Source organism: Rhineura floridana, chromosome 5 (assembly GCF_030035675.1).
Source record: "Rhineura floridana isolate rRhiFlo1 chromosome 5, rRhiFlo1.hap2, whole genome shotgun sequence".
Classification (NCBI taxonomy): Eukaryota; Metazoa; Chordata; class Lepidosauria; order Squamata; family Rhineuridae; genus Rhineura; species Rhineura floridana.
Window position 1 is genome coordinate 131,709,736 of NC_084484.1, and position 142,606 is coordinate 131,852,341.

The 142,606-nt window shown below is 42.8% G+C and overlaps 3 protein-coding genes across 8 annotated transcripts; all 3 read right to left on the reverse strand.

Moving 5' to 3' along the window:
- Positions 1-24,446: 24,446 nt before the first annotated feature.
- LOC133385932 (OX-2 membrane glycoprotein-like) lies at positions 24,447-35,873 on the reverse strand. Of its 4 annotated transcripts, XM_061629523.1 has the most exons (6): positions 33,982-34,032; positions 33,296-33,371; positions 29,678-30,013; positions 26,779-27,087; positions 25,157-25,302; positions 24,870-24,943 (listed from the first exon to the last, which is right to left on the reverse strand). In XM_061629523.1, exons 2-5 carry the CDS (start codon positions 33,312-33,314, stop codon positions 25,178-25,180), a joined length of 789 nt encoding a protein of 262 aa, XP_061485507.1. In that variant the 5' UTR covers positions 33,315-33,371; positions 33,982-34,032; the 3' UTR covers positions 24,870-24,943; positions 25,157-25,177. The 4 variants fall into 4 exon arrangements, with proteins under 4 accessions (XP_061485508.1, XP_061485504.1, XP_061485507.1 ...); XM_061629520.1 differs by lacking the exons at positions 24,870-24,943; positions 33,296-33,371; positions 33,982-34,032 and adding exons at positions 24,547-24,575; positions 32,572-32,632; XM_061629522.1 differs by lacking the exons at positions 33,296-33,371; positions 33,982-34,032 and adding an exon at positions 35,728-35,873.
- A 23,035-nt stretch (positions 35,874-58,908) lies between these two features.
- C5H3orf52 (chromosome 5 C3orf52 homolog) lies at positions 58,909-84,587 on the reverse strand. 3 transcript variants are annotated; one of them, XM_061629526.1, is made up of 7 exons: positions 84,445-84,587; positions 78,524-78,882; positions 75,335-75,458; positions 70,338-70,495; positions 68,699-68,769; positions 60,921-61,120; positions 58,909-60,012 (listed from the first exon to the last, which is right to left on the reverse strand). In XM_061629526.1, the coding sequence occupies exons 2-7, from the start codon at positions 78,650-78,652 to the stop codon at positions 59,984-59,986; spliced, it is 711 nt and encodes a 236-aa protein (XP_061485510.1). In that variant the 5' UTR covers positions 78,653-78,882; positions 84,445-84,587; the 3' UTR covers positions 58,909-59,983. The 3 variants fall into 3 exon arrangements, with proteins under 3 accessions (XP_061485510.1, XP_061485511.1, XP_061485509.1); XM_061629527.1 differs by lacking the exon at positions 84,445-84,587 and having other exon boundaries at positions 75,335-75,455; positions 78,524-78,987; XM_061629525.1 differs by lacking the exon at positions 84,445-84,587 and having other exon boundaries at positions 78,524-78,984.
- Positions 84,588-101,223: 16,636 nt separating this feature from the next.
- LOC133385935 (suppressor of tumorigenicity 14 protein homolog) lies at positions 101,224-133,298 on the reverse strand. Its single transcript, XM_061629528.1, has 14 exons — positions 133,273-133,298; positions 130,618-130,814; positions 130,490-130,528; positions 127,566-127,782; positions 125,283-125,425; positions 124,243-124,340; positions 123,091-123,203; positions 121,084-121,217; positions 117,407-117,511; positions 114,458-114,571; positions 108,207-108,326; positions 107,194-107,377; positions 101,933-102,116; positions 101,224-101,345 (listed from the first exon to the last, which is right to left on the reverse strand). The coding sequence occupies exons 2-14, from the start codon at positions 130,754-130,756 to the stop codon at positions 101,310-101,312; spliced, it is 1,626 nt and encodes a 541-aa protein (XP_061485512.1). The 5' UTR covers positions 130,757-130,814; positions 133,273-133,298; the 3' UTR covers positions 101,224-101,309.
- Between the last annotated feature and the right edge of the window lie 9,308 nt (positions 133,299-142,606).

Here is a 142,606-nt window from a genome sequence, read left to right on the forward strand (position 1 = left end):
ATTTAGCCATGCTGATAGGGGCTGGGAGGTGGAGTCCAACAACATCTGGAGGGCACCACGTTAGCTACCCCTGCTCTGAAGTGAGACTTAACCTATATGTTCTATGGAGCTGGGCTGTATAATATTTTATTTTATTTATTTTATTTTATTTACATCCTGCCCTTCCTCCCAGTAGGAGCCCAGGGCGGCAATATTTCTTAATAGTATAAGACAAGAAGCACATAGAGGCACAGCCAGAAAACCTAGAAGGAGTAGGGGAACCTAAATGTAATGAATAGAAAAGTTGTCAAATGCAGCCCTCCAATCCTGTCTGTCTGTCCCTCTGAATATTCCCCAGGCCATGCCTCTCATTGGTCCTGATTCGTGTCCCAGATATTTTTGCCTGGCTGGAATATGTCCTTGAACTTTGATCATGCCTCTTGCTTGTTTGGATGGAGGATGGAGAGGGGCATGTGAGTGTGTGTATAGAAATTAGCCTACTATACAAAAAAGAAATGTGCATTTGTCGCTCCGCCCACTTTTGCGCCACGCACCACTGGTATGTGAACTCGGAAGTTGTTAGGGATTCCCCTGGTTCCTCAGCCTCACTCTTGTAAAACAGGCTTTTTTTTTGGTAAAACTCTTTTGCTGCCACCAATTTCCACAGAATACCTCTCTAAACCCTCAAAGTAGCGGGTATGGAAGAATTTAGGTGTGAGATGACACCACCACTGAGAGTCCGTATAAATCTCAAACGATGTTGTAGGTTTATTAAAGGGATATTATTGACAAAAGGGAATATTGATACTTATACTGGGACTTTGTAGGTGCTTGCTGACGGGTTCTAAAGACTCCGGAGACACCGTTGCTGTCCCTAGACTTTAAGTGGATCTCCCCTCAGGCCAATTTCCCTAAACCTCAACCCCAGCCAATTACTTCCACAACCCAGTCCAGCTACTGTGGCCAATCTGCCTCTGATTCCCAAAGCTCCTCTGGTTCTGCTTCTGGCTGTTGGGCAGTTTAGCCAGTGTTATAACTCCACTTGTGGCACTTCCCTCTGGCAAGACCTTTGTTCAGGGCAGCCCCTCAGACTAACTCAGTTGCTGCCCCCCTTCTGATCTTTACCAGATCACTAATAATGACACCCTGGGTAATGATGCACAGGCCTTCTCTCGGCTATTCTCACCAACCAACTCCTCACTGAAACTCTCACAAACTCCAGCTTTCGCCAACACAAATTGGGGTGCTTTCACACTGCACTTTATTCCGTTATTTTGACAGTTTCTTACCTGTTAATTTCCACATTATATTTTACCTTTCACACGACATACCAGGTAGCTCTTGAATTCTGGTGGAATGTAGAGGAAGTTTAGGGTTAATTTCCATGACAATTGATACCAGAAACAATCCGTTAACAAGGCTGGGAACACGGAACATTGGCTGCTTTCACACATGGGGCTAATAGCACGATTAAAAAGGTAGCGCTTCTGTCCCGATTTCTAAAATCCCTTTCACACTGCGGTACCTCTTGTGATAAGGAAGAGTACTTTTTCAGCCGATATAGCGGCATTTTGCGCAACTTTCACACAGCTTGTTTTCGTCCCTCACCCATGCACACTGTTCCCCACTGTATAGGAGGTCTAAGATCTTGTCCAGTTGCCATGCAAGCCCTCTCCCTTTAGGATCTGACTTTTTAAATTGTTTTAGTTGTATCAAGACGGGGATGTGTGGGAAATGCTGCTGCTATCTGCACTGATGCCAGAATACCGGTACAACGTTCGTCAGGCAAAAAACCCCAAACCTGCTGAACTAAAGGAAAGGAACGCACTGTATGCTGGGATGCCTGTCACGTGAGCAGCAGCAACTAGCGAACAACTCCTGCGATCTTCCGGGTTCCCAGCCTTGCTAACGGATTATTTCTGGTATCATTTATTGCTGAAATTAGCGCTATACTTGCACTACATTCCACCAGAATTCCGGAGCTACCCGGTATGTCATGTGAAAGCTCAAATATAATGCGCAAACTGCCAGGTAAGAAATCGTCAGAAGAACAGAATAAAGTGCAGTGTGAAAGCACCCATTGCAGGAGTTTTTCACTAGTTACAGTTGCTCATGTGACAGGCATCCCAGCATGCTGTGTGGAATAGAGGGGGGAAATGAGCAGGAGCTGCCTTAAAACAGAAGGGGAAAATGAGCAGGAGCTGACCCTGAGCTGCAGCCGCTAGCTGTAGATGAACTCTCGTGCCGAGGATATATCTCCAGGGGGTGGAGGGATCCTTGCAGAGGGTGATTCGATCATTAGGAACATAGACAGTGGGGTGTGTGATGGGCGTGTAGACTGCAAGGTGTTTTGCCTGCCTGGTGCGAAGGTTGCGGATATCGCCCGTCGTTTAGATAGTTTGGTAGACAGTGCTGGGAAGGAGTCAGTGGTCGTGGTGCACGTTGGCACCAACGACATGGGGAAATGCAGCCGTGAGGTCCTGGAAGCAAAATTTAGGTTGCTAGGTAGGATGCTGAAAGCCAGGACCTCCAAGGTGGCTTTCTCTGAAATGCTACCAGTTCCACGCGCAGGACCAGCCGGACAGGCCCAGCTTCGCAGTCTCAATGCGTGGATGAGACGATGGTGTCGGGTGGAAGGGTTCGGATTTGTTAGGCACTGGGGAACATTTTGGGACAAGCTGGGCCTGTACAAAAGGGATGGGCTCCACTTGAACCAGAATGGAACCAGACTGCTGGCACTTAAAATTAAAAAGGTAGCAGAGCAGCTTTTAAACTGACTGAGGGGGGAAACCCGACAGGAGCTGAGAAAGGTCTGGTTCGGAATAAACCTACCCCCTGGGATAAAAACCAAAGAAATGATGAAATTTTAAAGGGGGTAGGCCTAGAAGTAGGCATTGTGAGAGCAGGGGCACAGGATATAAATTCAGAAGAGCAAAATTACCACAGGCCTAACCACAAGTGCCAAAGACACTTGAAGAGAGACACTGCTTACAAGTGCCTGTACGCTAATGCTAGGAGCCTCCGAACCAAGATGGGAGAACTGGAGTGCTTGGTCTTAGAGAAGAGCATTGATATAGTGAGCATAACTGAGACCTGGTGGAATGGAGAAAACCAGTGGGAGGTTATCCCTGGATATAAACTATATTGGAAGGACAGGGAAGGACGTATTGGTGGCGGAGTCGCTCTATACGTGAAAGAAGGCATTGAATCCAGCAAGCTCGAAACCCCAAAAGAGGCAGACTCCTCCACAGAATCGTTGTGGGTGGTGATACCGTGCCCCAGAAGGGACTTAATACTGGGAACGATCTATCGTCCCCCTGATCAAAATGCTCAGGGAGACCTGGAGATGAGATATGAAATTGAGGAAGCATCCAAACTAGGAAATGTGGTAGTAATGGTAGTTCAACTACCCGGACATAGACTGGCTGCATATGTGTTCCAGTCATGACAAAGAAGCAAAGTTTCTAGATATTCTAAATGACTATTCCCTAGATCAGTTGGTCATGGAACCGACCAGAGGGACGGCAACCCTGGACTTAATCCTCAGTGGGGACCAGGACCTGGTGCGAGATGTAAGTGTTGTTGAACCGATTGGGAGCAGTGACCACAGTGCTATTAAATTAAACATACATGTAACTGGCCAATTGCCACGAAAATCCAACACGGTCACATTTGACTTCAAAAGAGGAAACTTCACAAAAATGAGGGGATTGGTAAAAAGAAAGCTGAAAAACAAAGTCCAGAGGGTCACATCACTCGAAAATGCTTGGAAGTTGTTTAAAAACACTATATTAGAAGTTCAGCTGGAGTGCATACCGCAGATCAGAAAAGGTACCGCCAGGGCCAAGAAGATGCCAGCATGGTTAACGAGCAAAGTCAAGGAAGCTCTTAGAGGCAAAAAGTCTTCCTTCAGAAAATGGAAGTCTTGTCCGAATGAAGAAAATAAAAAAGAACACAAACTCTGGCAAAAGAAATGCAAGAAGACAATAAGGGATGCTAAAAAAGAATTTGAGGAGCGCATTGCTAAGAACATAAAAACCAACAACAAAAAATTCTATAAATACATTCAAAGCGGGAGACCATCTAGGGAGACAATTGGACCCTTGGATGATAAGGGAGTCAAAGGTGTACTAAAGAACGATAAGGAGATTGCAGAGAAGCTAAATGAATTCTTTGCATCTGTCTTCACAGTGGAAGATATAGGGCAGATCCCTGAACCTGAACTAACATTTGCAGGAAGGGATTCTGAGGAACTAAGACAAATAGTGGTAACGAGAGAGGAAGTTCTAAGCTTAATGGACAATATAAAAACTGACAAATCACCGGGCCCGGATGGCATCCACCCGAGAGTTCTCAAAGAACTCAAAGGTGAAATTGCTGATCTGCTAACTAAAACATGTAACTTGTCCCTCGGGTCCTCCTCCGTGCCTGAGGACTGGAAAGTGGCAAATGTAACGCCAATCTTCAAAAAGGGTTCCAGAGGGGATCCCGGAAATTACAGGCCAGTTAGCTTAACTTTTGTCCCTGGAAAACTGGTAGAAAGTATGATTAAAGCTAGATTAACTAAGCACATAGAAGAACAAGCCTTGCTGAAGCAAAGCCAGCATGGCTTCTGCAAGGGAAAGTCCTGTCTCAGTAACCTATTAGAATTCTTTGAGAGTGTCAACAAGCATATAGATAGAGGTGATCCAGTGGACATAGTGTACTTAGACTTTCAAAAAGTGTTTGACAAGGTACCTCACCAAAGGCTTCTGAGGAAGCTTAGCAGTCATGGAATAAGAGGAGAGGTCCTCTTGTGGATAAGGAATTGGTTAAGAAGCAGAAAGCAGAGAGTAGGAATAAATGGACAGTTCTCCCAATGGAGGGCTGTAGAAAGTGGAGTCCCTCAAGGATCGGTATTGGGACCTGTACTTTTCAACTTGTTCATTAATGACCTAGAATTAGGAGTGAGCAGTGAAGTGGCCAAGTTTGCTGACGACACTAAATTGTTCAGGGTTGTTAAAACAAAAAGGGATTGCGAAGAGCTCCAAAAAGGTCTCTCCAAACTGAGTGAATGGGCGGAAAAATGGCAAATGCAATTCAATATAAACAAGTGTAAAATTATGCATATTGGAGCAAAAAATCTGAATTTCACATATACGCTCATGGGGTCTGAACTGGCGGTGACCGACCAGGAGAGAGACCTCGGGGTTGTGGTGGACAGCACGATGAAAATGTCGACCCAGTGTGGGGCAGCTGTGAAAAAGGCAAATTCCATGCTAGCGATAATTAGGAAAGGTATTGAAAATAAAACAGCCGATATCATAATACCGTTGTAATACCGGCCGCATTTGGAATACTGTGTACAGTTCTGGTCGCCTCATCTCAGAAAGGATATTATAGAGTTGGAAAAGGTTCAGAAGAGGGGAACCAGAATGATCAAGGGGATGGAGCGACTCCCTTACGAGGAAAGGTTGCAGCATTTGGGGCTTTTTACTTTAGAGAAAAGGCGGGTCAGAGGAGACATGATAGAAGTGTATAAAATTATGCATGGCATTGAGAAAGTGGATAGGGAAAAGTTCTTCTCCCTCTCTCATAATACTAGAACTCGTGGACATTCAAAGAAGCTGAATGTTGGAAGATTCAGGACAGACAAAAGGAAGTACTTCTTTACTCAGCGCATAGTTAAACTATGGAATTTGCTCCCACAAGATGCAGTAATGGCCACCAGCTTGGATGGCTTTAAAAGAAGATTAGACAAATTCATGGAGGACAGGGCTATCAATGGCTACTAGCCATGATGGCTGTGCTCTGCCACCCTAGTCAGAGGCAGCATGCTTCTGAAAACCAGTTGCCGGAAGCCTCAGGAGGGGAGAGTGTTCTTGCACTCGGGTCCTGCTTGCGGGCTTCCCCCAGGCACCTGGTAGGCCACTGTGAGAACAGGATGCTGGACTAGATGGGCCACTGGCCTGATCCAGCAGGCCCTTCTTATGTTCTTAACTGCATTAACAGGCACTGCTGCCACTAAATGACTGGGACCAAAGAAAGGTGAAGGGAGGTGCGTTATTAGGTGCTTTCCCACCCCGCTATCAACCAGAGCCGGGGCTGCGCCGCAACCTCCAGTATGGATAACAGCAAGGGTAAGGGGGCAGCCTCCGTGAACTCCCAACAGCTGCTAAAGCTGGTGCTGCTGCCCCCAGCGACGCAGCCGTGAATCCCGAAATAAACAGTGATGGTAAGGGGAGCTGCCTCCATGAGCTCCCGGCGGCCATGATAGCAAGTGCCGCTGCTGCGAGCCCTGAAACCAAGATGGGGGGAAATATACCAAACTCCCTAAAACAAAGGAGGGGGAGAAAAACTCTGAAGCATGTGGTGCTACTGGAGGAATTAGTGCATACGTATATAAAGGGAGAGGGATGAAGACAAGGCTATGTTCATTGGAGCTGTGTGAAAGGCCATTGCGCGAAATGACGGTATATCGGCTGCAAAAACTGCTGTTCCTTGATGCAATAGGTACTGCAGTGTGAAAGGGGTTTTAGAAATCGGGACAGAAGCACTTCCTTTTTAATCCGTTAAACTAACGCAATCAGCCCCATGTGTGAAAGCAGCCTTGTTCGCTCTAACTACTCTGTAACTGCTGCCCCTGACTGACTGTTAACTCCCTACTGCCTGGACCCTCTAGCCAATCAGAAAGAATTTACCTGATCAGGCCCCATATGCTAGAATCTTAAAGTAATCCTGTTTTTCTCATCTCAGAATCTGTCACCAAGCAACTACTGCCAAGTAGCCTTGCAACAATATACCAAAACAAGGCCTCATGGCAGTCACAGAGGTCATACAACATTTCTTTAAACACAAATATACACATACATAGCATTTGTCCACAGAAAGAAAGCTCTGACAAAGATGCCCCTGCCCAGTGTAGATAATATTGTCTGGCTGCGACAATGGACTGGATGAGGGCTAATAAACTGAGGCTCAATCCAGACAAGACTGAGATGCTGCTAGTGGGTGGTTCTTGTGACTGGATGGTGGATGTCCAACGTTTCCTGGATGGGGTTGCGCTCCCCCTGAAGGAGCAGGTTCGTAGCTTGGGGGTTCTCCTAGAACTATCTCTGTCACTTGAGGCTCAGGTAGCCTCGGTGGCACAGAGTGCCTTCTACCAACTTTGGTTAGTGGCCCAGCTATGCCCCTATCTGGACAGGGATAACCTGGCTTCAGTTGTCCATGCTCTGGTAACTTCCAGGTTAGATTACTGCAATGTGCTCTACATGGAGCTGCCTTTGAAGATGGTTAGGAAACTGCAGCTTGTGCAAAATGCATTGGCCAGATTGGTAACAGGGACCAGATGGTTTGAACACATAAAACCGATTCTGACCCTCTTGCATTGGCTGCCTGTATGTTTCCGAGCTCGATTCAAGGTGCTGGTTTTAACCTATAAAGCCTTATATGGCTTAGGACCACAATACCCGATGGAACGTCTCTCCCAACATGAACTCACCCATAAACTACGCTCAACATCCAAGGCCCTCCTGTGGGTGCCTACTTGGAGGGAATCTGGGAGTGTGGCAACAAGGGGGAGGGCCTTCTCAGTGGTGGCCCCCAAATTATGGAATGATCTCCCTGACGAGGTGTGCCAGGTCTAGACTTCCTCTTCTCCCAGGCATTTTAGCATGTGTTTTTAAATTTTTTAAATTGTGTTTTTAAATTGTTTTTGTGTTTTAAAATTTGTATATTTGTGTTCAATGTTTTTAATTGCTGTAAACCACCCAGAGAGCTTTGGCTATAGGGCGGTATATAAATGTAGTAAATAAATAAATATTGAGCTAGAAGGACCATTGGTCTGACTCAGTATAAGGCAGTTTCCTACATTTCTCATTGTTTTGCCAAAGGGATTTTCCCTTCCCAGAGGCAAGAAAGTTTGAGATCTGAATGACCATGAAACACATTGGCGAGGAAAGAAACTTTAGTCCTTTATTGACTTTCAAAAGCTTTTGTCTTGGCAGGCACTTACACTTAAAGCAGTTAAATGATGAGCACAGATCTTATATCATGTTGTCTGTTTTCCCCGTTGGAAGCCCCCAGATAGGAACAGGTGCAGAGATCCCTTTATGACCCCTCTTGGATTTACACTATGCCACTCTTCCCTTCAGGCCAGTGTTGAGGTTTATCTGCCCAGATCGAGGGCCCTTTATTTATATGCAAAAAGACCCTCTGGGAGGGGTACAGGTGGCACCTATACCTGTGAGATTTATATCTTTCCCATGGGTCTTTCCCATGGGTCTTATATCTTTCCCATGGGTCTTTAGTCTCATGCTTCTGACTTTTGTTTATCCTACAGTGGCCTTGAGGTTGTTACATGATGATATGAGAATACAGTGTGAAGCCTGCCCCTGTCAGTGTATGTGAAAGATTTCTCCTTGCTGTTTGTTTTGACTAATTAAATTGCCTTGTCCCTGCTTCTGCTGGCAGCATAGGCAGTGAAAAAGCCTCTTCCTAAACAGAGCGAGGAAGCCTGCAAATTCTTGAACAGAGCTCTGTTAGACTCCAGTGCTATGCCAGAAGTTTGCAAAGCAATAAAGAACATCAGGGGTATGAGACAAGAATTATGGGACACAGGGAATGCAGCATGTCATATGAAGCCTCCTCGGTATTACATCTAGATGTCTTGCATTTTTTTTCCCCAACACACATCCCATCCCCAACTTGACTGGATGACTCTCTGAGTCCAACTCACTTTCTTTGGGAAAGGGCCTTAGGTCAGTGGAAGAGGTTCTGTTTTGCATGTAGAAGGTCCCAGTTTTCAATCCCAAGAAAGAACCCCGGCCTGAAATCCTGGAGAGCCACTGCCAGTAGGTGTGGACAATACTGAATTAGACAGACCAATGGTCTGACTCAGAATGAGGCAGCTTTCTGTGTCCCCATGTTCTTATCTCAACAGATGACCTTTAGGATGAGGCTGAATTTGGTTACTAGTTCCCAGTTCCTTATTCCAACAGAGCTGTATGAGCAGCTGCAATAAGGAGCTGAATTTTATATTGTGTTGAACTTTCATGGGAAGAAGGAGCTGGGATCTTGCAACAAATCTCAGCCTCATGCCATGTGGACAAATGCAGCCAGTGAGTGAGCAAGGGAGTCTGTAAAAAAATGTCTGAGTTGTATTCCAGCATAACGGATCTTTGAGTCATCCAGTTGCCATTTCCCAAGAAGCAAAAATTTGACTGCTACACAAAGCTTACATGGAGGCTAAATTATATCCTGATTTGCTTGCACAGTGCTTACATAGAAGCTAGATTATATTGCATCGTTATTGAGCATTCATTCTGATTGGATTACATGGAGGTTATATTCCAATGAGCATTCATCTTGATTTGTTTGAAAGGTGTTTTTCTGTCTTCCCATTAATCGTTCATTCATTCATAGAGTTGCCAGGTCAGAAGCATCCCGAACCGTGAGGTTTCATGGGCAGGCTCTAGTGATGCCATGATGGTGGGCTCTCATGATGTCATTAAGCATTACATTAAGCATCAACCACAGTTGCTTGGAGCATACCATACAAACAAAAATAATTCTCTGATTGGAAATTAAGATAAAAATCTTAGCTAAATGAGGGTGTTCCCAGGTCCAGCTGAAATGACAGGATCATTCCTTCTCACCTGCTTAGGTAGCCTGGGTAAGGAACATTTAATCTATCCTACTTGTTTCTGGCAAGAAGCGTTTAAGCGTCCACAGGCCAGGCCAGTCACCAGAAGGCCATTGTAGAGAAAAGGGAGCCTAGTGTTCTGGAGATGTTAGATGGGAGCACTCAGGAGTAAAGATGGATGCCCCTGAAGGCTGCAATTCTAAACACATTTACTAAGGAACTAAGCTCCATAGAAAATAGGACTTCCTTCTGAGTAGATATGGTTAGATTTGTGCTGATGGTATGACTTGACTAGAGATCCTCTGCAAAGATATCCATATCCAAGTAGGGTTGGCAACCCCCTGCCTGGAATGCCCTGCCCCTGCCTTTTAATGTGGCTGCTCCAAACTTCGTTAAAGACTTGGCCCTTCACTGCAGAGAGATGTTTGAGAAATGAGTTAAGAAGATTCTCTGCCCTTTCCTGCTTTCCCTGTGGGCTGCTATAAACTCACTTTGACAGCTAAGCTAATTCCATTGAGTATGCAATAACTGACAGAGAGAAAACACACATGGTTTGGTCTACCTTCACAGGCAGTAGCTTAGGAACAACAGCAGTTGAAGCCACACTTCCCAGTATGTGAATACTCTTTTACCACTTTGGGGCAAAACCCCCCCCATCATGTATCCAAAAAGGTGCATCATCAGTGGGTTTGAGGAGGCTGAGCTGGGCACACAGAACTACTGTTGTTGCTTCTATGGATGTAAGGGAATATGGTCAGAGGTAAATGAAATGCTAATAGAAAAAGAAAGACAATGCAATACCAAACCAACCACAACAAGATTCCTATGAGCAAAGCAGAAACTCAGCATCCCACAACCAATCAGGATTCCTAACCAAAACTAAAAAAAACCCTGGCACTCAGTCAGCCAAGGTCACAGAAATCCCCATACAGGACAACCTGACCTAGGGACTGCAGTTAGTGCAGAATGCTGTGGCATGATTGCTGACATGAATGAGACCCTATCAGCACATAGTACCTCTGCTCTGAAATCTGTACTGGTTGCCGATTTGCTACCAGGCCAAGTTCAAGGTGTGCTTTCTATGTTACGGGTGCCACATAGTACTTGTTATGCTCTTATAAGAAATCAGCCCTTTAGTGTGGCTAGATCTGGTCACCTCTTCCTGCCACCCATCTTATTTGCTGCAGGAGCCTGCCAGTGCTGCCTGGTGCAACTTGAGCAAGTGAGTGATAAAGGCAAAAGGGATGGGCACATGCTCTGTCATGCCAGAAAGCAGCTGCAGCAGCGGCACCTCTTTCTTCTCCTGCAGGAGTTGCCAGATGGCGAGGTGGGAAAGGATGGGTGGGAAGCAGGAAGGCTTTTGCTTGAACACCTGAGGAGAAGGAAGGGGTGCATCAGTTGCTCCCACTGCTGCCTCACATGATACAAGTGAGCGCCCACCCCTTCACCTTGCATCACTCACTCACTCGAGTTGTGCCAGGCAGCAGTGGTACCTCCTCCTTCAGTGTGCAACAAAAGCCTCCCTTCTTCTCATTTCTCTTTTCCTGCTTCAGAGACCTCAACTGCTGGGAGGAAGGGCAGGATATAAATGAAATAATAAATAAATAAATAAACTTTGCCTGTATGTAAATCATTTTAATAATTTTTTAAAAAGGGAAACCAGCTACTCACTATCTCTTACCTTAATCTACCCCTCAGAGTGAAAACAACAGAGGGGGACAATGACCACCCCAAGGATGAAGGGCACACTTAAAATGTAGAGGAAATAACAATGTACAACCATAGTGTGAAATCAGATACTTGTCGGGCATAGTATGATATTTATATAAGCATGACCGTCAACAATGTTTATTATTTACACAACCTGTACTCAGAAGCAAGTCCCAATGTATTCCATGGGGATTACTCAAACAGGGAAACATGCACAGGACTGCAACCTCGGGTGATAAGCAACTTCACTCACCCAACCCGTGGGAGAGAGTCTTTTCAATTGTGGCTCCCAGACTTTGGAATTCCCTCAAGAAGCCCATTTTGCTCCCTCCCTGATGGTTTTCCGGAAACTTGTAAAAACTATTTTGTTCTGGAGAGCCTTTGGTTGGGACTGACGGGTCAGCCTCACACTTTTTAAAGTTTTTTATCTTTTATTTTTAAGTGCTTTTATTCTCACTCTCTCATATGTGTATGCACATATATACATGTATGTATGTTTGTATGAATGTGTATGTGTATGCATAATGCATTTTATGCATTTTAATTGTATTTTATGCATTTTAATTGTATTTTATGCATTTTAATTGTATTTTATGCATTTTAATTGTATTTTATGCATTTTAATTTACTGTAATGTCTCTGTTTTTATTGTGTATTTTCTTATATATGTGTGCAATTTTATTGTAGCCACCCTGACTGCCCTATTGTAGGGTAGAAGGGCGGAATAGAAATATTTTTAATAGTAACAATAACAATAACAGCAACAACCCAAAATTCAGAATCATGCCACTTTAAGCTGTTTTGCAACTGTTTTATGTTTGTTTTATGCTTGTTTTATGGTTATTGGATTTTAAATGGATTTATTTCTTGTTGTGTGCTGCCTTGGTTTCCAATCAGCAACCCTACCTCACAGTGTTGTTGGAAATATCCCATATACATATACACTGGAGATGTAAAAATACATACACCCCATATAATAGTTTAATGTTAAAACTGCTTGGTCATTACAGAACTTAAAAAATAAAATAAAAATAAAATCAGTATTCATTTCCTATAATTGCTTTAAAAATAGGATTGGAGAGGATGAGAAAGATTTACAACACACACACAATCCTACAACACAAACACAATCCCTTGCTATGTTCACTCAAAAGTCCCATTGATTTACAGCATAAGCCTATCCATGTGTAAGTAAATCCTTTGAATACAATGGTGTTTAATCCCAGTATGTGGGATTAGCATTTCAGTTTTACTCCCAGAAGAGAGAGTATAGGATTAAAGCTGCATATTGGGAAGGTTTTCAAAACAGGCCATGAATTAGACAAATAAACTGCCCTCTTCAACAGGCTAGAAAAATTTATTTATTTAAAATATTTCTATCCTGCCATTCTACCCTATAATAGGGCACTCAGGGCGGCTTACAAATATAAAATCAGACATATACATAATAAAATTGTAAGCAGTAAAATCACAAAAATATTAAAAAATTAAAATACATAAAATATAATTAAATTCATAAAATACTATACACACACACAAACATATATACATATATATAGGGATTGGTACTAAAGGGACTGCAAAGGTAAAATTTAATATAGAAGACATAAAATCACACACAAATTCCTCCTGAAAGCCCAATGGTGCCTCTAGACTGTCAGTATGTTGTGGGCACAATCCTAGTACATACCATGAAATTTAAGTTTTTGCAATTAAAGTGGACTGAAGAACTTTGTTGTCCTAGCATAACAAATTTTTAAATTGTTTTTAATTTTTTTAATTGTTTTTTTAAAAAGTGTTTTTAAATTTGTATATTTGTATATTTGTTTTTAATGTTTTTAATTGTTGTAAACCACCAAAGTGTAAAAAGAGAGAGAAAAGAACCCGAGCCCTTTTGGGCTTTTTTCTGTCAGAATTCTCATAATTTGTTAAAGTTAATTAAAACTCAGCCATGTACACAAAGTACATGTAATCCTATTACTGACCTTGCCCAATACTCTGACCTTCATCCTCTGCAGTTTAAAAGTTTAAAAAAATGCCTGGCTGATTTTTAATTAATTTAAGACATGTAGCATTGAACTCAATTGAACTCAATGATAAAGCTGGGCATGCTCAGTAAGAACCAACTGTCAATCTTTTTAAAAGCCCAACTCGCAGCTGCTAGGCTTGCCTAATCAGGGGGCCGCACCTACACCAGACCTTTATTTCAGTTTAGACAGTCATGGCTTCTCCCAAAGAATCCTAGGAAGTGTAGTTTGTGAAGGATTAAAAAGCAGAGAAATTCACTAATAGGCAAAACACCTTGCAGTTTAAGAACGTACCTATAGCCAACATATATTTCTATCAAACTTTTAAAAGCAGGGAAATTGGGCAGCTATAGTGAATGCACCAGGGGAGCAGGAGACCTGACCTCCTCTCTGAGATATTGTACTGCCCTACAAATTGGTCAAAATGCAAACACCATTTGGGTTGGTCTTTCACAGTCCAATCCACTTCCTGTGTAGCTTGAAAGATTTTGGTAACATGTGCCTCTGAGCATATGGTGAGTCGTGGCAACACCTGCAATCAGCCCAAATAACAGAAACAAGACATGTCCTGTGCTGATCTTGTTTTAGCAGGGAGGAAGCAACAATATTAAGACAGTCGATATAGTTCAGATAGTCACTTTAAATATGTTTGATTTACTTTGTAATTTTAGTGAAGTTCCTGTAGTAAACCATTTTCTTTTGTTTCTGTTTCTGTGAAAATGTGAAGTACAGCAACAGTTTGCAACACTAAATAAAGCTCCAGAAAGAGTTGTGGAATAATGGCACTGACTGTTCTGCAGAATCGTTTCCAATCGACATGAGGAGTGTCTCAGTTTGCAGAAGAGAAAACAGTGGGAGGTGAAATATATTCTAGCAAAATTCTAGGTGTGCTCTATGTTTTTAATTGACCGTGCCCACCTTGCCTTAAATGAAGTGGTTTAAACATAGCAGGCTGAAAATATGCATCCTCTTTTTCCCCACAGCTAGAGTCTTGCTGAAGTAGCAACGTATTGTAATCAGTCTGTTTTTACATCAAACTGCAGTTTGATAGAAATAGAGCATAACCTCCAGTTTGAAACGCAAAAGTATTCACCATCATGTGACATTGACCAATAAAAAGGCTTTGAAATTAATAAAAATAAATTTGACACAGATTTCTAGGATGAATAATGAAATATATAATTGTCTAGGTTAGATTCTTTAGAAACAGTAGTAACACAGAAAAGAAGCAAAGTAAGAAGAACACCAACAAACGTACAGAACTGTAATTCTCCATCTTTGGAGATGGCAGCTGTTGCCACCACTCACCATTTGCTCAGAGGCACATGTTACCAAATTCTTCCAAGCTACACAGGAAGTGGATTGGGCTGTGAAAGACCAACTCAAATGGTGTTTGCATTTGTACAGATTTGTAGGGCAGTACAATATCTCAGAGAGGAGGGTCAGGTCTCCTGCTCCCCTTGTGCATTCACTATAGCTGCCCAATTTCCCTGATTTTTAAAGTTTGGTAGAAATATCTGTTGGCTATAGGTACGTTCTTAAACCACATGGTTTTTTGCCTATTAGTGAATATATATCATTATATACACATGAGCAGTGCCTGCATCCTTTTGAGCAGCCAATGTGGAGTCCTCCAGATGTTGCTGGACTACAGCTGCCATCATCCTTGACCATTGACTATGCATCCCTATGTTTTGCATGGTTTCATGGATCATTTCAGGAAACCAAGGGAGGCAAGCAAAAAAAGACCTCAGAGCCTGATCCAGCTTCTCTCCCTTCTCCTGCCACAAGACCATCTACTACCCAGTACCAAAGGAGGCAAAGAGGATATCAAATCCTAATCACCTGGACTAACTTCTCTTCCCTTCCAACAGCTATGCAGTGGGAAGAGTCCTGATTATTTTTTATATGTTAGTGTTTGTTTATTGGAGTTTTAAAAAATGTATATTAGTGTTACTTGTAATCTGCCTTAGAATAATTTTTATTAATACTCTTTAACAGTTCCAGCTTTTCAAAATAATAATAAAGTCTCTTTAACATTTCTAGAGGAATGTATGCAATTTTCTTTGGAAATAAATAATTACTTGAAGAATTTGCAGTATGCCAAAATTTCCTCAAATACTGGAATGAATTTGTATTTTTTTGTTCCAGTATTAAGGAAAAAGCCAGGACAGCATTCAAACTGATCAGCATTTTAAGCATTCCTGCTAAATTTGTACAACAGTCATCTTTATTGTCACAGATTCATGAAACTGATATATAGACAAGCAGGTTTTGAAAAGGATACTCATGTATAGATAATTGTTTTCTGCCTGCTTGATTAATAATGAAAAAGTCAAGAGATAACAGACTGCTTTAAGTGGTATTCAGTTCATAGATTTTAAAGGGGCACCCAGTTGAAGAGATCAGATAAGGCTAGGGAAGATATTGGCAGAATCAACTGCAGATGAAACAGAATTGCAGCTGAATTAGTTCTCATTAAAGAGATAGCGCTGCTCCAGTGCATTTGAAAGAGTAGTAACATTGTCTGGAGGCTTTAATAGGCAATATAATATACAAGCATGGTTAGCCTTTGGCTCCAACTTTGTTTAATCTCTTTTGAAACATTTTAGGCTCCTGCTTGGATGATTAACAACGCCATGTCCCTAATAACAACACAATATCCTGGTCCTGAATATGTTTTAGTAGAGGGGTTCCCAAACTGTGGTCCTTGGACCACCAATGAGCCATAAACGTCATTCAGATGGTCCACGGCATGTCCACATTAAATATTCATGTTGATTTTTAATTCTATTTTTATTGCTTTTTATTTCTTATATTGTATTTTATTGTATTACAATTTGCAAATAAAATGCAATATAAGAAATAAAACAAGCATTTTATTTTATTACAGTTTGAGTTCTATGCAATGCAAATTGTAAGACAATAAAATAAGATAGAAATAAAAGAAGCAATACAATGCAATTAAAAATCATACTGCATCTAGCACAGCACATTGCAATTGTTACAATAGGCAGAAAAATAATTAAGTGGCCTGGCAGCACCTTGAGTAGCTTTCAAGGGGTACATGGGGGATGGAAAAGGTTTGGAAACCACTGTTTTAGTATGTAAGATGTCTCGAGCCCTCTTTAGGCATTATCCTTCAAGCAGTTGTAATCACTGATGGTAGAGAGCAGGGCTACATCCAATGCTACTTCCCAGCCATCGTGACCCCATCAGCTCAACCCATCGGCTCAACCCCAGCTCAATTCCTGCCCCCCATCCTGTGTCCACATATGGGGGGGCATGTCTGTAGAGAAAAGCCTGCTTTACATGCACACACACACAAAAAGACTGGTAGCATCCTAAAGACAGACTGTTTTATTGTTGCATGGACAAGATCCCACTTCTTCAGGTGCACAAGGTGTTTTCAGTTCACACACAACAAAGGCACTCTAATACACAGCTATTTCTAACGAGCATGCGCACGCACATGCACACACACAGAAAGAGATTCATAGGTATAGAGAAAAATTATAAATAGTGAAGGGCAGAGGAAGACATGAAATGCAAGATTTAAAGTTTCTGATGTTTCTCTGAAAAACTCAGACTGACTTCAGCTTCTCTTACAGTTGATCACCGAAACAACACCAGGTGGCAGCAGATGATCTCACATTCATTGAGGAGTTACTCAGCTCAAAACCAAACCAAAACTCAAGCCAATGAAAATGCAAATGTTGCTGTAATCACTTTCTTAGTATTGTTGGTGTGGAATATAACATAATAGAATAGACAATGACTTCTGTTAAATGGCAGCCACATTTTTTATGCATTAGGTCTGACAAAAAGGACATGGCAAGACTTGGGGGATCTGAGGGGCCCCCCAGTCTATCCTTCAAATAAGTATTTTGAATGATGAAACCATTTTTTCTAACCTCCGTTTTTCTTCTGTGCCATGAATAATCTACTCCCAGGAGGTAAGTGCAATAGTGTATTTTGTTCTGTGTCAGTGCTAGGTGAAGCTTGGGTCAGAAGTGATTTCATCCTTTTCCCTTTTATGATTAACCAATCCTATGCAGTCTTTGCATGTGCTGTACCTTTCCCCTGTCTCACTCCTCTGGCTTACTGGGACATCATGAATGGCTGTTACAATTAAACAACAGGAGGCATCCCTCAGAGGATGGCTTTCAAATGGGTTTGTTAGTATATCAAAATTCAGTAGGCCAATCTAATACCTCAAACTCCTGAATATCAGATAGAGACCCACTGAACTACACAAGTATAAAGAAAGCTACAAATGTTATCAACATTTTTATTAATGACTTGGACAAGGAGGTACAGGGAATACTGACCAAATTTTATTTATTTGTTTGTTTGTTTTGTTATTTAATTTATACCCCGCCCTTCCTCCCAGCAGCAGCCCAGGGCGGCAAACAAAAGCACTAAAAACACTATAAAACATCATAAAAACAGACTTTAAAATACAATTAAAACAAAACAACTTTAAAAACATTTTTCTAAAAAAGCTTTCAAGTCATCTTTTTTTAAAAAAAAAGCTTTAAAAACATATTAAAAAAGTAATTCCAACACAGACGCAGATGATGCAAATTTGCAAAATTGGGAGGGGCCGGGTAGCTAATACCTTGGAAGACAGAAGCAACATTCAAAGGGATCTTGATAGACTGGAGCATTGGGTGAAAACAACAGAATGAAATTTAACAGGGATAAGTGCAAAATGCTACACCTAGAAACCAAATGCACAGTTACAAAATGAGAGATACTTGGTTCAGAAATACTACATGTGAGAAGGATCTTGGGATTTTTGTTGATCACAAGCTGAATATGAGCGAACAGCGTGATGTGGCTGTGTGGTTGCAAAAAAGGAAAATGCTATTTTAGGCTGCATTAATAGAAGTATAGTTTCCAAATCGCATGAAGTATTGGTTTCCCTCTATTATTATTATTATTATTATTATTTATTAAATTTATATACCGCCCGACTAGCAATAGCTCTCTGGGCGGTGAACATAAAATAGCATAAAAATACAATGAATAACAAAATAATACTAAAATACAATCATCAATCCAATACAATAAACATTTTAAAAAGTAAATCAGTGTAACTTAAAATGCTTCAGAGAATAGGAAGGTTTTGACCTGGCGCCAGAAGGAGAGCAGAGTCGGCGCCAGGCGTACTTCCTCGGGGAGACTGTTCCATAGTTCGGGGGCCACCACTGAGAAGGCCCTAGATCTTGTCATCACCCTCCAGGCCTCCCTGTGAGTTGGAACCCGGAGGAGGGCCTTCGTAGCAGAACGTAGTGCACGGGCCGGTTCATATCGGAAGAGGCGTTCCGCAAGGTATCGTGGTCCCGCACCATATAAGGCTTTATAGGTTAATACCAACACTTTGAATCTAGCCCGGAAACAAATTGGCAACCAGTGCAAGCTGGCCAGAACAGGTGTTATATGCTCGGACCGCTTGGTCCTTGTCAGCAATCTGGCCGCCGCATTTTGCACTAGTTGTAGCTTCCGAACTGTCTTCAAAGGTAGCCCTACGTAAAGCGCATTACAGTAATCCAAACGTGAGGTTACCAGAGCATGTACCACTGATGTAAGGTCCTCTTTACTCAAATAGGGACGTAGCTGGGCTACCAACCGAAGTTGGTAAAACGCATTCCTAACCACCGAGGCTACTTGAGCCTCAAGTGAGAGGGAAGAGTCTAAAAAGACTCCCAGACTACGAACCCGGTCCTTTAGGGGGAGTGTAACCCCGTCCAGGACAGGGTATATATCCACCATCCGATCAGAGAACCCGTCCACCAACAGCATCTCAGTCTTGTCTGGATTGAGCTTCAGTTTGTTAACTCTCATCCAGTCCATTGTCGCGGCCAGGCAACGGTTCAGCAAATCGACAGCCTCACCTGAAGAAGATGAAAAGGAGAAGTAGAGCTGCGTGTCATCAGCATACTGATGACAACGCACTCCAAAACTCCTGATGACCTCTCCCAACGGCTTCATGTAGATATTAAAAAGCAGGGGGGACAAAACTGACCCCTGCGGGACCCCATATTGGAGAGCCCGTGGTGTCGAGTAATGTTCCCCAAGCACTACCTTCTGGAGACGACCCGCCAAGTAGGAGCGGAACCACTGCCAAGCAGTACCTCCAACTCCCAACTCCGCGAGCCTCTCCAGAAGGATACCATGGTCGATGGTATCAAAAGCCGGTGAGAGATCAAGGAGAATCAACAGAGTTACACTCCCTCTGTCTCTTTCCCGACATAGGTCATCGTACAGGGCGACCAAGGCTGTCTCAGTGCCAAAACCGGGCCTAAAACCCGATTGAAATGGATCTAGATAATCAGTTTCATCCAATAGCGCCTGGAGCTGGCCAGCAACCACCCGTTCCAAGACCTTGCCCAGGAATGGAACATTCGCCACTGGCCTGTAGCTGTTAAAATTGTCTGGGTCCAAGGAAGGCTTTTTCAGGAGTGGTCTCACCACTGCCTCTTTCAGACAGCCTGGGACCACTCCCTCTCGTAAAGAGGCATTTATCACTTCCTTGGCCCAGCTACCTGTTCCATTCCTGCTAGTTTTTAACAGCCAGGAGGGGCAAGGATCCAGTACCGAAGTGGTTCACGTACCTGTCCAAGCACCTTGTCCACGTCCTCGAGTTGAACCAACTGAAGCTCATCCAACAAAACAGGACAAGACTGTGCTCCGGACATCTCACTAGGATCTACTGCTATAACTTGAGAGTCTAGGTCCTGGCGGATACATGAGATCTTATTCTGGAAGTGATCGGCAAACTAATTACAGCGGGCCTCCGATTTGGTACTGGTTAGGCCAGTTCTGGACACCACACTTTAAGAAGGATGCAGACCAACTGGAACAGGTTCAGAGGAGGGCAGTGGCGATGATCAGGGAACTGGAAATAAAGCCCTATGAGGAGAGACTGAAAGAACTGGTCATGTTTAGCCTTGAGAAGAAAAGACTGAGGGGAGATATGATAGCACTCTTCAAGTAGTTGAAAGGTTGTCACACAGAGGAGGGCCAGGATCAGTTCTTGATCATCCCAGAGTGCAGGACATGGAATAATGGGCTCAAGTTAGAGGAAGCCAGATTTCAACTGAACATCAGGATAAACTTCCTAACTCTTACAGTGGTATAACAATGGAACCAATTACCTAGAGAGGTAGCGGGCTCTCTGACACTGAAGGCATTCAAGAGGAAGCTGGAGAGTCACCTGTAAGGTATGCTTCAAGTTGGATTCCTGCATAAAGCAGGGGGTTGGACTCGATGGCCTTATAGACCCCTTCCAACTCTATGATTCTATGATTTTATATTTTCTGTGTCCAAAATATAATAGTGGACATTTACTATTTATTTTAGCTTAGCTTTCTTCTTTCTTGTTAGGGCTGCAACACTCTGCACATTTTGGGTCACACCTTTGGTCCCTGGGAGGTCATCCCAGGGGTCGTAGGTTAGACTGGATTTACATCGGAGAGGGGATCTGTGTCAGAACTTATGGCTGTGATTATGCTGGGTCCTGAGAAGCCATGGCCCATGTTGGTAGGGTCATGAAGGGGGTGTTTGGGGGTGCTCCATACACAGGCCAGGAAGCGGGTTGGATTCAAAGTATCCAAAGCCATCTCAGTCTCCTGGCATGCTACCAAACTTTGGGGAGTTGTAGATATGCTTCTGAGTATGTCTTTACATTTCCCTCCCCTTTCCCAATGGAGAAAAAAGTTTTTAAAAAAGGTCTGGAAGTGGATGGAACATGCAGAGCTTTCCTCCATCCTGACTTGCACCCTGCTGGTTTGATCCCTCTCTTTCACCCCCACCTTAGGATTGCAGGCTTGGAGGATATTTCACTGAACCTAAGGGGACTCATCTCAAATTTTTATTCATTTATTTGAGATACTTCATCTAGGCCACCTAATTACATTGTTCAATGAGCAGCTCACAGACATACAAGAGCAGAGAACAATATTAAAATACTATTATGGGATTGGGGGGTGAGATAGATCCATGGTTCCCAACATGGGGACTGCAAAATAATGGGGGGGGCGCGAACAGTGAAGAAATGGAGTATTTATTTATTTATTTATTAAAAAGTCTTTCCTCCCTGGATGATGTCTGCTCCCCACTGCCGCTGCAGACAACACCTCCCCCTTGCTCCAAACGAGAGGGGAGGACTTTTGCTGAAGCGCCAGAGCATCTTTCAGGCATTCTGAGGACAGGCATCTGCCTATAAAACATGTGGCAGTTGCTGAAGGAGCTTGAGGGTGGAGCTACCAGGAAGAAGAGGGGATTACTATTGCCAATTCCCGTCTCCTCGCACTGCCACTGCTGAGGACGCCCTTACTCAGAACGACAGAAGAGGACTTTTTGTGAAGCAAAAAGAAGCAAGACTGCAAGGAAAGGCTGTTTTTCCTCTTCCTTCCTGGCAGCCAGCCAGCCAGCATGCCTGCCTGACTTTCTTTGCTCCTGCTTCACTGCCACCTCCTTTTAAAAATTATTCTTATTTGCGAGGCCGCCCAGATCTCGCCTTCGGCCCAGATGGAGCCAAGAAGAATTGAGGAAGAGCAGGACTTGCTCACCCTCCACTTATGAGGCTAAGTGTGTGTGCCAGTGTCCCTCCTTACTTCCATCTATACTCCCCCCCCAATCTCTCTCTCCAAGATGCTGCAGCAGTTGAGGGCTTCCCCCCTCTCAGATGCCCGAATGCCTGCATGCCTGCAGATGCTTGCAGGAGGGCAGGTATGTTTGCATGTATGTGTGTGTGCTGATCTGTCTCCTGCTCCGCTTTCATTCTCCAAGTGCACGCTAACCAAGTCATCAGTTTTGATTATCATCCCAAGGCCTCCTCAATCTGTGCATTTTGTTGTCTGCAGTGCACAATCTAGCATGCTCATCACCAACATATTGCTGCTTCTTTATTATTATTAAAAAGGGGGGAAAGCTCAGCAGGTTGGCTGAGGCTGGGATCCTGGTATTGCAGCAGAAATGTTTTCTTTATTTAATTATTATTGCATTTCCTCCAAGTTGCTCAAGGTGGTGCACATGATTCCCCCCTTTCCATTTTATCCTTACACCAACCCTGCGAGATAAGTCAGGCTGAGAGACTGTGTCTGGTCCAAGCTCACCCAGCGGGTTTCATGGCTAGGTGGGGATTTGAACCTGGACCTTAGTACAATACTGTAACCCACTGTTGTTGGGAGATGGGACTGTGCATCTTCAGAATGGGAGAAGGAAGAGGATACCAATTTGATGAACTTACATTAAGAAAAGAAACCAACACCTCCCTATGTGCAGGGAGCTTTTTATGGAAAGGGGTATTTGGAGATATGATTTTGCCATGTGCCATTTTTTCAATTAACAGAGACTAAAATTATAATTAGCGGGGGGGTCACAAAAATTTTGAGCTTACAAAGGGGTCCCATACTTATAAAGGTTGGGAACCACTGAGATAGATGATTTCTATGAGTTCCCTTCCTGCCTCTGAGTTTGAACCCTGCACCTGGAGGTGGGCTCTGCAGCTGAGAAACCTGCTCTGCTGGTCAGATGAGCATCCTTTAACAAGGAGTGCTAATCTAATAGAGTGGCCAGGTAGGCTAATGGTCTGTAAAGTACCCATTAACTGGCGAATGGACCAGGGAAATTCCATTGTTATTGAAACTCTTTAGGAGAGCTCCCCCCTTCCTGGGGCCTAAGAGAGGCTTGTGTTTTTAGCTAGTCTAAGGAAAGGCTGGGAACTGGAGACAAGCAGAGAGGCCTTCTCCCTGCATGATGGCTTCAGGATGCCTCCTATAAGCCTGATAAAAAAGCAACATCTATTGGACTGCTGATGCTTTGAACCCCTTCATCTTATGATCAGGTTGTGAATGTGTGTAAAGAAACCATATTTCATGAAGACACCATAGTCTCCACTGACCATTCCAAGGAAACCAAACCCTGCAAGCGCAGGGACCCCTGGAAGTCTCACACTGCTTGGAGATTGGGGTGGCACGTAACAGTACAATATCATAAAAGAATAAACTGCAGCATAAAAATGTACAGCACAAAGGAGACAAATAAAACCAGTTTCACAGCATGACTCAGAGGATATATGTAGACAATGAGTTACAATTCAAAACTTTAAAATCACAGCTTCTAGAAGGCCTGGGAGACTTTTTTTTAAGTCCTCACCTGGCCCTGAAATGGTCACATATAAGGCAGCAAACCAGGCTTCCTGAGGAAGATATTTCACAACCAGGTGCCACCACCAAGAAGACCTTCTTCATGGTAGTCACTGGTTAACTTCACTTAACGGAGACACCTGAAGAGGCTCTCAAGGTACAGATAGGTATATATGGGACAAGAGTGATATTTGGGGTACCCTTGTCTCAAACTGTTTAGGGCTTTTAAGGTCAATCCCAGCTTAGAATCATCCTTTGTTGCTCTAATAGACACTTAATTTTTAAAAGTATCTCTAGCATCTTTCCAAAAGGCAAAACAAAAATATTCTACCAGGGATAGGTAGTAGAAAATAGGGAGTATCCATGGGCACCAGCAATGGTTGAAGCGTATGCAAGTCATCTATTTGTTCTGACTATGATTCACCAATATAACTTACACACCCAAGCTTACTCCATTCTTAGTGAGTTTCCCCTTACTGTTTTATTCTGATTGTCCCACACGTGTGCTCATGATATACTAAGGTTCAGTGAGTTTCCTTTTTTCCTTTAATTTGTAGTCTTCTTGTATTGTTATGCATGTCTTCCAGAAAAGTGTCCTCTCCTAACCCAACAAAATCAAAACTGTATCTTCAACCTAGTTAACGCTGTCCCACTTTTAGCAGATGGACTGATTCATTTTTTATTTGAATGATTGCTTTGTCGGAAAACGTAACAACAGAACAGCCTTCAGAGTTTATGGTTTCAGAATTCCACTGGCCACCATGCACAGAATATGTAGCAAATAAATATGGTCTGGTTTTATTATTCTAGTCTATAGAGACAGACTTTCAAATAAATAATCTTTACTGAATGTTTATGTACAATACAGTGTAATTACTGTAACCATTATACAGCTGGCAGTTCTCAGTGTTTGAATACACTGAGTGCGCATTAAAAAAATCCAGGAAGAGGAATTTTGTGTGTCCATGAGGCATTTCAGCTGTCCAGAAGCTTGCTTTCAGGAAATGCTTTCACTACAACTTGTTTCCGAGTGTAGGAATATCTTGCACACATTACACTTTCAGGACATACAGGAAGAACCTGTCAGAAGAGGGGCATATTACTTTTAAGACGGTGAACTGGAAGAGCAGTTCCAAAATGTTTACTTTTGCATGTAAATCTGTTTTCCATAGAAGCTACATCTGAGAAAAGCCTTCTTCTACTGACCATGTATTGGCTTCAGACCCTTACCATAAAAAGATGGCTTCTACAGACCAAAGGAGTTTAGTTTGTACAGCAGAGCCAACCGTACCATTAGACAGAGTGAGCCAACTACCTCAGACAGCAGATGCTGGAGGATTCTGGTGCTGCTTCCTGCCCACCATGTTCCATCTGAGCCGCTGGGCATTCCCCTTTATGGGAAGACAGAGCTTTGTGGCTACATAGCCTGTCCTGCTCCCTTTGAGCTTCTGAAATGAGATTCAACTGTCAGCCTAGTTAGCTTACATATAATTGAGGGGGGCACATTCAACTTTTGAATTTTAAACATTTTCCAATTTTATTTTTGAAATTCAGCCTCTGGTTGTCTAGAAGCCGAACATCTTAAGTCTTGCTGGTAATTTTTAAAATACTATTTAGTGCCAATTTGCCAGATTCAAAAATATTAGTTTTGAAAGACTTACTGAGCATAGAGGGTCTTGCTTTTAATCTACTGGATGTAGTCTCCTCCAGCAGTAGGAAATGGAAATAATCAATAGTCCAAGGAGAAATATGACAACCAATATGCAGATAACAATCATAGCAACAGTTCCTGGATCTTTGCTTTGGACTGCAGAAATAAATTAATAAATAAGAATGGCTGCTGAAACTGCATGAGAAGTAGTGGGAAATAATACTGCTTTTAAAAAATGGCCTGATTAGCATCTTAGGGGTGTCTCCACTAGTGCAAATCCATGCATTGCATACTCATCAGATGTGTGTCAATGTGTCACGTGGATGGGGAGAGAAATTCTATTCAGTTAGCATTTAAAGGCAAATCTACCAAGTTTGTACTTTCTGAAACAATGTGAGAACCACAACACAGCAATCATTTGAAATTCACACTTCCCTGATTTTTGCAGTACAGTTCTTCAGCTAAGTAAGGTGTACAAAATGAATATGTTGGGGTAAAGGATACATAAACATGCATGTATTTGTGAAAACTGCTTTACAAATATGTGTATATTAGACAAAATTGGATACAAATGTGTGAATATTAGGACGAGTGTGCACTAAATGCTGATTAATTTTCACAAGGACTTTTAAAAAATGATGTGTAAATGTGGAGAACTGAACTTAAGACTGGGAAAATGAGAAAATGAGAGTAACTGAAAATTACATATTATCCTATTCCTATGTGCAACTTGTGCCTAAGATCTGCACAATGTAATAAGGGAGTTATGCATTTCTTAGCACAATCAACCTATATAATCTGTACTGCAGACAGCTGTATGCACAGTGGTATTGGCATATGCAGAGTGTCAGAAGTGATGCTGGGTTGTCAATACCACCTCATTTTATTATGGATCGATTCATCTCATTACAGCCAGGAGCACAGTCAACAGCCATTGAGATAATTATGTTCTCACTTCACATCTTCTGTCCTGGAGTTTATCATACATAAGCTAATGATTTGTGAAGCTGCCTTTCTTCTAAGCGACCTGGAAGGCCTGCCTCATTTTCAACCAATCCAAAATGCAGAATGGTCTTCAAGATCTACCCTCAAAATCCATGTTGTTGTTTTTCTTTCCTAGCTTAAACTGTGGATTGGTGGTGCATTTTGGACATGCAGATTCTATAGAATGCTAAAAATCTTGGCAGTGCTGAGTAAAAGAAATGTTGTAGAACTATAGATTTGGTCACAGGAAGGACTCTCCTCTCATGAGAAAGCCTCTCCCAGCAATAAAGACCACAGTGTGCCACAAGAAGGTTGCAAGCACCCTGAAGAAAGGTGGCTACAGATCAAAGGGATAGAGATGATGGACATCTAGAACCAGGTGTGGGGCATATTTGGCTCCCCAGGTGTTGTTGAACCACAGGTACTATCAGCATCAGCAAGCATGACCAATGGGCACAGATGATGGGAGTTGTAGTTCAACAACATCTGCAGGGTCAAAGGTTCCCCACATCTCCTCTAGGGAAACCACACACTGCAGTAAAGTTTTTTTTTAAAGGTTCTATGTAATCAACTATATAAAAAAGAAGCCAATTCTTTTTAAAAAAATACTGTCCTGTAAAAACCTGAACCATCCAAGTTCAAACTCACCTTGTTTAATCCCCATCTCAGGTAAAGTCAACTCTTGTGCAGTGTTTAAAGAGGGATGCTGAATAACACAGATGATTGGGTTCTCCCAGACATCCTTGGAGGAGACATAAGAGAAATTGCTGACAACAGTCACTGTCTGGTTTGGGTGCTGGATGACATAATGGTTTGGCTTGATTAGAAGAGGTTTGGTGACCTTCCAGGTGATCTCCGGAGCTGGCTTCCCTGTTACAGAGCAGCTTATTTCTAGCACTTCTTCTGCATTGCCTGGATCCGTAACATGCCTCACAGTCACTTTAGGTTGTGTTAGAGCTTTTAAACAAAAACAGCTCATGAGTAATATATACAATTAAGCCAGTGAGAGAAGCTTTTGGCTGCTGAACAGCATCTACCAGCCTTCCCCAACCTGGTACTGTCCCCAAAATTTGGGGAAGTGATTTATTTATTAAATGCGTACCTGTCCTTCCTCCCAGAGAAGCCCAGGCTAGCAACTACATCTATGATAAAACAATATCATTAAAAATAAAATCATATTTAAAACATTTAAGAACAATTAAAAGCATCTAAACCAACTGAACATAATAAAACATTAAAAACAAATTTCAAAACTGATGTAACCAAATCACGTGTCTCAATAGGCCTGGTGAAACAGAAAAGCTTTCAGCAGGCGTTGCTCTCCTGGCATATATTTTTCAGCAGGGCTTCACATTTATGGAGGGAGGGAGGAATCCACAATTTCTGCACAACTCTATGAACATTCTCTCTCTCTCTCTTTGTATTTAGATGTTTGCATTTTCTTATCTTCTACCTTTCTCCTCTTTTTCTCCTGTTATCTCCATTCACTAGGCTGAGTGTCCCCTCCCCCCGCTGCCCAGTTAAAGGGGATTGGCAGTGATAAATAAAAGTGCTATCTGGCATCACTTCTCTCTCTCTCTCTCTCTCTCTCTCGTGTGTGTTGTTCTGATAAAAGCACTTAATGGGGATGTCAGGTGGAATTTCTCACAGATTCCTGACCTGATATCTTGGAAGGCGAGTTGGGAGAGTGGCTTGAATTGAACAAAAAAACCCACAAACAAACAACATACATGAGTCCTTTGTCTCCCCTTTGTTCTCTTTACCAAGTGGAATAGCTCTTAAATAAACATAACTTTTGAGCTGTCGCAAGCAGGCTATAGATAGCTATCACAGACATTTCTGAGAATAGAGGAGCACAACTTTATCTATTATATAGGCAGCATTTCTCCACTGAGCTATATAAGAACATAACATAAGAACATAAGAAGAGCCTGCTGGATCAGGCCAGTGGCCCATCTAGTCCAGCATCCTGTTCTCACAGTGGCCAACCAGGTGCCTGGGGGAAGCCCGCAAGCAGGACCCGAGTGCAAGAACACTCTCCCCTCCTGAGGCTTCCGGCAACTGGTTTTCAGAAGCATGCTGCCTCTGACTAGGATGGCACAGCACAGCCATCATGGCTAGTAGCCATTGATAGCCCTGTCCTCCATGAATTTGTCCAATCTTCTTTTAAAGCCATCCAAGCTGGTGGCCATTACTGCATCTTGTGGGAGCAAATTCCATAGTTTAACTATGTGCTGAGTAAATAAGTACTTCCTTTTGTCTGTCCTGAATCTTCCAACATTCAGCTTCTTTGAATGTCCACGAGTTCTAGTATTATGAGAGAGGGAGAAGAACTTTTCTCCATCCACTTTCTCAATGCCATGCATAATTTTATACACTTCTATCATGTCTCCTCTGACCCGCCTTTTCTCTAAACTAAAAAGCCCCAAATGCTGCAACCTTTCCTCATAAGGGAGTCGCTCCATCCCCATGATCATTCTGGTTGCAGTGCACTTAGCAGTAAGCACTGAGGAAGCTCAACAACAGCCTCTGTATTTCAGAGGAAGGCTGGGAGCAGGTGGGGGCAGGATGATGGCTTAGAATCTTGAGAGAGAGAAAAGGAAACTGGCTTCAAAAGTTCATACTGAGCTCAGTAATGTCATCACAATCACTGTCACGCTTAGCATTTTTTACGTAGGCCTTTTGAATGTTGAAAATATATCTGTTAAGTTAATTATGGAATGCTTTCCCCAGAAATGCTTGCCTGGTACCCATTTTGGGTTGTATTCAACTAAGAGTAAGCCCATTGAATTTAATGAATTTAAGTTAGTCATGTCCTTGAACTTCAGCTAGTAGGGCTAGCATTGAATACCACCCTTCGTTATTGTTTCAGAGCCAGGCAAAGACATTTTTATGTTCCAAGCCTTATGACCTATTTTTTGGCAGGGATTGCCAGCACAGCAGCTGTAGGGCACATGTGCCCACACAGACCTTCCCTGTGCCCACAGGGTCCCCTCCCCTTGCCCCCCCAGCTGAAATCAGTCTTTTAAGAAGCATTCTGTTGTAGCCAATAGAATAGGTAGCAGTATGTGCTTGGTTGTAGTGTGTTTGCAAATGTGCCCACGGACCCCAAAAAGTCAGTAGCCCCTGTCTTACGGGCTTTTTTGAAAAAGCAAAATGCCACTGTTTTATGCTGTTTGGTTTCTCTCTGTTAGTTAGTGTTTTATAGTTATTTATAAATGTTTCAGTTAAAATGTGTTTATAGTCGCTCATTAAAAACCTAAAAAAGACTTGAGAAGATACGTCTTCACTTCGTGCTAAAATGACAACAGTGTTGGTGCCTCATGTACCTGTAAACGGAGGATATTCCACAATTAGGGCATCAGCAGAAGAAGGCTGTATCCCATATCACCATCAAATGTGAAAAAGAGCTCCCTCTGCTGACCTCAAATCATGGACAGGCTGATGTACCCTTCAGGTACTCATGTTCTTGTTGGCAAGAAATAACTTAGAATTGTTGGCCTTTCAGGAAGATTTCAGACTTCCCTTAAGGCAATATAACTCTTACCATAGACTTTGAGACATGTCCTGCCTGTGATGGATCCTACAGGAAATGCATTGAAGATGCACTTGTAACAGCCTTCATCCTTTAGTGTCACAGCGTGAAAGGTGATGGCAGAAACTCTCAGTTGACTTTGAGACATGTGAACATTCCTGTGGAATTTGCCCAGCACTCTAGTGCCGTGAGTCTTGCTGTAGGTGGCTATGTTGGTCTCTGGTTCTTCTTGCTCCTTCTGCCAGGTGATTTGAACAACTTCGTGTTGTTTGGCCAGTCGACACTGCAAAGTCACGTTTTCTCCAGCAGTGATGGTTTGAACTGTCTTGTGAACCACCTGTGTTGTACCTGCAAAAGAAGCCACGTCTGCTAAATTCTTGGGAAGCTTTTACTCAACGAACTCTTAGAAGAGAAGAAAAGCCCTGGTGGATCAGGCCAAAGGCCCATATGGTCCAGCATCCTGTTCTCACAATGGACAACCAGACCCCCTATGACATCTTCATCAATAGGGATGAGTGGATCTCTCAACTTTGATTTCTTTCAATTTCTCATTTTTCTCAGTTTTCCATATTTAAACATATTTGCATTTTTTTAAAAAAATACCCTCATGAAAATTCAGCAGTAGTTTAGTGTGAATTTCTAATATTCATGTTTGTATGCAGTTTTGCCTAATATACTCATTTTTGCAAAATAGTTTCCCCCAGTATAATGCATTTTATGTTCTTTTCACTAATATATGCATTTTTATGCACACTTTACCATAATATATCCATTTTTTTACTCATTACTTGGTTGTAGAATTACATTGTGAAAGTCAGACAAGGCCAATTTTTGAAGGATAGCTGTATTTTAGTTTGTGTATTGTCTCAGTAAGTACAATTTAGTAGGCATACCATTTAAAGTAAAATGAATCAAATTTCTCCTCCATCTGTTTTCATAAACAACACCCCTATCATCAGCCTTAGCTGCACCCTGCAAATTGGAACATAGGAAACTGCTATATACTGAGTCAGACCCATTGGTCCATCTAGCTCAGTGTTGTCTACACTGACTGGCAGCAACTCTCCATAGTTTCAGACCAAGGTCTCTCCCAGCCCTACCTGGAGATGCCATGGATTGAACCTGGGACCTTCTGAATGCAAGACAGATGCTCTGCCACTGAGCTATGTCCCTTCCCACCTTCTTGATAGCTAGAAAAAGGCACACAGGAGTTCAAGACCAGTAGCAGCCAGTGTGGCAGTGCAGGTGGGGTTCCATCGCTCTCCTGGCTTCCCAACATTATGGGTTTCTGCTGCTGCCCAAGAAGGGGAGGGGGAGGCACAGAGAGCTCAGTCCGGTGTGGTGTGTGGCAGCAGAGCCAAGCCAATCCTCCAGCCGTCATGTGCCATGCCAAGGTCCCCACACCTTGCACCTTCCCCTCTCGACCAGCAGCAGTGACCAGCAGCGTTGGGAAGCTGGGCAAGCAACAGAGCCCCACCCGCTCTACCGCAGTGGCTGCTACAGCTCAAGACTGTCTTGAAGTCACATTCTCTGACCTGGAAACATTTCTTCATAATCACTGATGTAAAGGGACTGTCTATTCAGAGGTGAAAGAACTGTGCACACTCCGCCTGCTCAGGGACTCTTGCTTCATCAAAACGTAGAATCAAAGAATTGGAAGGGGTTTATCTAAAGTATGTTAAGCTTCTTTTTAGAGCTATGCGCTCATCAAGCAACATACAGAGGAGTGAAAGACCAAGTACAATAACAGCAGATGTACAGATTAATATGAGGAAAGGAAGATCTTCAAGGCCCATCTAAATGCTGAAGGGCAAGGTACAAATCCTTGGAGGTGACCTCTAATCTAGGCATATAACTCAGTTGCATATACTTGCTTTTAAAATGTCGCTCATTTTATCTGTGCGTTATTGATCATTATATTATGTACAACGTTTAGAGATATATTCATTTATTTTGATTAAGCAGTTCGTACGTTTTCCTAAACAAACAAACAATGGTCCCTGCTGGTTGCAGGATCCGAAGTGTAGCATGCATGTTCCAGATGTAGTATTTTTGTTCCAGATTTGAATTTTGCATTAAAAATAGATGGCAGGGCTGAGCCCTAATGAGCCATGGTACAAATCCAGCCCTGCTTCTTCATTCACCACAGAGTCTCAGTCCACTACATTTATCAGCAGTGGTACATTATTTGATCAGCTGGTAAACCCAGACAGCCATGATATTATGTCAGAATGAATGCCATCCAAGGAACACTGGTGCCGCTATCTCTCTCCCCCCCCCCCGTCTGCCTATATCCTTTGGTCTGCTGCTGCTGACATACCCCACACCATGCAATGAAAGCTGACAGATGCATTCTGGTGAGATGAGATTGTGCTGGAGAATCACCCCACAAAACTGTGCGAAATGTTCAACTACATGTTCACTTTGTAAATAAATCTGCCATACAGTAAAGCCAGGGCCAGGTTTGAGGGGGCCCTCTGTCTCTCACCCCCTATTGCACCACTTTGATGACCCTCTAGGCAAATGAAGATAGCAATGGCTTGCTGCAGCCACTGCAGGTGATGTTGCTCTGCTGAGCACCGGGCTGAGTGTAACCACCCATCCTGCAACTGCCCACCACTTGCCCCCCATAATATAACCTGTCCAGCCTCCAGTGAGCTGCAGTGGAGATGGGTGGGATCATTTAGAAAAGCCATCCACTGTCTTTTTTTTTTTTTGCCCTAAAGTACCTCTGGGACCAATGGACAGCTGCTGTAGTTGCTTCGCTTGGTGTTTCTTGTTGCTGTGCAAAAAATGTAAATGGGAGATGATGGTATCAGCCCCAGCAGACCCCAGCATTTGCCCTACCATCCCAGCTGCTGGCACTGGGCCTGAATAAAATTAACTAGCAATGGCGCAGTACTCACATGTCACATCTGTCCAGAGTATGAAGATGAAAAAACACGCAGAGATCATCTCGCCTCTGTAGTACCCTATGCACTGATCAGGTTTGCACTAGGTGTTTTGAAATATAATTACTTCTTCTTTGGAAACCACATAATTCCCCAAAGGGAACTTTAGTTTCATGACAGCTATATCAGGAAAAACCGTCAACATAAAAATCCCCAAAGACTTAACTGCCTTTTGTCACTTTTGGCTGGTAAGACAGCTTTGGCTGTTTCTTGACAGGGATAGCCTGACCACTGTTGTCCATGGATGGATAAACTTCAGGCTGGATTACTGTAATGCACTCTATGTGGAGCTGCCTTTGAGGTTGGTCTGGAAGCTGCAGATGGTACAAATTGCAGCAGCATGACTGATCACTGGGGCAGAACATTGCCTACATGTTACCCCACTGCTGAAAGGATTACACTGGCTGCCCATTATTATTAATTATTATTATTATTATTATTATTATTATTATTATTATTATTATATCCCACCCTTCCTCCCAGCAGGAGCCCAGGGTGGCAAATAAAAGCATTAAAACATCATAACAACAAACTTTACAACACATTAAAACAAAACATCTTCAAAAACGTTATTTAAATGTTACATTAGTTGCCAGGCTAAGTTCAAGGTGCTGGTCGTGGTGGATAAAGCCCTATACATGTACTGCTTGGGACCAGGATATCTGAAAGAATGCCTTACCCCTTATATACCAGTCCATCACTTTGCTGTGTTGGTGAGGGCCTCCTGCAGATCCCACCACATCAGGAGGTCTGTTCTGCACAATATAGAAAGCAGACCTTTAATGTTGTGGCACCCTACCCTTTGGAATTCACTCCCCTTAAATAGTAGAACAGGAGCCATCTCTCTTGTCTTTTCGGTGCCTGCTGAAGACCTTCCTCTTTCAACAAGCCTTTTAAGTCGAGACCTTATCCCAGCTTGCATTTGTGTTGGAATTGTTTTAAAGATATTTTGAAAGATGTTTTTAAAGATTTTTTAAAAGTTTTTTTTAAAGCTGTTTTGTTTTTATGATTTTTAAGATGTTTTGTTTTTAGTATGTTTTATAGATTTTTTAGTGTTTTGTCATTTGTTTGCTGCCCTAGGGTCCTTCTAGGAGGAAGGGCGAGATATAAATTTAACAGTAAATAAATAAACAAATTAAATTATAATTACAAGCCAAAGATTAGTTAAATTTTCATACATTTTTGGTTGAGCTACATATGATCAATAGATATAAAGACCATTATGCTTGGGGTTTGTTATATAGGGTCATGAGCATGCAAACATTCCATAAATGGGTCTCATATTGCAAAATAATCAACAGGACTGACTTTTTCATGGATAGTTTAGCAGCTCTATGTGTTACCTTTTCCATTTCAAAAGAGTACCTGATATTTTCATATTGCTGGACTTTAGATGGCAAAAAGACAAAGATTTCCATATTAAAGCTTAGCAAAGTTTTGCATTCTGGAATACTGCCATCCCTGATTTGAATGTGGAAAATGTGAGTGGCTGTACGGTTTTGGCAGGATGTCAGTACAGATGAGATCTTTATTCTTCCTTCATTCTCTTCTCTCTCTTTAAAAAAATTAAACATTTAATAAATATCTATATTCAGTTAAATCACATTGAGACAAATATGTTTGTAGTAAGCGACAAATGAATAAATCATCATCAAAACTTTTTTCCTTTTTTGCAGATTCATATACTGAGCATGAAATGTCGTATGACATTCTTCTCAGGGGATTGCACACCTGTTTATTTCAAAAATCCATATATATTTTGTACTATAGGATATTGGACCAGATGGGCCATTAGATAGTCTACCACATATGCTTATATGAACCTATCTCTTCAGCCTCTTCTCCAGTAGCAGTCAGCGGAGTGGGGTGGATTGGCATTGCTCATCCGGTTTCCCAATGCAGAGGTTGCTGTCAGTAACCAAGAAGAAGGGCAACAGCAAGATGGCAGAGAGGCTGGAATGGTGCAGGAGCAGCAGCAGCAGCAGCAGCATTAGGAACATTGTATTGGCTATGCCCACCCCTCTCTACCCTGTTGACCACTTCTACTCTTCTCAAAACTCCAATCCAGTCTTGATTTTTCTGCATGGCAAACCTCTCCTCCTCTTCAAGCCAAAATGTACATGGTGCTCAGTTTTGTATAGTTTATCTGGGAGGAAAGTACTGCCATTATTTGCCTGTCAAAAAGTGGCCTGCCAGGTGCTTTATTTTTTTTTTTGCCACACAGGAACAAAGAAACAGGCACTCATGTATTTTCCTTGGTGGGGCAAAAAAGTAGCGTGGATTGGGGTGTGTGACAATTTTTAATGGAAAGCAGCACAAGAAAAAAGAGCCAAGGATCACTTCCTGGTTGTTCAGAGTATCTATCGAATTTTTACCCTGCCATCCTCCAAAGAAGCCCAGGGTGGCAAACAACAAAGAAGTAAAAACAGGACAGCTAAAACATATTTCAAACAGTTAAAAACAATAACAAACTCCTAAAATTATTTCTAAAAGGAATGATCACCTGACAATATTTTAAAATTATCCTCAAGCAAAGCACTGGTTCATTACTTTAGCCCAGCAGTAACCAATGTGGTGCCCTCCAGATGTTGTTGGACTTCAACTCCCGTCACCCCAGCAGCATAACCAGTGGTCAGGGATTATGGGAGTAGGAGTCCAACAACATCTGGAGGACACCAGGTTGGCTATCCCTGCTTTAGCTCCTTTCACAATGAAAACTCATGCATTTCATTGTGAGGAGAGATGCTGTGACAATTAGCCCAGCTCTCAGCCTTTCTATGTTCAAGTCAAAGAATGAGGTCCGATAGCAATGAAAGCCCCCTGTAGGCCATGAAGTGAAAGTCCAATAAGACTTAATCTCCACTGAACATATTATGTTTTAGCCTGAATTGCTATGGATTTCAATGCTCATCAAGTTTTCCAGACCCAGGATCTGTCATACACAGCAGACAGGGTTGATGATGTTACATATGTGACACAGGCAGTCTAAAAAATGAGTGTTTGACTTATCCCTTTAGCCACAAAACTTATCTTACTTTAAAACCAAATGTCAGTTTACGATATGTGCGATAAAAAAACACGCTCAGAAACCACTAGATAGCAAAAAAGTACCTGCAATTGTACAGTTGTTCGTCATCATGAAGCCAACTTCCCATTATTTATTTTTAGGCTTCCTCGAAACATAGTCCTTTGAAGAGGGTTGGGCTAATTTTCTTCTAGGTTTTTGTTTTCTTTTACTCTGTATCTGCTGGTATACTTTGTGATGCTGGATGAATAACAAGGAAGCCGTGGAGTTCACACTGATTCCCAAATGAAACAGAAACAACATCATGTGGTATGTTTTTTTTTCCCAACAGCTTTTGAGCAAACATCTCTTATACTATTTCTCACATGGGCAAAATGTTTAGCCAGCAACATGTTTCACTTTAACAAACAGAATATAGGGCTGAAGATTCTGTCTTATGATGACCCTCCAAAAAGAATCTAAACCACATCAACTTGGGTTTTTTCTTCTTCTCTTTACTAGAAAGCCATTATTAGCCTGTTCAGTTGTACCCTTTTAAAGAAATGATGTCATTTATCTCTTTCGCAGCTACGCCTCTGCCTGTGATGCAAAAGGGGAATTTTTTTACTATGTCATTTTACTGTATTGTCTTTTGTTCTGGAAACTGTATGAAAGAATGGTTGTGCCTTCTGATGGGATTTCACTTTTCTAATGTTCCTGGCAGACAGAGCAATTACTATAATACATACAAAGAAGGAAGGAAGGTGAAGTTTAAAAACTAGCGTGACTGGCACAGAAGAGATGGGGAACAAAGTACCAAAAGAAAGGTATGTTCAGCATCATTTCAAGGAGGGGAAATTCAGGTTTCCCTACCCCCTAAATCTAACCTTGGACCTTCCCTATTCAAGTACATAGATTGTCCAAACTTCTCACATGTCATTCTTGTGAAATGATGTCAGGAGATGAGACTTCTTGTAAACAAGGCATCCTATGTTTGAGAATATCACATTTACAGTATGTGTTTTGAAGAGGAATCCTATAACTTGAGGACTGTGATGTTCTACCATCTTGAGGTTGGATTTCATTGGGATGGGAGGGGTGTTACATGCCCTTCAACCACTAGACAGTGCTATCCAATTTGGCTTCTATTAACTCTATTAACTTCCTCATTAATTCATTAATTTTTACAAGTATACCATTTAAACTTAACCTCCAGTTTTGGTGATACAAAAATGCCTTTCTTCTCTTTACTGTCCACAAGGAGCCTGTGTGTTTTGCTTGGGACTCCAATTAGATCCACGTAATTGCTGGGTATTATGAGTTGTACCCAACACTGCCGTTCTGCTCATGCAACAGATTTCCACTTGCCTCTTCCCCGCAGCCCCCCCCCCACTGGGCACTCTCAAAATCTGTTCCAGAGGATTGAAGGACCCTCTGGAGCAGAATTTTTGGTTGTGCAGGGAGAAGAGACGAAGGGAAAGTCCTGCTGTGTGAAATTAAGCCCCAGTAAACACAGTTCATTACTTCTGAGCAAGCACCCATAGGACTGCATAGTATGTCTGTAGTCGCCTTCTAGACTCTGTCTTCAGGCTGTAACTAAATGCAATCTTTGTTGCTTCAACATCAAGCCAGCTTTCTCTCCCCACACCACACTACACTACACCACACCATGCCATGCCACCCACTTTTCTTACCATCCAGACTGATAAAGAGTTCTGGAGAACTCTTGCACACTATTTTATGTATTTATTTATTTATTACATTTACAGTCCACCTTACCTCCAAAGAACTCAAAGTAGCATTGGTGTACATGGGTCTTCCCCTGACCATTTTCTCCTCACAACAGCCCTGTGAGGTAGATTAGACTGGGAGCCTGTGACTGTCCAAGGTCACCCAGTGAGCTTCATGGTCTCCCAGGTCCTAATCTGAAGCTCTAACCACTATGCTATACGGGCTGTTTTGTAACATTTTGGTTGGCCCTAATAAAGGTGCTGCCCAACTGTAGGTTTCATAATTCTCCCTAAACACATAATTTCTGTGTAAAAGGTTACACCCCATAATCATGCCATTAAAAAAAAGGATGAGAGAAAAGGTGAAGATCAAGAAGGTGAGAATTAGGCTGTAAACACAAGTTACCAGATCAAAGCATTTCCTTTAGCCACACCTGGAGGGGGAATGAGCTGATCTGCCAATCAGTTGCAACACCTGGAGGGGGAATGGGTTGGTCTGCCGATCAGTTGCGAACTCTCTTTGAAGCTTTTTTTTTAAAGCACTCAAGCGGCTCCCACCAGATTTTACAGTAAAAAAGGGAGGGGTTTGACTAACGTTGTGTGCCCCCATTTTCAGAAGAGAAGTGGAGACGCACTGGAACCAGCAGAACAGTAAGGGTGTTTCTACCCTTATATCACCAGCTTTGGTTTTAGTCTGGTTTTATTTGGCTTTTCTTATCCACTGCTACAGTTCTGTTGCTCTGATGTTTTAATGTTTCATTGTTTGTTGTTAATAATTATGACCATATAAATTTAAATGTTAAAAATTCAGGTTGGCTCTTCTAATAATTATGCATACATATAGCTTATATTGCATGCACGCGTTCACATACAGAGAGAGAGAGAGAGAGATTCTTTTGTATGATAGGTAATATTGATACAGATTTAATCAAGATAAATATTCTACCTGAGTACTGGTCACATCCACACCATACAGTTAAAGCACATCGCTTCCCGCAAAGAATCATGGAAACCATAGTTTATTCTTCATTAGAGATGGAAAGTTCTGTCAGTTTCAGTTCTCCCAGTTTCTCATTTTCCCAGTGTTAAATTCAGTTCTCTACATTTCCGCAGTGATCAGTGATTTTTTTTAAAAAAAATCCTCATGAAAATTCTTCATCATTTTAGTGCAAATTTCTCCAAATAAACACATTTTTATAGGCAGTTATGACAAAGGTACACATCTTTGCAAGCCATTTCTCATCATTTCATGCCTTTTTGCATGTTATTTTCACTCATGTATTCATTTTTATGCACACTTCCCCTTAAAATATGCATTTTTGTAAATGTTTAGTCGGCAAACTGCATCCCAACATTCTAATACATGCAAATTTCAAAGGATGGCTGTGTTTCAATTCTCATATTGTTTCGGAAATTGTGAATTTGATACATTTTGCTTGAAATGCGAACTGAATTGAATTCTCACCCATCCCTACTCTTCATAGAGCTACAATTTGTAGCACCTTTAAAATACAGTTCCCAGGATTATTTGGGGGAAGCCATGTGCTCTAAATGTATGTGTGCTTTTTTGTAGTGTAATGCAATTGCTGCGGAAGGATAAGGACCATAGCTCAGTGTAGGGTACATTCTTTACATGCAGAAGGTCTCAGGTTCCATCCCTGCCCAGGCGCGTCACTACCGGGGTGCAGAGGGTGCGGCCCGCACCCAGGTGTCACCATGAGGGGGTGACACCCAGAGCTGCCCCGCCCCGTGCCATTGCCCGGCAAGGCTGTTCCAACTCCTCCTTGGAGGCAGGCGGGCAGGCGAGTCTGGGAGCAGCATTGGCGGGGCGAGGGAGGCACGCCGGCATTCCCAGGCCTTCTCTGGCTGGGTGCCCCTCCAGCGCGCGCCCTCCCAGGGGCATGGATGGGGTGGCTGGCCTCGAGTGCGCACGCATGCGTGCACACGCAAACTCAGCCACCTCATCCATGCCCCTGGGAGGGCGCGCACTGGAGGTCCGCACCCCCCCACACTCCCGCTAGTGACGCCGCTGTCCCTGCCGTCTTCACTTACAAGAGGATCAGGTAGTGCTTGATGTGAAAGATCTCCACTGGAGACAATAGAGAACTGATGCCAGAGAACATGGGCCTAGATGAATAAATAATCTGAGCCTGCATAGTATTCTATTGCCAGCATTTTTTGCTATTGTAGTGTAGTGGATAAGGTGCTGGACTACGACCTGGGAGACCAGGCTTCAAATCCACACACAGCCATGAAGCTCACTGGGTGACCTTGGGCCAGTGACTGCCTCTTAGCCTCAGAGGAAGGCAGTGGTAAACCCCCTCTGAATACTGCTTACCATGAAAACCCTATTCATAGGGTCGCCCTAAGTCGGAGTTGACTTGAAGGCAGTCCATTTCCATTTTTCCCCAAACGTTCTCTATATCCCTTTAATGGGATTATTTCATGTTCAGAGAGTGAAAAAACACTTTATTTCATCAAAAAGCTGACACAAAAGCAAAGAAAGAAAGAAAACCTAATGTCTGTGTCTTATTTTCTAGCAAATAGATTCACATACCTATTCATATAAGAAACTGTCCTGTGTGAGATCAGCCCTTCTCTCTTTGACAGGCCTCTGTCTGTGTATCAAGACACCAAGGAAGAAAAAGAAGAGTTGGAGAAATGGTAAAGCTTTTCCCGTATCAGTTAGAGAACAGATAATCAGAAAGGAAAAGCATTTACACTCTGGCTGAACTCATTCTCAAACAGATTCTCTGGTTTTTATGTTGCAGCACAAAACCTTGGCCCTGTTTTAGAAGAAAGAAATGCCTTCACATCAGAGGTAGGTAGTTACTTCTTTATTGCAGAGCTTGGCTAGGGAAATAGGTACTTAGGGTGTTTCCGGACTATTGCTCCTTTTGGGTGACATTAAATTGCATACTGTCAAATGCAGGTTTGGAATTTAAAATGGTTTGGAGGACTTGCACAACAACCCACTTCTGGAAAAGATCAGAGTTTTTGCAATAAGGAAATGACGGGAAATTACACTGGAAAGTGTGGGACAAAGCTAGCATGACACAATGCTGTCTAACCTCCCTGCAAACAAATCAGGAAGAATTCTCAATGAACAGGTTGTTTGGAAGCTACCTGTCTGAGGAAAATGGCAACGCTGCAGCAGAGCTTCAGGCTTTTCAGATCTAGTTTGCTTGTTACTAGAACTGCAAGTTGCAGTTGAGGGGTGAAATAAAACACAGAGACATCAGCTTGGGTTGAACAAGGGCCACTTTATTAAATTACAGAAAACAAAACCCAATTTAAAGTGACCTGCAGAAGGAAACCTAGGTGCGGGAACTATCTATAAGCAAGTATCTTACCATACAGCTCTTGGGCGACCAGCCCCTGCTGGGGCAAGGGCAAGCCCATGTGCTTACCCCTTACCCCGGCCACACCTTGTAGGTGAGTAGGGGGGCCTTCCCACATCATCCCCACCCGGGGCCGGATAACCCTTGGGTAGATGAGATAAGTTGGCCCCAGATGCAGCCCATATCCTGCCCTCGAGCCGGAAAAGCTCTGGCAGACAGGCCTCCGGAACCGCCAATCACCTCCAAAGGTGCCTAAGGGGGCCACCTAGCTGTCCTTACCTATTTCCTTTCCCGCACCTTCCCACACCAGTGCTATAACGATCTGCCCACTAGGGCATTAAACTTTCAATATGTCAAATTAGCCAGATTAGCCAAAACCACCTATTGATCACAACGCCCCCTAACCCGATCCCCTCCCACTCCCATAGTGTGGAGCAGGCGAAAAACCTGCCCGCCAATGAGGGTGGGCAGGATAAAAATTCCTACTCAGCCCCGAAGTGACCCCTAGGCACACCATAAAAGAGGGAGGGCGGGATGGGCGTCGCACAAGCAAAGAGGAAGGTAGGAGGGGCAGCTGGGCTTAAATAGGCCCATAAGCTCCTCCCCTCCATGCTGCACATCACACGTGCGTAATAGTCGGGACACGTGACATTAGGGTTGCCAGGTCGGAACCATCCAAAAACCTGAGAAAATGGGGCGGGCCCTAGTGATGTCACGGGGCAGGCCCTAGTCACGGGGCGGGCCCTAGTGATGTCACAGGGTGGGCCCTAGTGATGTCATGGGGCGGGCCCTAGTCACGGGGCGGGCCCTAGTGATGTCATGGGGTGGGCCCTAGTGACGTCAAGGTCATTCTTTCTCACAAGCTTAGGGTGATGCAAAATGGAAATGGACTGCCTTCAAGTTGATCCCAGATAGGATCTTCATGGTAAGCAGTATTCAGACAGAGGTGGTTTACTATTGCCTTCCTCTGAGTCTGAGAGACAGTGACTGGCCCAAGGTCACCCAGGGAGCTTCATGGCTGGGTGGGGATTCGAACCCTGGTCTCCCAGGTCACAGTCCAACACTTTTAGGGAACATTTAATCTAGCTTACTTGCTTCTGGCTTTACAAAGTACACAATGTCACCTATATATATTTTCAGGGGACTATTTATATACCATTTCATTGTTCTAAAATAATGCAGAGGTGTGTGTTCTCTCTCCCCCACCCCCCATTTAGGACTTGCCTCCTTAAAAGATAAAGAATATGCATATATGTGTATCACTTATGTTTCCTGCCAGTAGCATACTATCGTCATTATCTGTGGGCTCGTGCTGACTGGCCAACAAAGAGGAGTATCCACTGTCCTCCTTTCCATTGTCCATTTCACTAGCATTCCCAACATGCCTCCACAAAATTTGTTGTTTTTCTTTGTTATTATGCAGAGGTTTTCCTTCACTTTTGATGTCAACAGTCTTGGGGCTTCCATAGTGCTGGTCACTATACAATAGCTTCTCTGATACTCTTTAGCGCAGTCTTTACAAAACTCCTTATTATAATTAGCAATACAGAGCTCTTCTGATCTTTTTTCTGTTCCAAATGGTTTTAACGGTGAAAGTCCACAGTGAACAGTGTGTCCTTCCCTGTCCACTTTGGAACCCGTTTCCTCGCTTTCGTGATATGTCTGGCCCCGAGATCTCCCTCCCCTCCCCCTTCGCTTCTCCCTTTCTCTCTCCGCCCGCCCCCTTTCCCTGGTAATAACGACATGTATGCCCTCCTGCCCACATTCTAGCAACTGGGAATGTGCCAAGCGCTGCAGCAGGCAGCTGCTGCCACCCACTCGCCTTGCCTTGCCTTGCCCTGTCCCCTCGCGCAATGCAACGGACCCCCACCCCGGAATCCTGCGCCCCCTTCTCTTTCCCTTGGGAAAAAGAGGTGAGCCGGCGAGGAAGCGGGCTCTCTTTCAGCCTCCCCCCCTCAATTCAGGGCTCCCAAAGGCTCCCGGTCTCCTCTCCCCGCCCGCCAAGCCCCCGATTGGGGGGGCAAGGCTGGCATCGGCCGGCCTCCCTTCCCTTCCCCTCACCTGCTGGTCCCCGGCCGGCCCATGCGGTGCCTGGGGTGCGCGCCTCTGCCGCTGCGATGCAGCCACTTGCGGCTGTCAACCTCTCGCTCAGCCCCTCCCTGCCGATTGCAGCTCTCACACACTCACACGCACCCGCTCTCACACACACGGTGCCGGGAGGGAGCGCGACGGCACAGTCAGGGCTCCCAAAGGCTCCTGGTCTCCTCTCCCCACCTACCAAGCCCCCGATCGGGGGGGGCAAGGCTGGCATCGGCCGGCCTCCCTTCCCTTCCCTTTGCCTGCTGGTCCCCGGCCGGCCCGTGCAGTGCCTGGGGTGCGCGCCTCCGCTGCTGCGATGCAACCACTTGTGGCTGTCAACCTCTCGCTCAGCCCCTCCCTGCCGATTGCAGCTCTCATACACTCACACACCCCGCTCTCACACACACGGTGCCGGGAGGGAGCGCGGCGGCACAGTCAGGGCTCCCAAAGGCTCCCGGTCTCCTCTCCCCGCCCGCCAAGCCCACGATGGGGGGGGCAAGGCTGGCATTGGCCAGCCTCCCTTCCCTTCCCCTTTCCTGCTGGTCCCTGGACCCCGGCCGGCCCGTGCAGTGCCTGGGGTGCGCGCCTCTGCCGCTGCGATGCAGCCACTTGTGGCTGTCAACCTCTCGCTCAGCCCCTCCCTGCCGATTGCAGCTCTCACACACTCACACGCACCCGCTCTCACACACACGGTGCCGGGAGGGAGTGCGGTGGCACAGTCAGGGCTCCCATAGGCTCCCTGTCTCCTCTCCTTGCCTGCCAAGCCCCCGATGGGGGGGGCAAGGCTGGCATCGGCTGGCCAGCCAGCAAGCTACCCACGCCACCCTCCCAGAGCATGCTGCTCGGAGAAGCTGCAGCTGCAGCTCCCGCTCGGACTATAGCAGCGGCTCGGGCTGCCTCGCTCGGTGTGTGGGCATGCACGCACGCGCGGTGGCGGCTCCGGGCGTGAGTGTTCGCCTGCCAGCTTCGCTGAGTCTGGCTCCGCCTGTCTGACTGTGCCGCCGTGCTCCCTCCCGGCACCATGTGTGAGAGAGCGGGTGCGTGTGAGTGTGTGAGAGCTGCAATTGGCAGGGAGGGGCTGAGCGAGAGGTTGACAGCCGCAAGTGGCTGCATCGCAGCGGCGGAGGCACGCACCCCAGGCACCGCACGGGCCGGCCGGGGACCAGCAGGTGAGGGGAAGGGAAGGGAGGCCGGCTGATGCCAGCCTTGCCCCCCCGATCGGGGGCTTGGCGGGCGGGGAGAGGAGACCGGGGACCAGCAGGCGAGGGGAAGGGAAGGGAGGCCGGCCAATGCCAGCCTTGCCCCCCCCGATCGGGGGCTTGGCCGGCAGGGAGAGGAGACCGGGAGCCTTTGGGAGCCCTGACTGTGCCGCTGCGCTCCCTCCCGGCACCGTGTGTGTGAGAGCGGGTGCGTGTGAGTGTGTGAGAGCTGCAATCAGCAGGGAGGGGCTGAGCGAGAGGTTGACAGCCGCAAGTGGCTGCATCACAGCAGCGGAGGCGCGCACCCCAGGCACCGCACAGGCCGTCCGGGGACCAGCAGGCGAGGGGAAGGGAAGGGAGGCTGGCCGATGCCAGCCTTGCCCCCCCCAATCGGGGGCTTGGCGGGCGGGGAGAGGAGACCGGGAGCCTTTGGGAGCCCTGAATTGAGGGGGGGAGGCTGAAAGAGAGCCCCCTTCCTCGCTGGCTCACCCCTTTTTCCCAAGGGAAAGAGGAGGGGGCACAGGATTCTTGGGTGGGGGTCCGTTGCATTGCGCGAGGGGGCAGGGCAAGGCAAGGCAAGGCGAGTGGGTGGCAGCAGCTGCCTGCTGTGGTGCTTGGCACATTCCCGGTTGCTAGAATGTGGGCAGGAGGGCATACATGTCGTTATTACCAGGGAAAGGGGGCGGGCAGAGAGAGAAAGGGAGAAGCGAAGGGGGAGGGGAGGGAGATCTCGGGGCCAGACATAACACGAAAGTGAGGAAACGGGTTCCAAAGTGGACAGGGCTAAATCAAGGCAGCCTCACCTTGAACAGTTTCCTGTGCATTTGGGCTCCGCTAGCCAAAGCAATTGGGGTGTCTGAATCCAGGCGAGAGTCGCTGCCTTCTCTCCACCGGGCGAGCCAGCTCTGCGGGTCTGCTAAGCTGCCACCGGAAAGAGTTCTTTTCCTTTCCGGAGCAGGGGAACTGCCTAAGGAGGAGCCAGCCCAGCCTGGCCTCCACAGCCACCGCCTCTTCACGCATGTGTGGCTGAGGGGGCCGCTACAAAGCCGGAGATCCACCAGTTTGACTGACATATGGCCGGAGGCCAGAGACGGCCCCATTTTCCCTGAGACTCTGGCAGAAAACCGGAGACCTGGCAACCCTACGTGACAGTGCCCCATTGAAAGATGGAGGCAGCAGCTTCGCCCCCATCTGCAACTATGCCTCGCTCGTCAGATGCGCGGCAAGCGAGGCGTCATAACTGCAAGAACTACCAGAGTAAGGTGCAAATGTCATAACTGTTAGAATTAAATAACAGGTTTGCTTTGAACACATGCTGAGCAGAGGATTTGAACTGAAATGACGTTTCACACTAAAGCCCACTCCTAGTTACCTTAAGCTTTTCTCATTTCAGCTGCCTAATTTAGGTGGGAAACGTCATTTCATTGCTGCTATTGTTAAAAAATTGAGCGTCAGAAAGCCTTGTTGAGTAGATCCTTATCTACCTTCTGCCCACTCCTAGGGAATTGATTAACTGAATGGGTTGAAGGTGCTTGATACTTCTTTATCCATGCAGGTAAGCAGAGCTGGATCTTGCCAGGATCTATGATGCTAGAGAGATGTATCCCTGATATTTTGTAATTTTTCCTATTTTCATCTATTTCATCTTCATTATTTTACACGCAAATCTGATTTCCCCATCTCTTTCCAGTAAAGACTGAAGAAGTTTCCTCAGTTCATGACCAGGTAATGAAAGTAATTTTCCTATTATCCTTACGATTGTATTTACGGTATGTATTGTATTTACATCCTGTCTTTTCTCCAAGGTGCATGGTTCTTTCCTTCCCTATTTTATCCTCCCAAAAACCTTGTGAGTAGATTAGGCAGAGAGATGGTGACTAGCCCAAGCTGAGCTTCATAGATGAATTGGGATTTGAATTCTGGTGTCCCTGGTCCAAGTCCAACATTCTAACCACTACACCATGCTAAAATGCAATGATTTCAAGCTGGAAGAGGTTTGGTTCATCCTTCCATTGTCAGATTGCCACCGACTAACTGATCCTAAACACTTTTAAACATCCAGATTAGCAAAGTTATATATGTAGGTATTTATCCATATATACCAAGAAGTCAAGCCTCTAGTAGCCTAGCTCACATTTTCATGACTAACACAAAGCTTCCAAAAGGGGTTTGAGAAATGACATTAATGAAGCAATCATATACCTGCCTGAGTGTTTGCTGAACTCTCTGCATATATCCACTCAACCCACATTCTTCACCAGTCAGCCTGATTGTATGAAATGAGCCTAACTTTTACCAATTGCATTTGCTTTAGAAATGTGGTTATATATAGTATTGCAGTTATGGTCCTACAAGTGAACCACACAAAACTTTCAGCTTTATAATATGCCATCATATGGCATGTAATTATATATATACAGGCATATTAATAATGTTGAAGGGTTGGGATAGCAGAAGAATAGGTGCTCAGGACATCAACCTCTCTAGGTCTTCAGATGTGGAAATGGTTGTTTTCTTCCCGTTTGCAATACTTTCATGGGTATAGAATCTCATGTCTATATGAACTAGGCTGTGCACTGCTATAGTAATCAGCCATTTCCAAAGCTGTGGTACCAGACAATGCAACTTATCACACTATCGTGGAATAGGGATGGGAGGGAAATTTGAATCACTTTGCACTTTAAATCGGATCTATCAAATCTGGGCTTCTGAACCAATATGAGAACTGAAACACAGCCATCCTTCAAAATTCGCACTTATCCAAATTTTGTAATCTAGTTTGCCAACCAAACAATGTTTACAAAAATGCACATATTGGGGGACATAAAAATGAATATATGAGTGAAAATAACATACAAAACTGCATTACATGATGAGAAATTGCTTGCAAAAATGTGTACACAAAACTGCCTACAAAACTGTGTTTAATAGCAGAAATTTGCACTAAAATGCTGTAGAATTTTCATGAGGATTTTTTTTAAAAAAACTGCCAATTACTGCAGAAATGTGGAGAACTGAATTTAAGATTGGAAAAATGAGAAAATGAAAGACCTAAAATGGACAGATATTTCCATCCCTATCACGGAAACAGCTGTCAGCAATTTCTGTACTACACACAATTTCTCTGTGTGATCATGCAGAGAAAACCATCTCACATTTATATATTATTCTTTCTCTAAAGACTGGAACTTGGTGTCACACAATACAACTGATTTTCTGCAAGGTCAAAGAAATACTTCACAGAGGTCCTAATCAGCTTGTGCTGGCTGTCAGGTTAGAAAGCTTTCAAAAAGAATTAAACAAGATCATGAAGTAAACTTCTATCAACCACAATTAGCCATGATAGCTAAATATGCACCTTCAAGGTGCATACTTATCATAATGAAATGCTGGGGACAAGAACAGAGAATAACAGTGATCAGTATGTCCTGCTTATAAATGTTCCTGCGGTATATGAATCTGTTGGAGAAAAAACAGTAGTAAGACTCCCACAATTTGATATTCCCCAAATGTTTTGGACTACAACTCCCATCAATCCCAGCAGTGGCTAATGGGAGTTGTGGTCCAAAATATCTGGAAGGTGCCAGGTTGGTGAAGGCTGGACAAGATAGGCTTTTGGAGTTTTCATAAGCAGATCCGGCTTCAGTTACACATGATCTGGTGGCTACATCCAGAATAGATTACTTTAGTGCTTTGTACATGGGACTGCCTTTAAAGACAGTTTGGAAACTTTGGCTGGTACAGCATGCAGCTGCCAGGTTGCTTACAGGGGTCAGGTGCTCAGATTGTGTTATATCTGTCTTAGAACAGTTGCATTGGTTGCCTCTTCATCTCAGCACTGGTGCACAATGGTTTTAAAGTCCTCAATGATTTGGGACTATATCCACCTGCATCCGCATGAACCTGCCCAAGTTCTGAAATCAGCCGCAGAATAGCAGGTATCAGCTACTGTATACAGCCTGCAGGCTTGAGGTTCCCCAACCCTGGAATTTAGAATGGCCAAACTTAATTGTTGCTGTTCCAGTTGTTAATTTACTGGTTTTGGTTTTCATGTTTTATTGGTTGATATATTGCTCTTATTAATTGCTGTATAATGCCTCTTGTACAATGCAGGATATAACTGTATTAAATGAGTCATTAAAAAGTCTTATAAAAAAAGATAACACATGCTTTAGGCTTACATAAGATCTTTACAGAGTTAACTCCGTTCTTTTCAAGTTATATTTGGTTAGGGCTAGTGAAATTATTCTCCTCTGTGTCAAGATCTTTTCAGTCCTATATGAAGACTGAAAGATATTCTTATAATCCGGAAGGTCAAGCCAATAAACAAGAATGAGGAACTACTCAAGCGTAACTACATTATATTAACAAAGGAGTATTTATTTATTTATTTGCATTCTGAACTCTTATCCCATTTGGTTCCTATTGCAATCATGCAATGTCATGCTTTGAGGCCAAGAAGTGCAAAAAGAAGTTTGGGGTTTGCATAAGGATGAGTCATGAATTCTGTGTGACCTTGAGAGCCACATGTGACTGGGGAAACTCACAGTGCTAGGTAGAGGCAACCAATGAGAGAATTTCACACTGGATATCATATCCTAGGAATGGTTGGGGTATTCTAGGAGACTCATATTCCAAAGTTTCCAAGTGAGCACTGAGCACAAACCAAGAAAATATATTTGTGACTAAGCCCTGCTGAAACCAATGGAACTAAAGCATGGAGCTAAATGCTTAGGATAGGAATGGAGAACTTGCAGCCCTCCATCTGTGTGACTCCCATCTTCTGTGACTGTTGGCCATGCTGGCTGGGGCTTATGTTAGTTAGGAATCCAACAATATCTAGAGAGCCAGAGGTTAGGGCTTGCAATTCCACCATCACATTTATTTCACTGGAGTATAGTTGTTGCAACTATCTTTCAATGCATTTTCCTGACATGCAGAACCAGGGATGGCCAAATGATTTTTCCTCAATCCTAAAAAAAAAACTCAATTGCCAAACCAGACTGGGGGTACAAGATTCAGGACCACATCTTACTTTGCAGCCGTGTCCCTCATTTCTGGGAGGGGAGTCTGCAAAGCCAGAAGCAGCCTTGCACCATTGCAGAGAAAGCAAACGGGCCAGGAGAGTTGGGTTCTGCTTCTTTCTTTCTATAAATGTTAAAGTTGATCTCTTTCTTACCAGGAAAACATTGATGACAGAGTCTCCACCAACTCTCCTGAAATATATTACGCTACCATTGACCATATCTTTAGAGGAAGTGCCACCAAAATAAACACAACAAGCACCATGACTGTCTATGAAGATATCATTATTCCCAAAAGAGTGAGTTCTTCCAGCCTCCAGGACAACAGTGATTATGATGATGTATTGAAAAATTAGGAATTCCCTTTTGGATAACAAAACATTACATTTTATAGTGTAATAGAAATATTGCATTGTCATAAATGCTGCATTAGATATATGGCTGCAAGTTCTTTTGGGTACGAGTGGTACATGTATTGCGTGAAGAAACTTTATGGAACTCTCTTCTAGTTAAGGTGGGACAGGCCCTCTCCCTGTTGAACTGCCAGCACCTACTGAAGCCTTTTTTTTATTCCAGTGGGCATTTTAGGTGAATTCTGCCTTTATCATTTTAACTGATTTTTATTTTCATTGTATTGTGTTTTTTGTACACTGATGACAATAGTGTATAAATTGTTGAAATAAACAAACAAACTTCCCTCTCATTCAACATGCTGCCATTGCAGTTATCCTTCGATCTTCATAGTGCTGCAGATTAACATTCATACAGCTCCAAAGGCATCAGAGAAATGTTCATAGGGGATAGGAGAAGATCTATAAGGAGGCTTCCTATAGCCCCTGTGGTTGGTGGGAACTGTCCACTGGCACTGTGGACAGTCAAGGACAGAACAAAAAGCCCATCCTTTCCTGAAACTACTGGAGACAGAGGTAGAGGACAGGTGCATATTCAGTCAGTACCAGTGGTGTACTTTGAACTTAGTGATATTAGAGGGTGCCCCTCTTTAGATGGTAATGTGCATTGCTTCACTTGCTTCAAAATGTGCTAAGCCAGCTTTGCTGAGTTTGGGAACCCTCCTCCTCAATCTGGGAGTGGATCCCTGGACTTCTGCCCTAAAGTCCTGCTATAATGGCAACACTGGTTAGCACAGAACTGGATGCAATGCTGACCAGCTAGGGGGCCCTGGATCAGTGGAAACCAGTGGTGGACGGTGACTAATTGACTTGATAGAGCTGCAGTTTTGAACCTTACTGTTTTCCTCACAGTTGGACTTGTACAGCCCTTAGTTAGGAAAGCATGCCATTACACATGTGTGAAGTGCCACTGTCTCCCCACTGAAACATCAATTCTTCTCTGCACATCAATGGATAGGAGAAGAGCTTCCATGTAAGAGGGCCCAACTATGATTTTCAGACAAGATGGACTCCAGACTTCTAATTTAGAATTTAAGCCATACCACATGACATATGTTTATGAATGGATTCATATTAATCTGGCTCCAGTTCTTCTTGGAAGGGTTGCTTCAGCTATGCTGTGGAAACTCCTAGTTGATGCTTGACTGCCCCATGATCCATCTTAGCCCTCATGATATATAACACCTACAAGAAACTGGTGGGTGAGATCATCTGGGGTTTGGAGTTCAGTGAATTGAGTCCAACACAGCCATTCCACGTGTGCAATGGAACTTCCCCCTCCTTTCCTCTGCAGCCCCCTGTGCACCTTCAAAATCTGCTCCAGAGGATTGGGGGACCAGGAGAGGACAGTTGTAAATCAAGGCCAAACTATGTGTGATGTTAAATGTGGCTTTCCACTGAACATGCAGGATTTTTTAAAAAAATCAAATAGCATTAACTATGAGATTGATAGGATCACAGCAGGTGGGGAAGGGGAACTTACTCCCCTGTTACAGTACTGAGGAAAAGCCCTCCCCTGAAGCTGGTATCTGAATTGAGAGGAGATCCCCCATTGGACCAATGGGGCATTTCCTACCAAAGCAATACTGGCATCAATTGCAGCAAGGGAAGGAAGAGTTAAATCCTTCTCTCCATGCCTGCTCTGATCCTATTAAATATCAACACCTACCCCCTGCTGATGCAATTTGCATTTTTCAAAACTGACACAGTAAATGTAAACACACATTTAGTGTCATGTGTAGTCCTCAGCGTCTGATGTGTGTAATGGACAGGATGAGGATGAACAAACTGAAGCTTAATCGAAGCAGGTTAGAGCTGCTCCTGGTCCAGGGAAAGGCAGATCAGATAAGACGGGCTCAATCTATCTTGAAAGGTGTTGCATTCCCTTGAAGACTCAGGTTCATAGTTCAGGTGCACTCCTGGATTCAGTCCTGAACCTGGTTGTCCATGTTTCAACCGTGGCCTGGAGTGTTTCTGGATGGCTAAGGCTAGTCTGCCACCTGTATCTGATCCTAGAAATGTCACATCTGGCCACAGTGATACATGCCTTAGTTGCATCTCATTTGGACAATTGTAACACAGTCTTTGTTGGGATGCATTTCAAGAGTGTTCAGAATCTTCAACTGGTTCAGAACACTGCACTCAGACTATTTATTTATTTGTTACATTTATACTCCTCCTTTCTTTCACCATGGAACACTAGGTGGCATACATGTGGTTCCCAGGCGGTCTCCCATCCAGGCACTGACCAGACCCAGACCTGCTTAACTTCAGCAAGGTGGTGGCCTCATGTGCCTCCAGACCATAGCCTGGGAACTATTGATTGAAGCCAGTTGTGGGAAGCATGAGTCCCCACATTAGAATAACTTCAATGGTTACCAGCCTGTTTCCAGGCACAATTCAAAGTGCTGGTTACAGCTTGGGGCCAGGATACCTGAAAAACTATATTATCCCATATGAGCCTTCCTGTGTTTTAATATCCAGTGTATTGACAGTACATTACGTCCACTATAAGAGGAAGGTGAAGCAGTGGACATAAAAAAATAGAACATGGATGCCTCACATTAAAATGTCTTTCTGCATGATCATTTTATTGTACATTTGCACATTTGTTTCTCTTTGGGTTCCTCCAGATGTCCTTTCTGTTGCACAATCATGATTTCTGCTCAGTGCTGTTGGGATGAGAAACCAAAATGATCCCAACAGTGCTCATGGACTTTGGTCATACATGATGCGATCCCACATTCATTATACTGTTTGTGCCTGCAAAAGGTCTGAGGCAGTCATACCGCTTCATTTCTGATCAGTAACTTCCAACAGTGGAAGAAAACAGAGCTTTGCACTGTGTTTCTATCAATAAGATCTGCTAGAAGCACTTTATTAAAATAAAGCAAAGCAAAACAAAACAAGAGAAGCAAAACAAACAATCGCTCAGAGAGAAATTCAGACACGCAGAAGTCCAAAAGTTCTCTGTCCCAAGCAGTTTTCAGCAGATTCTTATAGGGATTTTTCAAAGGCACAAAGAAAGCTGCTTCCATCAGCTCTATGCCCATGTTTATCTACTTATGGTTAGATCAAGCATTCAGCAGTTTCTCTCAGAATTTTCTGTGACATCTTTGCAATATATTCTTTACAGCATGTTTCAGTGGCATTCTTCCCATCATCCCCTTCATACATGCAAAGTTTGAGGCCTCTGAATTTTTATTCCACACTTCCCCCTTTTGAGCTTCTATAGCTCAACTTAATCTCAAAGTTCCAATTGCATGAAACCATTGATTTCACTCTTCTCATATTCTTTCATTTCTATAATCTCCACATTTTATCTACTTCCTGTTTTTGTTCTGGGTTCAAAGGCTTTTGCATTTGTTTCATGGTATACCTTACGCAACATTGCACAAGCATTATGACAGCATAAACTCCAATTAATATAGCAAATAATACTAAGCCTTGTATTATGGTAGAGCCAAGTGATTCAAAAATATAACTGAATCATGACCATAAATCTCAATTGTCTTGCACAAATATAATAAGTAGTTCTCTAGGTTTTCATACCTAAACAGACCCATTAAGACATTGTGTTGTTAAATACCTTGTTTCTTTAACCAGATGAGTTAAAAACCATTTTAGCAAGTTAGGTTACATCATAGAGACCTTTAAAAGAGAGGGGAATTTCACTTACATTGCTTCTTTAATCACAGAGCTGGAGTTATTACCTTCTGGGTTTTTTCTTTAATTAAATACTATGTGTGGGTAAACATGTGGTTACAGACTTCCAATATACAAATTTATACAGATCTCACCCCCCAAAAAATGACAAATTCTAATTTTCTGGGCTTTAGGGAATCCATAGCCTCTGTCCATGCACAGAGACCTGCACATGAAAAGTTGCTCTGGAATTCCCATATCACAATGCCAGCATCAGGATCACTTGTATTCAAAGGCTAGCCCAATGAAAACTTTAAAATTTATCCAATTTGTACACCAAAATGTTCTTTAGAGCCAATTAAAAATAGTAATACGACCATGTAGTTTTAAAGGTGGGCTGGGAAGGAGGGATAGCTGGTGGACGATGCTCCCCCTTCTCCCAGCCTTGAAGTGTGACTTTGCAATTATTTATTGATCCCAAGCCTCCTCCAGAGAAGGGGGAAGAGGAGGGTGGGTTGAGCTGTTGGCATTAACCTCCTCTCTTGCCATCTCCCTTTAGTTAATTATACAGCCACGAGAGTAGCTGTATACTATAGCCAGCGTGGGTTTTTCACATTTCGCAATGTTAAATTGAAAATACCCCCATGCCATTCTGATGCTTCCCATAAGCTCTTTTCAAAACAAAACCTTACAAAACTTATAGTTCTGAACTCAGAAATGCTTCCTTAACAACCCTCTCAATTTTCATGACGATACACAAAACAGTCAGAGAGAATCGAGAATTCAAAGTCTAAAAAGAGAGAGAAAAACCCCAGAGCCCTTTTGGACTTTTTTCTCTGAGAGTTCCCATAATCTGCTGAAATTCATTAAAAATCAGCCATATTCACAGAGTACCTGTAATCCTAATACTGACCTTGCCCCATACTCTGACTTTCATCTTCTGCAGTTTAAAAGTTTAAAAAATGCCTGGCTGATTTTTAATTAATTTAAGAAATTTTGGCTGGAAGCCTATGATAACGCGGGGCATGCTCAGTAAGAACCAACGGTCAATGTTCTAAAAGCCAGACTCACAGCTGCTTGGCTTGCCTAATCGGGGGGCCACACCCACACCAGACTTTGATTTCATGTGAGACAGTCATGGCTTTCCTCAGAGAATCCTGGAAGTGTAGTTTGTGAAGGGTGCTGAAAGGAGACTCCTGTTCCACTGACAGCGCTCCAGTGGCCATAGTGGTTTAACAGTCAGCCACTATGACTGAAGGTCTGTGAGGGGAACAGGGCATCTCCTAGCAACTCTCAGCATCCTTCACTAACTACATTTCCCAGGATTCTTTGAGAGAAGCCATGACTGTCCAAAGTGAAATAAAGACCTGGTGTGGATGTGGCCAGGGAAAGCTTTGGTTTAAATTTGGGTGAGAGGCTACATGTGCCTTCTGTAGAATTAAAACGTGGGGGAAAGCCTGAAAAAGAATGATACTGTTCACAATGTTTTCCTTTTGGAAAGGAAAGGGGCTTCCCTTATGCCCAGTGCCCACCCACCCAATCTCCTCCCCCTACCCCTCCCTACCCCTTCCCTGGGTCAGTGTTGGACTATGACCTGGGAGACCAGGGTTCGAATCCCCACACAACCATGAAGCTGACTGGGTGACCTTGGGCCAGTCACTGCCTCTCAGCCTCAGAGGAAGGCAATGGTGAAACCATCTCTGAATACCGTTTACCATGAAAACCCTATTCAAAGGGTCGCCATAGGTGGGGATCGACTTGAAGGCCGTCCATTTCCATTTTCAAACATGATTGCATAGAAATAAATTCTATTGAACTCAAAAAGTATGCAAATGATCAAACCCACCCTCCCTTCTCCTCCCTCCTATCCCCTCCCTCCTCCTTCCTTTGCCCCTCCCTCCCCATCTCCTTCCAATCCCCTCCTTCCCCTTCCTCTTCCCCCTCCTCCTCCTCCCCCTCCCTCCTCCCCAAGGTCAGTTTTACATATCTTAAGGACGATTGCACGGAGATAAATACCATTGAACTCTATAAACACGCAAATGATTAAACCTGCCCTCCCCTCCCCCTTCCTTTGACCCCCTCCAATACACTCCTTCCCTTTCCACTCCCCGTCCTTCTCCCCCATGGTCAATTTTTCCTATCCTAAGCAAGATTGCATAGGAGAAAATCCCACTGAACTCAATAAGCATGCAAATGATCAGACCTGCTTTTCCCCTCCTTCCCCTCCTCTTCCTTCCTCCTCCCCTGCCCACTCCAGCACTCCCTCCCACCCCCTGGTCAGTTTTACCTATCCTAAGCATGATTGCATGGGAGTAAATCGCACTGAATTCAATAAACATGCAAATGATCAAACCTGTCCTTCTTCACCCCTCACCCTCCTGCCTCCTCCCCTCCCTCCTCCTCCTCTTCCCTTCCCCATTCTCTGTGGTCAGTTTCACCTATCCTAAGCATGATTGCAGGGCAGTAGATCCCATTGAACTCAATAAGCATGCAAATGATCAATCCATTCTCAGCAAACTTGGACATGATCCCATTTCTTACCTCCCGGATTAAAAAGCAGGGAAATTCACTAACAGGCAAAAAACCTTGCGGTTTAAGAACATACCTATAGCCCACAGCTATTTCTATCAAACTTTAAAAAGCAGGGAAATTGGGCAGCTATAGTGAATGCACCAGGGGAGCAGGAGACCTGACCTCCTCTCTGAGATATTGTACTGCCCTACAAATTGGTCAAAATGCAAACACCATTTGGATTGGTCTTTCACAGTCCAATCCACTTCCTGTGTAGCTTGGAAGAATTCGGTAACATGTGCCTCTGAGCATATGGTGAGTGGTGGCAACATCTGCAATCAGCCCAAATAATAGAAAGAAGAGGTGCTGTGCTGATCTTGTTTTAGCAGGGAGGAAGCAACATTATTAAGACAGTTGATATAGTTCAGATAGTCACTTTGAATATGTCTGATTTACTTTGCAATTTTAGTGAAGTTTCCTATAGGAAATCATTTTCTTTTGTTTCTATTTCTGTGAATATGTGAAGTACAGCAACACTTTGCAAAATTTACACTAAAAAAACTCCAAACATAATTGTGGGATAATGGCACTGACTGTTCTGCAGAATAGTCTCCAGTGGACCTCAGGAGGGTCTCAATTTGCACAAGATAAAACAGTGGGAGGTGAAATATATTCTAGCAAAATTCTAGGTGTGCTCTATGTTTTTAATTGACTGTGCCCACCTTGCCTTAAATGAAGTGGTTTAAACATAGCAGGCTGAAAATATGCATCCTCTTTCCCCCCACAGCTAGAGTCATTGCTGAAGTAGCAACGTATTGTAATCAGTCTGATTTTACATCAAACTGCAGGTTCAGATTCCACTGTTAATGCACCCAAAATAGAAATAGAACATACCCTCCAATTTGAAATACAAAAGGCTGTATTCACCATCATATGACACTGACCAATAAAAAGGCTTTGAAATTAATAAAAATAAATTTGACACAGATTTCTGGGATGAATGAGGGAAATAAAATTTTCTAGTGTAGATTTTCTGTAGAAACATTAGTAACACAGGAAAGAAGCAAAGTAAGAAGAACACCAACAAACATACAAAAATATAATTCTCTATCTTTGGAGATGGTAGTGTTGCCACCACAGAGCTTGGAAAAGTTACTTTTTTGAACTACAACTCCCATCAGCCTCAGCCAGCATGGCCACTGGATTGGGCTGATGGGAGCTGTAGTTCAAAAAAGTAACTTTTCCAAGCTCTGCCACTCACCATATGCTCAGAGGCACATGTTACCAAATTCTTGCAAGCTACACAGCAAGTGGATTGGACTGTGAAAGACCAACCCAAACGGTGTTTGCATTTTGACCAATTTGTGGGACAGTACAATATCTCAGAGATGAGTTCAGGTCTCCTGCTCCCCTGATGCATTCACTATAGCTGCCCAATTGCCCTGCTTTTTAAAGTTTGATAGAAATAGCTGTGGGCTGTAGGTACATTCTTAAACCGCAAGGTTTTTTGCCTATTGGTGAATTTGTTTGCAAACAAAACATTTCTGAACTCTTCCATACCTTTGTTACCTGCAAAATAAGGTAAGCAGGAAAATGGTTACATTTCCTAATCCTTCAGCTTAGCTCTCCGGCCTTCTCCTCACAACTTCTTCATGACATACGATATTCTAACCATTTGTAGCCTCAGCTTCCCCTTCCCTGCAATGGGCACATGGGGCTTTCTTTGCACCAACTGATGCTTTTACAAATACCCTTCTATTCTTCATAGAGAATGTTTTAACACAGTTTCCTGATCTCTAATTCTACCCACCTTTACACCTCACCTTCACCTACATTCTTAAATCACCTAGGCAAACCTACGTTTTGTTCACGAATCAGACAGGCAACACTTCATTTCACTTTCAAGTGAGGTCTTCCCTTTGTACCACATACACTTTTTGTTAACCAATTTTGTGTTAGACACTCAAAATACAATCTGCAATACAATTGGGGGGAAATAATATTGAAAAAAATATATCTTCTGGCGTCTGTTCTTCTTTAGATTCCTTGGGCTTCAGTTGGGGATACAAGGTACTTTAGGAGCCTTTGATAGGCATGCCTAGGGTGGTGCACATTTTTTCCCTTTTAGTTGGGTTTTCAATTTCTCAAGTTTGAAATTCTTGGCACCATTTCGACATTTCTTCCTATGAATCAAAATATACATTCCATAGTCAAACGTTCCCACCAGGGGAAGCTGTAAGTCTGGACTGTCTCTAGTATAGAAATCCCATTCTTCCAAAAGTCTGCAACTTTGATGGTCATCATTGCTATACATGTAAAAGCTGGTGTTCCTTTTGGCGGGGTTGGTACATCACCCTTGGATCCTCCACCAACCCCATATTCTCCTTACCCAATTCACATGGGTTTTTCACACAGGATGTCATGCCCCCTTCAGAGGACTCATCCAAGGCTGGAAGGAAAGGGGGACTCCTTGCTAGAGTCAACGTCAAGCCTTGCTGCAGACATTACTCCAGCTCTCCTGTTAAACCCATGCCTTGAACCCTGCCCTGCCTGATTGGATCTCTTGGTTTCTGGACATTTGGACTCCCTGAGGGACTTCTCTGCCTCCCCCTTCAGTGCTTCCCAAATGGTAACACATGCTGGCTGACCCCCTGTTTCCTCCTGCCTGGCAGTTTTATGGTCTGGCCTTATCTGTTCATTAGCTGCATGCCTCTGGGAAACCCCACATTTGACACAGGAGAAGCTTATTTCGGAAGGCTGGTCTAGGGATCTGCCTTGACACAGTAACGTCCACCTAATACCCAGAGGCAAGACTGTGTGACAGTGGTACGATGTGCATTTTCCCACAGTTAGATCCCATCAGTTAGACAAACTGGCGAGATACCGGGGAACAGGAAGGGAAAGGTTTATTTTAACCATTCAGCCAAGTCTTCCCTCAGGAGATCACTGAATTCATGCAACCGCACATAGCTCACTTACTTAATTCACACAGGGTTCCATTCACTAACACCACTTTCAGTTCTACTCTCAATCCCTTTTCCCAGGGAAACACATCACGCACATGTACTCAATTCATTTACACTATCTACTTTCATAGTGAGTCTAACAGATCTGGCAGCAAAAGGTTGGACAGCACCATCCCAAACAAGAGATGGCCAGGCTACAATGGCAATCCCTCACTGACAATCCCCAATAGAGATTTCAAAATGTCTTTTACCTCTAGGGCTGGTGCCGGGGAGTCAGTGGTGGACGGTCCAGACTATTGGTTCTCTAGTAAGCATGGCTATCCAGGTCACGGCGCCACAGATTGTGGAAGAAAACAAAGCTTCACATTGTGTTTGTATCAGTAAGATATGCTAGAAGCACTTTATTAAAATAAAGCAAAACAAAACAAGCAAAACAAGCAATCACTTGGAGAGAAATTCCGACATGAGTAAGTCCAAAAGTTCTCTGTCCCAATCAGTTTTCAGCACATTCTTATAGGGATTTTTCAAAGGCACACAGGAAGCTGCTTTCATCAGCGCTACACACATATGTTTATCTACTTATGGATAGAAGGTTGAGCATTCAGCAATTTCTCTCGGAATGTTCTGTAACTTATCTTTGCAACATATTCTTTGCAGCATGTTTCAGTGTCATTCTTCCCATCATCCCCTTCATACTTGCAAAGTCTTAACCAAAGTTTGAGGCCTAGGAATTTTTATTCCACACAACTGAAATCCCGTAACATTTCATACCCCACAAATGCCCCGTTTTTGTGTGTGTGTGTGTGTGTGTGTGTGTGTCCTGATTATGTTATGCTATAGCTCCTCTGGACAGCACTCATGTGGTAGCATCACAGAATGAATAAAGCAGGAAAAACCCCACCCACCACTAATGCACTATTATTGTATCAAGAACATGTAGCAGAATACACCTTCAATAAAACACCGGTCTGGAGGAACCCTCGTACTCCACACAGCTCAGAGATATGGTGAGAAACTTGGAAAGAGCCTCCTAACTGAGAAACCACAATGATCTGAACAGAGTTCATCAACTTTGGGTTCATGATACCAAGGAACAGCTCAAGCCTGAATGGAGCTTTATGTGTCTATTTTCTGGAACTCTACTTTCATGAATTTGTCCTCTCATGAAGTTGTAATTTAAGCAGAATTGGTTGTGGGCTGATAACTGTCCGAAGAATCTCTATGATCTTCTAAACCTGCATTTATAATATTGCCAGTCTGTTTCCCTCACATGGGGACACAATCTTGTCCATCTTATAAATGCAGTCACATTTTCCTGCAGTTCTTGATTTCAGCAAGAGGACTGAATGCATGCTGGAAATGATTTGCAGCAGCTTGTTCTTTTAATAAGATATTATAGCCTGCATATCTGAAGATTCCTCCTGTAACATTCTGGAGCACCAGCAGTCTAAACACTATTCACCCTTCTGTATCCACAGTCTGTATTTCTTTAGAAACAAGATGGTTTTTGAAAAAGAAAAGAAAGAAAACCATTATTAAAATTAAATTGATTGAGACATTTTCCCTAATTTATCTTTAATAAGTTATACCCACCACAAATATACAAACATACAACCAACATTTGTATATGTATGATACATATAAATATATACTACATACACCAACACACACACATTGCCTATGTCTGGATCAGGCATAAAGTTATTATTTATGCAATATTTGATCAGACATAAAAGTTGCATCTACATCATACATTCAAATCACTCATATCACTTAAGCAGTCATGGCTTCCCGCAAAGAACCCTGGGAACAGTAGTTTGTTAAGGGTCTCGTTATAACTCTCAGCATCTGTAACAAACTACAGTTCCCAGGATTCGGGGGGGGGAGCCATGACTGTTCAAGTGGCAAAAGAGTGATTTAAATGTACAGTGTGGGTGTGACCAAAGTTATTAGTGCAGTATTTCAGCAAGTTAAATGAGTTCTGTTATGCAGAACCTATGAGAATATTGTTTTACACAGAAATGTTTTATTACAGAAAAATAATGTATCAGAATATTTCCAGTATCTGCATATAGGGTTGTATCCAATGAAGTTGTCCTGTTAGCACAAGGGCTTCCACTTGCACAGTGAGTCTTCTTTTCCCTGCATAACCCCTCATATCTTCTCCATAACATTGAACAAATTGAGGCAGCTCTGCAGGGGAAATGAGAGGGAGAGGAAGCCCTGTTGCACAGGTGGACGTCTTTGTGCTAATGGGATGACTACAGTGGAGATAACCCAAAGAAATTAAATATTTTGCAAAGAGAGGCTCATCCTCTAAATACCCTTTTAGCTTTCTGAAAAAAAATTAACTTTTTTTTAAAGAGTACAGTTCTTTACTCCACAAGATACTTACGTATTAGTGAAAGAGAAGTTGGATCAAGTGCCATGTTTGTACACTCAGGTACGTCCAGACCAGACTTTTCTTCCTCATCATAAATATTTTGCCTTAAAACATTCATCAGAAACTCTTCACTCATTCTATACTTCATAAATTCTTCAGTCTCAGGTGGCACCGAGAACCTTAAGAAGTAGGATACTGTATTGTTTTCTTTGCTGAAAGAAGGAAAGAGGCATTGTGAGAATGAGAGGCCAACAGTTTATACAGCTATTCCTTTCTCCTGCTGTCAATACTCATCATGCATTAATGCAGCAAATGCATGCAAATCTGTTATGCAAGGTGTGCAAAACATAAAGCACATGTGTAACATCCGTGCAAACCTATCAGTTACAAAGCTGCAGATAGAAGACCATGACTAGGTTGCTTCACAAGGTACTGTATTTATACATGGTCCAGCAGGATGGGAACAAACCTCTGCTTCTTCCCTGTTCTAAATTACAACCAGTCCAGGGGGTGGCACTGACTGACAGTTTCTTCTTCCTCCTTCCTCCTAATTCCAGCTAGAATTAATGGGCTCTGCCTCCACCTACGGCTGTTCTCCCTGACTTCTGCTTCGCTGGTCCCAATGGGCACCAACAGCCATTGATTCCAACCATATTTAATAATTGCATGATAATCTAGCAAAGGGATGGGGGACTTGTGGCCTTCCAGAAGTTGTTGGACTCCAACTCCCATCAGCCCCAGCCAGCACAGTAAATGGTCAAGGATGATAGAATATGGAGTCCTATATCATTTAGCGGCTACAGGCTTTTCAACACTGCTCTAGCAAGGGATATTTCACCAAAGACTGCTATGTAAAAGTCGCTTTGCTGCTGTCTGCTATATTTAAAAAACAGTGGAACACTTTCCCCTGCAGAAATTGTGCATCAAAGGAATGTACGCTGGTGGTATTAGGATGAAGCAACTTAAAAAAAATAGGAGCATGTACAAACAACTTTAAAAAGCCTAAAAACTATACTTCAAACAGGTTCAATTAAAACATGATTAAGCAAATGAATTAAATATGACTGAGCATGGGAAAGGAAGTGTGTTGCACATCACATCACTAACTGAGTCACAACCACTTTCCGTAAAATAATTACACCAGACATAAATGAAATATCTGGAGAAAATATTCAATTTTCCTACTTACAAAATCACTTCCTCTAATGTATAGTAGCCAGATGCAAAAGAAGGAAGGGCTTCTGCATCTTTGGAAGAATGGATGATTCAGGACAGACAGAAAAAAGTACTTCTTCACACAGTGCATAGTTCTGTTGTTGTTATGTGCCTCCAAGTCGACCACGACTTATGGCGACCCTAGGAATCAGTGACCTCCAAGAGCATCTGTCATGAACCACCCTGTTCAGATCTTGTAAGTTCAGGTCTGGGGCTTTCTTTATGGAATCAATCCGTCTCTTGTTTGGTCTTCCTCTTTTTCTACTTCCTTCTGTTTTTCCAAGCATTATTATCTTTTCTAATGAATCATGTCTTCTCATTATGTGTCCAAAGTATGATAACCTCAGTTTCATCATTTTAGCTTCTAATGATAGTTCTGGTTTAATTTGTTCTAACATCCAATTATTTGTCTTTTTTGCAGTCCATGGTATCCGCAAAGCTCTTCTCCAACACCACATTTCAAATGAGTGGATTTTTCTCTTATCCGCTTTTTTCACTGTCCAACTTTCACATCCATACATAGAGATTGGAAAATCATGGTCTCAATGATCCTGACTTTAGTGATACATCTTTACATTTGAGGACCTTTTCTAGTTCTCTCACAGCTGCCCTCCTAAGTCCTAGTCTTCTTCTGATTTCTTGACTATTGTCTCCATTTTGGTTAATGACTGTGCCAAGGTATTGATAATCCTTGACAAGTTCAATGTCCTCATTGTCCACTGTAAAGCTGCATAAATCTTCTGTTGTCATTTCTTTAGTCTTTTTGAGATTCAGCTATAGTCCTGCTTTTGTGCTTTCCTCTTGAACCTTCATCAGCATTTGTTGAATCATTACTGGTTTCTGCTAGTAGTATGGTATCATCTGCATATTTTAAATTATTGATATTTCTCCCTCCAATTTTCACACCTCCTTCATCTTGGTCCAGTCCTGCTTTCCATATGATATGTTCTGCATACAGATTAAATAAATAGGGTGATAAAATACACCCCTGTCTCACACCCTTTCCGATGGGGAACCAATCGGTTTCTCCATATTCTGTCCTTACAGTAGCCTCTTGTGCAGAGTATAGGTTGCGCATCAGGACAATTGGATGCTGTGGAACCCCCATTTCTTTTAAAGCATTCCATAGTTTTTCATGATCTACACAGTCAAAGGCTTTGTTGTAATTTATAAAGCACAGGGTGATTTTCTTCTGAATTTCCTTGGTCCATTCCATTATCCAACGTATGTTTGCAATATGATCTCTGGTACCTCTTCCCTTTCTAAATCCAGCTTGGATGTCTGGCATTTCTCGCTCCATATATGGCAAGAGCCTTGTTGTAGAATCTTGAGCATTACTTTACTTGCATGGGATATTAAGGCAATAGTTCGATAATTACTGGGATTCCCTTTCTTTGGAATTGGGATGTATATGGAACCCTTCCAGTCTGTGGGCCATTGTTCAGTTTTCCATATTTCTTTACAGATTTTTGTCAAAATTTGGACTGATTCAGTCTCAGTAGCTTGTAGCAACTCTAGTGGTATGCCATCTATTCCCAGTGATTTGTTTCTTTCAAGTATTTTAAGAGCAGCGTTCACCTCGCATTCTAAACTTTCTGGTTCTTCATCATATGGTTCCTCTGTGAATGACTCTGTCATCCTTGCATCTCTTTTATAGAGTTCTTCAGTGTATTGCTTCCTTCTTCCTTTTATTTCATCTCAGTCAGTCAGTGTGTTCCCCTGTTGATTATTCAACATCCCTACTCTTGGTTTAAATTTCCCTTTCATTTCTCTAATCTTTTGGAACAGGGCTCTTGTTCTACCCTTTTTGTTGTCCTCTTCTATTTCTATACAGTAACTATTGTAATACAGTGCATAGTTAAACTATGGAATTCTGTCCCACAGGAGGTAGTGATGGCCACCAATTCAGATGGCTTTAAAAGAGGATTAGACAAGTTTATGGAAGACACTTTTGTGGGCTGGTCCCGTGTTTACTGTGTGTATTTCCCATCTAAGATTCTTTACAATGCATGTTTTAATCCAAACGTACAGACTTAACCATGAAGGGTTACATACCCTTCCGCATACACTTGCGGAATATGTGTCTTGAGGAGGAAATCTGATAAACTGGAGATAAACCAAGTATTCCTACATATTTGCTCTAAAAAAGGCAGGAAACAAATATAGAAAATGTGCATATCCTCAATCTGACAGTATTGAGAAACATGGTGAGTAGAAATACCCCTGTACCCCAGGGCATGACAATTCTTGAGAAGACACAAATTTCAGTCCTGGCACAGCCATTTGTTGATAAAGAAGGTTGATTGGCTGCCCTCAGAAGAGTCAGTGAAAGGCATGGTACATGGCATATTGAAGAGCCTGTTGAGAGGACAAACGCTAATGCTGGCTTTATATACTAATGACCACACTTGAGCGGAACAACATGAGACTGTGTTAGCTCAAGCACAGAGTAATCTAGGGTTAGATCCTTTGGGATAAACACAGGAGGCTTTAACAGAAGAAACTGCTGAAGAAGTAGAAAGACCCCTTCAAAGATATGGAGAAGATGGCCCACACCTCTGTTTCTGGTGCAACAAGCTCAGAGAAAGCCTAAAATCCCACTGAGGCAAAAGAGCCAAGTAGAAGATGCTTTACTCTCAGGAGAGAGGAAGAAATCTCTGTCCAGTGTTCCAGCCCTCAGCTGTAGAACCTGGTCAACCACTGTGGAAACAGAAGCAGTTTAGTATGTACATACCACACTTTGAGAGGAAGATGGTGAAGAAGCCACACAAGACCCAGGAGATGAACGGTATGTCTGAAGAACAAGAAGAGAAGCCCAAGACTGATCCAGCATGAGTTGTCCTATGCCTTTAAAGAAGCCTAGTAGAACATTGTTCTCCCTACGTTAATAATAATTACTGACTCTACCAATTCAGGCTCAAGATACATCCAAAAGGGTGCCAGAAAGGATGTCTGAGAACAGACACCATCAAAGAAAGTACGCAATTGAAATTTGCTATACTGCCTAAGTCATGATTAAAGATGTGTATGAACCAGGACAATAAAATGTTGAATCAAAATTGCTAATGCTCAGACACAGTTAATCTCTAATGCCACAGCTAAAGTAAGAGGAACACAGACCTTACAGCAGCAATTGAAGGGAATCTGTGTTAGATAAGGTCAGAATATAATGAATATTGGCTTATACTTTTATGTATGGTTAAACAATTTAAAGGTATTGGTAGAATTCTCCCATCTGTAATGGCATGATTAAATGTGCAATAGAGATGGCCATGCATATAGTATCATACACACTCCACTTAAAGGCATGGAAGTTGCTTCCATTTGATGGAGCTAATCACTCTTCCATGAGAGTTTCTAATAACCAGTGTTGATAATACATCCGAAGTCATATGGTTATACTCTGCCAGGTACCTAGAAATTGATACCAAGATAGGAATTCTCACTGATTTCATGGAACCTTCAATTCCTTAAAATCTTGCATACGGAACAAGGGCCATGTTTTGCCTCTGCAACTGTGCAGCAGTAAGCAAAGGAGAAGGACACAAAAGGATAATTCAGTTCACTGTGCTACGGCTATGTGCAAACAGGTGACACAGGAAAAAAAATGAGCTCTTACCAAGCTATTAGTTAATAGACCAAAAGCGGTACAGCCTAGCCCCAGATGTCCAACTGAAAATGTGATTTACCCAAAAGTATGTGATTGTATATGTACATGCTGTGCCTGAATGCTTTTTGCAACAAGTCATAGTAACACTAGCACTTGTTTGAGCCTGCTAGAATGAAGAATAGCCTGCTTTCATGTGTAGCAGAGCTACACTCACAGTTTGGATCCCTGTTATAGATCATCTGGCATAAGAAAGGAAAATGGTGATGATTTTGTTCCACATCCTTGAGGAATATCTCCACAACAAATTGTAAGGACTATCAAATCCTCAAATCTTAAGATTTAGTATTGTATTATACAGAATGAGCTCCATACAAAAATGTATTGTAGCTACTGCTTTACTTTATAGTAAATTAGATGTAAATTAGATAATGTTATATCAACTTGTGGGCATAGTGGCAAAACAATTGTGTATGCATTTGCATAACCTGGCTTTGATTATAACCAGAGATGCCAAGAATGAATTCAGAAGGACTCCTGAATGATTCAAAGATTTAACAGCTGATTTTTGATGAAAGGTTCTCTGGAATAGCACCCTTGGATGAAGCTATATTCAGCAATGTTGATGAGGATAAAGAAGAAAATCTTTGCAGAGATCATTCCCAGAGGAAGACCACTTTTTAAAGTGGACCATATTGGCTATGAGCAATGAAGACAAAGAAGTTGAAGAAGCTATTAGCAAACCAACTCTACAGCTTGCTGAGGTTGTGATATTCAATAGTATATAATGTAAATGATAAGGGTGTAGCACTCTTAGATGAGAAAGAACAGGGGTGTTGTGAGCTGGCCCCATGTTTAATGTATGTATTTCCCATCTAAGAGTCTTTACAATGCATGTTTTAATCCTAATGTACAGCTATATGCCCAGATATGCAGACCTCCTTATAGCCTTCAAGAGTTAAAAAGGGAAGAAAGTTTTTCTGTTCCCCCCTCCTTTGTCTAGGTCTGGGCAATCAGCCAAAATAACGATAATGGCATGTAGCTTCCAGCTGCAGCTGCCTGTGGATATATGGGAACTAGAGGAGGAAACTCCTTATATGGTGTGGACAATAAAACTGACTAGTTATGACGATATGGTGCTGTCCCTGGCAGGCAGCAGAATGCGGCGTTTGCTGTCTCTGGCAGGAGGCAGAAAGGAAGAAGGCAGATGGTAAGGAGATAAGAATTATTATAAAAGGAAGATAAGTTCCTGCATTCAGTATCAGTCTTATAGACTGATCCAATGTACTGCCATACTGCTGCTGCGAACCAGAGGTCTGCTGCACACAAGGGTGAGATTATTCCATTTATTTCCAGAAGAGATAGAAATGTATTGAAAAATGCTCAGAGAAACGTAACTTGTATAATGTCAGACATTGTATAATTTCTGAATTAATAGCACATTATACAGTAAGATTCATTAAATATACATTAAACGTAGAAGCCTAATACTATATAATACTTTATGTTGTGCACTGCCCAGAGAGCTACGGCTATTGGGCGGTATAGAAATATAATAAATAAATAAATAAATAAATAAATAAATAAATAAATAAATAAGCCTTATATAAACCTGAGCTAGAATATATAAGAGAGCTACTGGTTCAGGCTACTGTAAGCATTATGAATGCCATTATGAAGTGCAACCAGTCAGGACTTTGACTCTGACCTATATGATTCTGATTCACTAGCTGTGGCCAGAAACTTATGTGTGACTTATATATCTATATAGCATACTGTGTAATCAATACAAAATATAAAAACCATCCACTGTTGAATTCCCATTATTTTTCCTGAGATATCACTAAACCATAACATCTTATTTGGTGGGACCTCAAACATAGTTCGCCTGGACAAACCTAACCGCTGGCAAAAACCATGGAAGCTCAGGTGACCACACTGTTTGTCATACAAGTTGTCTGTGTAGATACAAACTACGGGAATATGCAAGAACTCTCAATCCTGTGTTTGTACAAGAAAGAGATGGTTTGAGGCCATTTCAGTACGACTATCAGTGGCTACTAATCATGATGGCTATGCTCTACATCCAAGGTCGGAGGCAGTACGCTTCTGAATGCCAGTTGCTGAAAACCACAGGAGGGGAGAGTGTTGCTGGGTTCAGATTCTGTTCAGGTGCTTCCATAGGCATCTGGTTGGCCACTGTGAGAACAGAATGGTGGACTAGGTGGGCTACTGGCCTGATTCAGCAGGCTGTTCTTATTTTTAATAGTTGTGAAGAAGAGGGAATTTCAGCAGGTAAGGCTTGCAGGAGCCTTATCATATTAGCCACGCTTACTGTAAAAAAAAATATCATATGGTGACTGCCAACAGAAATTGAGCCCAAAGAGGATCACTGAGTAATGGGGGGGGGGTTTATTACCAGGCTCAGGACCATCAGAAGGATGGAAGACATACAAACTTTTTAAAAAAACTGAGGGGGTATTTTTAAAAAGTCCAATGCATGCTCAGTAACTACAGAATGTTGAGTGTCAATTGGAAAAGAAAACTGGACAGGGATGAGGGAATGGAAGCCTTGGGGTACGTACACACTATACATTGGTATGCAATTTTGCTTGAGCTCCTTGCAGTTCATAGTATCCTGGCAGAGGACATAGCTGGATGGCTGCTTGAACATGATCATCCATGGTAGGTGGTAAGGATGAATTGCAATATCTTATTTAGTTCTCTAAACTGATATAACATGCAGAAAACCATATATAGCAAATGTGCTTTACTGAAGAAGAGCACTTGGGCATTTGTTTCTCCCCCCTGCCCCTCACTTCATTTTTACCAGAATACTGGCAGATTTTCTGTCTCTCCAAATGATCCTCAAAATTCATTAATTTTCTCAAGGTCTTTTTTTTCTGGTTCAGTTTCAGGTGTTCTAAATTATATAACAAAAGTCTTGAAGCTAATTCTGCTTTCCTACCTGAAGGAAATAATTTCCGCGGAGAGAAAATATCGCCCAAGAGCAGATGAAAAACTGTATACATCTGTAAGCTTGAGAGAGAAAACATTAATTATTGACACATCTTACACAGTGTGGAAACAGCCATTCAGTGTGTTTTCTTTGTTGTGGAGTATCAAGGAGAATGAAGAATGCAAGAGGTTACATTGTAGACATTTTAGAATCAAACACTTTGGAAATGTTAATACAGATTTACAAATTATCTAAGTTTTATATAATTTGTAAGTCTGTATCTGACCATTCTTTCACCCAAACCACACCCTGGCTTCTTTCCTTGAAGGCAAAAGTGCATCTGGGTATCATTGGTCAACTGTTGTTTCACTTTGTTCCCAAGTAGTCCTCCTTTCTGAGGGGCAAAAGGACATCTTAAAATGATTGGCTGACCTATGTTTTACCCCTGCACTATATCCTAAAACAGGCCATGACATTGCATCCATACTACAGACAGGGCCCTATAAATGTGCAACCAAGTCTTGCGTTGAGGGTCTTCAGCTGGAGTTTGCAAAAAGCTGTGTTTCCCTAGATTCCACACTGCATCTTCTGGAAGAAGAAACAAAAGGAAACTTGACTTCTAAATACTGTTGGGCTGAACTATTCAGCGCAACCTTTTTTTTTTTAAATCAGTTTCGGGTGGAGGGGTGAAAATAGTGCTGAAGAATAGAATAATCTTCAAAACTGCAAACTTTGCATACTTTGTATAAATTGTATATTGACTGGAGGGCAGGGGGAGGCTTAACATTCTAACAACGTGGCCAAGGTGTTCCTATTTACACAGTGAAAACACCACCACTTGGACCACGCTTTATTTTGAATAGAATGCCCTGGTGGGATTGGCACTACATCCCTACACCATGTCATTCCCAAGGGCATTTGGGGAGAGGCAGGTGCAGCTGCCCCATTTTAGCAATGAGGGTAACCATCTGATCCCAAGAATGCTCCTGGGAATGACCACAAATCATGATGTGTTGAGAAGGAAGGGGCATAACTGAGTGACAGAGCATCTGTTTGGCATGTAGAATGTCCCAGGTTCAATCCTGGCATCTCCAGGTAGGGCTAGGAGAGACTCCTTGTCTAAAACCCTGGAGAGCCATTTAAACTTTTTCTCAGTGCTCTTAAAGGCAGTAAACACATTTCTTGCTTCTTTATTAAGAAAATAAATAGCACATATTTAATGTAACAGTTGCTAAATAAATAACATATTTTGAACTGGTTGTGTCAAACGTAGTTAAATGCAGCTATGCCTACTTGCATTTTGCTGCAAAAAAGGGGTCTTATGTAACCTTACATAACTTAAGAAGATTAGCTAAATATTTAAGATAATATATTAGCTTGAATCCACCTAAGCCATTGCTTGAGTGAAACAACTTCTGCTTGTGTGATGAAACTTGCCTTTCCCCTCCCCCTGGTGCCCCCTGCACCACCCCTAAATTTGCTGCAGAGGGTTAGAGGAATCCCTAGAGCAGATTTGGGGTACATGGTTCCATTGGGGGAGGAAGTTCCATTGCACAGTCAGAAGTTGTTCCATTTGTGCAATGATGTAATTGGAGACAATCCATGCACATTATGTATTGAAGTCTCTACGGGTAGCTGGCAAACTTACCCTTTTACTAAGATTTTCAGAAAGCAACTTAAATCCTGATTCTGACCATTGCTGGCCAGGATTAGTACAATGAATTTTTAATATTCCTGAGAAATTATGGCGATTGCCACTTGCTATTGATTCAGGATCCCAGAATTCATCTTCATCTATGTAATCCGCTAAAATAAAAAGCAAATTATTATTTGTAGTAACTCTCAGAAGCTAATTTTTCAGCATCAAGTGATTCTACATAACAATCAGAGCACATGCCTGTCAATCTTAGCATAGTAAGATAAAGCCCATGTCTTTTCCCCCCCAATTTCATTAGATCCAAGATTAAGCAGTTGTGGCTGCGGGCTGTTGCAAATTCATAGAATATTAGAGTTGGGGGTAATCTACTCCAACTCCCTGCTCAATACAGTAATAATACAACATCCTTGATAGGGATGGAAAGATCAGCCTGTTTCTATTTCATGTCAGTTTCATGGGTGTTCATAAATCTACTTCAATTACCTAGGGAGGTGGTGTGCTCTCCAACACTGGAGGCATTCAAGAAGCAGCTGGACAGCCACCTGTTGGGTATGATTTAATTTGGATTCCTGCATTTAATGGGGGGTTGGATTCCATAGCCTTATAGGCCCCTTCCAACTCTACTATTTTATGGTTCTATGATTCATGCCATCTATGGATTTGTTTTTTAAATCATGAAAAAATGCATTTAATTTGTGCATACTTTTGTATGCACTTCCTCTGAAATATGCATGTTGTGTGCATTGTATCCCTAAAATACAGACTGTTGGATGGTTTTTTATGTGCTAGTCCTAAAATACACATTTTACATGCATTACCTCTATAAAACCTGCATTTTTGAAATAAAGCTGCACTACAAGATATTTCGATGTGCACAACTAGACTGTTAACTCTATGTCAATCATATATGTGTCTTGAAACTGCTAAGTAGGTAACTGCTTTAAAAATAAGGAGTGGATGAAATTCGCCTTCATCCTTAGCTTCCCAAATATGCCAGTTATCAGAGTCGGCCAGTTGCAGTCCGGTCCAATGGGATTGGTTTCAGCCCCTCCCCTTTGAGGAAGTGGACAAGGTGCTCTCTGCTGTGAAGCCAACCACCTGTCTGTTTGACCCTTGCCCCTCGTGGCTCATTATGAGCTGCAAAGAGAGACTGAGTGAAGGGATCAAGGCAGTGGTAAATGCCTCCTTGGAAGAGGGTGTAATGCCATCAGCCCTCAAGGAGGCAGTAATAAAGCCCATCTTGAAAAAGCCCTCCTTGGACCCCCAAGAGTTAAATAACTTTCGCCCAGTCTCTAATTTACCATTCTTGGGCAAGGTGATTGAGCGAGTGGTGGCCAAACAGTTACAGACACACTTGGAGGAAGCAGATTATCTAGATCCATTCCAGTTGGGCTTCCGGACTGGACATGGAACTGAAACAGCCTTGGTCGCCCTGGTGGATGATATGAGGAGGGCGTTGGATAGGGGAGAATGTACCCTCCTCGTCCTCCTGGATCTCTCAGTGGCTTTTGATACTGTTGACCACGGTATTCTTCTAGATCGCCTGGAGAAACTGGGATTAGGGGTCACTGTTTTACGGTGGTTCCATTCCTATCTTTCAGACAGGCATCAACGGGTGGCATTGGGGGATGAGGTATCAGACCCTTGGCCTCTCAATTGTGGAGTGCCACAGAGTTCTATCCTCTCCCCCATGCTATTCAATATCTATGTAAAGCCGCTGGGGGCCATCATCAGGAGATTTGGGCTGCAGTGTCACCAATATGCAGATGACACTCAGCTCTATCTCTCGTTTAAGTCCTCACCTGAGTTGGCTGTGGATACCATGTCCAAGTGCTTGGAATCCGTAAGTGGATGGATGAAGGAGAATAGGCTGAAACTAAATCCCGATAAGAACGAGGTGTTGCTCGTGGGAGATAAGAGGAGGTTGGGAGATATAGACCTGGTGCTCAATGGGGTGAGATTACCCCTGAAGGAACAGGTCCGCAGCCTTGGGGTCATTCTTGACTCCCAGCTGTCCATGGAGGCTCAGATCTTGGCAGTGAGCCAGGCAGCTTGGTATCAATTACATCTGATTCAGAGGCTGCGACCCTACCTTCCTATCCATCTACTCCCACAGGTGATACATGCCCTGGTCTCCTCTCGCTTAGGCTACTGCAATGCGCTCTACGTGGGGTTACCCTTGAAAACGGTCCGGAAATTGCAGCTGATACAGAATGCGGCGGCACGCTTGATTAAGAACAGCCGTCGCTGTGATCATATCACTCCGGTGTTAGTAGATCTACACTGGTTACCAGTTGCCTACCGGGCCCAATTCAAGGTGTTGGTGTTGACCTTTAAAGCCCTACACAGTTTTGGCCCAGTTTATCTGAAGGAGCGCCTCCAGCATCATCAATTGTGCCGCCTGACAAGATCAGCCACACAAGGCCTCCTCTTGGTCCCACCAGTCAAAATTGCTAGACTGGTGCGGACCAGAGAGAGGGCATTTTCGATTGTGGCACCTGCCCTCTGGAATTCCCTTTCTTCCGGTCTTCGCCATGCCCCCTCCCTGATGGGGTTCCGTCAAGCCTTGAAGACCTGGCTATTCAGGCAGGCCTATAGGATCTCTGGGGTGGACTAACTTTATGCTGTTATTAACTGGATTAACTGGTTTTTAGCTTAATTTTTTATTATGGTATTTTGATATTGTATTTTACTGTGTACTGTATGTCACCTAGAGTGGCCGTTAACTCGGCCAGATAGGCGACTTATAAATAAAATTTATTATTTATTATTATTATTAGTTATGTTCCTTCTTGGAGGAGAGACACCTTCACATCTTCACATGTTCAGCTGAATGAACCTATTCCAGCAGGGAGTGGGCTGGAATCAGTCATGACTGCTTGCACCTGTTGAATTCATGTCCAACCCATGCCTTCATGCAAGTGTAGATGTGAAAGAACCGATGTGCATACCAACTGTACATGGATAAACTCTATCAAGTCTCTTGTAATAAATTTTTAAAGAAATAAAATCAGAGACCTTGCCTACACAAAAGTTCCAATTCCATTCACAGTGTGTACACATGTATGCTCATTCATACGTTTTACTGTAGCTCAGTGGCAAAGCACCTGCTTTGCATGCAGAAGGTCCCAAGCTCAATCCCCAGCATCTCCCAGGAGGGCTGGGAGAAACCACTATCTGAAAACCTAGAGAGTTCTGCCAGACAATGCTGAGATAGATGGACCAAAGGCCTGACTCAATATAGGGCACAGCCAACGGCCTTAAGTGGACACAGTTCCACTTTTAACTGTGTGTGCATAATCAAAGTAACCTGTGAAAGAGTGTCTAAGGTTCCTGATCCTGATTCCTATGTGCATACATAGGGCCATTCCAAAGCAGATTTAACTCGGCAGAATCCTGTCAAGCATTGCTAGTGTACCCAGACCAGTGGTGGGCATGGCTTTCTTCCAGAGCACACAGGCACTTCTGCTTCTTTGGACCTAACTAGACATGATGCAGGTGATGAGGAAACAAGATAGCATGTTTTGCATTGGATTGTATGTGTTTTTTTAAGCAGCTCTGGGAAAACTCAGATTGGGACTACAATTCTAAGGCATGGAGTTTAACATTGACTCGTTTTAGACAGACACACATATTTTGTATGTACAAGCAGTGGCGTCACTAGCGGGAGTGTGGGGGGGTGCGGACCTCCGGCGCGTGCCCTCCCAGGGTCATGGACAAGGTGTCTGGGCTTGCATGCGCGCGCATGTGCGTGTGCACACACTCGAGGCCAGCCACCCCATCCATGCCCCTGGGAGGGCACGCGCCGGAGGGACACCCAGCCGGAGAAGGCCTGGGAACACTGGCGCCCCTACCTCACCCCGCCGACGCTGCTCCCAGTCTCGCCCACCCGCCTCCGAGGAGGAGGAGGAGTTGGAGCAGCCTTGCCAGGCAACAGCGCGGGGCGGGGTGGCTCTGGGTGTCACCCCCCTCATGGTGACACCCGGGTGTGGGCTGCACCCTCTGCACCCCGGTAGTGACGCCCCTGTGTACAAGACATCTTTTACTCCCAATGTTGACCTATAACCCTAAAGACGTAAAGCACAGACTTATGTGCTGAAAACTAAATGAGTCTGGGAACCCTTTTAAAGCTAACTATGTGGTTGTTATGTGCCTTCAAGTTGATTTTGACTTATGGAGACCCTATGAATCAGTGACCTCCAATAGCATCTGTCATGAACCACCCTGTTCAGATCTTGTAAGTTCAGATCTGTGGCTTCCTTTATGGAATCAATCCATCTCTTGTTTGGACTTCCTCTTTTTCTACTCCCTTCTGTTTTTCCCAGCATTATTGTCTTTTCTAGTGAATCATGTCTTCTCATGATGTGTCCAAAGTATGATAACCTCAGTTTCATCATTTTAGCTTCTAGTGATAGTTCTGGTTTAATTTGTTCTAACACCCAATTATTTGTGTTTTTCGCAGTCCATGGTATGGACAAAGCTCTCCTCCAACACCACATTTCAAATGATTGATTTTTCTCTTATCCGCTTTTTTCACTGTCCAACTTTCACATCCATACACAGAGATTGGGAATACCATGGTCTGAATGATCCTGACTTTAGTGTTCAGTGATACATCTTTGCATTTGATGACCTTTTCTAGTTCTCTCATAGCTGTCCTTCCAAGTCCTAGCCTTCTTCTGATTTCTTGACTATTCTCTCCATTTTGGTTAATTACTGTGCCAAGGTATTGATAATCCTTGACAACTTCAATGTCCTCATTGTCAACTTTAAAGCTGCATAAATCTTCTGTTGCTATGCTAGCTATACCATATTAAATTCTGAATAATTTTGAATTTGGATTTCAGCTGCAATACTATACCACTTACCTGAAAGTAAGGCCTATTGAACTCAATGGGACCTACTTCTCACTAGACATTGTATAGGACTGCCCTGTTAGTCACAACTAACTTGAGCTAGATTGAGACCATCTGAAGAAGAATACATACCTGAATAAAAAACTAAACTTAGAATAGACACAAGTATCAGTGCCAGGAAAACAGAAGTTATAATCATCCACAGTTTGCATTTCCAAAAAACAATCTTAGAACATGAGTTCAAGATGGCTGTCTTCTGTCACAAAAAGAATATAAGTGAAAATCTGTTAATAATCTTTAAGTGTATTATTCAAACACACACACACCCTAAATTTGACTTTATAAGCCAGGGATAGCCAGCCTTGTGGATTCCAGGTGTTGTGGACTTCAACACCCATCATCCCAGATCATTGGTCATGCTGTGTCAGACTGCTGGGAGTTGGAATCCAACAACATCTGGAAGGCACCATGTTGGTGGTGATCACAAGCTGAATATGAGCAAACAGTGTTATATGGCTGCATAAAAGGAAAATGCTATTTTAGGTTGCATTAACAGAATTATAGTTTCCAAATCGCGTGAAGTATTGGTTCCCCTCTATTCAGCACTGGTTAGGCCTCATCTTGAGTACTGCATCCAGTTCTGGACACCACACTTAGGATGCAGACAAACTGGAACAGGTTCAGAGGAGGGCAACAAGGATGATCAGGGGACTGGAAACAAAGCCCTCTGAGGAAAGAACTGGGTATCTTTAGCCTTGTGAAGAGAAAACTGAGGGGAGATATGATAGCACTTTTCAATTACTTGAAAAGTTGTCACACAGAGGAGGACCAGGATCTCTTCTCAATCATCCCAGAGTGCAGAACATGGAATAACGGGCTCAAGTTGCAGGAAGCCAGATTTCAATTGAACATCAGGAAAAACTTCTTAGCTGTTAGAGCAGTGTGACAGTGGAACCAATTACCTAGGGAGGTGGTGGGCTCTCCAACACTGGAAGCATTCAAGAGGCAGCTGGACAGGCACCTGTCGGATATGTTTTAATTTGGATTGGGGGTTGGACTTGATGGCCTTACGGGTCCCTTCCATTTCTACAATTCTATGATTCTGTGAGATCAATACCAATACTAGAAATCCAAAAAAGAGATGTCAGAGCTTGGATCTAAAGAAACAACAGCAGTTATACTAAGTTCCTAACTCCAAGAGCTAATGGTTACACCTTAGGTAAACATCTGAGTCTGCTAGGCCGAAGCAGGAAGTGTCTATAACAGATACATAAACCAACACCCTTTTTTCCTTGACAATAAATAGCAATGGGGTTACAACAGTTTCAGGTGAGAACAGGTGTAACCTTGGAAATTCAGATTCATGCAACATGACTATGAAGTGAGCAAATGACATAAGGAAAAATGAGGGTAGTTTTGCAAACATACATATGGCTACCTGGGAATAAATGGCAATACAGTTTTAAACATTCAATTTTAACAAGTGGGACTTGCAGTAAAATGTTGTGATACATTTGCTCCAGTTCACTGTTCAGCCATGCCCTCCTCCACAATACCCATTCCATCTCTCCTCTCATCCCATTTTCCATCTCCTGCACCCCCCATCAGTTTCCCCCTCTAAAGATTCTTTTGTACTTCAGTAAGCCTTGGGGATTGCCCCAGCCTGCAGATACCAACATCTTGTGTGTGTATGATACCATTTTTCTCTACATAAGGACTAGGGATGGAAGGGTCTGTCAGTTTCAGTTTCTCATTTTTTCCAGTCTTAAATACAGGTCTCCACATTTCTGCAGCAGTAGGCAATATTAAAAAAATCCTACTGAAAATTCTTCAGCATTATAGTGTGAATTTCTCTGAATAAACACATTTTTGTATGCAGTTTTGACCAATGTACACATTTGTGCAACAATTTCTCCAAATATAATGCAATTTTGTGTTATTTTCATAAACACATTCATTTTTATTCACACTTTCCTCTAACGTGCATTTCTCTAAACATTGCTTCGTTGGAGAACTACCTTTGTGGAAATGTGGCAGACAGAATTTAAGATTGGAGAAATTAGAAAAATTATGATTGGAAAACATAGAATCTCAGAGAAACTGAAATTGACAGATTCATCCATCCCTATACATTCGGATGAGGGTAAATTTCAAAGGATGGCTGTGTTTCGATTCTGATATTCTTTTGGAAGACAAATTTGGCTTTTTAATGCAAACTGAATCAAATTTCTCCCCCATTCCTAGTAAGGACCAACACTTGGAAAATTGAGATTGCTATTAGTATGTTCATTTTTAATAACTTATCTTTAAAAAGTATGATATTTTTCCTATGTGTGCAGATTTCCCCCTGAAAACAGCTAATGACCGGGGGAGGGGCAGTGACAACCTTCTTAAAGCTGCAATCCTTACCTGGAAGTAAGGCCCATTGAACTTTATGGCTCTTGCTTCTGAACAGACATGCATAGGATTGCATTCTAAACTTATCATGATTTACCTTGGCTTTACTAGTAAAATACCCTGTATGTGTTAAAGCAGAGTATAAGATAATTTTTTTAAATAGTTAAAAAAAAAAAAGTCTGACTATGGTAATATGATTGTTGTGAGAACACATAATTTTGAATATGAATGAATTCTTTTAAGGTTCCAGTCCATGAAGAGTACTCAAGATTGCACACTCATAGCCCTTTTAAAAAACTAAAAGATTACTGATTGGCTGTTTCAGAAGAAAGCAGAAGTGGATGCAACTTGACTGAACCCCCTGTTCCCACTTCTAAACAGCCAGTTGTTGGGGTTTTTTGCTTTGCTCCGACCCAGTGATCAAAAGCATACTGATTTCATGCTGATCTGGTTGATACTACTAATTTAAGAATCCTGGTCATTTAAATTACACTTTCATGTGTTTAAAGCTCTTCAAATGCATTAACTTGTCATAATTCTTTCAATGGCCCTGTAAGACAGTTTTCCTCAACCTCATGAAATACATATGCTGATGAATTTTGAGGAGGGCAGTTTTTAAAAGTTGCAAACTGATGAGGAAATTTGGCAAACAGAATTTAAGATTGGAAAAATTAGAAACTCAGAGAAACTGAAACTGAAACATCTGACACCGGTAGACTCCATGAGAAACAAGTATTGTGTCAAACAGTTGTATAATTACAGGAGTCGTTTCACAGTGATATTTCCCCCCCCCACCTAAATCAAACTTTTGAAGTCTGAATGTGTCCAAAGAAAATTCTTTATTATGCTAAAATGATACATATTGATTGATATTTGTAACAACACACTTTTACAATACAGAAAGTGAATAATTCAATGGCCTACCTTATCAGGTCTAGGGGCTTCAGGGTGAAGAGGGTCATTCAAGTCAGGCTCCGGTTCTTCCTCTCTTTGTTCTGTTACTGCATGTAACTCAATAGCCTGATGTTCTTGTTCAGAGACGTGGCCATTCATTGCTTTCAATTCCTAGCGAAGAACTTTTCAGCACAGGACATGTAAGCAGGAAAAACCAAGTGCATTTTCAGCCTTGGGTATGTTTCTGTCGATAACATGCAAAAGTAAAAATGTTTCTATTTAGGGTCCCATGAATTGGGACGATAGACTGGAATGCTGCAAAACAAAATATAGTCTCCAAAGAAGGTCTTGGAAAATCAGTACATGAAGGTCGAAAGTCCCAGGTTTATCTGTGTTTGGGAAACGCAAAGGCTCATTAGAAAGTTATGCAAGGCTGGATTTTCCAGTTTCTGCCTTCTGTAGATACAAGCAGGTAACTTAACCTGAGGCAACCCAGCCGTTGGTGGAGTAATAAAAAAAAGCCCATGCTATTGTGAGACTGAAATAAAAGCCTTGACAGGGATGGCCTTATCAGATATCAAAACGCTCTAGCATAAGAAACAGGATTGTAGGTGAAAGCTGCAGAAATTCAAATTGGATACAAAGCATCTATTGTTTGACAGTGTCTAATGATTAAATTAATTGCTAACTAAATCTTTTCTGGATAGAGTTTTGCCTAAAGAACCCCAAGAGAATCCTGATATTTTATTATCATAAATTAATAATTAATTCCCTGAAATAATTTTGTAAATGTAGACTTAGATCCGAAGTCTATGAAGCCTACTGGGGAATAATGAAATATAACAGTAAGGCTGCAATTCTATACATACTTACCTGGACATAAGCCACATCAAACATAGTGGGGCTTACTTCTGAGTAACCAAATGTAGGTGTTTCGTGTTAAGAGTCCCATTGCAAGGGTTAGCAGTACAATCTTATGCATGTCAACTGAGAAGTAGGTCCCACTGAGTTTAATGGGTCTTACTCCCAGGTAACTGGGTATAGCATTGCAGCATTAGAGCCTTGAGAGATAATATCTGATTTCCATGGCTGTAAAGATCATAGAATCATAGAATCTTAGAGTTGGAAGGGGCCTTGTAGGCCATCGAGTCTAACCCCCTGCTCACAGCAGGAAATCCACAGCTAGAGCATCTCCCGCAGATAGCTGTCCAGCCTCTGCTTGAAGACATCCAGCGAAGGGGATCCCACCACCTCCCTAGGCAGTCGGTTCCATTGCCAAACTGCCCTTACTGTCAAGAAGTTCCTTCTAATGTCCAATCTGAATCTACGCTCCTGCAACTTAAAACCATTAGACCTAGTCCTACCCTCTGGGGCAGCAGAGAACAAATCTGTACCCTCCTCTATGTGACAGCCCTTCAGGTACTTAAAGAGTGCAATCATGTCACCCCTCAGCCTTCTCTTCACCAGACTGAACATGCCAAGTTCCTTCAACCTTTCCTCATAAGACTTGTTCTCCATACTGCTTATCATCCTCGTCGCCCTCTTCTGAACCCGCTCTAACTTGTCTATATCTTTCTTAAAATGAGGCGCCCAGAACTGAACGCAGTATTCCAGATGAGGCCTGGCTAATGCAGAATATAGTGGGACTATTACTTCCCTCGACCTGGAAACTATAGCTCTGTTTATGCAGCCCAAAACCGTGCTTGCCTTTTTTGCCGCAGCATCACACTGCTGGGTCATGTTCAACTTGCGATCCACTACAATTCCAAGGTCCTTCTCACACGCACTACTGCTAAGGCGGGTATTTCCCATCCTGTACCCGTGCATTTTGTTTTTGTGGCCTAAATGCAGAATCCTGCATTTGTCTTTATTGAATGTCATTTTATTAATTTCAGCCCAATTTTCTAGTCTATGCAGGTCCAAAATATGTCATCTGACTCCATAGTTGTATGTCTTCAACATTCACAGTCAACAGCAGAAGCTTAAGAATGTTTACTAAGAAGTACATTCCAGTTAGCTCAATGGGTATATTTCCTAGAAAGTGTGTTTAGGATTGCACTGAAAGTGCCCTGGCCAGCCAGTAAGGTAGCCATGTGTCCTACTTTACAGAAGACAATCCTTCATTAAAAGGGCTGTTTGAGGACTATTTCAAGGAGTCCTCTATCTGTAGGACTATGCAATTCAAATCCAGTTTTAAAGATAAGATAGCACAAACCTTGAAGTTGCCCAGCAGTTAGTTTTGGACAGCAGACTGAGCAGGCATGAAGGTCACCTGGTCATTGTTTTCCATACTATAGTGAGATGTACTGTGTTTCTATTTAAATTATAGGAATTATTTCTTAATTTGCATCATTCTAGATAAATAAATCAGCATATGCAAATATTATATAAACTTGTGTCCTGTTTTGTCCTCTATTTTAATTATGCCTCTCTCTGTCTCTCTCTGTCTCTCTCTTTCTCTCTCTCTGTTTTTTGGGGGGGTGATGCTTAAGTGGTCAGCCCACCAATCAGGGAACACATGTGTATATCCCCACCTAGATGAAGAACTATACAAATGGGTACTGCATACATAAGTCCACCCTTGTTCCAACAACCAAAATGCAAACATGTAGCCCTGTTACCACTAAATTATTGCAGACCAACAGTTCAGAAGTAGGCATGTAGATTTTGTCTTCCTTTCCTGCCAAAAGCTCAATGGCATAATTGCAATTGTTTGAAAGGGCTAACTTATGCACAGTTGCATCTGGGTCAAAGCGATTCACACAAGGGGATAATCTTGGCCAAGTCTTGCAGAGATTTACATTTTTTGAGCTCTGTATTTTTTGGCAAGAGTTTGGGTGTATTATACTACTTATATTATACTACTAATGATGTATCATGTATATTTGTGATTGCATTATACCCCTTCTGTTATTTTAATTGCTGAGGCAAGAGTGTCCATGGGGGGGGAAGGAGGCACTCCCCCCTTAGGATTCTATATGTAATGGTGGGTGGAGTAGGTTGCCAATGACCTATAACAACAATTCATAGACTTTGCTCCTGCCTAGAAATATTTTTCCAAACACTCTTGGCTTGAGGTAGACTTTTCCAGGTGTTCTGTGAGAATGATCACCACATGCTCAGGTCACTGGTGAATGTCATCTCCTTTTTGTGAAACATCACACATCCAGTGACAGGTGTACCATTGACCCAAGTGCATTTGCATTTGTTCTCCCCATCATTCACTGTGGATATTGCTCTAAACAGTACTGTTAACCAATCCTTTTTGTTTATGGGTATGAATCACCATTACCTCTTGGGGGAGATGTGGAACTATGAAATTACTTTGGCTTTCTATTGTGTGTAAGTATAAAGTAAGCTAGACAGGTTTATTTTGTCCTATGATTGAATTTCCTGTATTTTACCTAACCCTTGGGGTGTTTGGTTTAAGGAATGATTTTGCTACTATATTTTTTTACTTATAATTTTATTTTAATAAAGACTGCCTCTTATTTACCAGGGGGGGAGGTTCCTTGCAGGAGGAATTTTGCCTCTGAAACCAGCCCCTTGGCCATTTAGCCACAGACTATGATGTAACTGGATATTTTGCCTTAAGACTCCAAGACAAGGAGTGTATCTTTGGCTCTTGTGTTTTGGAATCCTTGGCAGGTCTATTTCTGGCGATTTGGGTTTCCCCTTGGCCCAGAGTGGGTGACCAGGTTTAAGGGGTGGTGGCAGGTTTAAGGGTTGGCATTGGTTTGACTTCTCCCTGATAAGGGAGGCATGGGTTGTGCCTGGCTGGGATCAATTGCCCTGGGCTTGAGAGCTGACCCCTTGGCAGGTGTTCTTTAAATTGCCTGACCACTACTGCTAGGAAAACTATTTTACAAAAAATATTGCAGTGTGTCCTTGCTTTCTTAATTCATCAGAATGCTTTGATACACTAGGGCGTATCATGCTTACACAGCTCCTTCACTATAAATGCACATGCATGGGTGAACACACACACAGGGTTGTATCCAATGTTAGTCCTACTCGGAACAAACCCACTGAAATTAATGGACATGATTAACTTAGGCCCATTAATTTCAATGGGTGTACTCTGAATAGACCTTAGTTGCATACACATTCTACACACAATATTGTGTGTTGTGTTCTGGGGTAGTTTACCTGAGTCGTGGCGGATGCTTTCTCTTAATGCATTTTTGTCATCAAGTTGATTTGAGTAATGCTGATAGCTGTAGAGGAATTGATTAACACCTCCCTAAGGGAAGGCTCTATGCCAACATTGTTGAAGGAGGATGTGATTAGACCTTTGTTTAAAAAGCCTTCATTAGATCCTGCTGATCTTCATAACTTCTGGCCAGTCCCTAATCTCCCCTTTCTTGGCAAAGTGACTGAGAGGGTGGTGGTGGCTCAACTCCAAGTTTTCCTGGATGAATCGGATTATCTAGACCCTTTTCAATCAGGCTTCAGGCCTGGTCATGGGACAGAGACTGCCCTGGTAGCCCTGCTTGATGACCTATGTTGGGTATCAGACAGGGGGAGTGCATCCCTGTTAGTGCTGCTGGACCTCTCGGTGGCCATTGATACCATTGATCATGGTATCCTTCTGAGCAGTCTTGCTGGGATGGGTCTAGGAGGCACTGTTTTACAGTGGCTCTGTTTCTAGCTGATGGACAGGACCCAGAAAGTGGTGCTGGGAGACTACTGCTTGACCCCCTGGCCATTGGCCTATGGGGTACCGCAGGGTTCCATTCTGTCTCCCATGCTCGTTAACATTTATATGAAACTACTGGGAGAGGTCATCCGGAGATTTGAAGTGCAATGTCATCAATATGCTGATGACACTCTTCTATCTCTCCCTTCCTTCTGATGGCAGGGTGGGAGTGCTCATCCTAAACTGGTGCCTGGAGGCTGTGAAGAACTGGATGTGGGCTAACAAACTGAAACTTAATCCAGACAAGACGGAAGTGTTGCTGGCCAAGGGAAAAACTGCCCCAGTGATAGGGTTGCAACCTGTTCTGGATGGGGTTGCACTCCCCTTGAAAGAGCAGGTCCGCAGGTTGGGAGTTTGGATCCTGCCCTGCTGCTGGAATATCAGGTGGCTGCGGTAGCCAGGAGTGCTTTTGGCCATCTCAAAATGGCTACCAGCTGTGTCCGTTCCTGGAAGCAGCTGACTTGGCCACAGTGACGCATGCATTGGTGACATCAAGGCTTGATTACTGTAACACACTCTATGTGGGGCTGCCTTTGAAAATGATTCGGAAACTACAGTTGGTCCAAAATGCAGCAGCAAGAATGTTAACTGGAGCACGGCGCAGGGAGCATATCACCCCTGTGCTTTACCGACTCCACTGGCTCCCAATTTGTTTCCGGGCCCAATTCAAAGTGCTGGTTTTGACCTTTAAAGCCCTAAAAGGTCTTGGACCAGATACTTAAGGGACCGCTTATGTCCATATGTTCCTACCCTGGATTTAAGATCATCTGCCTCTGGTCTCCTCTGCATGCCTGGAATGAAAGAAGTTAGATTGATAGGTACACGGGAGAGAGCCTTTTCAATTGTGGCTCCCAGACTTTGGAATTCCCTGCCCCAAGAAGCCCGCTTTGCTCCCTCCCTGATGGTCTTCCGGAAACTTGTAAAAACTATTTTGTTCTGGAGAGCCTTTGGTTGGGACTGACGGGTCAGCCTGACACTGTTTAAAGTTTTTTCTTTTATCTTTATCTTTTAAGTTCTTTTATTCTCACTCTCTTATAAGTGTATGCACATATATACATGTATGTGTGTATGCATAATGCATTTTATGTATTTTAACTGTATTTTATGCATTTTAATTTACTGTAATGTTTGTGTTTTTATTGTGTATGTTACTATATATGTGTGCTATTTTATTGTAGCCGCCCTGAGTGCCCTATTGTAGGGTAGAAGGGTGGGATAGAAATATTTTAAATAAACTAAGTGTATACCTTACCTTTCATCTTAGTCCAGCTGTCTGAAATTCTTAATTCACTTCCAAGCTACCATCTTTTCATGTGTACCTGGAACCTGTTATCTTTCCAACTGAATTTTCTGTTCTTTTCTTAGATTTCAGCCCCATTACCTCTTCATTTGTTCTGATTCAGATACAGAAGACTGCAATAATAGTCTCTTTTATCTGTAAGGAAACTGAGACTGCAGATCAATCATTAACTGTCCAAGTACGTTGCTTTACTTTTCCACATACCTGGACATCCAGAGTCCAGTCATCCACAGCTCTTTAGTAAGTCAAGCCTTCCTTCTGCAAAACTTAGTATTTCTCCTCTGCTTATTTATTGCTCTGTTACAGATCTAAATAAAAGATATTCAGTAGTTTGTCATCTTCACTTCCTGACAATCAGGAAGTTGTAGAGGCAGGTTTTTTTTACAAGGTTTTTTTATAGTCATAATATGTACTGGAAACATAATGTGGTCCTGTAACATTTGGTGTCATTTTTAAAAACTTTTTTTTTTCATTCATTCATTAGATTTATTACGGTCAATTGACCAGCCAGAGAAATTCAGTACAAAAAATACACTAAAACATATTCAAAAACAGTACAAAATAGTACAGGTAAGTTAATTATTTCATGAGGCAATGGATCGATTAGGTCAAAGGTTCCTTACTCATCAGGTCTCTACGTGTATCAATGGCTGCTGCGAAAAAATTCACGACTTTACGGGTTATGGGGGAATTAATATCCGCTAATAGATATTGTGCAAAAAATGTTTTATCTCTGCCTGGAAATTTCTGGAAGAGAGGAATAATAAAATGGCTGCGAAGGCTGGTATAAAACCTGCACTCCAGTAATACGTGTTCTGCTGTCTCAATGGCATCACTGGCGCAAGGACAGTAACGTTCGGTCCGAGGGATTCTATTGAACCTTCCCTCTAGTAGAGCTGAGGGCAAAATGTCAAATTTGGCCAATGTAAAAGCCTTCCTTAACCTAGGAATAGATAGGTGATAAAGAAATTGAGCAGAAGTGAATGGTTTTAGGGATGGTGAGCTTGCGAACCTAGGGCCGAGACAGGATAGTACATTTTGGAAATCCACATCCAGAATCCTCTGGGTAATGGCTAACAGCGCTTTCGAGCGCCCCAATGATATAACATAAGGGATATAAAAGCCAAGAGAAGTAAGCTGCAAGGAAAGGGATTTTTTTCCATTTGGATTGAAAGTTGTCAATTAATATAAAGGGGGAAAGACCAACTGGCTCAAAAATCAGTTTCATCCAGTAGCGAAATTTAAGAATCCAGATCCGTGATTCTATGGAGGGCATACCTGTTATATATCTTAGTTTGGCATTTGAAACGCAAGGGGGGACGGCTAAAATACTTCTAAGAAATTTAGTTTGAATAATCTCAAAGGGTAAGTGTGAATTGTAGTTACTCACTTGGGCACCATACAATAATTTTGAGATTACCTTGGCCGTGAAAACCCTGATTGCAGACGGTACATAGTGACCACCTTTTGAGCAAGAAAAGGATAAAAGGGCTTTTGATGATCTTAAGGCAATCGCTCTGGCACTCTCCACCTGCGAGCGCCAGAGACCTGACTTATGAAATAGTATTCCCAAGTATCTGTAGGATGGAACTTGGTCGATGGGGGTGCCATTAACTTGCCAACAATTCTTCCTTCTCTTTCTAGAAAACACTATAACCTTAGATTTGCTGTGGTTAATCACTAGCTGGTCTTCTCTACAGTTGCAAGCAAGGACTCTTAACAGACGTTTCAACCCAACGGGTGATAGCGATAGCAAGACCACGTCATCGGCGTATAATAATACTGATATAGGTTTATTAGCTAAGGTGGGAGGGTGAGCAGGGCATTGTCTCAACTTCTGAGTCAAGGAGTTGATATATAGGTTAAATAGGGATGGGGCCAATATACAACCCTGTTTGACTCCCTTATACGTGGGGATGGATTTGGTAAGGATCCCCTCGCGGTTGCATCTAATTTGAACGTATGTGTTATGGTGCAACCCACGGATCAGGGCAAGCAGACGTCTATCAATAGTGGAAGCCTCCAACATAGACCAAAGGATATCTCTTGAAATTGAATCAAAAGCCGCCTTGAAGTAGATGAAGGCGGCAAAAAGAGCACCACCCGGCCTAACCATGTATTTATCTACTAGATGTTGAAGTACAACAATATGATTCAAGGAGGAGCGCGATGCCCTAAATCCAGCCTGTTCCTCTTCTAGGATAGACTCCTGTTCCATCCAATCTTGTAGCCTGGACAATAAATGCCCTGCATATAATTTGCTTATAATGTTTAAAAGAGAAATAGGCCTATAATTAGCGGGATCCTTTCGCGAGCCCTTTTTAAAGATCGGAATAATGATGACACAACCCCAATCTTCTGGGATACATAGGGATTGATCTATACTAGTAAATAAAGCAGCCAGGACCGGGGCCCACCATTCTGGATTAGCTTTAAGAACTTCGGGAATAATGTTATCCGGCCCGGGTGCTTTATGCGGTTTTAATCCAGCTATAAGGGATTTTATCTCCTTTACAGGTACGGGCGACAAAGGAGGGAGGTTTTCTATAGGAGGGTGAATCCTAATTAGATTGGCTTGCCCTAAATTAAAGATATTATGGAAATAGGTTTCCCATGTATGGACCGGAATATGATGATCCACTACATTTGGAGTAGTTGGCCAACCCCCGGCCACAAGCTTCCAAAAGGCAGATGCGTCATTTGACTTAGAAGCAACTATCAATGCGTGCCAGAGTTGGGTCTGAGCAATTCTTTTTTTTTTTCCGTTTAATCAGTTGCTTGTAATTTCTTTTTAATGTGAGGCATTCGGAAAGCAAAGCTGGTAGATCTTGTCCTCTATATTCCTTGTATTTCTGAATTAGCTGTTTTTTTTAAGGTGACACATTCCTTGTCATACCAAGTTTTTGATAAGTTCGGTCGGGCAAATTGCTTTACCGGTAGATGGGACACTAGGCATGACTGGACTTCATAGATCAGATTTTGAAAAGCTACCAACATAGGTTCACCCTGTACCAACTCTAAAAGGAGATCACAACGGCTAAGAAGCCGTTTGGAACAGAGAGATATCTTCAAATCCATTTTTAAAAACAAGTTTAGTACAGAGGAAGAAACTTAGCCGGACTGAATAACTAGGATAGGTAACCTCTGACCCTCCAGAGTATAACTCCCATTATCCCTGAACCTGACCATTGGGTATGCTGGCTGCAGCTGATGGGAGTTGGAATTAATAATAACAATAACAATTTTACCCAACCTTCACCCAAAGTTCTCAGGACAGGTTACAACAACTTTAATGCAGCATTAAAAACAGCCTAAAATAACAAAATAGGGTGGATCCTAAAATATGTCTCAGATGTCAAAGGCCAAGGTAAAGAAGTGTATCTTCAGCATTCACTTAAAACTGTACAAGGAAGTTCCCAGACACATCTTGTTGGGGAAGGAAGTTCCACGATTTAGGAGCCACCACAGAGAATGCCCTCTTCCAGACCACCACCCCTGAGCTTTTAAGCATGGCAGAACTACCAAAAGCCCCCTCCCCTGCTGTCCCGTCCAGAGCCAAAAGAATGAGGCTGGAGTGTGTGTGCAAGTAAATCTCGTTTTATTAGAGTAATGGATACATCAAAGGCATTGCGCTTCATAGGAAACCCTACGCTAACTCACTAGAGTCCCTAACTATACTCTAGACATGCTCTGCAGCGTGTGAAGGAAGTTGACTCAACGACCCCCCACTGGGAGCGGCAGGCTTATATAGGAAATGTTTTCGAATGTAATCTCTGACTCCTTCGTAATTCCTGTCTTTGCCCTGTCCGTTTCTCGCAGCGACGGAAACGAGGAGACAGGGGACGCGCATCCAACGGCTCATCTGAAGACACCTGCTCCCGAGCAACGGGCTCGAGGTCAGGGGGTGGTGCCACACTGGAATCCTCCTGGGAACTGCTTGGCAAAGGAGGAGCTGGCACTGTCTCTGAAGCTTCCCCCCACAAGTCCTCTGCATCAACTGGGGGCGGTGCGCTCGGCTCCTCGGAAAGGGCGTTACTTGCGGGAACTGGCTGGAGAGCAGGCTGCCCCCTTCCCGCACGATCCTGCTCAGACACAACAATCCCCAACTCTGCTTCTTCTGGCTGCGGAGGTGCCTGAAACTCATGCCTCCCCCCTTCCTGTCCCTTCTGAGTTGGCTGCAGCGCAACATCATCCCCCACTCCATGCTTTAACCCTTCCCACCCCTGAGGTCTAGGTTTCTCTGGATAAGCCTCATGGAATTCTCTCACCAAAGTCGGAGCGTGCACATTCTCCTCTGTTTCCCAGGAACGTTCAGTTGGATTGTACCCCTTCCAATGAATCAGGTACTTGGCATTTTTGTGAGTCCAAAATCTGTTCTACTTCGTATTCCTCCTCCCCCTCTACCAACAACGGCGGTGCAGGCTCCACTCGCGGACGGTGAGGGTCGGGGGTAGCATCCTTGGTCAACAATGCCCTGTGGAAGACTGGGTGCATCTTGAAGGTGGGTGGCAATTTTAGTGTGTAAGCCACGGGGTTAATCTGTGCCTCCACTTCAAAGGGCCCTACACGCCGATCCTGCAGTTTATGACACCGGCCAGGCATAGCTAGGAAATGTGTAGCGATCCAGACCTGGTCTCCCACTCGTATGAGGTCCCCCTGTCTCCGATGCTGGTCAGCTGCACGTTTGTAATCCACTTTGGCCTGTTCTAGTTGCTCTTGGAGTAGCTGTTGCATAGCATGAAGTTCCTGCAAGTAATCCTCAGCGGCTGGGACTGAGAGACTGTTTTTTGGGGCAGGGAAGGCTCGGGGGTGGTAGCCAAAATTGGCGAAGAAAGGAGTCTGTTGCGTGTGCAAATGCACAGCATTATTATAGGCAAATTCTGCTAAATGCAGGTAGGACATCGAGTTGTCCTGCTGATACCCCACAAAACAACGTAAATATTGTTGCAACACTGCGTTGACCCTCTCGGACTGCCCATCCATTTGGGAATGATGGGCAGACGACAGTCTCAGCTCACTTTGCAGCAACTTCCACAACGCTTGCCAAAAACACGAGGTGAATTGTGTGCCCCGATCGGAAACCAGGCTGTCTGGCAGACCGTGCAGCCGATACACATTTTGCACGTACAACTTGGCAGTGTCTTGAGCGCTTGGGAGCCCTGCGCACAGAATGAAGTTAGCCATTTTCGAGAAGGCATCAATGACCACCAAAACTGTGGTTTTCCCTAGGGAAGGTGGAAGGTCTGTTATAAAATCCATAGTAATCATTTGCCAAGGTCCTCCTGGAGTAGGAAGGGGTTCCAGTAGCCTCGGTGGCTTCCCAGTGGCATGTTTAGCCCTCATGCAAGTGGGGCAAGAGCGAACGTAATGCTCTATGTCCTTCTTCACCTTGGGCCACCAGAACTCCCGAGTGACAGCTTGAATGGTCTTAAAAACCCCAAAGTGGCACTGACGTAGTATCCTCACTCGCAGTTCTCCGGGGGGCACATAAACAGCTTCCTGATGGTGCAGTATGCCATCCTTCCATATAAGGTCCTTCTGTTCTGCCTGGGGTGACGCACCCTCTTTGACCCGCTGCTCCTGCACGAAAGGGTCCTGTTGTTGCGCTTCACGCACTTCAGCTTCCCAAGAATCTTGGCAGGCCCCTACTACTCCCCGCTCGGGAGGGATTATGTACTGTAACGGTCTTGGGGTGGGATCCCTCAGAAATTCTGGCTTCCTTGAGAGGGCATCAGCCCGCTTATTCTGTGCTTGGGAGATATAATGAATTTTGAAATGGAACCGTGCGAAGAACTGAGCCCAGCGCACTTGCCTCTGATTGAGTTTACGGGCAGTATGAAGACTCTCTAGATTACGATGGTCCGTGCGTACCTCAATTTCATGCTGCACCCCTTCCAGATGGTGTCTCCAGGCTTCAAAGGCATCTCTAATGGCTAATAGCTCCTTTTCCCACACAGTGTAGTTTTGTTCAGAGTCGGTTAACTTTCTGGAAAAGTAGGCACAAGGCATCAGTTCTCCCTCTTTCTGGGCCAGTTGCAAAAGAACCCCTCCGATCGCGATGTCTGACGCATCCGTCTCTACCACAAAAGGGAGCGCCGGGTCAGCATGCTGCAGTATGGGTTCGGTAGCAAACCTTCGCTTCAGGCTCTCGAAAGCCTCTTGTGCAGTTTTTTCCATTGGAAAGTTCCTGAGCCCTTCAGGCAATCCGTGAGCGGTGCGGTTTGATGGGAGTAGTTGGCTATGAAACGATGGTAGTAATTCGCAAAGCCCAAGAAGTGTTGCAAATCCTTCTTGGTCTTGGGGGGTTGCCACGTGAGTACACAACGAACTTTTTCTGGGTCCATTTCTACTCCTGCTGGAGAGATCCGATACCCCAGAAAGTCCAAAGTGGTTAGGTCAAACCCACAGTTTTCCAGCTTCGCGTAAAGACGGTGTTCCAGTAACTTCTGCAGCACTGCACGCACATACAAGTCGTGTTCCTCGGGAGTATTCGAATAAATCAGGATATCATCCAAATACACTATCATAAAGCGGTCCACAAAGTCCCGAAAGATGTCATTCATAAAATTTTGGAAGACTCCAGGTGCTCCCAACAACCCGTATGGCATCACCAAATACTCAAACTGACCGTAACGGGTCTTAAACGCAGTCTTCCATTCATGACCTGCCTTAATCCTCACCAAGTTGTAAGCTCCTCTCAAGTCCAGTTTCGTGAAAATTTTGGCGGAACGCAACCTCTCCAACATTTCCCTAATGAGCGGCAGTGGGTAACTATTGGGGATAGTGAGCTGGTTTAGGGCTCGATAATCATTACAGGGATGGAGCTCCCCCCCTTTTTTCTTCACAAACAGTAGGGGTGCACCAGCTGGGGACTGTGAAGGGCGAATGAAGCCTTTCTTCAAATTGTCATCCAGAAACTCCCTTAATGCTGCCAACTCTGGTTCAGATAGAGAATAGATCCGCCCGGCGGGGATGTGTGCCCCAGGCACCAAATCAATGGCACAATCATAGGGCCAGTGAGGAGGGAGTTGCTCCGCTTCCTTTTTATCGAAGACGTCCTGAAAACTCCCATACTTGGTGGGCAAAGTTATCTCCCTTGGGGGAGATGCCCCTGCCAACACCTGCGGCTCCTCTTCAGGCTGGCAATGTTGATGGCAGTACTTGGAGGTGAAAACCACCACAGCTTCATCCCAAAAGATTGTGGGGTTGTGCCTAACCAGCCAAGGCATACCCAACACCACCGGGAAACGCGGCAAGGACGCCACATAGAACGATAGGTCTTCCCGATGCCCAGGAACCTTCACTTCCACGGACTCAGTCACCCGAGTCACCCCCCCAGACTTCAGAGGCCAGCCATCTATAGTTTCCACTGCCAATGGGTGACTCAGTTCTCTTGTGGGAATAGCGTGGTGTAGCGCCAACTCTCGGTCTATGAAACAAGAGGATGCTCTGCTGTCGATCATAGCCTTGGCTGAGAAGCTCTCGCCTGAGGACAGGGTGATGCGAATGGGCAACAGAAGGGCCCCTTGGGAGGGAAGGGGTCGTAACGGAGGCTCAGTGTCTGTAGCACCCCCCAACTCTCTAGCCTCTACAAGAGCTGGGATGTGAAGTTTTCCGGCGGCTGGGATCTTTCGGTTTTGGCTGCACAATTTCTGGCGAGGTGTCCAGACTTTCCGCAATAGAGACATTCCGGCGTCTTTCCCTCTCCTCCTCTGTCAATCGCGGTCTAGCCCCCCCAATCTGCATGGGCTCCTCTCCCGAGACAGTAGGGATGCCAGGATTGGGCATGGGGCACGCACGGGGCAGCGGAACAGCAACCTGACTCCGTGAAGGCTCCATTCTTCGCTCCAACTTTCTTCCTTCTAAGCGGCTGTCTATCTGCAAACTCAGTTGAATCAAACTCCTCAGTGAGTCAGGGTGTGTGGAGCGCGCCAGTTCATCCAACACTTCTGGACTCAGTCCATTTCTGTAGAAGTACATCAAGTTTGGGTCATTGTACTCCGTCTCCTGAGACAAAACATGAAATGCATTCGTGTATTGCCCTACAGACCCCCTTCCCTGTCTCAGGGTCCCTAACTGGCGGGCAACCGTCTCCTTCCTCTGGGGGTCTCGGAACATGTCCCCCATCGCATTCTTGAAAGCGTCAAACTGGCACAATATCTGGTCGTTGCGAATCAAATACGGGGTGGCCCATTTTGCCGCTTCCCCTTCCAATAAACTGATGATGAATGCCACCTTCGCGTCATCAGTTGGGAACTCAGCTCTGCGCACTTGAATGTACAACTCACATTGGGCTAGAAACATGGCAAACTGTTCACTCTGGCCCCCATATCGCACGAGGAGCTCCACTGGAGACTTCATAGGGGCTGCCGCCCCGGGGGGCGCAGCCTGGACTTGGGCGACCAAGGGATGGAGATTCTGGTTATCCACTTGCAAGGCTTGCGTTGCGGCTCTGAGGTTTTGGTTCTCGGCTTGTAGGGCTTGTGTAGTCACTCGGAGGTTCTGGATCTCGGCATACAAAGCTTCCATGGTGATAGGTACTCCCCCTCTTGCTCCGTTCTGGTCCATGTCATCCCCCATGGGAACAGGTTCGAGTAGGGATGGTGGTTGAGTCAATCTGTTCCGTCCAGAGCCGAAAGAATGAGGCTGGAGTGTGTGTGGAAGTAAATCTCGTTTTATTAGAGTAATGGATACATCAAAGGCATTGCGCTTCATAGGAAACCCTACGCTAACTCACTAGAGTCCCTAACTATACTCTAGACATGCTCTGCAGTGTGTGAAGGAAGTTGACTCAACGACCCCCCACTGGGAGCGGCAGGCTTATATAGGAAATGTTTTCGAATGTTATCTCTGACTCCTTTGTAATTCCTGTCTTTGCCCTGTCCATTTCTCACGGTGACGGGAACGAGGAGACAGGGGACACACATCCAACGGCTCATCTGAAGACACCTGCTTCCTGGGAACTGCTTGGCAAAGGAGGAGCTGGCACTGTCTCTGAAGCTTCCCCCCACAAGTCCTCTGCATCAACTGGGGGCGGTGCGCTTGGCTCCTCGGAAAGGGCATTACTTGCGGGAACTGGCTGGAGAGCAGGCTGCCCCCTTCCCGCACGATCCTGCTCAGACACAACAATCCCCAACTCTGCTTCTTCTGGCTGCGGAGGTGCCTGAAACTCATGCCTCCCCCCTTCCTGTCCCTTCTGAGTTGGCTGCAGCGCAACATCTGCTGATCTCAACACCTGAGACGGTCTTGTAGGGAAGGAAAGTCTTTCAGATATTTGGGACCTAAGTCATTTAGGGCTTTAAACACTAGTGTAAGCATCTTGAATTGGGCCTGGAAATGAGCTGGCAACCAGTGCAGCTGTTTTAAAACAGGGGTTACATGAGTTCTAAAGGAACCCCAGCCAGTAATCGGCTGCTGCATTTTGGACCAGTTGAAGGTTCTGAGTTGTTTTCAAGGGTAGCCCCATGTAGAGCACATTGCAATAATCCATTCTGGAAGTTGTTAGAGCGTGGGGTACTGTGACCAAGGAATCTCTGTCCAATATGGGCCCAAACTGGCAAACCCACTACAGCTGGAAAAAGGCTCTCCTAGCCACTGAGGCCACCTGAGCTTCCAGTGATGATGCTGGATCCAGGTCTACCCCCAAGATGCATACCTACTCTTTCAAGGGGAGTGCAACCCCATCTAGAACAGGCCATTTTTCCTGCTCTAAGTCATGAAAAATCTGGACATATAATACCTCTGACTTTTCAGGATTTAGCTTCAGTTTATTGGCCCACATCCAGCCTGTCACTGCTTCCAAGCATTTCAGCTGACTCTCCCAATTCAGATGGAACAGAGAGATAGAGTTGTGTGTCATCTGCATATTGGTGACACCTCACTCCAAATTTCCTGATGACAACTCCCAGTGGCTTCTGTGACACCCTTCCCTGGCTCTCCCTGTCAGGTTCCTACCTGCTCGTGGCTACTGCCTTTCACTAGGCACCACCAGGGACTCCACCAGTCTGGACTGTCCTTTTTTATGGTTTCTCTCCCCGCTCTAGCACAGATCTCAATAGATCCCCCTGCTAGGCAGCACCACCAGTCACGTTCTACAACCAATGTTCCCAGAGACCTTGCCTGAGTCTCCCTATCTGGTTATATTTGTGACTGCGTGCCTATGCTGTTCCCAACCCTCTTGTATCACTTCTGATAACTCATAACTCAGGGTTGCTCTAGATACTTATGAATGTTATAATCTCCTCTTCACCGCTGCCACCATTTGTTACTGTTTCCCTTCAGCCTTGGTTATTACCTTACCCTCCCTTCTGGTCTGTGAAACCCCAGCCAAGGATCAGGCCTTCGGTAAACCAAAATAGTATTTATTAAATAACATTAATAACAAGATAACTTTGATAATGATCTATAAGCTTATGGTTTCATCTATTACTGTGATATTTGACTTATTACTAATCCGAACTCCACCTCCCTCTTTCTCCACACTCTCCTGACATACACCAACTCACACCCACCTCCCAACTCCACCAAAACAACCCACTCACGTCCACCCAGATTCAACTGTCATCCTTCCATTTATATTCTCAGCCATCCAAACACTCAGCCAATCATCCAGCATTCTACTGCTCATTTACTCCCCCCTCCTCTTTCATTCCACTTACCATGTATCTTCTATACAAACAGCACTTACCATATATACATTAATACAGGAACATCACAGCTTCATATATATGTTAAATAGTATGGGGGACAAGATGGAACCCTGTGGAACACCATAGGACAGCTGCCATGGTGCTGAACAGTAGCCTTCCACAGCTACTTTTTGGAAGTGTGAGGTATGAGCGGAACCACTGAAGCACAGTGCCCCTAATCCTCACCTCCCTGAGACATTCCAGAAGGATACCATGGTCAACAGTATCAAAAGCTGCCTAGAGATCAAGCAGAATGAGCAAGGTTGCACTCCCTCTATCTCTTCCAACAAATGTCATCAACCAAGGTGACCAGGGCTGTTTGTGCCATGGCCAGGCCTGAAGCCAGACTGGAATGGATCCAAGTGATCAGTTTTTTCCAAGCATGCTTGAAGCTGGACCACCACCAAATTCTCAAGCACCTTGCCCCAAAAGGGGATATTTGCCACTGGGCAATAGCTGTTTAACACTTCAGTCCAGGGAGGTCTTCTTAGGGAAGGGATGAACCACTGTCTCCTTCAAGGCAATGCCTTGAATGCCTGCTGTTCAACTTCAATTCACCAAAAAGAATAGCATGCCCCTGCAGGTTATTACTTGCCTGAATGTCAACCCCAGAAATTCAGTCTGTTTCTCTTTCACTGCTGCTATCCCCAACTGTGAAACTGTTTCTTGCGGCACCAAGCTTCACAAACCTGTAGGATGCTCAATCATCTAGAAAAAATCATCTAGTTCTCCCCAAGTACCCATTAACCGATTGCCTTTAGCTGACAAGTTATACAAAAGATTTCCAGAGTCACTTCCTGCGATGCTTGGTAGTAAAACAGCTCTGCCTCAAGAAGAACCTCAACAAATGTATACCCTGCAGCACCTTGTCAGTGGACGCTTTTTTTCATACCTCAATGTAAATCTTTGAAGGGAAATCATAAGTCATCCTGACAGATGACCTCCTTTGAAGGAGATGGGTGAGATGGGTGAGTGTAACCCTATTGCTGCTATTGGATCTTTCAGTGGCTTTTGATACCATTGATCATGGTATCCTTCAGTACCATATCTGTGGGTTGGGAGTTGGAGGTATTGCTCCTATATGCATAGCTTATCTCAGAGATGGTGTCTTCACTGGCGATACCACTGTTGTGGAATTTCTCTGCTGAAATATTAGAGGCACCATTACTATTGGCAGTTCAGTTCTTGAAGACACATCTGTTTACATAAGCATTCCCCTGATCTCCTGACTTGAACCTCCTGTTTTGATTGTTTTTAAAAACTGTTTTAATGGGCTTGTTTCTTATACATTTTAATTATGGATGTTTTAATATTTTGATGAAGTTGTTTTACTATGTGTCTTACTTATGGGTAGTAGTGAAAAAAGCAGGTAAGAGAAAAATCAACTCATTTGAAATGTGGTGTTGGAGGAGAACTTTCTGCATACCATGGACTGCGAAAAACACAAATAATTGGGTGTTAGAACAAATGAAATCAGAACTATCACTAGAAGCTAAAATGATGAAACTGAGGTTATCATACTTTGGTCACATCATGAGAAGACATGATTCATTAGAAAAGATAATAATGCTTGGAAAAACAGAAGGAAGTAGAAAAAGAGGAAGGCCAAACAAGAGATGGATTGATTCCATTGGGGAAGCCACAGACCTGAACGTACAAGATCTGAATAGGGTGGTTCATGACAGATGCTATTGGAGGTCACTGATTCATAGGGTCTCCATAAGTCATAATTGACTTGAAGGCACATAAGAATGACAAAATATTTTCAGAATCAGGTTTATACTTGTTATTTTCCTGTTGGCTTTTATTTGTTTGTGAACCACACTGGCATTTGTTCTTGAAATGAAAGGTGGTATATAAATCTTTTAATATTAATAATCTGAAAATCAGTTTATATTATCTTTTGATACTAACCTTCCCTTGATATCCTTTCTTCTAGATGTGGAAACCCCATAATCAGCTTAGTCACTGGTCTGATCTTTCACTATCAGAGGAACAAACACACGTGTCTACTCATTATTCCATTCTCACCAATATACTCTTTTTTATTTATTTAAGGAGTCCTTCCTCTCCAACATTTTGCAGTTCCTTTATGGTCACATTCACACCATACATTAAAAACACTATTATTCCATTGTAAACAGTCATGGCTGCCCCCAAAGAATCCTGAGGAGCATAGTTCATTAAGGCTGCTGAGATGTTAGGAAACCCCTATTCCACCCCTCCCAAAGCTTCACTTGTCAGAGTGGTTTAACTGTCAATCTCTCGTTCCAAGGAATTGTGGCTCTGACAGGGGAATAAGGGTTTCCTAACAACTCTCACAACCCTTATTTATTATTATTAATTTAATTTATCACCCACCCTTCACCTTGAGGTCCCAGTGTGGGTTACAACAGTTTAAAATACATCAGATGCAATACCCCCCAAAAAGGTTAAAAACAACTTAAAACTACAGCATCAAAAAAATAGGGTGGGTCCTAAAATATGCCTCTCGGGAGTCAAGGCAAGGGTAAAGAGGAGCATCTTCAGCATTCACAGAACACTGTACAGCAAAGTTGCCAGACACACCTCTGTCCTGAGGGGGTGCCACCATTTAGGGGCTGTAGTAGAAAATGCTCTTTCCCAGGCCACCCCCTCCCCCAGCTTTCAAAGGTGGTGGAACTAGCAAGAGGGCCCCTTCGGCTGATCTCAACACCCAAGAGGGTCTGTAGGGAAGAAGGCAGACTTTCAGATATCTGGGACGTAAGTCACTTAGGGCTTTAAACACTACCGTGAGCATCTTGAATTGGTCCAGAAACAAATAGGAAACCCTTAAGAAACTACAGTTCCTGATATTCTTGGGGGAAGCCATGACCATTTAAAGCGATATAAAATGTAAATGTACTGCCTTCAAGTCAATTCCGACTTATGGCAACACTATGAATAGGGTTTTCATGAGGCTGAGAGGCATAGGGCCTTAAATGTATGGTGTGAATGTGGCCTATATCTGAAATTCAGAACAAGAGATACTCTTCCTGTTTTATAAACTTGCAAAGCTATTGGAGTGTGTATGCAAGGGTAGGCAGTTGCCTCTTGTCATGCTCAGTATCATTTGAAACACATAGAAACTGAAGAGCATCCCATAACCAAAGGAAAGGAAGAGATGCATTGACTTACTGAGAGTGCAGTCAAAGGAGATTGAGAAGCACAGCAGAGAAAATAAAAGTGAAAGACATCCACCAAAGGAATGTTGTTGCAAGAGTTTATTCATAACATACCTTGCTTCTCTCATGGATTTCAAAGCAATGTACATAAGGTTCCCCCAGACAGTTTTCTATCTAGACACTGACCAGATGCAGATATGCTTAGCTTCAGCAAGGACGCTGCCACATCTACCTTCAGATCATGGGATAGCCTGGCACTCTAATAGTTACTGTGATTTATGTAATATTTACTACTGCAGCAGCTGTGCTTTATAAATAAAATTAAAAAGGAGCTTAAATACAAAATGTCATCAATAAAATGAAGATGCCATCAGGTTCAGTAAAATGAAGGTGGTTCTAACTGCTAGCAAGGAGAACATAGTTTGATTAGTAAGCTTTTTTCATAAGAAACATGGCAAAATAATGATGCTGAGATCCGTGAAGGTTGTGGGATAGCTATTGACAGGGTTCCCACTAGTATCTATGACTTAGGTTTGTTTGCTAAAATTACTATATGACTCATTATGTGAAAGGTACTTAATAGTCTCATATTACCAGGAGATAATGGAGGACAGATAGATAAAAATAAAGTCACTTGGGGAACTGAGAGAAGCAAGATAAAGACAGGAATTCTAACAGAAAAAGAACAAAGAGTCTTATGGCACCTTAAAGATTAACCAGTTTATAATGGTATAAGCTTTTGTGGACTACAGTTTGCTTCCTCGCTGTATAAAATGTTGTCCTAAGTTACAGACACAGTGGCATCAGAAGAAAATGAAATCAGGTAGTACAGACTGTGATAAATACTTTATTAACAGTGCTCATCACTACCTGTATTTTCTGAATTTCCATCATGTGGAATACACCTGTAACTCAGGACAACACTTCATAAATCTGATGAAGTGGGCTGTTGTCCATGAAACCTTATGTCATAATAAAATTGTTACTCTTTAAAGTGTTATGATACTTCTTGATATTTTTGCTGCAATTGACTAACACAGGCACCCTCTGGAAATGGTGACAGAGAAAGGAAATGGAAGCTTCATTGGTTGCTAGTTCCCATCCTAAAAGCTAAAGCATTCTTTATTTTCATTACATTTTATATCTGATTCAAAAATGGGCAATCTGTTGTCAAGAAAGAAGAAAATCTGCATACTTCTTAATAGCAAAGCATTAAAAGCATGATCAAAATTAATGCAAAGCAAAAGAACCATCAAAATTATTTCAGATAGATACTGATCAAAGGTGCTACTCTATTTACCCATATCTGCTGATAAAGCACCAAGAAAATCAATAGACGGTGAAATAATGCTTGTGTGGTTGTATTCATACTGTTCTTTGCAGTGCAAAAAGTTCATTATATATATCTTTCTAAGTTTTATATATGGTCTGTATGCCAACACAAAAGATATCTATAATGTTATCATAGCATAAATCCTGTTTTGTTATCGTAATAAAGATGCTTCAGTAAGAATGTGTGTGTTTGCTTTTGGCTTTCTCCAGAACTCATCTATCAGTTTGCGTATTGATGAATCCAGTCATAAAGTGCTGTGATCTTGGTGTAAACTCCAGGGCGGTTCCTTCGAGCGCATCCTTCACCCCAGCTGACAATGCCTGTAAGGTACCATCTGTTCCACTTTCCTAAACAGGCTAATGGACCTCCAGAATCACCCTAAAAGGAAATACACGAGTCAGACTTTTGGAAGAATGAGCTAGTCTATGGTAGTATTATGATACACATTTTCAGATTTGTGATGGTTTATCCATTTCTGCATAATAATTGCCCAGACATGTGCAACTGTGGATGGACCATGCATCTCTCCACCAGAAAGATTCTAGCAGGTTAGTAAGATGTTAGATTGCACTAGTCAATTGAGCTGTGAGTGGTGAAAAGAGAAGCTTGGATTCCTTTGAATAGTGTTGTCAAAACTGACAGCATGATAATCTAGTCAGCGCAATGTGTCTGATTCCAATCTATCAATATTATATAAATGTAATAATTGCACATGAAGCCACAGATATTGGATGTGGGAATCCATCAATGGGGACTCTATGTATAATGCACTTTTATAGGCACAGGACTTGGTCCAGAATTGGGGGGAGGGAGTGTCTGTATATGGAAGCCTGCTTCCACATATGAAATAGTCTTAATCAGGGAGATAAGGTTAACATGTAAGCCTATATTGCATGTGCCTCAGACATTATTTCATTTTACTCCAACATCAAGGACAGAAAGAAAGAATGTGGTGAAGGTTGATCTGGCTCAAGAAGAAAAATAAGTAGGTACAAATTGATTCAGATTGCAATCCTAAATACATTTACTTTGATGTAACTGAAATAAACATATTCAGGATTCAGATGCAAATATTACTGAAAAGTAATTGAAATAATTAGAAACATTTAAATGTTTTAGTGAAAACTGTTGGATAAATCACAGAATTTTGGATCAAAAGACTTTAGTCATGCTTAGAGTAGACCCACTGAAATCAATAGGAAATTTAGTCATAACTAACAACTCGCATTGATATCAATGCATTACTGTATTTTTTTTAAAAAAAATCTATCCCACCTAATTTTCAAAAGAAACTCAGTGGGTCTACTCTGACTAACAGTGCAATCCTATACAAGTCTACTCAGACGTCAGTCCCACTGAGCTCCATAGAGCTTACTTCCATGTAAGTGGATGTAGGATTGTAGCCTTAGCCTGGATTCAGCCCAGATATTTTTGATGTCTACTGTTAGAAAACTTTTTTTAAAAAACCAATGTAAGAAAACTCTCATAAAAAATAATCTGAAAGGACTGATGCAGAAATCGTCACTTTTCACAATCCTATTTTCCACTTTACCTGACATGCATCAGTACCACCATTAAGGTTCCCAGCACATAGCATCCGAGATGTAATCACATCATCATAAAGCTTCTTACATACACTTTGATCAATTATTTTCACCTTAGCTTCTTGGAGTGTTTTTGCAAGCTCACCTACATTAACAGAAATGTTGTATGAGACAAATATGATGTTTCAGATTGCAAGCTGCAAGGCTTGAAAAAAAAAGATCACGATCTGGTTTAGACCTTTTAACTTTATTTGCCTATATGTTCCCATAATAGCAACGATTTACACAGCACATGGTAAATTAAACATATTAAATGTAAACCTAACTGAACATTTTAAAAGCTAAAGGCATTACTTTCCCAGTAGCTTATGAAATTTGCTAGCCTCTAAGAATGCATTACAATTAAAAGAACTCTGTCATTTATCACTGAGGATATGCATTTAGAATGGCCACAACTGATACTCAAGTGGGCCAAACCTTATATACTTTAAGTTCTATTAATGTTTTTAAATTTATTATATTATAGTCCACTTTTTAGCCAAAGTTGGCTCCCAAAGGGGCTTATAGTTACAGTCCATGAAAAGGTACAATATATTAGGATACTTGCAATTTGCAATAAACATATCCAGAAATAAACATACTATTTTCTTTTATGGCTCCCCAGCCAGTTACATAGCAGACAGTTCCATAAATAAATACTCTAGGACTGCTTGGTAAACATATGGGCTGTACCAGCTCATTGAAGAATACTGGTGACTCCATTTCCAACAGGGCAATGTCATAGTCTGAGATATATTGGTCATAACGTGGATGGACAATAATCCGTTTAATCGATCTCATTGCTACAGGATTATCACTGTTTTTGTTAATTATCCTTATACCCATAAATGCTGTCCAACCGGATGCTGCAGAGTATCTGGAAAAAAAAGAGTGCAGTCCTCCATATACTATTCTTGTACAGGTCCCATTAATTTGAATAGGGATTGGATAAATTATTTTATTATTTGTATTTATAGCTCAGACTTCACTCATACAGTATGTTCCCAGGGCAGGTTACAAAAAATATCACAATTAAAACAAATGCAAATAGTAACAAAATCATAAAATAAAACCACAAAATTAAATGAAGAACAAAGTTAACCAAACCACAACATAGAGTAGCAATGCTCCAGGAGGGCATCCATCCATCCATCCATCCATCCATCCATCCATCCATCCATCCATCCATCCATCCATCCATCCATCCATCCATCCATCCATCCATCCATCCATCCATCCATCCATCCATCCATCCATCCATCGGCTTAGGTCTTAACTAATCTGTATCTTCTTGACGTATTATCAAAAAGCACATAATGATAGCACAAAACACATCTTGGAGGGGCAATCTGGGAGGCCACCACAGAGAAGTCCCTCTGGGAGGGTGGTGGCACTGTCAATAGGGCCTTTCCTGCTGATCTTAACACCTGAGCAGGCTGATGTGAAAGAAGGTGCTTTTTAAGCTATCTGGGGTCCAACTTGTTTAGGGCTTTACATGTCAATGTTAGCACCTTAAACTCGGTAATGCATTGGCAACAAGTGCAGACCTTTCAAGATTGGCATAATGTGTGTCTGGCCATAAACAACCACCAAGAAATGTGCTGCATTAGTTGCAGCTCCAAACCAACTTCAAGGGTAGCCCCCCCTAAGAACACAATGTAATAGCCCAATGTGGAAATTATCAGAGCATGGATCACCGTGGTTAAGATGTCCCTGTCCAGGAAGAATAGTAGTTGGTAAATGAGCCATAGCTGGAAATAGGCACTCCTAGCTTGTGAGCCACTGTGGGCCTGAAGCAACATAGATCAGTTGTGCACTGATCCTTCCGGGATGGGTTGGGTGGAATGCAATCTAGAACCAGATGTTTCCCTTCTTCCTGGACTCGAGAACCTGCGACACACAGCAGCTCCATCTTGTCCAGATGGCGTTTCAGTTTATTGGTCCACATCCAGCCCATTATCACCTACTGCCTTTGATTCAGATGGATTGGGGAGCTGGATGTCATCAGCATACTGATGGCAACTTACTCCAAATCCTGATGATATCAGATGTTAAACAGCATGGGGGACAAATGAGGGAACCCTCACGTTAACTTCCAACATGCTGAAAAATAGCCCCCCATTGCCACTCTCTGAAATGTACTTCAGAGGTAGGAATGGAGCTGCTATAGCAGAGTGTCCACAACTCCTAACCCCTGAAGCTGCTCTAGGAAGAGACAATAGTCAATGGTATCAAAAGACACAGAGAGGTCAAGGACAACCAAGGCTGAGCTCCTCATGTCTCTCCCCCAACAAAAGTCATCAACCAGTGCAACCAAGGCAGTTTCAGTGCTGTATCCAGGCCTGAAACCTGATTGAAATGAGTCCAGATAATGTACTTCTTCCAAGTTGGACCACCACCACCACCTTCGTGAATACATTGGCCAAAAAGGTGTTATTGGTGACAGGGCAACAATTACTAAGCGCTTCTAGCTTTGAGGAAGTCCTCTTGAGATTGGGAAGCTCCATCACCTCCTTAAGAGCAGATGGTACCTCCCCACTCCGAGAGGCATTCAAGACTCCCTGGACCCATCCAACCATGCCCCTTCAGCTAGCTTTTATATGACATGATGGGCAAGAAGGTTTGCGGTCAGCTAAAGTGCTTCAAGCAGCTTGTCCATTTCCTCAGGCCACAGAAATTGTAACTGATCCAAATAACCTCACCAAATGATGCTCTGGATACTTCTACAGGACTTGCTCTACCTGGCCAATCTTATCCTCAAAGTGCCTCACAAATCTGTCACAGAAAGCCTGCAATGGTACCATCACCTCCTCCTTCTAGCCCATGTAACTAGCCTATTTACCACATGGAAAAGCTCTTCTGGGATAGCCACTAGAAAATGCAGAAAATGTTGTTATTGCCACCACCACATGGTAGGCACAATAATGTGCTCCCAGCCATGTCAGATCAGATTCGTATCAGTCTTTACACCACTTTTGCTTCAGCTGTAGAAACCGATCCAGAAGCACATCAGATTTTTTAAATATATATATATACAAAGATATAAATACTAGGTGAATCTCGGGTTAAGAAGATTAAAATGAGTCCTGTTGGATCAGAGCAAAGGCACATCTCATCCAGCATCATAAGTCTCATAATGACTAGTCAGATGCTGCAAGGAAACCACAAATAGTGCATTAAGGCAACAATTTGGTCCTTGTTACCTAGCAACTGGTTTTCAGTGAAATTCTGCCTCTAAACCTCATTATTCTATTTAGCTATTTAATCCCCTTTAGAGTAATATTCACTAAAAGGCAAAAATACTTGCGGTTTAAGAACGTACCTACAGCCCATAGATATTTCTATCAAACTTTAAAAAGCAGGGAAATTGGGCAGCTATAGTGAATGCACCAGGGGAGCAGGAGACCTGACCTCCTCTCTGAGATATTGTACTGTCCTATAAATCTGTAAAAATGCAAACACAATTTGGGTTGGTCTTTCACAGTCCAATCCACTTCCTGTGCAGCTTGGAATAATTTGGTAACAGGGTTTTTTTGCCTATTAGTGAATTTCTCTGCTTTTTAATCCGGGAGGTAAGAAATGGGATCCTGTGCAAGTTTGCCAAGAATGGATTGATCATTTGCATGGTTATTGAGTTCAGTGGGATTTACTCCCTTGCAATCATTCTTAGTATAGGTGAAACTGACCACAAGGGATGGGGAGGGGAGGAGGGCAGGTTTGATCATTTACATGTTTATTGAGTTCAGTGGGATTTACTCCCATGCAATCATGTTTAGGATAGGTAAAACTGACCACGGGGAGAGAGGCCTGGAGTGGGCAGGGGAGGAAGAAGAAGAAGAGGGGAGGAGAAGAAGAAGGGAGGAGGAAGAGAGAGGAGGAGGAAGAGAGAGGAGGGGGAATGAGAGGAAAGGCAGGTCTGATCATTTGCATGCTTATTGAGTTCAGTTGGATTTACTCCTGTGCAATCATGGCTAGGATAGGTAAAACTGACCATGGGGGAGGGGGAGGAAGGAAGGAGAGGGGAGAAGGAGGAGGAGGGGAAAGGAGGGGATTGGAAGGGGATAGGGGAGGGGTGAAGGAAGGGGGAGGGAAGGGAAGGGGCAAAAGGGAGGTGATGGGAGGGAGGAGGAGGGCACAATAGGTTTGAACATTTGTGTGCTTATTGAGTTCAATGGGATTTACTCCTGTGCAATCATGCCTAGGAAAGGTAAAACTGACATGGAGGAGGGGCAGGAAAGGGAGGAGGAGGGCAGGAAGGGGAGGGGATGGGGAGGGAGAGGGGAGGAGATTGGATGGATGGGTGCTGGGCAGAGGGGAAGCCCCTTTCCTTTCCAAAAGGAAAACATTGTGAACAGTATCATTCTTTTTCAGGGTTTCCCCCAACTTTTTTTTCTAGAGCAGGCACATGTAGCCTCCCACCCAAATTTAAACAAAATCTGTCCCTGACCACATCCACACCAGACCTTTACTTCAGTTTAGACAGTCATGGTTTCTCCCAAAGAATCCTGGGAAGTGTAGTTAGTGAAGGGTGCTGAGAGTTGGTAGGAGATGCCCTGTTCCCCTCACAGAGCTTCAATCAGAGCGGCTGACTGTTCAACCATTCTGGCCACTGGAGCTCTGTCAGAGGAATAGGAGTCTCCTCTCAGCACCCTTCACAAACCACACTTCCCAGGATTTTTTGGGGGAAGCCATGACTGTCTCAAGTGAAATAAATGTCTGATGTGGGTGTGGCCCCCTGATTAGGCAAGCCCAGCAGCTGTGAGTCTGGCTTTTAGAACATTGACAGTTGGTTCTTACTGAGCGTGCCCAGTGTTATCATTGTGTTCAATACTAAATTTCTTATATTAATTAAAAATCAGTCAGGCATTTTTTAACCTTTTAAACTGCAGAAGATAAAGCTCAAAGTATGGGGGAAGGTCAGTAATAAGATTACAGGTACTTTGTGAGCATGGCTGATTTTTAATTTCAACAAATTATGAGAACTCTTGACAGAAAAAAGTCCAAAAGGGGTGTGTGTTTTCTCTCTCTTTTCACATTTTGAACTTTCGATTCTCTCTGACTGTTTTGTGTATCACCATGAAAATTTAGAGGGTTGTTAAGCAAGCTTTTCTGAGTTCAGGACTATAAGTTTTGTAAGGTTTTGTTTTGAAATGAGCTTATGGGAAGCATCAGAATGGCATGGGGGTATTTTCAATTTAACATTGTGGAATGTGAAAAATCCATTCTGCCTATAGTATACAGCCATTCTTCTGTCTGTATAATATGCTAAATGATTGAGAGCTACCCAAATTCATTCATTTCTACAAGGCAGTTGCTATTATTTTATTGTGGACAGTGTCCCATCTAGGTTGCTTAGTAATCTGTATCTCCCCAATGCCTTCTTAATTAACCCACATAGATTGAAAAGATAACTAAGTCACACTTTTTGCCAAGAACTATTTACTTTTTCTTCCTTTTAAAAAAATTAATTGAAATAATCCATGCACAAAACTACTGGATGGAACTGAAGAAATTTGACAGGCTTCATTCTCTCTGGAAGGGATCCTTCTGCAAACCTCATCTGCTTATGTGACAATGGAGAAAAGTTATAGCCATTTTTAGATTCCTCTTTATAGTCAATGGGGACAAAGCACACCTCTACATTTAACAGATCAGACTTGTACCTGAATAATGAATTGAATAAGAACAACACAGAGCAGATCTAATACAGATTGGGCTGCTTCCAAGTGCTACAGATATAGATATAAGCAGAGCTTGGAAAAGTTACTTTTTTGAACTACAACTCCCATCAGCCCTAGGCAACATGGCCACTGGATTAGGCTGATGGGAGCTGTAGTTCAAAAAAGTAACTTTTCCAAGCTCTGGATATAAGAGACATCTTATGGTCGCTGCACACCCCTAGTGATTATTTATCAGTAAGTATAAATAAATGTTTTACATTACATAATGCATACCTTATAGAATCAGAGTCCTGAAAGCAATGGGCAGCAGATACCAACCAAGAATTTGAAATAATAGAAGCACCACATACATGGCCATATGTTTTCAGCTGCAAGCTTGCTTGCCAAGGCCACTTTCCATACCTCGCATCTTCACCACCAACAATTCTGGGTCTTTTTACCTGACTCCTTCCACATGCTAATAAAAATAAATACACACAGAGGTTATTTATGCTTTTAAGAGCTTGAAAATAAAATTCTACAGTCATGCAGTACAGTCCTAAACAGGATTCTAGGAAGCAAGTCCCATTGAACTCAGTGAGATTTACTTCTCGGTAAACCTGCTTAGGGGACACACTGTCAACACATTCCTTTGAGCACAAGGAGCTACCCCTTCCAATGAAAAGAACAAGAATGTCTGTGTGGCTGCAAGAGTTCCATTTTCTCATCATACTTCCTGTGCCTTCAGTATGCCGTTGGACCAAGGCACTGGTTTTCATTTCAAATACCATTTTCCTGTTCAGTTTGTCTAAAATAAAATTATTTGTTCTGACTTTTTAAAGAAAAAAAAAGATGAAGTTACCTATTATTCCTTCTGAGGTACCTTGCTTCTGTGGGCTGTTAAAGGCAGGAGTAGCGAATATGGTGCCCTCAATATGTTGCTGGACTACAGCTCCCATCATCCATGACCATTGGCCATGCTGGCTGGGGCTAATGGGAACAGTAGGCACCATGTTGGCTACCTCTAGTGTAAGGTCTGTATGCATGCTGAGAACCTCAGTGTAAAGGCTGGAGTTGAGGGGGGGAGACAGGGGAAAGACAAGGAGTGGTAGAGCTGGTGTGGCTTCATTGTAGACCTGGGCCATAACATGGAGCAAAGCAGATATTATAATGGTTGTGTCAGCAATGAGGTAAGTGCTATATTGGGGGCCTGGGAGCACATAGGAGTTTACATAGTCCTAATATAGCTGCTGAAACATAGAGAGGCATTTCAGTTCACTTCAGTAATTCACTCATTAATTACATACCACAATTCATTTCATCAGATCCATCTGCACAGTCTCTTATTCCATCACATTCTGGGTTTGGCTTTACTGGACACTTCCCATTCAGGCATTTGTATGCATGTTGTGAGCAACGTTTATATGCTGAAAAAATACAATGACAGATGAGAAAAATATTAGTGCACTTAATGGTGTCTCATACATCATAATTAATACAATGCATTTTACAAAAAAAAGCATTTAGGAGGTGTTATCTCATAATATGATGTATTTTACAAAAAATAAATGCGTTTAGAAGGTGTCATCTCATAGATGTCTTGGCCAACATGGTGCTCTCTAGATGTTGTTGGACTACAAGTCCCATCATCCATGAACACTGGCCATGCTGACTGGAGCTGATGTGAACATCTGGAGGGTACCACACTGGCTATCCCTGACTTAGACACATCTGTAATCTGGACATGGGAAAGAATCCCAAAGTTCCATGTTGCCACTGGAATAGCTATCTAATGTAGAAATATACAGTTATGATTCTGAAACCTTGTGCACAATAAGCCACTCATACTTCCTGTGCATAAATATGCACAAACAGTTGTACACTTAAGGTGCATAGAGGAGCTATCCAGGTAAATGTTCTTCAGTATTCTTGAATTCTTGAGATATTAACCTCAAAGTAGTCACTATTTTTTTGTTTCACTGGAATGTTTAATAGGAATTGAGTATGTTTTCCTGGACAAACTGCCTTATTGTGGAAATTTAGAAAACAAGCTGTTAGAAAATGAATAGTAGTCCTGCAGCATCTTAAGGTACTCATATATTTTATAATTTTAAAAGCAAGACTAGCCGTCTTCAGAAAAAGCACAGAATTATTGTTTGTATGTGGTGGTTGTGCACATGCACACTAAAAAAACAGCCTTAGGACTCACAGTGCTGTAGTTTAAGCTGATTCATAGAACTACAGAAAGGATGGAGGAGAATTCTGGTTTCCTTTGCATTTTAATGCAAACCTATCTAAGTCACACTTCCTGAAACAATATGCAAACTGAAATACAGCAATTCCTTGAAATTTACACTTCTCCAAATTTTGTTCTCCAGATTTTTTCCAATTCTCCAACCAAAATATGTGTACAAATTTTAGGGGAAAGTCTATTAGAGGAAAGTGTGCACAAAAATACATATATTAATGAAAAGTATATAAAAATGCATTATATTAGGAGAAACTGCTTGCAAAGATGTGTATATTTGGAAAAATGTGCACATTAGGATGTTTTTTAAAAAATCACAAATTGATGCAGAAATGTGAAGAACTGCAGAATGGAAAAATGAGAAACTGAACGAAACTGAAATCGTTACGTTCATCAACTCCACATAGTCGTTTTGAGAATAAAATGTGTGTTGTTTTGTGAGGAGACAACTATGTATGCTACCCTGAGCTTCTTGGAGGAAGAATAGATTAACAGTGTAATCAAGAATACAGATTTTAGACCGCACCAAATGTGTTCTAAGCAATACTGTTACCTTAGGAAAACATCTGCCACATTTATTTATTTATTTATTTATTTTTATTAAATTTATATCCCTCCCTTCCTGCCAGAAGGAGCCCAGGGCAGCAAACAAAACACTAAAAACGCTCTAAAACATCTTAAAACAGACTTTAAACTATCTTAAAACAAAACATCTTTAAAAATATCTTAAAACAAAACATCTTTAAAAACATTTTTTAAAAAGCTTTAAAAACATCTTAAAAAGCAATTCAAACATAGATGCAGACTGGGATAAGGTCTCTACTTCAAAGGCTTGTTGAAAGAGGAAGATCTTCAGTAGGCACCAATAAGATACAGTGACGGTGCCTGTCTAATATTTAAGGGGAGGGAATTCCAAAGGGTAGGTGCCACTACACTAAAGCTATGTTGTGTGGAATGGATCTTCTGATAAGATGATACCTGCAGGAGGCCCTCACCTGCAGAGTGTAGTGATCAACAGAGTATATAAGGGGTAAGATGATCTTACAGGCACCCCCAGACTACAAACCTGCTCCTCCAGCATTATGACACCATCCAAAGCAGGCAACCGACCAATTATCTGAACTCGGGAACCACCAACCCACAGCCCCTCTGTCTTGCTAAGATTCAATCTCACTTTATTGGCCCTCATCCAGCCTACCACTGGGCCCCGGCAGCAGTCCAGGGCTTGCACAGCCTCTCCCGATTCAGATGTTACAGAAAGATAGAGCTGGGTATAATCAGCGTACTGCTGGCACCTCTCCCCAAATCTCCTGATGACTGCTCCCGAGGGCTTCATATAGATGTTTTTATTTATTTTATTTATTTATTTATTTTCATTTCTAGACCACCCATAGCTAATAGCTCTCTGGGCGGTGTACAGAACGAGATTAAAATACAATATAGAATAAAATCAGTAACAAAGGAACACATTAAACTAAGAACATTAAACATAAAGCATTAAACATTAAAATGCCTGGGAGTAAAACCAGGTCTTAACCTGGCGCCTAAAAGAAAGAACCGTAGGCGCCAGGCGTATTTCCTCCGGTAAGCTGTTCCATAATTCGGGGGCCACCACAGAAAAGGCCCTAGATCTAGTAACAGTCCTCCGGGCATCCTGGTGAGTTGGTACCCGGAGGAGGGCCTTAGATACAGAACGAAGTGAACGGGTAGGTTCATAGCGGCAGAGGCGTTCCACAAGGTATTGCAGTCCCACACCGTGTAAGGCTTTATAGGTCAACACCAGCACCTTGAATCTAGCTTGGAAACAAATAGGTAGCCAGTGCAAGCGAGCCAGGACAGGTGTTATATGCGCAGACCTATTGGTCCTTGTCAACAGCCTGGCTGCCGCATTTTGCACTAGCTGAAGTTTCCGAGCAGTCTTCAAGGGCAGCCCTACGTAGAGCACGTTACAGTAATCCAGTCTAGAAGTTACCAGAGCGTGAACAACCGAGGCGAGATCATCACTGTCCAGATAGGGGCGTAGTTGGGCTACTAAGCGCAGGTGGTAAAACGCATTCCGTGCCACCGAGGCCACTTGAGCCTCGAGCAACAAGGAAGGGTCAAAAAGGACCCCCAAACTACGAACCTGTTCCTTCAAGGGGAGTGTAACCCCATCTAGAACAGGATAAGCATCCACCATCTGAGCAGGGAAAGAGCTCACCAACAGTATCTCAGTCTTGTCTGGATTGAGTTTTAGTTTATTAGCTCTCATCCAGTCCATTATCGCAGTCAGGTAACGGTTCAGCACATCAACAGTCTCACCTGTGGAAGGTGAAAAGGAGAAGTAGAGCTGCGTGTCATCAGCGTACTGATGGCAACACACTCCAAAACTCCTGATGACCCCACCCAGAGGGTGCATGTAGATGTTAAAAAGCATGGGGGACAAAACCGACCCCTGAGGGACTCCACAATGGAGAGTCCAGGGTGTCGAGCAATGTTCCCCAAGCACTACCTTCTGGCGACGATCCGCTAAGTAGGAGCAGAGCCACTGCCAAGCAGTGCCCCCAACTCCCAACTCCGCGAGCCTCCCCAGAAGGATACCATGGTCGATGGTATCAAACGCCGCTGAGAGATCAAGGAGAATCAACAGAGTCACACTCCCCCTGTCCCTCTCCCGACAAAGGTCATCATACAGGGCGACCAAGGCTGTTTCAGTGCCAAAACCGGACCTAAAACCAGATTGAAATGGATCCAGATAATCGGTTTCATCCAAGAGCGCCTGGAGCTGGCCGGCAACCATCCGCTCCAGAACCTTGCCCAAAAAAGGGACATTCGCCACCGGTCTGTAGTTGTTCAAAACATCTGGGTCCAAAGAAGGTTTCTTTAAAAGAGGTCTTATTATTGCCTCCTTGAGACTACCAGGGACTACTCCCTCTCTCAAGGAGGCATTTATTACCTCCCTGGCCCAGCCGGTGGTTAAACAGCATGAGGGACAAGATGGTACCCTGAGGCATCCCACAGCACAACTGCCAGGGGACCAAAAGGCAATCGCCCAATGCTGTTCTCTGAAAATGGCCCTGGAGATAGGATCGGAACCATTGAAAAACAGTGTCTCCAGTACCTATCTCACCAAGTCAGCTCAGAGGGATACCATGGTCAGTGGTATCCAAGGCCGCTGAGAGATCAAGTCAGAATAACAGGGTCACACTCCCTTGTCCTTCTCCTGTTAAAGGTCATCCATCAGGGCGACCAAGGCCAATTCAGTTTCATAACCAGGCCGGAACCCATATTGGAATGGGTCAATATAATCTGTTTCATCCCAGAGTACTTGCAATTGCTGTGCCACAACCCTCTCAATCACCTTCCCTAAAAAGGGGGTATTTGTGACCGGGTGGTAGTTGTCACAAACCAAAGGGTTAAGGGTGGGTTTTTTCAGAGCAGTTGGATCAACGCCTCTTTCAGGGCAGCTGGAACCAGCTGAAGCTTTCAGTGAATGTTCAAAGATAGCTATACACAGACTGCATTACTACAATCAACCTTCAAGATTGTAAGAGCCTGAATGTTTGGGGGTTCTTCTGGATCCATTGCTGTTGTTTGAGGCACAGGTGGCCTCAGTGGTGTGGAGCGCTTTCCATAAGCTTAGGCTTGTGGCCCAACTGCGACCCTATCTATGCTCTGGTAACCTCAAGGCTGGATTACTGCACTGTGCTTTATGTGGGGCTGTCTTTGAAAACAGTTTGGAAGCTTCCCATCTGAGGGAAGCTCAGAGGGTGGTGACAAGCAGGGCTGGCACCAAAGGGTAGCCAGGTCAGGCCCTGGCCGAGGGCCCTGACAGGCCTCTCGTTAGGGTGGGGGAGTAGTGCTCCTCTTCCATGATCTGCCGCAGGCTCCCTGCCATGGATTGCAGGGAGGGAGTTTCCCACCCCCTGCTTGCTCGCTGCCCCACCATCCCTCCCTTGCCACCCACCTGCCCACTCCACCTACCCCGACCCACTCCCCTGCCTGCTCACTCACTTGCCATCCTGCCCCCCCAGCCTGTCAGCCCAATCACTCACCTCCCGCCCCTGCCCCTTCGCCCACTTGCCCACCTCCCCTGCCCCTCTGCCCACTTGCCCACCTCCCCTGCCCCCATTCACTTGCTCGCTCGCTCACCCACCTCCCCCTGCTAACTCACCCCCTCCCACTCACCTGCCCCCTGCCTGCCTCCCCTGCTCACCCCCACCCCTGCCACCCCCCAATCACTTGCTCACCCAGCTGCCCACCCATCCACTCAGTAGGTAGGTAGGTAGGTGGGGCATGCATGCATGCCTGCATGCCTGCATGCAGGTGCCAGGGCCCAGAGCAGGTCGGTGTCGGCCCTGGTGATAAAGGAGAGACCCTTTTCAGTTGTGGCTCCCCATCTGTAGAATGCACTCCCCATGAGGTCCACCTGGAACCCTCAGTGATATCTTTTAGCTGCCAGATAAAGACTCATCTTTTTCCCCTAGTTATATGATAGACTGAGATGATGCTATTTATATTACTGTGCTGCCAACGCTTTCTGTTTCTATAGGAGGGCGGTTGCTGTTTTATTGTTCTGTTTTTATGTTATGGTATATTTACTTTTGTTATTAATTTTGTTGTAAGTCGCTTGGAGACCTTCAGGTAACAAGCAACTAATTAACAACAACAATAACAATAATAGAATGAAATGATTGGAAGGGTAGTTTGGTGTAATGGATAGAGTGTGGACAAGGACCTGGGAGACCAGAGTTCAAATCTCTACTCAGCCATGAAAGTAAGTGGGTGATCTAGAGCCAGTCACTATCTCTCAGCCTAATCTACCTCATAGGTTGTAGTGAGGATTAAATGAGGAGGGGGAGAACTATGTGCACCCCTTTGAGTTCCTTGGAGGAAATGTGGGATATAAATATAATAAATACATGAAGAATAAATCAGGAGCAGCTGGTAGGAAGAGGCGGTGTTGTGTGCACCTGACCTCCTCCTGTCAGTGGTGTTCCTAGTGCTTACCAAGAGGGAAGGGACAAGGCATCAGGGAGGTCAACACTGGGTGAGTGCACCAGTGGGAGTGCTGGATTTGCTCCACCAGTGTGCCTGCACAACCAATCTCCCTGCTGCCTTGCCCCTCCTTCTCTCCCTCTGATAAGCATTAGTGACACCGCTGATGAAAAGCCAGATATGCAGTGGTGCTCTTCCCTGCTGGCCACTCTTGCAATAAATAATAGTTCATATCAAAAACAACATGTAAGAAAATGAGGCAAGAACTCCCAAGTTTCCCAGCATTTTCTTAATTCCCATTTCAAGGCTAAAATTAGTTTGCATCATGCTTACAGCAATTGTCTTCTTCCTCATCACTATCATTCTCACAGCTGTCGTCTCCTTTGCAAGACTTGGAATGGGGTTTACACTTCCCAGTACCACAATTAGATTCCATTGGATTACAACCTAGAGAATAATGTTATGGTCAAGAATGTAGCATTTCACTCAGCAGTAGATGCCCGCAGAGAGCCCATCTTCCTCTAATCATGAACCCTAATCATGAACCCTGGGAAATGGTAGCATCCTAGGAATTCTGTTAGAGAGCCCTAGTCCCAGCTGAACCAAGCCCAAACCCTGAGCTACAGTTCCCAGGGTTCTCTGGAAACTGGGGATTACTGTTAAACCATGAAGTAATGAAAATATGTCCCAAGAAATATTATCTTCTCATGCAGTTTTTGTTGTTGTTATGTGCCTGGTATAGCACAGTGGGGATGAGAACCTGGCTGGGAGTTCAGAGTCTGTGAGTTCAAATCCCTGCTCGTGTCTCCTGGGTATAAAGGGCCAGCTAAAGATCACCCCACAGTGAGTGGCTCAGGGGTTACATGCCCTGCCACCTGTGCAGCCGTGGGCAAGCTGCATAGTCCCAAGGAGCCCAGATGCCCCCCGGCTGGCAGTTGCGAACAAGAAAGTGGCTGGCTTGTGCAGCTGTGGCCAGCTGAGCAGGCCCTAGCCAGCTGGGGAGGACTAGCCTCAGAGGGAGACAATGGTAAACCCCCTCTGAATACCACTTACCATGAAAACCCTATTCATAGGGCAGCCATAAGTCAGGATCGACTTGAAGGCAGTCCATTTCATGTGCCTTCAAGTTGATCATGACTTAGAATCAGTGACCTTCAAGAGCATCTGTCATGAACCACCCTGTTCAGATCTTGTAAGTTCAGGTCTGTGACTTCCTTTATGGAATCAATCTATCTCTTGTTTGGACTTCCTCTTTTTCTACTCCCTTCTGTTTTTCCCAGCATTATTGTCTTTGTCTTTTCTAGTGAATCATGTAATCAACTCATTTGAAATGTGGTGTTGAAGGAGAGCTTTGTGGATACCATGGACTGCAAAAAAGACAAATAATTGGGTGTTAGAACAAATTAAACCAGAACTATCATTAGAAGCTAAAATGATGAAACTGAGGTTATCATACTTTGGATACATAATGAGAAGACATGATTCATTAGAAAAGATAATAATGCTGGGAAAAACAGAAGGGAGTAGAAAAAGAGGAAGGCCAAACAAGAGATGGATTGATTCCATAAAGGAAGCCCCAGACCTGAACTTACAAGATCTGAATAGGGTGGTTCATGACAGATGCTCTTGGAGGTCGCTGATTCATAAGGTCGCCATAAGTTGTAGTCGACTTGGAGGCACATAACAACAAAGTGAATCATGTTTTCTCATGATGTGTCCAAAGTATGATAACCTCAGTTTCATCATTCTAGCTTCTAGTGATAGTTCTGGTTTAATTTGTTCTAAGACCCAATTATTTGTCTTTTTTGCAGTCCATGGTATGCACAAAGCTCTCCTCCAACACCACATTTCAAATGAGTTGATTTTTCTCTTATCCAGTTTTTCACTGTCCAACTTTCACATCCATACATAGAGATCGGAAATACCATGGTCTGAATGGTCCTGACTTTGGTGTTCAGTGATACATTGTTGCATTTGAGGACCTTTTCTAGTTCTGTCATAGCTGCCCTCCCCAGTCCTAGCCTTCTTCTGATTTCTTGACTATTGTCTCTATTTTAGTTAAGACAAGCCTTGAGCCTCCGCACAGGGCGCTAATTGTGGGGTGGAGCGTGCCCCAGGCAGCAATGGGAGGGAGGAGTTAGAACCCTTCCATCTATGACCCAGCTCTCGCGAGATTACCCACAATCCTGGGCAGTCTTGCAAGAGGACCCAGTCTCCAGAGAGCCGGCCTCTTTCTTCGTGTGCTGGTTTTCCCACCCACCCTCTCTCGGTCTTAGGGTGTCACTGAGCTGTGTTTAACTGGGTTGCTGGTTGACAGGGCCGGATAGGAATTTTTCCTCTCAACGAATCTGGCCCCATAGTTGAGCAGGTTTTTTCACCTATCCCTCAGTGGTTCGCTGTGCAATTGTTAGGTGTTCACTCACTTCTGTCACAACTTTAGGCGGAAATGGCATTGGGCAGGATCAATCATAAGGGGGACTCCCATAAGGAGTCCAGTGGGGGCACACGATGGCTATGCCCCTAGCTCAGGAGGGGCGCCGCCTCATCCAGCTCATAACCCCTCCCACTGGTTGGTCAGCGGGACCATAGGTGTCTTGTGTTCACACCCCACCTGGGTCTAAAGCGAGCCAACTCCCAAGGGTAGTTCCCAACTGCTTGTTGGTTGATTCAGCATTCCTCCAGCATGGGCTGCCGGAATGAAGCAGATCGTGGCCCTACTGCCATGCTAATCCCGCTTTACTTGCTCTTATCAATAAAGTTGTGGCCCTACTTCACCCATAAATCTGTGTCTGGCTGTGTTATTCCCATTGCTAAAGGGGGCGCAACATGCTCCTACTACACAATGACTGTGCCGAGGTATTGATAATCCTTTATAAGTTCAATGTCCTCGTAGTCAACTTTAAAGTTACATAAATCTTCTGTTGTCATTACTTTAGTCTTACGTTCAGCTGTAGTCCTGCTTTTGTGCTTTCCTCTTTAACTTTCATTAGCATTCATTTCAAATCATTACTGGTGTAGACAAGGAATATTTTTGTATGTAGCTTCACCTTTGCTTGCTTTGCTATTCAGTGCTTTTTAGATGAAGCAAATCTCAATTCTTCACTGAATTGTTAAACATTTGACAAGACCAAAGGTTATGAGCTACTTTATTTTTGATAAATGGTTACATTGTCTACTGAAGAGTACAATGCCCGGTAGTGATATTTTTCTACTTTTAACTTTGTATGTCTCTTCCCAACCAACATTCAAAATATCAATATAATTAGTTCATGATTAACTTACCACAGTTTACCTCATCACTTCCATCTGCGCAATCTTTCCACCCATCACACTTATTGTTTAAAGGGATGCATGTTCTGTCAGAACATTTGAATTGCCTAGGACAAGCTAAAAGAATAAAATGTTTCAGTCTCCCATAGTCATGAAGACACTGAATAACAGACTGATTCTGTCACTGAGTTATATCTGCTGGGTAAAATAGGATTACTCCTAAACTCCCTTACAGTAGTATGGCACATTGCTACAGTGATGGTGTGAAGAAATCCTGTTTATCTGAATTAAATTTAATGGGTACTGTGTAATGTATTCTGACATTTGTATTGTAATGTACATATGTAGATAATATGGGAAGTTTTCTATCTTCTGTGATCAAAGTTTAACTGTTACATGGGGCCTTAAGTGACAGTAGTGAGGAAGGATTGCTGTTAGAATCCTCAGTATGTAAAAGGACATAAGTATTTCAATTGGTGGCTGCAGGTTTAGAATTTTCAGTTAGACAGTGTGATTGGCTGGGGCTGGACTAGAAGATCCAGAAGAAGTGTATACATGGCTGGGTTAGCAGTAGTTAGTGGTTGTAGTTACTTGGTTGGAGAGTGGACATTTATGGTGTTTGGTGTTCATGGAGTAAGTCAGAAGAAGACAGCAGAGGAAAAGGCTCAGGGAAGAAGAAGGAAGACCTGAGAGGCAGGTGGAGTGGCTTGGCTGAAGACTCACGGCTGAGGACTTGCTGGGGATAGCTGAATCACGTGGCATCGGAGAACCTGTCTGTAGTGCTGAGGGGAGACATGAGAAGCAGCTTGGAAGTTGGTCTCTCGTGACTGTCAGGAATACCAGAGGGAAGACTTCCAGGGCAGGACAGTACTGTGCCTCAGTAGGTCAAAAACGGGTTGGAAAAAGAGGCTTCTAGCAAAAGCCTCAGTTAAAGGGGTGGTGAGGTTGAACTGAGGTGGAAAGAATCAAAGAGTAGTTTGGGTGAAGGGTTTGAATAGGGCAACTAACTGCTTCCTCAAAACTGTCTTAGTTTAACATTAACAGCGGAATATAAGCTGTTAGTATTTAAAGTGACAGTAACAAATTAACAAAGTGTATGCTCATTTAAAGATACAGTGCTCTTTTTAAAGTATGATAGATGAGCTTTATCAGATAAGCTTGCTTGTGCAATTAATAATCTTGTAAAAAAACAATAAATGCAAATACGTTTGGTAAATATTATGCCTGTATCTGACTGGCTTTGTAGCATCCCTGTACCCTACAGTTATCAGGTTATTGGTAAGTGAAGGGTTCAGAGAGAATAGGTGAGACTGAATTATGGCAGTGGCATGGGTTTAGGAGAACCACTGGAGTGGGAGCTGGGTTTTGTTGTTAGAGTAAGCAAGTAAAGACCTCCCCCTTCCCGCCACACTTGGCAAAAAAAAAAAAAAGAATAGCTTTACCCTTATACCAGTGGTGCAAGGTTAAATGACAGTGGACAGTCCCATAAGACAGACCCCACTTCTTCCCACTGTGCTCCCACAGACTCAGCAGAGGATAGGATTCTGACTAACTTTGCAGCCAACCACAGCACTCCACCAGGAGCATATAAGTACCAACAAGGCATCTCTGCTCTTATATAACAAGGCATGAGATAAGGGGCAATGTGGTGTCATCCAGGTGTTGTTGGACTACACTTCCAACATCAGTCCTAGCCAGCATAGGCAATGATCAGGGATGGTGGCACATGCCAGAAATTCCATCTCCACTGCTGCAACTTAAGCTGCAAGGACAAAGCACTCCACATTGATAGATCTGCCCGGGGAATCCCATACTTTAAAGTGAGACTTCCATGGCATCATCCATTGCTTACCCCAAGCAGAAGGCTCAAACAATCTTGGCTGAGTGTCCCACCCTTCTCTTTGCACCTGCAATATGTACCAGTTAACAAGTGTTGATGGCAGGGTCACCAAACATGGGGTATGGAGTAAATACGCAGGTTGCTGAAAGGAGGATCCATGATTCCCTAAAGACAAGTAAGGCTCCATCATGCTCCAGTGAAGGCAATGGAGAGTACCTTTGTGAATGCAGAACACTCCACTGCACTTATTGTACTATTGGCCCATCATTCATGGCTTGTTCTTTCTTGCAGGATAGGAGTTAGGCACAAAGAGCAGAACAGTGCTTTCACTGAACATTGAAACACAGTTTCAGGGCAACTCCTCTCATGGGATTGGTGAGCATTGCCCTAATATTGTCTTTTAAAGATGTAATCTTTTCTAACAGGTGAGTAACCAAATGCAGATTCCCAGTCTACCACTATGAGAGAGGTGGGTGGGGCTTGGCTGGGAACGGAAGAGCATCTTGGTGGTAACACCCTTTCTTAATCATTCAGCACAGTGGCCATGTCTCTCTGCAGACAACCAAGCAGTTGCCCACTACCCACAAAGACATTGGCCTATCAAGAACCAGTGTGATTTAGTAGTGGTTAGAGTGTCAGTCACAAAGCTCACTGGATGACATTGGAAATGTATTTATTTTCAAGCCTTCTGTCCATGTGTGCACCCATCATAATAGCTGGCCTTTTTGTAGCAATCTGAAAAATGAGACATTTGTTGACTTTTAATGGAAGCCTCAAGTCTCCTGCACCATCCTGCTTAATAGTAAGGATGCTCCTAGGTATGAAGGAGGCACATTCAGGACAAGCTAAAAGAAATTTGTTCATGCCCAACCAGTAAATCTCTAGTGTATCTTCTAAAGCTCATGGTTTCTTCTACTCACCCTCTGGTACCACTAACAGAATGAACACATAAGAGTATTTTCAAGAATCTGATCAGATCAGTGCATCTAATTCCCCACACCTTGACCTCAGCACCCACTGGTTCTCTCCACTATCAGAAAAGGAGGCCAGTACAACCTAAACTGTACTCAGGTATGGCATTGGTATGTGGTTCTCCCATGACACAACATATATCCACTTCTGATGCTTTCTTGCATGATTATTTGTGATTTAGCTCTGAAGACATGTCTGTGCAGATTCACTCTTACACACCTTCCAAGGTTGTGTCCCCCCTACCAAAAAAAGAAAAAAATCAATGCTGGCAGTCTTAGAATAATTGAATCAAAGAATATGAGAGCTGAAAGGTATCTTAAGAGGTCATCTAGTCTAACTCCCTGCTCAAATCAGGACCTACAATGTAGCATCCCTGACTAACAGCCATCCAGCCTCTACTGAAATACCTCCAGTAAAATAATTTTGAGTGGTTCCTAGATTGTGCCAACCCGCCATTAGTAACAACAACAACCACAACCGTGTAAATGGTTCTGTTTCTCATCCTTCTTCTGAAATCTCTTTCAAAACTGGCGTCTGTTAGAATTAGCATCTAACAGTTCATATTTTATTTCTGAAATGGATCAGTTTTTGTAAGGGGAGAAGTTAAGGGTTGTATCTAATGAAGTCCTGTTAGTGCAAGGACTTCAACCTGTGCAATAGGATTTCCTCTCCCTCTCCTCCCCCCCCCAAATTGGTTCTGGAGCAGATTTGGGTGGCATGGGGTTGCACAAGGAAAGGGAGAGGAAATCCTGCTGCGCAGGTTGAAGACCTTGATCTAACAAGACGACTACCTGCTATGTTTCATTTTAGTGTAAAGCACAGTTTCCAAAAGCTATGACAATATAATACCATTCGAAGTGCATCTGTGCCCACTTACGGTCCGTGTGGCTGAAAGCTCTGAATTCAATATAAAAACCCCTCTGTGTGACCAGTTCATCTGAATGGAAACTGACGGAAACTGAAAAGCCATATTCCTTGACTCTGTTGCCTTCTGCAATAGGTTTACAATATCTGGTAAGAATAAAATGGGGGGGGGAACTACAGTCATGCATCAGTATAATAGGACTAGCCAATTTTTTTTTACTTACACCACATGTCAACTCATGGAGTTCAAGGGACTTACTCTCAGGTAAGTGAATATAGGATTGCAGCCAAGCAGAGCCATCGTAAGATAGTGGTGGAGAGAGTCCATGGCAGAAAAACCACCACTTTCTAAGCCCTGTTGCTTGCTCCAGCCATGGCAGGTGTGTGTCAATGGGAGGGAAAATAACTACACCAGCTGCAGGGCTGGTGTAGCTCTTTCCTCTTTTGGTGGTGGAGGAGATGAGGGGGAAACCAGGGGATTTTGGATCCCGCAGGTCCAAGGCATCCCCTATTCTTCCCACTGCCCTTTGAGCACTGCCAGTGGAGGACTAATGGCACTGGACCTTCCTGTGGAAAGGCATGTTCACAGCATCCTACAGTCCCTCAGCCACCCTCCCAGGCATCACAAGATTGGTCTCTTTGCTTTGTATTTATTGTAGCTTGCCATTTTGACAACTTCACATTATCCAGATTTTGTTACTGTTATCACTATTGGAATTCTAATCTAGACTAAGTCAATTTAATTTAGATCCCATTGAAATTAAGGTGGGAAGTCAGTCATGACTAAATTAAGTCTCATTGATCTCAGTGAAAACTATGTGCAACTAGCATAGTCTGGATCCACCCATACTTCTTGATTACCTCGCTAACCCCCCTATCTTCACAACTTCCCTTTGTCAACCCTCTCCTACTGCACCTTTCTCACCAAAGCCAAATGCTTGGTCTGACCCAGCAAGTCTCTTCATATGTTCTAAAGCAGGGATTGAGAACGCTTGGACTTTCAAATGTTACTAGACTACATCTCCCAGCCAGCCTGGCCATTAACCAGGCTGACTTGGGCTGATGGAGTCCAAAACTATGCTTTTTGATATATTTTTAAACCTTCTTTTTAAAATGTTTTTAAAGCTTTTAAAAAAATGTTTTTAAAGATGTTTTGTTTTAATATGTTTTTAATGGTTGTTGTGTTTTAATATATTTTAAAATCTGTCTTTATGATGTTTTAAAGTGTTTTTAGTGCTTTTGTTTGCTGCCCTGGGCCCTACTGGGAGAGAGGGCAGGATATAAATCAAATAAATGAATAAAAAAATCTGCAAGGCCACAGGTTAGCCATCCTTGTTGTAAAGGTTCTGCCACTGCAGCTGTAGGTCTATAGTTTTGTGTGGCTCCATGTCATAACACCATGGGTGTTTATTTTGTATTGAGAGTTTTTAAAAAATGTACATGTGGTTTTTTGGATATTTGTTATTAGCTGTTCTTATTGAACGTTGCCCTGAGCCATTTATATGGAAGGTGATTAATAAATAATAACAACAAAAGAGACCTCTACCTCCCTGCACTGTCTTAGCTTGATGTCTATATGGTCTCATCCACAATACAAAGAAGTGTATAGTTATGTATGTGCTCAATTAAGTTTTTTGACTCATAAACGGCATCCCTGCCCACCTACTCTACTGTCAAGCCACTTTTGGATTTCAAAAGTGGTCTACAATGTGGTACAGAGCAGGGGTAACTGTTCAAATGTTAAAAAGCTTTTTGATTGCATCTTTTTTATCCTCCTACTTAAAAGATTTAAAACAGAAGACTGGATCTTCAATAGTAGAGACAGAAGACTGTAACAGGGATGTAATTTAATTATTAGAAGCCTCTTCTCTTCTTGCACCCCTACCGCATTACTTTTTCAAAGTTTCTTCTAATTTTTCTTAAAATTCTTCTTTCATTTTTTATCTCTTACAATAAAAGACTTGAAAAACTTTTTTCTAATCTGTAGTTTATAAAAGTAGCAGGCAAGGTTGTAGCTCACCTAGTTCCATCAATTTCCAGCCAATCTTTATCACATTTATTGGATCCAGGGGACTGTTCCTGAACTTGTATTACAAGAATTTTTAGCAACAATCTATATCCAGGTAGTGGTGCCTAAGATATAATATATATATATATATATTTAAAAACAGAAGCATGGGAAAGAACATTTGTTGTACTTCTATGCTTGAAAATTGCTTGCATGTTAGTCCTAAACACATTAACAATACAAACCTACATATGTCTACTCAGATATAAGTCCTACTGTTCCCCAGGTAAGTATAGCAGGTTTGGGAAATCTGTGTGACCTTGTTGAAATTTGGTTACCATCATGCCTGATCACTGCCCTAGCTGGCTGGAGAATATAGACTGCAGTCCTTATACACTATAGCTCAGTGGTACAGCATCTGCCTTGTATGCAGACAGGCCCAGGTTCACTACCTGGTGTATCTGGGTAGGGCTGGGAGAGATACCCATCTGAAATCCTGGAGAGTTGCTGTCAGTCAGTGTGGACTATATTGAGCTAGATGGACCAATGGCTTGACTCAGTAGCTTCCTACGGATACATGTACCTTGGACTAAGCCCTACTGATCACAAGTTGGCACTGTAAGCGAAGCAGACCCCCTTCTTTCAGTGAGCATAAGACTGCAAGCTGTGTATGTGTCCCATTCACCACATGACAGTAAAGTAATAACATATCAGTACATTGGGATCCCCCACATGGTCTTTTCTCAGACTTCAACTAAAACAACTTTAGTATAGGAAGGGACTACCAATTATTAATGAAAATTAAGGCTCTGCCTATCACTAAGCAAATATAAAGGTTGGGACAACATTGGCTGTGTGTCAGTTCCCTATGCCCCCTGCTATTCCCAGTGTGGTTTAACAGTCAGTCCATCTTCCCAGAGAACTCTGAAAATTGTGGCTCTGTGGGGAGATCATAGGTCTCCTAAAGACTCTCGGCACCCTTCACAAACTACAGTTCACAGGATTCTTTGGTGGAAGCCATGACTATCAAATTGGTATAACAGTGCTTTAAATGTATGGTGTGGACATAGCCTCATTATTTTAAAAGAAATTGTCTCCTTTTTAAAATAAAATAAAGTTATAAAACAATCATCATGGTTCACTGTTACTTCTAAGAGTACATACCCTGATAATCCAGTGGCAGTCAATATTAGGTGGATAGTAACTTGGATAGTAAGGAGAAATAACAGTTCCATTCCAAGAAATAAACCGGCCACCACATACTAAGGAGAAAAACAACAACAGAACAACATTTCTCTTAAGGACAGCTTTTTGTTGTTTTGGAAAGCATGGGAATGCTCTCATTGATGTGATTGTGATAGGTTTTCCCCCCTATGCAAATTGCTGGCACAGAAAGGGGGGGAATCCAAAAAGTAATTATGGGGGGGCAAAGCATTCAAGCCATCTTTACACACACACACACACACACACATGGACAGACGGACAACCCTGTACTATATAGATCAGGCCTCCTGTGTTGGCAATGCGTGTATGTTTGTTTTAACTGCATTTAACTGTGTAGATACAATGCTAACATATCATCTAGCTTGGCCCTCAGAAGAAAAAGAACAATTGCTGTTCTTTCAACAGTTCCACTCCTCCTTCCTCATTGTGCAAGGAAAAACACAAACAGAGTGGGAAATCTGTTATCGTTTCCCCAAACAAATAACCCCTGTGCATCGCATGATAAACTGCATTTGGAGCCCTCACCCCTGAATTTCAGAAGCAGCTTGTGATGCCACCTTTGTGCATGAGAGAGAGAGGGTGCTGTCTGGCTGAGCTCAAAGATGATGCCTTTACAATGATGATGTGTGGAAGCAGATAAGTTCTGTCACCTCCCACTTCGTGGGAAATTTGCAGCAGATTTGGATACCCTTGTAATTAAGAATGGGGTGGGGGGAATGAGCATTTCTGCCAAAGCCAATTTTATCACTTGTTTCATTCTTATTTATTTATTAATTATTTAAATAGTGGGAGCCCAGGGTGGCAAACAAAACACTAAAAACACTCTAAAACATCTTAAAAACAGACTTTAAAATATATTAAAACAAAACATCTTTAAAAAACATTCTTGTCAGTGTGATCACAAACTATATTTGAATCATCAAAAGAAATGCACAAACAATGCCTGTGTCCTACTTATATGTGGTCTGGCAAGTACATACCAATTTTAGGAACTGCTTGGAAATACGCTTTCAATATATTGTTCTCTTTTCTTCGGTCCAGTGAAAACGTGACCAGCATTACATTACTTGATGAAGTTAAGCGTACAACTGGGGAAGTCCAGGCCCCAGACAGTCCACACCATCTGAAATACATTCAGACTGATTAAGAACTTGAGAGCTTTTTCACTTCAGTATCCCAGGAGACTATAAATGTTTCCGTTCAATCTGTAAAGCTGATTTGGTGTGTTTGAGCTAGAATCAAAAGGAGAATTTGTACGATTTGAAACTTGTGCAGTTATCTGAACAATATAGAGTTACATCTGCATTATATGACTGCATTTGAGATGCTACCTTATGCTGAGTCTTGCCACCAATCAATCTAGCTCAGTACTGACTATTCTGACTGGCTGGCTTTGTTCACATATCACAGAAAAGCAGGGGTCATCAACATGGTATCTGTAGACACAATGGCACCTTTGAGGTTTTCTCCTGATGCCCACGTGCCCTCTTGTGAGGATTGTTACCTTTTCCTCCTTCAAAATATAGAGTTGAAGGAGAATGTGACAGTCTTTCTCACTTCCCCTTTCATCTCTTCCAAGGTTCATGTTAATTCTGCTGGATCCAACCTTTTACCCAGATCCCTTGGAAAAGCAAAGTGAGCACATGCACACTTTCTCCCTTTCTGTCTCTTGGGCTAAAACCATTGTTAATGGTTTGCTGTGAATGTAACAATCTGGACTACTTGGCTCCTCCCCATTAGAGTATGGGAGAAACAAACCACAATCTCTGTCTTAGCATTGTGTCTGAACCAAGGATCATGGTTTGTTTCACTCGAACAAGTCTGGGTTCTTGATTGCACAGAAAGCCCCTCAATATGCCTGCTGTGTGTGTGTGTGATGTACTGCATGCGTAGTCTGTCAGCTGGTCTCCCAGCTGATCAGGAGAGGGCTAGTATGGAGAAGGCAGGGGGGACACAGGTGGACCTGAAAGGGAAAGTCATCTCCCACCTGGAAAGATTAACAGGACACCCCACCCACCAAGGACACAGCTATTATCTTCCTGGCCTGCCCATCCCTACCCACACCATTTTGCTATAACTTGATAGAATATAAATTGAAGTAATCTAGTGCAGGATTGCTCTGGACCCAGCATGAGTCACTTGTTGATAGAGCTAGGAAGGAGCTTTGCTTGGGGGGGTAGAACTGACAGAATTGTCCCCAGAGTTTTTGCCTTCTTAGCAATCCTGTGGTGTGTGTACTGTTGATGGCCCGACAGGGCTTCTTTCTTTCTTTCTTTCTTTCTTTCTTTCTTTCTTTCTTTCTTTCTTTCTTTCTTTCTTTCTTTCTTTCTTTCTTTCTTTCTTTCTTTCTTTCTTTCTTTCTTTCTTTCTTTCTTTCTTTCTTTCTTTCTTTCTTTCTTTCTTTCTTTCTTTCTTTCTTTCTTTCTTTCTTTCTTTCTTTCTTTCTTTCTTTCTTTCTTTCTTTCTTTCTTTCTTTCTTTCTTCATCACAACTTTGACATATCTAGCAAAGGATACTAAGGTAAGATCCTTTAAGGTAAGAGAGTTGGGAGGTGGGTTCCTCACTCCCTCACACAGGAAAGCACACCCACCCAACCCTTGGAGCATGGGAATTTGTTATCCCATCTCATGGGTGGCAACAGCATCCTGCCTCGTAGGGGGGGCAATGTCCACTGGAACCGCATGAATCATTAATGGTGTTGACAGTTCCCAATGTCTCAATATGAGACAGCAACCTGGGCTAATCCAAGCATTGTGTGACTTGTCTGAAAAAGACTCTGATCTTATCCAATGACATTTGTCTCTGTGAAGCTGTATCTGGTAACACTGTGGCCATAATACATCTAATTTTTCTTCACCCCCCACTATACTCCCATCTGCAGAACACAAACCATGATCTGTAGACCAGGTTTGTTTTTGACTTTCAGATTATGGTTTGTTTGAGCAAAATAAACCACAACTTCTGGTTAGGATATAACATTATGCCAGAGATCATGGTTTGTTTCTGCCACACACTACTGACTGGCACATTCATGGTAAACTATTAACTATGGTTTACCATTATGTGCAAACAGGGCCAGTAGCTCTCCAGAATCCCAGGCAGAAGTATTTCCCATCACCTGCTATCAGAGATCTTTTAAATGGAGAAATCAGGGTGTGAGCCTGTTACCATCTGGGTGCAGGATATATGCACTGTGGTACATGCAGCAAAGTTTTAAGATTTGCTTTGTTCCCTATGCAATAAACTTTTCTTTTCTCTCTTACCTTGTAATGATCTTGTTCTGCAGAGGAAGAAGGAAGTCATATGCAGACAGCCTGTGAGTTGTGCAACTCCCAGGAGTCACACCATGCAAGGGAACAATGACCAGTCTCACCACATAGTCGGATGGAACTCGCAGCCTCCACTGATAAAAAGATTTCTTAGGATTCATCAGTGTTAATGTCCTATTATTACCAGGCTTTGCGTAGAGGTCAAAGGCCACTGGTAGAAAAAACCAAAACAGATCAGTGGCAGAAAAGCAGTAATGAGAAGAAATTAAAAGAGAAATTAATCCAGACCGTGTTGGCCTAGATCCCAGGAACCAGATGTCTACACCACAAAAGGTAGGCTTATCCATCTTATCAGACAAGGACTGAATGTTGTGAGACAGCTCTGTGCTATGTTCTCACTCCATGAAGTTGTCCTCTCTTGGGACAGGGCTGGGGCACAAAGGCAATGAAAAAGGATCTATTTTATGCACCTGATCAGATGCTAGAAGTCTTGAATTCCTATGTATTAAGCCAACACCTTTCACCAGTTAACTGAATTCAAATTAGCTCTATGTGTATCAACTAATGGAAAAAACAAGTGAAGCACATGAGCTTAAGCAGCGAAACAACAGCACACAGTCTGAGACAATTAATCATTCTTACAGCACCGCCCTAAACACAATTGTTCAGAAGAAAGTCTCACTGAGATCTATGGGGCCTACTCCCTATTATAGGCATGTTTAGGAATGTAGCCTTAATGTAATTGTCATACATTTTATTTGCATAATATCTAACTCTTCAGGCATCAAAATAATTGGTATGAGCTTAACAGTCCTCATTTTACAGGTGAGGAATCATGACTGATCTTCAGCTGTTGAGGCTAAGTAACCGTTAGTCAAGTTAACCACTAAGTCAAGTTAGCTCAAAACTTTCTCAAATCAATAAATCAAATCAATATAATCTACTTTTTATTTTATTCAAAGATTAAGACTGTATTTTGCCCAGTCTATATCATAATCATAATCATCATCATCATCCCACCCTGGAGCCCAGGGCAGCAATTAAATTCAGTGTAGCATTTTATAATTTCTCTTCTCACATGTTATTTCATTCATTATAGTAATCTTGTTAAGGACAAAATAGCTCAGAACTGATCTACTGTTATCATGCTATAATCTTTTATCGACATGCTTCAAGGCACAGCAGTAATTTCCCAAGACAGAAGGAGATACTTGTTCCTATCCGTGATGAAGGGCTGGACCGGAGATCAAGGCTCCTGGTCCCTTCCAGAAGTCCTACTCAGATGACATATGTGGGGGTAGCAATGCATGGAACAGAAGGAACTGGATTCCTCTTGCTGAGTCCATTTTTCCATCCATTTGTTCATCTGAAGCTTTGAACAAAGCCTGTGTGTAAATATATGTATGCTCTGTCCACAGCTTCAGGACAGGGGAGATGGCCAGCAGGTACACTCCTGATCCCCCACAGTTACCTTCATCACCCTTGTCCACAAATTGATTTCCCTGACATGTTCTTCAATAGGGGTATTGATAAATCATTAACTGATCAAAATCAACAGTTATTTAAATTGCTTAACAGAAGCTATAAAACATATTCAACATAGGAGGCATTGTTGTAAATGACCAAAATGCTTTCCTTTATCTGGGCAATGCAGTCAATGTTATTTCTAGTCTTTCTAAAAAATTAAATTAAAATAAATAACTCCAACACATCTTATATATTGACAGTGCAAATTGGTGAATTATGTGAATGGGAAACAGACCCTGTAACAAAATGTTGCAATGTGAAGTACTTCTGTTCAGAGGTCCAGCCAGCAAGCCATGCCCTCTTCTAAGATATTCCATTCTATTCCCCCTTTCCCCAGTTTTCAGTCACACACACAGATAGAGAACTGTCAGTCAGCTCAGTACTCTTTGAACTGTTTTGGTTATCTTCTGCCTAATGGTTCCCCCCACCCCAAGTTTTTCTTTCTCTTTATACTTCTGCAACCTTGCAAGTTTTCCCAAGCCTGCGTATTCTTCCCTCTTGCACATGGATGGTACCATTTTGGCAACATAGGGATCCATGCTCGCACAACTGAATTTGCTATTAGTGAATAAGGTTCATGGTACACTGACTGTATAATGGGTGATAGTTCTAGATTGAGAAGATTAGGAAAATGACATCTAGAAATGCTTAGAAAGTCTGGATTAGTATTTATGAGCATATCATTCTCAACTGACAGTGGTTGCAATTGACTTAGAGTGAAATAATTTTCCTGCAGAAGTATCCTTGAAATGAAAATGAGTTACACAAGAGTAGGGATGGGTGAATTCGACAGTTTTGGTTTTTCCAGTCTTGATTTTTCCATATTTGATTTTTTCCAATCTTAAATTCTCCACATTTCTACATCAGCTTTTTTTAAAAAAGTCCTCATGAAAATTCATAAGCGTTTTAGTGCAAATTTCTCCTAATGTATACATTTTTGTATGCAATTTGCCTATGCCCATTTTTGCATGGCAATGTTTACTAATATAATGCATTTTTAATGCTGTTTTCAGTAATATTCATTCATAAGCAGCCTTTTGTACACATTACTTGGCTGGAGGACTGCACTGCAAAATTTGAAGAAGTGCAAATTTCAATAGATAGCTGATTTGTGTATTGTTTTGGAAAGTACAAATAAGGCAAGTCTGCCTTTAAATGCAAAATGAATCAAATGTCTCCTCCATCCCTGCACAAGAGTACAAGGGTGGCCTTGAACAACTCCCATTCATTTCAATGACTCTTGAGCAGGAGACGTTTCTCTGGTTCATTGTACTCTTTGGGTTCAACTTAACAGGAAGCTCCAATGAACTGAATGGGGGCTCTGCTGGAGCAATGTTTGATAGATTGCTAATGACATAGCACTGCACAAAGGGGAGAAAAACAGCTCTTACCTGATTTCAGTGTCATATCATAGTCTGCAGAATCTGAAACTAAAAATGTTGAATAATCATCAAAATTAGTGATACATGCATACATGCACATTTTGGAAACTTCTAAAGAATATAAAATACTATGTTACCAAAAAGCTCCATGGTAATAATATCAAAATCCTCTTCTAAAGATAATGGTTCAGCAGTGCTATTATCAGTTGCAGGTTTCCGTTTACTAATAATTTGTTTTTGCTTCATTGAAGGGAGATTTTGAATAGAGAGAACCATATCTTGTGGGCCCCAAAATGTGTTCCAGTAATAAGCTTGAAGGCCATTTTTTCCTTCACTGGAGGAAGAAGACAAAATAAGATTGAAGAATAGCATCAGGTTTGATAGTGATAACTTGTACCTCTTCACCTGTGCAGATGAGTAGAAGAGCCGGATTGGCAGCATACAGAGGGGGATTTGTTACTTAAATGGGTTCATACATTCAAACTACAAGCATCAATCAGTCAGTGCTCCAGTGCTCCAGGGACCTCTTTTTTCTTCTCACCCTGCTTGTGTGGAGACAGTTGCTCCGTTTGCATCATGATCAGATCCTACACTCCACCATAAAGTTCTTCAGTATAGGAATGAGAAGGAAGAAATGAAATTGCTAACAGTGTGGTCATGCACACTGGATCTCACATATTGTGATGTAAGGGCTGATTCACATCTAGCCTCAGTCACACAATCGTTATGTGGCTTTATACAAGCCACTGTCTCTGAGCATCTTCCCTGCCGCTCCCGCTGCTGCCATTTGATGGGGTAAAATGTAAATGTACTGCCTTCAAGTCGATTCCGACTTACAGAGACTCTATGAATAGGGTTTTCATGAGGCTAAGAGGCAGTGACTGGCCCAAGGTCACCCAGTGAGCTTCATGGCTATGTGGGGATTCAAACACTGGTCTCCCAGTTCGTAGTCCAACACCTTAACCACTACTCCACACTGGCTCTATTTGATGGGGTATAATGATCATATTAACCCTACCTTGCAGAGTGTTACAAGGCCTTCTAATATATGCAGAGTGCTTTGAACATTCTAAAGGGCTATATAAATGCTAACTTTTATAATATGATGATTTACTACAGATCAAGCTCTGTTTTCACCCCCTATTTTGTGTGAAAAGTAGTGATACATGTAGCACACCACACAGTGCCAAAGAGCTATTTTGACATGGTGATGTATTTGCCTTAGGGAAAGAGGATTTGGGCTAGATGAATCAGTCTTGTAAATGTTCGAAGATGGCTCAAGCCTGTGATTCATCAGGTCCTGGCTCAAGCCACTTTTACAGACTGTTTGAGATATGGCAAGCTATGTGCAGCAAGTATTAGAGTATTCCTAAGACCTTTTTGCCACACTAAATATTATGTCACTCCAAAGGTCTATTTTTGCTGACTTCACTTCATCAAAAAGGTTTGTGTGAACCCCAGTTAGCAAGTTGTGTGAATCCCAATTAGTTGTTCCATAGGTTCAGATCATCATGGGGTGACCATAATTATGCAATCCTTGACCACAATCTCACATTTCTGTGCTACTATGAGAGCATAGCTCTTTTGAAATACTTTCTTAAAGCAGGGCTAGGGAATCTTTTTTTCAGCCTGAGGGCCACATTCCCTCATGGGCAACCTTCCAGGGCCACATTGCTGTGGAGGGCAAAGCCAGAGGCAAAAAGTGTGTGGGGCCAGAGGCAGAAAAGTGGATAGAGCAAACAATATGACTCTTACCTTTGTAAAGTCAGCTACATTCCTGCCACACAAAGTAATAGATTTCTAAACACACATGCCTTTTCCCCTTCTCCATCACAGTTCAGGACGAGTGAATAGTCCCAAGGGCCAGATGCAGAGACCTGAAGGGTCACATTTGGCCCATGGATCTGATATTCCCCATAAACCCCATGCTTCGGCATTAATTTGCACATTCAGCATTAAGTTTGATATTTTTCATATAGGCAACCTTGTTTTTCCTATTTATCCTAATCGAAGACAATCAGACCACATCCCAGTCCTAAAATAGTACTTTGGAAATGCCCCCAGCAATGACAATGGGAAATACTTTAAACCAAATCAGCTTGATCCAGCTGAAGGGAATTCACCGAAACAATGGAAGAAATGAGTTGCAATTAGCTAAATCTCATTGCTTTCGTGAAGCTTAATCTAACTCAGATGATCAAAGTGAAGCAAGTAAATGTGTGTGGGAGAAGTAACATGGATTCTGTTTACACAGTCTGTGGAATATGCGTAGTTCAGGACTCCACAATCCTAGCACAGTCCTACCATTAGGCAGAATGATGTGGTCACCTCAGGTCACAGCTACTCGGGAGAGGGCAGAAATACTTGCAGATACTGCAAGATATGTAGAACAGAGCTGTGTGTGCCAGACAATCTGCCTGGTACCCCTTAACTAGCCTCCTGTTGAAGAAAGATTTGACTGCCAGTCTGGTCAGCTTTTGTATGAGAAACTGGGAGAAGGGGTACTATGTCTCCTCCTCTACCATAGAAGGCAAATTGTCTTAGACCAGTCCTAGCCCCCATACATTCACTTCCCAGCTTAGGTTATCTGAAAGGAGCTCATGATTCAGCTTAGCTGGAATGGAAAGTGTATTTAGGATTTCAACCAAAGTCTAATCAGAACTGAAACAAAACTAAAATCTTGACAAAATCTGTTTCTCAACTTTATTATCTTACGATTCTTGCAAACAGGAATAGGAAAGGCACCAAAAGTCAACAGTCAGAAATATATATTTTGCAATTTTGGTACTTACCTAAATGCAGTAATAATGGAAGTCAAGTAATATTTCCCTACGTTAGAAGACTCATACAATTCTGCAAACTGATAAACAATTAGAAGACTAAATATAAAGAACAAAAGAAAATCTTTTTCATTTGCATATAATTTTTTTTTAAAAAAAATGTTGCATAGTAACATTTTTTCCCCTTACCATTGTTTTATACCTAGCACAAATAAGTAGCTAGTTGGTGGAACAGATTGTGATTCTTTAAAAAAATCAACATAATATTTTGCTTCAGTTTGATTAATTTTTACAAGACAGCATAAAACTCACTCTTTGCAAAACAGAGGCTACTGAAAGACAAATCAGTACTGATTTAGACTACTTAAGATCACTGTCAGTTCTAATCAGGTCATGGGCAACTCATGCAATCCATGTACAAAGCAGCTTTGAGGTCCATGCCTAACTCAGTTGGGAAATGCAAGCTAACAGAGAGATGCTTTGTATTTTCAAACCTTTGGTTAGCACCAACCTGGAAAAGTGTATTGATCTCACAAACAGAGTAAATTTGCAAGAGAAGTACAAGAAAGCAAGTATTGTTGGGCTGGAAGGAGGAATTTAAAAGGAGGGGGGCTTTGCTTTAAATATAAATGGATCATCCCAAAATCTCCACAAAGAAATACAAAAAAACAGTAAGGCTGCAGTTACTATGCAAAGCAGAAGAAGCTACAAATCCGCTTACAGGAAATGGAACCAGAGAACATTGTTCTAATTCTAGAAGGCTCAAGATATTTTGGTGCCTGAAGTATAACATCAAAGTGCCACGCTTGCCTAATGGTAAAAATATAAATTGATCACTTTCTGTCCAATATCTGCTGCCTGGCCCAGGCTGTTTCACCATGGTTTATGGTAGGGCTGGCCCTGGTAATACTCTCCCAAAGAATACTTTCAATTTTGATCAAGCCACCACTCCTCTGCCTTTAAGGAAACTAAAAGAGAGAAATATGAAAGCATCTTTCTCAACAATGCCTCAACATTCTAGTTCCATCAATAGCATGTTCCAATTACAGAGCCTATCAACTGAAATTTGAACCAAAGTGATTTATATTTACCATAGTCAAACTTACATAATTCTGGACTGCTTCAGCTTGCAATATAAATGTATGTGACTTGGGATTCATGAGATCACTTGTGTAGGTCAGGTTAGGAATTTCTACACTTCCACCAATGTAGATGAAAGAGAATGCAGGAGCTGAAAGGTGGGGAGTGGGGGAGGGCCGCACATTAGCAAAACAAAAACAGATTAATCAGTGCTGAAAAGGGGTTGCTTAAAAACACATTGGCCTAACTTCTGTGTTACTAGAAACTCTCTTTTTCTAAACAATTTTCCTAATTAATTTACAACTTCTGATCAAAATCAAAGTCCATTACAAGATTTTATTAAAAAGATGATATCATGAAATGCTATATTTAATATTCTAGTAGAAGTATGTTTTCAATGGGTTCAAATGAAGATAAGCATAAATCTACTTGTTGTCAGTACCCATGGATAATATTATCTAGCAATCAAGGAGGTATACATAGGATTTTCTTACCCACACAATGGAAATGTTTAATTTCATAATGTTATTATTTTTATTTGTGTTTTCTAACAATTTTTAAAAGGCTCAAAGCAAATTCAAATCAACAGGGTCTGGGTGGAATGTCTCCAGTCCAGTCAGTACAGCAACCTTTTGCATTGGTGGCAAGCAGATCTGTTAAAGGAAAGTCATTTCAGTGCCCAGTTTCCTTTTTGCTGGATTGGGACTACTATGTAAGGAATTAAAGAGAAAAATGTTGATGATATTTGACAACCAGCTCCTCACAATATGCCAAAGACCAACTTTTTGACATTGTCATGAACACTTATAAAGAAGGTTGTTTATCACTGGCATCCTGCAGTTCTAAGCAAAAGCCCACTAAACATTAACAGTGTTAACCTGCCTGAAACAAAACAAATGCAAGTTTAACATGCTTATTGAAATTAAAAGCATAGCAGTTTCAAGTAATGGCACTTACATAATGTATAGTACAGGACCACAAGAATCACAGTGAGAGTCAAGCAAATCACAGGTAACATTTCTAAAAGACATCTTTTCCAGAAATGCAAATTCATTTTTTGACCAAAAGAATACTTTAGACATGTAATATCTTCTCCTGAAGTCTGGGTATATTGGAGAGACAGACCCTGCTAAAGAATGAAAGGAAGAAATCAACAAGTCAAACAAAGGAAAACAATTCCGTCTTTGCTCAGTTGACACTGAATTATCATCACATCATTTATGAGCAATTTACAAGACAGAATGGGTGTGCTAGGAAGCCAAATTGCATTTTCTTACCAGTCCAGAGTGAAAGTGTGAGTCGCAAGGAGTAGGTATGCTGTATATAACAGAGAGGCGCCTGGACGGCAAAGACCACATCATGATACTTCCCTGGTTTGCTCTGCAGTTCTACATATCAAAATCCTGAAAGAACTTGGACTTTTGTATTAGGAAGATCAATGGAAAATAATACTTTTCCCTGTTATTGTTGTTGTTGATTCTCCTTTGCTATATAACTAAACAGCCTCCTGAATAGTACGAGTTGTCCGCATAGTAGGTGGGAAGGAAAATAAATCATCCTGACTGTAACTCTTTCTTTTCCAAACTGGACAGATACAATCAGGTATACACAAAAGGAATCAAATCTCAGTTGAGAGAGCATCTCCTTTAAAAATGCATGAGTGAAACAAACTCCAATGCTATTCATGCAAAAAGTCTGGAAATATCAGGAAAGAGATTTGGTTTTAAGAGCAGTGTTTTACATGGGTAAGCTAGCATGCAGACCAACAATTCTTTAAACAAAAGGGGAGAAAAGGATATAGGTTGTAATGACCAACTCTAACAACTACTGAAACAGTCTGAATAAAATCAAAGTAATTTATTGACCCTTTAAAATGATCAGGTCATGACAACAAAACTAATTAAACTAAGAGCAACAATAAAGAATCCAGGAGGATTTTGTTACAGCATGAGCACAGTTGAGGAACAGATTTTAAAAAGTCTGAAAACCTTGCATACACTTTATTCTTTCAGATAGAACCACTTGGCTTCTTTCTGTACATGTCATGGCATTTGGGGACATTTGAATAATACAGGTTTTTAAACAGCTCTCTTTAAAATGATGTTAGCCTTACAACAACACAGTTAAATTAAAAGGTATGATGAATATACTAAAATGCAGGATCATCTAATAATGCTGAATAGAGGAAGAGTCAGGGTAGACATGGAATAAAAAGGGAGGTGTAGTTGCTCTATATGTTAAAAATATATATCCCTGCACAGAAATACAGGAAGATGAGCGTGGTAGCTCCACCGAGAGTATCTGGATTAAAATTAATGGGGCAAGTCATAAAAGGAATGTGGTGGTTGGAGTCTACTATCGACCACCCAATCAAGGAGAAGATGAGAATGTAACTTTTGAAAAGCAAATTGCCAATGTTTCAAGGAGGCATGATATAGTAGTAATGGGGGACTTCAGTTATCCTGATATCTGTTTGGAGACAAATTCTGCTAAACACGGCCCCTCCAAGAAATTTCTGACTTGTGTTGGAGATAACTTTCTCCTACAGAAAGTGGAGGAAGCAACTAGAGGATCAGCTATCCTGGACTTGATTCTAACCAATAGAGATGATTTGGTGGATGAAGTGGCAGTTACGAGAACTCTGGGGGAAAGTGACCACACCATACTTAAATTCTTGATTTTAACAGAATCAGAAGTTGAGAGTAGCCATACGCGCACCCTGGACTTCAGGAAAGCTGACTTTAATAAACTCAGAACAATTGTAAGTACGGTTCCATGGCAAGCAACCTTAATGAGAAAAGGAGTCCAAGATGGGTAGGAGTTTCAAAACAGGAAATTCAAAAAGCGCAATGGCAAACAATTCCAACAAGGAAAAAAGGGTGAAAACAGCAGAAGAAGCCTATGTAGCTTCACAAAAAGCTTAGAGATGACCTGAAAACAAAAAAGGACACATACAGGAAATGGAAAGAAGGCCAGGCAGCCACAAAGGAAGAGTACAGGCAGGTATCACAGAATTGCAGGGATGGCATCAGGAAGGCTAAAGCTGAGAATGAGCTGAGGTTAGCGAGAGATACTAAAAGCAACAAAAAAGCTTTCTTCAGGTACATCCATAGTAAAAGTCAGAGAAAAGAAATGGTGGCACAGCTACTCAATGAGGATGGCAAAATGACAACAGATGACAAAGAAAAGGCAGAAGTGCTCAATTCCTACTTTGGCTCAGTCTTCTCCCAAAAAAGGGTCTATGACCCTCCCGGGAAACATGAAGTAGAAGGGGCAGGATTGGAGCTTGAGATTTATAGACAAACGGTCAAGGAATACCTAATCACTGAACGAGTTCAAATCGGCAGGGCCGGATAAACTGCATCCTAGAGTATTGAAGGAACTAGCTGAAGAACTCTTGGAACCACTGTCTATTATCTTTGCGAAATCGTGGAGGACTGGTGAAGTGCCAGATGACTAGAGAAGAGCTAATGTTGTCCCTATCTTCAAAAAGGTCAAAAAGGAGGAACTGGCAAACTACAGACCAGTCAGCTTAACATCAATCCCTGAAAAAACTCTGGAGCAGATTATAAAGCAGTCAATCTGTAAGCACCTTGAAAACTATGCAATGACTACTAGGAGCCAACATGGATTTATGAAGAACAAATCCTGCCAAACTAATCTCATCTCGTTTTTTGATCGGCTAACCTCCCAGGTAGACTGTGGGAATGCTGTGGACATAATATATCTTGACTTCAGCAAAGCTTTTGACAAACTGTCCCATGATATTCTGATTAGCAAGCTAGCTAAATGTGGGCTGGATAGAACAACTGTTAGATGGATCCACAGTTGGCTCAATCGTACTCAAAGAGTGCTTATCAATGGTTCCTTCTCAAACTGAGTGGAAGTAACAAGTGGGTACCACAGGGCTCGGTCCTGGGCTTAGTGCTCTTCAACATTTTTATTAACTACTTGGATGAGGAGGTACAGAGCATGCTTATTAAATTGCAGATGACACAAAACTGGGGGGCATAGCTAACACCGTGGAAGACAGAAACAAAATTCAAAGGGACCTTGATAGGCTGGAGCATTGGCTGAAAACAACAGAATGCAATTCAACAGGGATAAATGCAAAGTTCTACACTTAGGAAAAAGAAACCAAATACACACTTATAAGATGGGGGATACTTGGCTCAGCAATACGACGTGTGAGAAGGATCTTGGAATTGTCATTGATCACAAGCTGAATATGAGCCAACAGTGTGTTGTGGCTGCAAAAAAGGCAAATGTTATATTAGGCTGCATTAAAAGAAGTATAGTTTCCAAATCACGTGAAGTATTAGTTCCCCTCTATTCAGCACTGGTTAGGCCTCATCTGGCGTACTGCATCCAGTTCTGGTCTCCACACTTCAAGAAGGATGCAAACAAACTGGAACAGGTTCAGAGGAGGGCAAACAAGGATGATCAGGGGACTGGAAACAAAGCCCTATGAGGAGAAACTGAACAAACTGGGCATGTTTAGCCTGGAGAAGAGAAGACTGAGGGGAGATATGATAGCACTCTTCAAGTACATGTAAGGTTGTCACACAGGAGGACCGGGATCTCTTCTCGATTGTCCCAGAGTGCAGGACATGGAATAATGGGCTCAAGTTGCAGAAAGCCAGATTTTGACTGAACATCCGGAAAAACGTCCTAACTGTTGGAGCCATACGACAATAGAACCAATTACCTAGAGAGGTAGTGGGCTCTCCGACACTGGAGGCATTCGAGAGGCAGCTGGACAGCCATCTGCCGGGAATGCTTTGATTTGGATTCCTGCATTGAGCAGGGGGTTGGACTTATTTTATTTGTTTGTTTGTTTGTTTGTTTGTTTGATTTATATCCTGCCTTTCCTCCCAGCAGGATTTGATGGCCTTATAGGCCCCTTCCAACTCTACTCTTCTAGGATTCTGTAATTCTATGACCTATGGAATTCACTACTGCAAGATGGCCACCAACTTGGACAGCTCTCAAAGGAGATCAGACAACTTTTTAGAGGATAAGTTTATCAATGTGGATACCAGTCATGATGGTTATATTCCACCTCCTACATCAGAGACAGTATACATCACTTATGTTTGCTTGTGGGTTTCCCGTTGAGTAAGAATGCTGAACTATCTTTGCATTTTGTCTGATCCAGCAGGGCTCTTCTTATGATCACAATATTGTACTATCTTGTATGTGCATTACAAACATCCTGCAGTAAATACTTTAGAATTTCTGTCTGTATGTGCTGAAATGTACCTTTGTAGATGAGGGTTATTAAATAATAGGTGCAGGACTTTAATATAAACCTGTGCACCCTGATCCAACAATTTGGATTGAAGTGGCAGCTCCAATGGTGAATAAACAAAGCTCTCTCCTTCCCTATAAAGCCACCTCCCTCAATTAGTTAAATGAAGGCTTCATTTTAGTTTAGATGGTTCAGCAGACATATCCAGACAAGCCTATCCGTTCAGTGCTAGACCTATTCAAAGCAGATCCACTGAAGTTAACAAACATGACTAACTTACTTTCATTAATTTTAATGGGTCTACTTTGTTGACTACAACCCATAGAATCTTTGGTCCTCAGATGTTGCTGGATTACCATTCCTATCATTCCTGATCATTGGCCATGCTGGCTGGGGTTGGTGGGAGCTGTGGTCCAACAACATCTGGAGATCCAAAGGCTGGGAAAGGCTGCCATAGAATTTAGTTGTCTATATTTGTTTTAACAGTTTCACTGTTTTTACAAGATCTGAACAGGGTGGTTTATAACAGATGCTATTGGAGTTCACTGATTCATAGGGTCGCCATAAGTCATAATTGACTTGAAGGCATGTAACAAAATCTATGTTTAAATTATGATGGTTTATGTTATATTCTTTTGAAAAATATTTTGTGGGTTTTAGCTACACATCTACCATCGTATTTCACACTGCTTAGAGAGCTCTTTGATTAAGCTGTTTATAAATCATCAAACATATAAAACCAATTCTGCCCCGCTTGCATTGGCTGCCTGTACATTTCCGAGCTCGATTCAAGGTGCTGGTTTTAACCTATAAACCCTTACATGGATTAGGACCACAATACCTGATGGATCGCCTCTCCCGACACGAACCCACCTGTACACCATGCTCCACATCCAAGGCCCTCCTCCGGGTGCCTACTGCGAGGGAAGCTGGATGGCTGGCAACAAGGGTGAGGGCCTTCTCAGTGGTGGCCCCCAAATTATGGAATGATCTTTCTGACAAGGTGCACCTGGCGCCAACACTGTTATCTTTTCAGCGCTTTTCAGTGCCAGGTCAAGACTTTCCTCTTCTCCCAGGCATTTTAGCATGTGCTTTTAAATTGCTTTTTTAAAAAATGTGTTTTTAAATTTGCATATTTGTTTTTAATGTTTTTAATTGTTGTAAACTGCCCAGAGAGCTTCAGCTATGGGGCAGTATACAAATGCAATAAATAAATAAACAGGAGAGGCAGAAACACAGCTCTTCTTTTGACAGTTTCATGGTAGGACATTTCACCTAAGGTTACTGAAGAGTACTAACATTAACTCACATTTTCAACACCAGGATATGGATATGTATATTTCACCCTTACTGTATTTTGTTAAGTTGCTTTGAGAACTTATTCAGCTGGAAAGTGGTTAGTAAATATATAAAACAACAAAATATTAATCTCCCTTAATGCCTATTTCAATTCTGCCCAGTGTCAGAGACTCAGGATAACTGCTATTAATCCAAAACACTTTACCAATAAAATGTCAAAAAGTGGGACCTGCCACTAAATGTTGGTGTATCCTCCCTTCTGAAAGGAGTGCTCCTGTTTGAGTTGTGCATGGGCCTACTAATCAGATTCAGGGTCTGATCCGGTGCTTCAGATTGGCCCTAATCTGACCCAGAATAATTTGGGGCCAACCCAACCCAGATCCAGGCCCTAAACCGATTCAGGCACCTTGTACAGCCATGTGGTTGGAAGGAAAGAAGAAAAAGATGTGCATCCTCTTCTCCCTCTCCTCCTGACCACATGTTTAATAAGAGTTTAACACCTAATTAAACATGCAGTCCAGGGGGGCGGGAGGAGATGCAGGCTGTCTGTGCACCTCCTTCTTCCACCCCCTTGCCCCCGGACTGTCCACCTTCACTTGATAGCTTTGAGTGGACCCAAACCGGGGAGATCCAGGGCTGCCTCCACCCAATCTGGCCAAATTCTGACCCAAATTAGCCCAATTCTGTTCAGGATTCGGGATTCAGCTGGATCCAGTGCACAGCTCTTCTGTTCCAGCTTCCAGCCAGCCTTCCCCTTCAAGCAGGGCATTCCACTCTCTCGTACACACACATTTGATTTTGTAGCCATCTATTCCCTTCAAGCAGGGCACTCCATTCCCCCTCTCCATGTTCCATTTTCTTTTCCAGCTAACATTCTACTTTATGCGGCTACTGGGTATGCTCAGTATTTATTGGGCCATTATAGCGTGAGGGGGTTGGTCCCTTGGATTTTTTTTTAAATTGGTATTTCTGCAAAACAGTATCTCACTCAGAAGAAGGACCATGCCTGGCCACCATCACTTGGTCAGCAGAAGGTGGTGGGCAGGCAAGAGAGCAGGAGATGATCAGGTGGGGGAAGAGGAGGAGGCAATGCTTGCCTCAGGGGGTGCAATGCCTTGTGCCAGCCATGTTGTTGAGGTTACAAAGGCATGGATGATCATTGGTAGGTCTGATACTAGAACTACAGAGGATTTGTCCTAGGACATTCTGTAGTAAGTTGCTGCTCTATTCACGTAGCATCCCTGAAAAAGGTTCCACTTTCAAGTTTTGTCTGGGAAGATGACCAGCCTACATATGGGAGCCCAGTGATTAATCTCTCAATTGAAATGTAGCTTTCAGGGGAAAGGGATACTTAACTGTTTCCCCATAGACTATTTTTCCAATCATCTTTGTCTCTTCCACAAGCAATCTTTTCTCCCACCAGAGAAAAGATGTAAGGGTGTTGTCTCCCTCCCCACCATTTTTTCCCAAATTCACAGCCCCAGGGGCTGGATTTCAGTAAAATAATAATGATCAGGGAGTAATCACAGGTGTCCTAGCTTGGCCCGCTAGGAGCAAATAACTTTCACACAATGATTCTGGTAATGTCTGAACAAACCTGATAGTGACAAGCTGGAGTGCCTATGCATAACCAAATTTACTCACTAGTACGTGTGCCAGATTTCAGTTTCAAGTACTAGGCAGGTTTGTCCAAAAATATAGAATTGTAGTCTAATA

Excerpts from the sequence above, each read along its gene's own strand:
- C5H3orf52 (XM_061629526.1), bottom strand. The coding sequence starts at position 78,652 with ATGAATGGCCACGTCTCTGAACAAGAACATCAGGCTATTGAGTTACAT. Across the intron at positions 75,459-78,523 it reads AAGCCCCTAGACCTGATAAG|AAGACAGCCATCTTGAACTC; the intron begins GTAGGCCATTGA and ends TTTTTGTGACAG. Across the intron at positions 70,496-75,334 it reads AAGTTTAGTTTTTTATTCAG|CGGATTACATAGATGAAGAT; the intron begins GTATGTATTCTT and ends TTTTTATTTTAG.
- LOC133385935 (XM_061629528.1), bottom strand. The coding sequence starts at position 130,756 with ATGGTTCTCTCTATTCAAAATCTCCCTTCAATGAAGCAAAAACAAATT. Across the intron at positions 117,512-121,083 it reads AGCTTTCAGCCACACGGACC|CTTGTCCTAGGCAATTCAAA; the intron begins GTAAGTGGGCAC and ends TTATTCTTTTAG. Across the intron at positions 108,327-114,457 it reads TGAGGAAGAAGACAATTGCT|CATATAAACGTTGCTCACAA; the intron begins GTAAGCATGATG and ends GTATTTTTTCAG.
- LOC133385932 (XM_061629520.1), bottom strand. The coding sequence starts at position 32,620 with ATGATCTCTGCGTGTTTTTTCATCTTCATACTCTGGACAGATGTGACA. Across the intron at positions 30,014-32,571 it reads ACTCTGGACAGATGTGACAT|GTACAACACAGGTGGTTCAC; the intron begins GTGAGTACTGCG and ends CTTCTTTTGCAG. Across the intron at positions 25,303-26,778 it reads TGAGATGGGGATTAAACAAG|TCCAAAGCAAAGATCCAGGA; the intron begins GTGAGTTTGAAC and ends TTATTTCTGCAG.